The sequence below is a fragment of the Limanda limanda genome, chromosome 11, assembly GCF_963576545.1.
Source record: "Limanda limanda chromosome 11, fLimLim1.1, whole genome shotgun sequence".
Classification (NCBI taxonomy): Eukaryota; Metazoa; Chordata; class Actinopteri; order Pleuronectiformes; family Pleuronectidae; genus Limanda; species Limanda limanda.
The window spans coordinates 14,879,574-15,002,463 of NC_083646.1; the positions used below are offsets into that span (position 1 = coordinate 14,879,574).

Below are 122,890 nucleotides of genomic sequence, written 5' to 3' on the forward strand. Positions count from 1 at the left end.
TAGAGAAGAAAGCAACGTTTCTTGTCTCCAGTGGATTCTCATGAGTACATTCTGGACTCCTGGTTTGAGGTTCAGACTCGCCTGTCAAGGACGAGTTATCCACCTGGCAAACACCCACACACACATCAGGGAAATCAACGACAATTTTAAATCTCCCTTTAAATTGTCCTCACAAGCAGAATCCCCTTCTTTATGCACGTAGAGTCGGCCTATGTGTGGTATGTGTGTATCTTACCTTGCAGGCCTGACTAGTGATGATGCGAATATCAGCAGGGACCCTGTCTCCTCCTTTGACTTCCACCAAATCTCCCACCACCAGTTGGTTGGCATGGATCTCGTTTTTCTGGCCATCACGGATCACAACAGCTTGCTGTTGTAGAACATGAGGAAGATCAGCAGAGTTAAAGGAAGATTAACACAGGAAGAAAGGGCGTGGAAAGATTGAGAGGATATTAAGTATTGAATTCCAACTATTTACTTTTTGCACTTGCACTTTAAAATAAAAAATTTTTTTTTTACCTGTGGCACCAGATTCTTGAAGCTGGCAATGATGTTTGTACTCTTGAACTCTTGGTAGTAACCAAAGCATCCAGTTACCACGACGACAGTGATCAGAACGATGGCCAAGTAAAGCTGAAGTCAGACAGAAGATGTAACCATAACAACGGGAATCTAGAAATGGCAGATTCAAATTGTGCTCCCCCCTTTCCTTGTGCGGCTTTTTCTGTTTCTCTCGATCTTATCAGTGCACTTGAGGAGAAACGCTCGCTGATAAAAATGGCAATGTCACTCACATATGGAGTGCCGTTTGTCAAGCAGCTCACGCTGAAAATAACAGCAACATTTTGTCACATTTAGCTTCAAACCATGTTTAAAAAACTGGTGTGAATTTTTGAGAGTCACTTTTTTGCACATTTACAACAATATTTGTCAACTTAGAGATATTTTAAATATTTAAATCCATATGTTAAATGTTACACTTAAATGTTAAATGTTAAATCTAAATGCTAAATCTAAATCTAAATGTTAAATTTAAATCTAAATGTTAAATTTAAATCTAAATGTTAAATCTAAATTTAAATGTTAAATTTAAATATAAATGTTAAATCTAAATGTTAAATTTAAATCTAATTGTTAAATTTAAATCTAAATGTTAAATCTGAATCTAAATATAAATGTTAAATCTAAATATAAATGTTAAATCTAAATTTAAATATAAATGTTTAATCTAAATGTTAAATTTAAATCTAAATGTTATATTTAAATCTAAATGTTAAATCTAAATATAAATATAAATGTTAAATCTAAATGTTTCAGGTGAAACTAAATATTTAGCTAATATGCAAATTCAAATGCCGGTTACAGGAAGTAGTAACAAAATAAAAGCTCGAGGAAGTCAGAGTGTGTTTATTACGGAGCCCCCCAGGGGACACGGGGGGAATGAGGACAGCAAAATGACTTTTGTGAGATCCCGAGAAAGTTTAGGACAATGTACATCCGGGTATCTCATAATAATGACATATTAAGTCATTATTATGAGATACGGGTTGTGGGCAGGGCGCCACAGAGCAGGGAAGCGGAGGCTGAGCGGCTGCGGGGACAGTCGCCATACTCGCGGAAGTGGGCGACTATGCATCGATACAGAGACATAACAGGATCGATCCATGTTTTCTGCTCCGTTCATTGTCTTAGCGAAGTCCTGTGTGTGTCTGTGTCTGCTTCCGCCTCACGTCCCTCTGTCCCCCGCTCACTTTACACTTTAACAATAAACACCAGCGCTGATCACAAGTTATTAGGACACCTGCAGGACTGATGTTATGATCTCATACTATCTCATAATAATGAGATACTGACTGCAGGGTCTGTCATGGGAGACTGTGTGTGTGTGTGTGGGGGGGCTGTGTGCGTGTGTGTGTGTGTGTGTGTTGGGGGGTGTATGCTTGTCTCTGTTCCTCTTCACTAAAACTGATAATCACATGTATTTTTTAGTTATTATCCGATGATGACCGATCATGACTTCGGATCGCTCCGTCACTTTAACGCTGTCAGTCCTGACTGTGCGCGTCACGTTCTGCTCGTGTTGTGTGGAGCGGGGACTACGTGCACACGGTGTTTAAACATGTGTTTCATGAGCTCAAACAAACACAAAGTAAACATCAGTCCTATACGTGTCCTAATAACTTGTGATCAGCGCTGGTGTTTATTGTTAAAGTGTAAAGCGAGCGCGGGACAGAGGGACGTGAGGCGGAAGCAGACACAGACACACACAGGGCGACCGGACTTTTAATGAGCGTCTGTTCTGATGCTGGAGCAGCGCTGGTTATAATTATTCAGCGGCAGCACATCGCTAAGACAATGAACGGAGCAGAAAACATGGATCGATCCTGTTATGTCTCTGTATCGATGCACAGTCGCCCACTTCCGCGAGTAGGATGGCTGTCCCCGCAGCCACTCAGCCTCGACTTCCCTGCTCTGTGGCGCCCTGCCCACAACCCGTATCTCATAATAATGACTTAATATGTCATTATTATGAGATACCCGGATGAACATTGTCCTAAACTTTCTCGGGATCTCGCAAAAGTCATTTTGCTGTCCTCATTCCCCCCGTGTCCCCTGGGGGGCTCCGTAATAAACACACTCTGACTTCCTCGAGCTTTTATTTTGTTACTACTTCCTGTAACCGGCATTTAAATTTGCATATTAGCTAAATATTTAGTTTCACCCGAAACATTTAGATTTAACATTTATATTTATATTTAGATTTAACATTTAAATTTAACATTTAGATTAAACATTTAGATTTAAATTTAGATTTAACATTTATATTTAGATTTAACATTTAGATTTAACATTTATATTTAGATTCAGATTTAACATTTAGATTTAAATTTAACAATTAGATTTAAATTTAACATTTATATTTAACATTTATATTTAAATTTAAATTTAACATTTATATTTATATTTATATTTAAATTTAACATTTAGATTTAGATTTAGATTTAGATTTAGCATTTAGATTTAACATTTAAGTGTTACATTTAACATTTGGATTTAAATATTTAAAATATCTCCAAGTTGACAAATATTGTCGTAAATGTGCAAAAAAGTGACTCTCAAAAATTCACACCAGTTTTTTAAACATGGTTTGAAGCTAAATGTGACAAAATGTTGCTGTTATTTTCAGCGTGAGCTGCTTGACAAACGGCACCCCATACTCACATCGTCAAAGCAGGTGAGGTTCCCTCTTGAAAGTTCAATTCCGAAGGCGATGAAGCAGATGACGGCGGCGACCCACATCAGACACTGAAGCCCTCCGGCCAGCTGCCGGGCAAACTTCACATACTCCGGGGTTCCTTTGGGAGGCCTCAGCTCATTAGGACCATCTCTCTCGAGGACCTGCCGGGCAAATGTGGTCGTCAAGCCCTGAGGATGGAGAACAGAAAAACAGGATTAAAAGAGTACTTGTGACAAAATGAAAGTAAATAAAGAATAGATAAGAATGATGTGAGGCGATAGAGGAATTATTCAATCATTACCTTTTCAACATTTGTGGTATATCTCATCTCTAGCTCTTCAATTGTAATCTCGTGGTCGTCCTGCAGGGGGACACATGCCATTAATCATCACAGTGATTTAAGGTGATTTATTCAACTTGGTCATAACTTCACTGCAGCTGGAATTTAAGCCTGACTTTGTCTCATGAGCTTAAACTACATCTTCTCACAACTGTGCAGATCTGAGGCATCTTTAGTATCAGCTGTAAATCTTGTGTTAATCTATGAGGAGCTAGGTTCATTACTGATCAGTGGATTTAAATCCCCGGTCTTTAGTCTTTATACTCACAATGTCCATTTCTTTCTTCATGCCCTCCATCCTCTCCTTTTTCTTCGTCTTTTTTGACTTCTTCTTGTCCATCTCTCCATCCATCTCGAACATGTTGTAAGAGTCCTAGATGCAGAAATGCAGGGAAATATTTACATTTGTAAATTTTTAGAGAAAATATGCCTTTCTGACCTGAATGCTTGACATCCCCGATGTGACTGATACCAAAACTAAATAAAATGTATGTTTCTGTGTTGCTTACTAAATGTGAACATGTGATAATTCAAACAGATGATTGGTCAGTTTTGTTGTGAATAGATCTACACAAATCCTGACATTCCAAACTTCATACTGGAGTACACTTCCATTTCAAATAAAACAAATGCACCTAGCAAGAAGAAGAGTCATAAAACTGCAGTATTTAGTTTGACCTCAAATTGTTCAAATAGATGTATGCAGTAGATGAAATGTAGAAACAGAAAATAAATGATACACTATTAATAATCTTTGTATAAGAATTTATTGATGCACTGCCATTAACTGTAATAGCTTCAGTAACAAAAGCTTTATCTTCAAATCGAGTATTATAAATTGAAAAAGAAAACACATTCAGTATTGACAATAATAATTCTTAAAACTTTTTAGTTTAGTGTGAGTGCAGTAAATAACACCTTACTAACACAATGTCCTCTGTTAAAACTGATCGAATCTTTGAATTTACAAATTAAAAGACTTCACTAGCGTCTCCCGATAACAGGGCGAACACTCTTCCTCTCGGCTCTCCTACCGCTTTACTCATGGCTGCTGGTGTGATAGGGGACTGCTCTCCTAAATCGATGGAGGTCCAGACCACTCGACCTTTCTTTGCCACCGAAATTTTGGCTCTCCGTTACGGTCCAGTCCCAAACATAGGCTCCGTTTCTCCCTCTCTCTCTCTCCGTCTCTCTTGCTCTCTCTCACACACACATGCAAACACACAAACACAATGGTTAAAAACAGGAAACATTTTCTGGAAAGGCCTTTTATACCATGAACCCCCCCTTTCAATACACACATGCGCAGAAACACCACACGCACTTAAATGCCACGATCTGCGTAACAAGGTAGCAACAATGTCACCCCTGGACAGGTCACACACAACACACACACATGCACAGCCACACACTCACACTCATATCACAGGCTATGCGTAGGCCAATGTTTATCTGGTACTCCTATCTCACCGCCGCACGTTTCTTTTCCTGATAAACTGATTGGAGGAAGGAGCAGTGAAGGTTAAAACAAACCAATGTCATTCTTACCAGACTAGGAACCACCTGTCTTAATTTGCCTTTTGTTAATATTGAGTATGACCTTATTAGTTAATGATTCCCTGCTGCACCATGAAGCCAAACAGGGAGAAAACTGCCTGTAGCTCAACATTTCCACTGAGGTCGGCGTTCCTCCTCCTCCTCTTCCTCATCCTCTTCCTCCTCCTCCTCCTCCTCCTCCTCCTCCTCCTCCTCCTCCTCCTCCTCCTCCTCCTCCTCCTCCTCCTCCTCCTCCTCATGCTGCAGGCTAACTGTCTGTGTGACATTCTCATGACACACCTGCCATCTGAGTTCATGCCCACCTCCGTCTACAGCTTCTGCCCCTCACTTCACCGCCATGTTTGATTGATACACTCCTCAGTGCAGGTGTATGCACCTCATTTGTCATGATGTCTGGTTGTGATACCCAGCTGGTGTTTCCACGACGACAGATACCTAAAAACAGAAGTCATGCTAAAGAAAAAAACAAAACAAACAAGACACTTTGATCCATGTCACATGGAGTAATTCCATTTTTTTCCATGTGAATATAATTTACATTGCAGGACTGAAAGCTATTCAGGGTTTGTTGTATATGATTGAGAACCGCTGTTTACATTAAACAAACTGATCCCTCAGCTCCACATTAACTACAAGGAGCCGGTGGATAATATGATGAATTAAAACAAGTCCAAGATGAGAAAAGGTGTAAAACTATTTGAGATTTGCAAAGCAACATGAGTTTTAATCTTTTATTTGCTGATATTTTAACTTACTAATTAACATTACTATGACATTTTTATGACAAATGAGAAAAATGTGTTCTCCTCTGATCAGCTACAAACTACTGACTAAGTACCTTCATTTACTGATAAACTAACATAACCAATGATACAATTTTAAACAGAATCAGAAAACATAAATAACCTGGTTTTAGTTAGGTTGGTTGTCAGTCTGTTTATACAGATCTGTTGATTAATGCAACAAATGATTATGATCCTGAATTTGGAGTTTTGTTGGCTTTTGGATCACAGATTCATTGAAATAGAAACCCATGACCACTAAGGACAAGTTTGTTTGTGTGGCCGTTGAGGGTGACATTATATCTGACATACGTCAGCAGCCCTGTCCACATGCTATCAGGAACATCTGAAGAGGACCATTACAGTAGACAATGTAGAAAAATAAGGTTTGTAGAATATGAAGTGACCTAATTACAGTCATCCCATCATAAAAAATATACCAGATTATATTCAAAAAACTAAACTACCTATTGACAGAGATATATTAGATTCATTCAAACTTTACAGAGTAAGACAAATTACTCTCAACAAGAGAATATGATTCAATTTCTAGAAAAAACACATTATTCCAATAATTTGTATAACAAAGCGAGTACTGGGTAAAAGTTGAGGTAAGGTCACCCTGTCTCTTCCTCTGCCCAGAACATGTTGCATGCTGGGTAAATAGCAGCCAGGTAAGATATGTTTCGGAGAGTCAACATTGTGCTGTAGAGTTTACTGCAAAGTGACAGTGCAATCAAAGTTGTTATCAGTCTGATTTTATCAGCTCTAATCTCACATTGAGGACAGGTGAGAGGAGAGAGAACAGTGGTTGATGGGGTAACAGAAGAGAGACAGAGGTTCCAACACAGTGACACACTTAGAAACACACACACTGAAATGTTCCCTCGGCCTTCAACAGCCACGTTAAAGGGTTAACCCAATTAAAATGTTTAAAAAAGTGAATTGTTTGGGCTAAAAGATGTAGTATTTTTTTTATTTTGTATAAGGAAAAAAGAAATAACGAATTATCAAAACAAAATACATTATTGAATTGCATCATATGAAATGTGCACCCAGCATTTCTCTTTTAGTTTGACCCTTGAGTTTTAAATAAGGACATCTCTTCTGCTTCAATTAATTATGTTGATTATATTCTAACCTAAATTTTGTATTCAATCATATTAAAGAGACCTCCTAAAGGTTACAGCATAATTCTCCATTACTTGTTTCACTGCCAGCACCTACAGATCAAGTCAGAGCGGGAGTACAGAGCCCCCTAGTGGCCATGAGGTGGAAATATAAGACAAATACCTGAACATTAGTATCATCAGTGTTGTGGAAGTAGCTTAGATTACAATTTAAAAGGTTTTCTTTGATTGATCCCCCCCCCAAAAAAAAAAAATGTTTGAAGCATTTAAGTGCTACAATAAGATTAGATCAAACATGTTTCCACTCTTTGCTGTTATGGAGTAGTTTAAATAATCTGCATAATTGACTGTGGCTGCATCTCCTGTCATTTCAGCTTCAGTCATAATTAAATGTGTGGAATTGACAGGAGTAAAAAGGAAAACAATTTATTCATTCATCTACAGAAATAAAGTTGAATTTTTTTTTTTATTGTGTGTCAACAATTACGTCCCATTCTTTCTCTGATCAGATGGAACACCAATGAAACTGAATTAGTTTCCACAGTTTCTCTCATCTAGATGACCAGTAGGGGGCTCTGCAGTCGTGACAGTAAACATGTGAACATACCCACCTGTCCAACAAAGAAGACATTGTTTAAAACTCACCTGAATCTACACATCACACATATGAACATAAACAAATAAATAAATCACCAGTGACCCCGGAACAAGAATTCCTGAGAAAGGAATTAAACCAATCAGAGCTGCGTGCGCCGATCACGTAACGTCTCCCTACGTCATATCCCCGCGACTGTCTGTCAGTGCTGGATGTGTCCATGTGAACAGCCCTCTATGGAACAGCCTCGTCTACCAAAGGTCTCGCTGCACTTCCACAGGTGAGTGATCAGATCAGTCAGATGATCAGACCGGATCCTGCTGTCACGAGTGTCAGTCTCCTGAGGGCAGACGCGTGCACGCGCCTCCGGGGTTCGCAGCGTCTCCTCTGCGCGCGACAAGGTCAGGATTTGACGTAGCGTGTGTGTGAGGAAGATTGTTAACTTTACAACAGGAGAGAGACACACATGTAACTGTAACACACACACACACACACACACACACACACACACAGACACACACACACAGCGGGTTCACATGGAGCTACTGGTCACTGTGGGTCTCAGATCTGTAAACGTGTTTCCGGGTTAAACAACCAGTGCACTGCAGAGTCCCAACATCCACCACCAGTGGCTGAGCAAAGATGGATGAGGCATCTGGAGACATGAGGGTGTCTGTTAATTAAGACTGAATAATGCAACTAGGAACCACATATTTCTTAATTTGGCTTTTGTTAATATTGAGTATGACCTTATTAGTTAGTGATTCCCTGCTGCACCATGAAGCCAAACAGGAAGAAAACTGCCTGTAGCTCAACGTTTCCATTGAGGTCGGCTTTCCTCCTCCTCCTCCTCCTCCTCCTCCTCCTCCTCCTCCTCCTCCTCCTCCTCCTCCTCCTTCTGCTGCTGCAGGCCAACTGTCTGTGTGACACTATCATGACACACCTGCCATCTGAGTTCATGCCCACCTCTTTTTACAGCTTCTGCCCCTCACTTCACCGCCATGTTTGATTGATACACTCCTCGCTGCAGGTGTATGCATCTCATTTGTCATGATGTCTGGTTTCAGACAGATACCTAAAAACAGAAGTCCATTTAAAAGAAAAAAAACAAACAAACAAGACACTTTGATCCATGTCACATGGAGTAATTCCATTTTTTCCATGTGAATATAATTTACATTGCAGGAGAGAGACACACATGTTACTGTGACACACACACAGCGAGTTCACACGGAGCTACTGGTCACTGTGGGTCTCAGATCTGAGCCCGTGTTTCCGGGTTAAACAATTACACTGCAGAGTCCCAACATCCACCACCAGTGGCTGATCAAAGATGGATGAGGCATCTGGAGACATGAGGGTGTTTGTGAATAACCTGGGCTGAGTGATATGAATTCATTATAATATTATGGGAATCATTTATGTCATTTTTGACCAATGAAACGGATAACACTGACTGAACAACAGGTTGTGAAATGATCCTGCCTTTTTTTTCTTATTTTTATTTTTATTTATTTATTTATTTATTTTATTTTTTACTCCATTAGTTTGATGTCTGTTGTCATTGTCCATTTTATTTATTTATTTTTTGTATGTCTGTGTGAATGAGTGGCTGTTCGAGGGGATGTAAATGAAAATGTTTGTAAATTCTGCATAAAGTTTGATATGCACTTGAAACTTCAATAAAAGATATTGTTAAATAAAAAACAAAACTATAATATTATGAATTCATATCAGATGATAAAGGTATTCTCGTGACAAATGTCAAGTTGTTCTTTTAAAGCTTTAAGGCAGATCTTTGCTCCTGAGTGAAGGTTGTGGTTTTTAAACCTCCTTATGAGCAGAGGATGACAAACACTTGTTAACTGCCAAACATTTTATACATCCGAGGAAATTCAATTGTTACACCTTAAAAATTATACTATACTACTTATGCGAAAACCATTCAACCAGGAGGTAATGTTTTTGTTGCTTTGTATTTTTGTTTGGTTGTAAGCAACATTACACAAATACCACAGAGCAGATTTCCATGAAACTGGATGTGGTTTGGGTCACCGAGGAACCCATGAACTTTTTATTGAAAGTTTTCCAATATTTCCATTGACTCCTAAGAAAAAGAATCATGGATCCTGATGGAAAAAACGGCGTGTTTGAGACTGATATTTATGAGCGTGTGCAAGTTGGTGCAGATCCAAACAAACTACTCCTTGCTGATATGTTTCTCCAACCTTGCCAATATTTCCTGTAGGTTGAATGCGGGATGCTGACACCGACTGCTGAATTGTGAGAAAACCCTCCTTCTCCTCCTCCACCTGTGGCCGCTGTCTTGTCCCTCACACACGATGGCCAGTCGCCTGTTAGGCAGATATGCCCGTGTGCTCTGCAGAGCCTCCTCTCAGGCTCCAGCTGCCACTGCTGTCACCGCCCGCCTGCCTCCAACTGTGGCTTCACGTGCAGAGGTGCCGAGGCCTCAGGGATGGCCCAGTGTCACACAGAGGTTAATGAGCGAGGGAAAGACTATTACTAAGGATGACTCCTTTCAGACCACGCCTACATTCACCAAGCTGGACGAGTTGATGGACAAGGCGGCTGTGCCAGAGGACATCCTGCTGGCCTGGGTGGAGCATGGAGGAAATAGTAACCAAGCTGCTTACGCCCTGATGAAGTGGACTGTGTTGGTGCTAAGGACGAAGGGTAACATTAAGGATCTGTCGGGGGATCCAAGGCTAATGGATATGATGGATACCTTGTCTCAGCAGGTAAGGAAGCCAGATACAGAGGTGAACCGGCCCCTGTGTTTAGATCATAGACCGTGTATAAAGATGGAAGTATCCACCTCTTCCCACTGTCTGAAATTCAAACCAAAATGTCCTGGTTACAAACGCTGCAATTTTAGACCAATGACGGAAAATTTAACAGTCAGCACACACCAGGGGGCGATTGAGACTCTTTTGCTTCACTTTTTGGGAGTTGTCACGTCCATGGTTAAGATTGCTCATTGATGATTGTGTTTTTTCTTTACAGGTGTCTGCGGTGTGGAACGGCAACTTGGTGTCTGCCTTGAAAGCTCTGTGGATCATGGGCGTGCCTTCCACTAACCCCGTCCTCAGCTCTGTGCAGACGGAGGTCCTGTGGCGAGTGCGCAGGCTGACCTACAAGCAGCTGGCCTACCTGGCTGACTGGGGGGCCAATAAGAAGGGACAGCAGGACGTAGCGGTAGTCAACGGCGCATTAAAGCAACTGGAACTGCGCTGGACCGAAATCGCGGACAGTAAAACTGTCAGCGGGCTGATCTCCAAAGGAGAACGCATGTCTTCTGCCTTGAGGGACAGATTAGAAGACAAGGTATCAGAGTCAACAACGTCCACAGTTATAGTCTCAGTTGAAAAGTGTATGTGGAAGTTACTGCCTTTAGCCTTTTTTCTGTGCTGAAGTAATATATACCTATAATTTCATCAGATTGGTGAAAGAAGAATCACAAATAATGTGAAGTAGTAAGTTGAGCTTATAGTAGAAAAAGTTGTGGATGATGAATATACACGTTAGAATGTATGTAAATAATTATGTCGGCAGTGGCAACCTGGGGAAATGTTTAAGAAAGTAAAGAAATCTTGCTTAAAATCAGCAAACTACCTTTTGAAGAGGTTCTAATGGATCTAATCTCTGAGAGCTCTATTTAATGCATTATCCTAAACTCCATTAAAACTGTTCCTCTACTTGTTTCTCTCTCAGGCTTTGGAGCTGTCTGAGGGATTTTCCACAGAAGAGATCCGTAAGGTCTGTATATCTTTGGCAGCTCAGAGCCGCAGAAGTGTCCCTCTCCTCCGAGCGCTCTCCTACCACCTGCTCCAGAAGCCGTCGTCAGAGTTCACCACTCCACTCATATTGAGCATGGCTTATGCTTATGGTAATGATGCTTAATTTGGTGTATGCATATCGTAAATGGAACTTGGCCAATATATAACATTAACTTCTGAAATGTGTGAAGATTTCTCCGGTGAAGGGTTACAGACTTATTTTGTAATCTTTAATATTTGTTAAACCTGAATAATGGAATATTAATGATGCGCAAAATGTCATGTTTAGTGTAAATCAGAAGTGATTCAGGGACCGTCTCCTCACTAACACACTGTAGCAGGAAGTAGGTACAACAGAGATTTTCATTTTACAAAAAAGGAATCTGGTCTCACTTCCCTTAATCCAATCCATTTCGCAGACTCCTCACAGGAGCAGATTGTAGCCTTGATGTGAACATCCATTAAACCTTTTTTTTTTTCATAAATACTGTACCATGCTAACGGTATCATCTCTGTCTCTGCTCGTCTGCAGGGAGGTTGAATTTCCACCATTCTCAGGTATTTCAGCGGATGGCCTCAGAGCTGTTGCCCCGAGTCCCGGAGCTCAGCTCTATCGATGTGGTACGCTGCTCTAAATCACTGGGCTTCCTCAAGTGGCTCCACATCCCTTTGTTCGAGGCCGTTGCTGAGGTCAGTCACACGCACACACACACACACAACAGCAAGACTAACTCATTCAGTTCAGTGCACAATGTTTAACATCAGATAAACTAAACTTGACATTTCTCTCTGTACATTTCTTCACCAGCACTACATAGCAAACAGTCAGACGTACACTGTTCCTCAGCTGTGCAATCTGCTCATGACCTTTGCCAGACTCGGCTTCCAGCCCAGCAAAGGAGACGAGTTCTTCAGCAAGGTACTAATGACGTTGAAGACTGTGTTTGCTTTACGTGGTTGTTTCTACATCCTTCCCTGAATTTATTCTGGAGATCCTCTGATACCATTTTTCTCTTCTCGATACGGATACCTGGACTTATCGGCCAATACCGATTACAGATATCGGACACCAGTGCATTTTTTAAAAGTTACTTGTACTGTGCATTTTAACAGCTGTATGCTACTAACCCTGGATGGAAGTGATAATCATTGTCATTGCTAGACTTATACTGGTAACACTAATGCCACCCCTCACAACTGAAGTGGAGCATTCCGGATGTCGCTGTTATAGTTGTGGGACTTTCCAGAGTGAAATCTTTCCATATTGCTGATATTTTAAAATGGCTTTGGCAAACTCTAAGCTACTGGAAATCCTTTCTTCTTCGCTTGTCCAAAACAGCAGTTGCACTGTACTGTTCATGGGAGAAGAAGTGACTACCAGTAAAAGAAAACATTTGTTTTATGTGGGTGAAACTAATGTACTTTAAAGACGTGGTATCAGATCGGTACTTAGATTAAAGTGCTCGCCAATGCCTGAACTGCCATGTTCATCTGTATCAGAGGCTTTTTCACTGCTGCTATCTGAACATCTCCAATCTCTTCTCTCTGTTTGTTTTCGGTCTCTTTGTTTAAAAGGTCCACTCTGAGCTGGAGAAGTCTCTCTCTGGCCTGGAGCCGTTCCTGCAGACAGATGTGGTTTGGTCTCTGTGTGTGTTACAGCAGGCCAAGCCTCACCACCTCCTCCCTCTCACACAACAACAACATCGTACCAAACTGTCAGGTAAGACACATATCTGTGTACACACCTTCTACCTCTCACCCGGGAGGGGCAGGCGAAAGTGTGTTAGGCACCTGGTCTTTATACACAAACTACAGAACGTTACATTAGTGCACTAAATCAGGCTTTTGAATTAAGTATTTAACAGTAGAGCTCACAAAAATGTTCTTTCATAATGTTAATCGTACTTATAGCAGTCTTTCAATATTTATGTATTATGTCAATGAAAATTAGAAAGAGAAAGACAAATAAGAAGTGATGGTGCGTATATACATACAAATTTGCAAACATTAGCCAATCATTCTATTTAAATATTTACATGTTCATCTGCCTGTATCTACATCCACATCATCAGGTTAGTATCAGAGGATATTAGGCCCACTGGTATATTGTTCGGGACCATAGCAATGATATGACTCATTTACTTGCTTTTATGAAATACTGTGGTCTCTCAGGACCATGTGAACTGAAGGACAAAGTACCACTCTGTTGCAGTAGAGGGCAGTGCAGCACTGATACATGTTCAGAAAGGCTCATTGATCCCATTTTCTCTCGTATATGAAGCACAGCATTTATTACAAAAACCTTGTTCTTGCCAGTGGGAAGCCAGCACTTCTTTGATCATTCTTGTGTGTTTCCTTCCTTTTTGATCATAGAGGGCAGTGAATCTCGAGTAGAGAGCTATCGGCTGAAGCTCCTCCACATTGCAGCTACTCTCCACTTAGAGCATCCAGATTCCTCAGTCTCCGACTCTCTAGCGCCCCTGTCTGACCCGTCTGTCCCGGCCAACATCTCCCCCGTGCAGAGCGGTCTGAGAGAGGCCTTACAGCGTTTGGTTGGCGAGCGGACGGAGGCCCTTCGCACTGGGGTGGACACTGTGTATGGATGGACTATTGGTAAGTGGAATAATGGAGCACATAAATAAACTGACAGACCACATACACGGTCATGCAGTCTGTCCCTTTCACCACTTGAGTTTTTCAGGACTTTTACTCTGAAAACCAATATTTAACTCAGCTCTTGATACAACTGACATGAGCCTTCTCTAATCAGATGGTGAGCTGCTAGTGGATTGTGACAACAAACCAGTTGACAGCCCTACTCTGCCCAGTGAGGGGGGAGATCAGGATTTACCTGTAGGGGTACGACGGTGAGTCATGGAAGTGAAACACGGGGGCCGAGATTATATCTAAAAAAAAAAAATGTTTATCCCTCCAGCTGTCTTATTTTATGACATTCTCTCTGTTCCTCTCTTTTCTTTTTAGGATCGCTTTCAAGGCTTTGGAATTTCCCAACTTTGGTTCAAAGAGCAAAGACCTTCTGGGCCGGTTTGTCATGATGAAGCGACATCTTCAATTGGCCGGCTACATCACAGTGGAGGTGAGTAGAGACAACACTTTGGAATAACCAAGACTTGCTTTTTAAACTTCCATTATTTTTTTCATATAGGGTGACCAGATCTGTTTGGTTTCCTGGTTTGATTGATAAATTGTTTTTTGTATTCAGTCATAATCACACATTGTACACAAAGTAGACAAATAAGTGTAAACAAAGTCTAAACAGTCTTTACATTATATAGTGATGGAAAAGGCTAAGGCAGACATGTGTGATCAGAGCAGGCACCTTTATAACTAATATGTATGGCTCTTTTACATAGTACGACTACAGCTCTTTTCATTACTCACACACCAAAGCCAAGTGATAAATGCATTTTCTGATGTGTTCGGTATATGATGAGTGAGTATCATTCCAGGGAGCACAGGCAGAGAAGCAGTGCTGCTGCTCCAGGGGTATCTGACAGACTAAGGCCATGCTAAACAATGGAGTTAATACTTTGGTCGAGCTGAGAGTCAGAAGAGTCCCGCTGCAGTCTGTGGTATAAATAGAGATCCAGCCGCAGCTCGGCTTCATCTAGGCCAGTCCGCGCACTCTCGCCCTCATTTAGGACAAGCTCCCGAGCCGATAGCAGCATCATCCTCTCAGGGTTGCAGTGTTGCACCCAACTGAGCACAAAAAACAGTATAATGTATTGCTATGTAACAATAATCAAAAGATATTTGCTAATTAGCACTCAAATTGTTTTCTTCCTCTTCCAGGTCCCGTATTACGAATGGCTTGAGTTGAAGACTGACTGGCAGAAACTGGCGTACCTAAAGGATAAATTGGGGAAGGCTGTGGCCGAGGACATGGCCAAGTGAACTGTGAAAAATCCCGATTGTAATGTGCAAACTCAGTTAAATCATCGCTTTCCCAATCAAACAGGACGGACCACATGGAATACACACACACACACAAACACACACATGCAGTCCACAGCAGCACTGCAGAAATGTTCTCCCATACTTGTGTCAGAAGAAAAAGAAAATAATATTTTCACTCTGGTTCCCGTGGCAACGTGGGGGGCTTTCCCTGTTTCCATGGTGATGACGAGCAAGATTTTTGGAGCCAAAGAGACGGAAATAAACACATTGTGTGGTAGAAAAGATGTGATCCAGGAGAAGAGTCAGAAGCACCAGGGTCATTTGAAGAGTTTTGGACAAAATGTTATGGAATATAAATGTGCATAGATTGGAATAATTTAACTACCTTTGCAGACGTGTGTCAGTCTTCTGATGAAGTAATAAATAGTTTTAATGGTGTTTTATTCCTATGCATTTTTTATTTTTTATTCTTAGTAGTTCATTCACACTGTCTGACTTGTGAGCATGTGTGTGGTACATGTGCACGTTTTTCCAGGGAGTGTGCAGTATGCATTGGATGCTATCTGGTGTGGTATTCAGAGCAGGGATGCTTCATGTCACACCTAACAGCTAGCTTGAACACACCCCTGGCATATTGGTGTGACTGCTTTTGTGAATTTGTATTTTTATTAATCATTAATTGGATAAGTTAAGAACAGCAGGTTATTTTTATTGGGATTATTCTGAGATCAGGTAAATGATTCCATTTTAGGAGCCCAATTAAAGTTAGAAATGTTGAATCAGAGGAACTAAATACAGAATATTTGTGCAAAGTTGTGTTGAGATATTTGATTTCTTAGTAAGTACTTTTTATGCTTTATCTCAGAGGTGCATGTTTGTTAAAGAAGAACAGCCTGAAGAGAATGGGTGAGGCTTTTTTCAGATGAACCCTTTGCTGACCTGAAACTGCTTACACAACATCATGGGCAGCAGCAGCAGCTCTTTGACATCAGAGGCTGCTCACTGGCAAAAAGAAGAAGACTGACTAATGCAAGGCAGGGCAGAGACACTGAGTTCCACTGAAGGGAGACATATACAATCCTAACCGGAAACATCAGAGACCAACATTAGTTATACTGAAAGAACATCATGTGATGCAGATGGTTGGTGTCCCATTCGTCCACATGTTCAGGGTTTAATGGATCAATGCATGGACTCATGACAGAAATCGGCTTGCTGCTCCCTCACTGCGAGCTAGCCGTTCAACAAAATCATGACTGATGATGTCATGGCTCCTAAATGGTTGAACAAGCTCCCCATGGACATCAGGACAGCAGAAAGTCTGCACATCTTAGTGCAGACTAAAGACGCATCTTTTCTGACTACACCTTCGTAAAGAAGATGATGTAAAAAAAATACTGCATTTAGTAAGTAAATGAGAAGATAGAAATACTTGAAGGTAATGGAAACTGTTGTGTAAAATAACACCTCAAAGGAAGAAACTTGTATTTTATAATTCAAACTAGACCGAAACAGCAGCGATTACCTCCACCAGGGAGCAACAGTCCCATTATGAAACCACAGTTAAATCCACTATAGATCTGGATTTTTATTTGGATCTGCACCAAATACACACACACACACACAAAGGTTAGACCCCTCAATATGATGGATTTCTGAATGTTAAGGAAAGTGAAAAACATTTAATTGATCCATCTCTGGGTTCTTCCTTGGGTCATGGCCTGCCCTTTTAATATTGAGTGGAAATCAGTTCAGTTGTTTTTGCATAATCCTGATAACAAACCAACAAAAATACAAACCAACAAATGGCTGAAAACACAACTTCCGTGGCAGATGTCAAACAGTTTGCCATTCAGTATTGGTGAACTACATTCACCATGTTCCTACTCTGCCCCTGTCTAATACCTGGGGAGTGCTGCTGGGCACAGGACACCCCCAACCTGAGAGGATAATATGAACTGAGAACTCTTTCATAATCTGTGAGCCTATCAACAGCCACATTTGTTGACATCAACACCGAGACCATGAAACATCATCCGGCAAATCAGCATCGCTTCTGCTGAGCTGGCACTCTTAAAAGGGACGTTTTGGGTTGTCATGGAAACTATCCCGGCTGCTGATTTGCCTCGGTGCTGCCGCCCCCTCCATAACTTTCTATTTCCATCTTTTTCCCTACACTTGTTATCTATAAAACGAGAGAGAGAAGCAGAGGAGAACAAGTCAGAGTGCTGGAGAGGTTGCCAAGACGGAGAGCAGAAACAGATGCTCTAGCTGCCCTCAGGGACATGTCTTCTCGTCCACTCCTCTGGGATGCAATCAGAGCAGGAAGCACATGGAATAATTAGCAGAATATACTATTAGGTTTCACATCTGCCCTTTTGACCCTCTGTTTTTTAAGTTCCCCCCTGTTTCGTTTGGTCTTTCATTGAATCAGTGTCATCTTGATTTTTCTTGTTTTTGCAATACCCTCAATATCCTCCAAGGTTGACGGCAGCACTGACGAGAGTCGGTAGAAATCTGCTGACATCATCTCCCAAGATCCAGTCATTGCTTGGCTGGGAGAGAAGGAGGTGGGGCAGAGGAGAAGGAGAGAGATACAGGGAGGAGGGGAGGAGAGAAGGAACTGGGCATCAAGAGAGAGCACTGCAGCTCTCTCTCATTTGTTACACACACACACATACACACACACACACACACATACACACACACAGATACACACACACACAGATACACACACACACACACACACTCACACACACACACACATATTCAGATGAGCTGGATCATGAGGCTGTAAAAACACACGCCCACAGCAGCAGCATCATTGTGCTGCACCACAGCGACAGAGCAGCGAACACACACTCCCATCTCCTCACTCTCCCTCTTTCTGACTGTCTGATTCTGCCACTCTCTCTCTCAAACACACACACAGAGACAGACACGTGCTGCAGGACAGCTCTGAATGTTGGGTCGCTGAGCATTCAGGTCCTACCCCCCCTCAACCCCTCCCCTCCTTTCTTCTGTTCTCTCTCTCACTCTCTCTCACTCTCTCTCACTCTCTCTCACTCCCTCTCCCCGTTCACCTTGTCCTTTTCCGGCTCTTATGGTTTATTGTTGCATCAGAGCCAGCAAGAAACATGCCGGGGGAGAGCACTCGCAGATCTGTGCCTGCTGACAAGCATCCAGAGCAGGGAGCTGAGGAGACAGGGCTCCCTGGACCAGGTAGGACATCTGGGGTTAGGGATGGAGAAGGGGGGAAGCGAACAGATGTGTGTTTTTTGAGGACAGAATCTAGGGCATGGTTGGGAATAGAGAATAAACTTGTGTAGAGCAAGCTGATAGTGTTGAAGTGTTTGTGGCAGGGAGGGGGAGGGAGGAAGCATGGCTCACATTCTAGGCCACTGGAGGTGTACAGACTGTTATATTCTGCTTTATCCTGCAATGTGGATAACACTCAGTTTAATTCCCACATGTCTGTTGACATGTGCAGAGAGCAAGCTGTGATTCAGCTGCATGTTTGCTAAATCGCATGTTGTTTCCCCCCCACTCCAGATTAGCAGCCTCCACCCCAAAACTGTAAACTCCCACTGCACCTCTATGCTCTCCTCAATACTAAATCCCAATTAACAAACAATCTCCTGTCTGAAATGCACCAAAAATATCTGCGCAACCGCGAAGTGTCGTCAGAATCCCGGCCCTGTCTCCCCCCCTACCGTAACCCCGGCCTTCTTAACCCTGTCCCTTCTAAAAGCCCCCGTGCTGCCCCATCTTCATCCACATCCACATCCTTCCATCAGTTTTACAAGCTGTACGGACACTGTAGAGTGGCTCCTCCCTTCCCCCAGCCTCTGCAGGAACATGACACAGCAGCATGGCAGAGCACACAAACACAACCCCACAAGTTAGAGCCTCTGTCATTTATATTTCCAATCTCTTTAGGTTATTGTCAGATATTGCTGGTATGCGTCTGCAGTTGTGAAATCACGAGTATGTAATCAATAGTTGATGTTAGGTGTTTCCCTCATGTGAGTACACTGTATAGCATTGTGAACACCTGACAGCTATGATGGATAACCTGTTATTAAGAGAGCTCCCTGCCGCTCCTCTGCTTCTAGCAGGTTTTAAGATTGAAATGAATCATTGCCCTGATCTGTTCTTAGGCTTGAAATTATTTTAAGCTTCTCTGGCCTGAATCCTGGCAGGGGAGGGACATGAGAGAATAGTAGAATAGAACACATCCTCTGTGCAACTTGTGTTCTGGCACATCGTTGACGGAGAAAGGAGAGGTTATAGAGATTGTGACTAATGAAGAGGAGAGGCAGATGGAGGAAGACAAAGAAGAATATGAGACTGTCGGGTTGTCTCTTATTTATCACACAGTCTGAGCAGAAGCTGAAATGGATGCTCCCTGTTGGGGCTGACAGCGCTGCAGCCTCTGTGACGCAGCTCCAGTCGGCTCGGCTTGCTGCGGCCTACTCCTGCTACAGAAAGCCTGGTGCTCATTTTCACCGCGTTCCCCCCAGCGGAGACTCAAAGGCTGGGCCAGGGAGGAAAAGAGAGATGGGTGTGGACAGACTATCTGCAGCATCTGCAGCTAAGAGACAGAGGCTGACATTTACAGTATGCTCACAGACATAATACGTATCACTGGTTTATTTATAAGTCGGGCAGAACAGCAGTTCCCACACGATGCAGCAAATACCCATTCTGTCCACATTGTACTTTGCTATAAGGTGTTTGTAGGAGATGGAGTTTGTGCACGCAAGGTTTATCTGAGAATCTCTCTGACTAGTGGCAGTTTTCAGTCTCTGAGGCATGACTCAGCACACACACAAACACACCTAGTGCTTGTTATTGGGGCGGTGATCAGGCAGGGATGCTAAGTGCTGATGCTCTCATCCACCACCACCATCGCAGGCAGGGCTGAGGAGCAGAGAGGGAGGAGACGCACAAAGGAGATCTGCTACTTGCAGAGAACAAAAAACATGGAAACAAGAGAAGGAAGCAAATTCAAAGATTCAAAAGTGAAACAGAGAGATAGGGAGAGAGAGAAAGAGAGGGGGAGAGTGTGAGAGAGAGTGATAGGAGTGAGAGACATGAACAGAGAGTGGATTAGTAAGTGACGACTGAGTTCCTGGTAGAGAAAATGTGTGTGTGTTTGTGGCTGGCACCAAGCTGAGCCACTTGTGTGTTATAATGGCCAATCAGCATGTGGACTGAGGTCACCGTGGCGATGGCCCAGTTAAGAGAGAAAATGAAGGTTCTGTTCCCTCCCTGTGTCAAAGCCTGGAGAAAGAAGCATATATCACATAAATACATAGTGTTGTGCAATCTGACATAACACCATTATTAAAAATCATAAGTGGAACTGAAACAAATGGCGAATACAGTCTTTCATCCCCATTTTCTCCCTTCATGTGCTTTCCCTTTCTTGACAACGCTCCCTCGATATACCCCTGACCCAATTTCATTCATCACCCTGTCATTTTAGGATTTTCTATATTCCTTATGACAGTTGTGGTTTATATTAGAAGGACAAGAGGACTGAGAACGTAGAGAGGTTCCTTTTGCCTATGGCCATTTGTGCGATTGTGCTTGTTGATGTGGAAAGAGAAGGATGGAGAGTGAAACTCTGAGGGGAGAAGAAAGATAGTGTATGGTATGTAGAGAGGTATTGTTCTTCACTTCCAAGTTTTGAGTCTTGCCTGTTGTGGGCCAGTACACAAAGGATTATTGAATCTAAAAAAGGACCAACCTGCTAATAGTCATTATGACCTTATATTAAGGTTTTGATGCAAATGCTCCTTCCCCTCGATTCAAACTGGTGTTATACGTCAATTTTTGTTTTGGTTTTTCAGACATGACCAGACATCCGTCTACTGACTCCACCCCTTCTGACAGTGGCTCTTCTCCTAGTGATAGTGGTTCCAGTCCTTCTCCCAGCACTCCTCAGAAGCTACTCCCAGCATGCACCTCTCCATTTGGTCCACGACTATTTCATGCCACACCCAGCTCCTCTGGGTCTACGAGACCACAGCCTGAAGGCTCTGACCATCGCAACACGACCACGCCCAGATTGTCTGGAAAATTAGGTGGTCATGGACCATGTGGACGCCATATCCCTGTTAAGATGGAGAGAATCAAGGTTTGTTTTTTGTGTGTATGAGCATATTTCCAATGTTACAGCAGACCATAGTGCTACCATACCTTAATATGAATGTATAATGTGTTATTCCCAGGTCCTGACTGGTTCTGAGGTGGAGAGTGATTATCAAGAGCCACAAACCATGGACACAAGGGTGGTGATGGGTCAAGAGACACTGCTCAAAGCAACAGAGACTCCGAAAGGGAAACCCCTGGTTAAGCAGGTTGGTCAGACGATCCCTTTGTCAGCTGTCCCAAGCTGTTCAGCTCCTCAGGCACAAGCAAAAGAGACCCAGCTGGAAACCAGTAGAGATGAAAGCCAAGCCCCTCAGAAACGGCAAGATCAACAAAAAGACCCTGTGCATCCCCCAACCAAACAACCCTCCCCTTTGCACAAGCCTTTGGTACCTTCCTCATCCCCGTCAAAGCCTGTCACAACCAATGTCAGTTTGATGGACAACCAGGAAGAGGTTTTAACCTTCTCGGAAAATGAAGTGCCTTCCCTCTCTTTCTCTGAGCTGGCCTGTCCAGTTGCTTTGTCCTTTTCGGAACCAGCCTATGCTGTTGACCCTCTTAGAGTGGGCATGCCCTCAACTCTTGACCCTGACCTGTATTATACCGCTCCTTCCACACCAATCAAGATGGCTTCCCGCTCTTTGCACCTTAAACATCATTCATATCCTGGCTCTCCAGCCAGCCCTCTTTCCCCTGGTTCCCCATCAGACAGCGAGGATCTCTGTTCCCCCCTCACCTCTCCCTCCGGCTCATATATGACAGCAGAGGGAGGCAGCTGGACATCCTCTTACACATCTTCCACTTCCCCCTCCACTTCTCCAAATCTGCTCCTCACAGAAGAAGCTCAGGAGGCCCCTGCCTGCTTTGTAAGCTCCTTATCAGAAATAGGAGATGTAGTCGGGGAAGAGAAGGTACAATTGGGAGCAGAGCATGAGGAGGAAAGGGTGGGGGACATCAGCCTGTATCGCCCTGAGGATTTTGGCCTGAATTCTCGGATAGGCATAACGGGGACAGTTATCCTTGAGGAGGAAGAGGCTCTAAAAGGGGAAGAGATCCAGATTCCAAGAGAAAGTTGTCGTCCATGCTGGGTGACTGAGAATACGTCCCCTCTAAGGAGCAGTAGCAGCCGTAGCAGTGACTCGCAGGAGGATGGAGGAGAGTCTGAGAGCTCACTCTGTCCACTGGAGGAGGCTGGTTCAGGGAGAGTAGAGTATAGACCTATGCAGAAAGGTCTGAAACTGCAACTGGAAGCATGTCTATCAGAGGAACATTATGGACAGATGGATGACCAGTCACACCTACCCCCCACTGCCTTGACTCCTGACATGACCATGGCCTCATCTAGCCTTAGCCCTGACTCACCTCTCTCCCCACTGGATGCCTTCATTCACGGTGCATTTGACCGGCTCGGCCCCAGTTCTTTCATACTCACTCAGGCAGCCTGTTCTGATGATATGCCAGAGGAGGAAAGGATGATCCCTGCCTCCCTCATCTCCTTTCCCCTCCACACTAGCCTCATCTTTAAGGCTGATTCAATGGAAATCACCCTCTTCCCCACAGAGGAAGAGAATGACATAGGAGAGGTTCACAACAGAGATGAAGGAAAGGATTTTGATGCGTATGCAGCAGGAGAGGAGGATGCAGATGTTGAAGATGATGACGAGGACGATGATGAAGAGGATGATGATTATGATTATGATGATGATGGCAATGCTAATGGTGCTGTCGACGGTGATGAAAACATTGCAGATGAGGACATTGATAAGGAAGGCGAAGAGGCTAAAGTGGAAGTGAAAGTGGTGGAGGAGGTGGAAGAAAAGGAGCCGGAAGATAATGATGTGGTGGAGTTTGAAAGCAAAGCAGTGGAGGATCCTACAGGTGAGGACAGCTCAGCATCGTTCCTTCACTCACTCTCAGAGACATCTATCAATGAGGGATTGGACGAAGCATTCTGCTTTCAAGATGATACTGATGACTCCTTAGATTCTGCCTCTTATAATGGGGAGGAAGACGAACGTCTATACAGCACTGAGAGACATGCACAATCACTCGAACCCCCACCAATTGATGAACTCACTGACATAGAAACACAACCTGAGCAGGGGTCTGCCACTGGAACAGATCCAGCGGAACCTTTGCACACACAACTGAGCACAGACAAAACAGTGGATCATCCTGAACCCTCCTGTCTTTCTGAAGACATTGCGACCCGACCCCGGAACAACAATATAAATCCCAAACCTGTAGAGGAAACTAAACCTTGCGAACCTCCTTCCGACTCTGAACAAACAACCATCAGAATAGGTCAAACAAAAACTTTGGACGACAAAGTGAGCACAGTAAAACCAGAGGATCATCAAAAACTATCTTGTCAACCCGAGTCCTCTAACCCTAACCCTCGTGATGAGTCAGACAGCCCTCATGTTAACCCTTCCACTGCTCCTGTCGTCATTCATGCTCCTCCTGACCCTGCTGATGACTTCACCACCTCTCCTCCTCCTGCCCCTTCCACACAGGACACAACAGAGCTTAACAGTTCGGTTCCTATGGAAGAATTGGCAGAGGAAAATCCCAACATGAAAGATACTGATTTGAAACAGTGCAGTGATTATTCTGTGGTTGAGTCCACTGAAGAACCAGAAAGGGACTCTTTCAAATTGCTCATCAAGCCTCGTCAACATCAGCCAGAAAGTCAGAGGACAGTTGGAGTAACAAGACTTGTGTTATCGAAGTCTTTCTCCAATAATGTTGGTGTGGCCAGAGGGGCAGAGGCCATGTGTAGGCCCAGTATTCACAGGGAGTCTGACATTGAGCTTGATAAGAAGAATGGGAATACCTCAGTAGAGTCAAAGACTGTAGAAAGTAGAAATACCGATTCGGGTCCCTCTCTTAACATGGCCACAGCCACCAATGACTTAAATAAAGGTGTTCTTCTTCTGTCCTGCCCCAAGGACCCTAGTCCCAACCCCAGTAATATCCCTGTTTCTGTCATCTCTGAACTTGCTGATAATCTGGCCCTGACCCCTGAACACTGTCCTGGTGACTCTGCCCAGGAGAACCTGAGAGAAAACACCCTGAGTACTGACGAGGGGGTGCTCGGAGCTGTTGGATCTCCACACTCTCCCATTGCCATTTCACCCAAAAGGGAAAACTCAGAAACAGACACAAGCAAGGAGATGGGTCCTGTATCTGGGGTGTGGTGTGATAATAGGATTGGTTTAGGATTAGGTCTAGGATTAAGCTCAGGGGCTGAGTTTGGTGTCTGGGGAGCAGGACAGTCTCTGGAGAAGAGGTACGACTTAGAGGCAGAAAGTCTGCTCATGTGTGACACAGCCGGCCAAAGCACACAGATGGCTGTCGTTCCCGACATGAACAGTGAAGTATATACAAATTATGACAATAATCTGGGTTCTGTTGTGGATGAGGACGATAACAACAGTCTGTGTGGAAGGAGGGACCGGATGGCAGATGAGGAACTGGTAGATGAGGTAGCTTCTGTGTCCAACTTGGCCTGTTGGAAGTCAATTGAGGAGATCTCAGAAGCAGGAGGGGGAGAGGATGGAAGCTCCAGGTTCCCAGAGGACGATGTCAGTAATCTGAATACAGACCATGATGGAGATAACGCAGACACAAAAACTCAAGACACTTGGATGAATTCCAATAGAAACAACGACTCTGCCTTTGACTCCTTGGAAGGAGCCGTTTGTGGAAGTTTGAATGCTCTATCAGAGGAGGTGAGACCCCAGAGTGTGAGCGTCAGTGCCAGAGAGTCTGTGTCAAATATTCCACTTGAAGAGATGCCACCTCAGGTTCCTGACACGATTACTGATGAGGAGCAAGAATCAATAAACCAAACATCAGACACAAATCAGGCACCATCCTCAAAGAAAGTGTTCAGGTCTCACATGGACCCAGCTGCAGCTGTAGGACATCTTGATAAGTCAAGACGTCCTACTCGTCCAGAGTGTCAGACAATCACCCCAGAGAGTAATCCAGCATTTTCTCTGCTCCGTGGATCTTTCGGCTCCTTTACTCCCAAATGTAAATCTAATGAATCCAGATCAAGTAGAGCTGGTAAAGACAAGGTGGAAAATACTGGATCTCCGCCAGACCCTGAGATTATGAAGCCTCAGACTGATAGCAAAAATAAAGTTATTGTCACTGACAGACTTGTTGATGAACCAAAGACCAAAGATGACTTCCGAGGACAGCAAGGTGTTGTCCGTCACTCAGGGGTAGATGATGAGGAAGAAAATGGGAAAGAGGGAGGGGAAAAGAAAGAAAAGGAGAACAAAGCAGAAAGAAGAAATTCTCCTGTACAGAAAAGACCAGAGCACTTTTCATGTCTCACCCCTAAGGGGGGACTTTGCACAGATAAACCAGTTGCTGCTAAGAAAGGTAGGAGAGGGAGGCATAACAAACACAGAGCATCACAGAGAGCCGGTCATGCTGACTCTAGCCCCGAATCTGTAGATGACCCAAAGAATGATGATCCATTAAAACCCACAGCCGATGTACGGCCAAGAGGAACCACAGACAATTCTAAAACTAAGAAAGATCAGAAAGCGAACAACAAATCATTATCGTGGACGTCGGGTGCAGATAAACCCGAATCTAGTTCCCCGATGAAGAGGAATAACAGCCCCAGTCCTGATGTCCCAAGTCCTAGCTTTGGATACTGCAAATCTACCACAAATACTCCAGACAACCTCAATGTTGTGGTGGCACTGAACCAAGAAGTACTTGACAACAGACCATTATCTGATAGTCCGAGAGGGATTGCAGTAGACATTAATGACAACAACATAGATACTGGCCCCAGCCCACTCATCCTGGATACCCCATCAGGCTGTCTGACCCCATGTCCCTCCTCAGCATCTCCAGATTCCTCCTCCCCTCTACCTGGTGGCTCAACAGAGCCAGAGGATGATCTTTCCACACCTGTGCAGGAATCCCAGCCCGTCTCCTCAGCCCAGCTTCGGTCTTCACTGTCCATGTGTAACACCCCTGCTGCTCACTCCTCTACCTCCCCACCAACACAACAAGCCCCTAATTCCAAATTTGTTCCTAACAGCAACCTCCAAGAGGTTACCGTTGTAATTCCTTCATCTGCTACATCTGCCACAATTGTCTCCTCACCCTCGTACCCCACTCTTATGCCGTTAAGCCTGTCCCGGCCGACCCAGGAATCATCCTTTCCGGGGGCTCAAGATTCAGTCTCTGTTCCAGACCCTATTTCCTGTCTCCAGTCTCCATCCTTTTCACATTCTCTGGCTAATCTCAACACCCAGTCTCACAAACAAACCAAGAAGGGTCGCACATGGAACACACAAGACAGGTGCAGAGGTGAGTCCAGAAGTGAGCTATATCACAGTACAATACATAGTGGTTATTTATCCTTTGGTTTACAGTCTTACAGGCAACAGTGAAAAGGGAGTTTGCGAGTTGTTAAGAAAAAGTAAACTGGAATTTTCCTCTACTCTAGAGTTAAATTAAGATTAGGATTAAGATTCCTTTATTGGTCCCACTAATGTGTCATAATATAAATGTGATCAAATAATGTGTCCTCTGGAAGGTCCCAGTTTGGCTGAAGAGGAGACAGACAGTGAGGAGGACGGCGGGCTGCCCCGACGTGGTCACAGATCCCAGCCCAGAGGAGGTGTCGGAAACAGAAATGGATTGTTGCAGATCGAGTCTGGTCTGTCCAACCAACGGGAAATACAACCTTTCTCTGCCCACCAAATGGCCGACAGAGAGTCTGGCTGTCCCATTAACCACAGCCACAAGCTTTCTAAAGAGCTCGACATATCCTTCAAAAACAATTGTGAGTTGTGGGGATGATGTGGGACTCAGAAATCCCCTAAAATCCTCTTTGCTTTCTGTTGCACACTCCACCCTTCTCTCGTGGCCTGTTTCCAGCTTTGTGCTCTCTGTTACTCTTAGATATGTTTGAATATGAATTCATCACACGGGACAAAATGTCCTAACCATTTTTTTCGGACAGATAACGTCACAAGAAACATTCCCTACTTTATATAATTGCAATGATAGATATGCTTTATTAATAAGAATCATAATAATAATCATAATAATTTCTATCAAAATCAATGCATGAAATGTAAAATCACATAGCATGAAGTTTTAATTCAATTTATTTTCCATAAACTAATCCTATCCCCTGGTGTTGCTTAGATTAGCTTTTGGATTTTATAATGAACACTCCTCATCAGCATTGCACTAATGAGATAGACTCACTTATAACCTCATTACTTCTACCATGGTAATTAGTTTCTATGGCACCAAGAATGTGACACGCTTAACATACATGTGTTTGTACGTGTCCTGAATACGTGTGTGTGCAGGTTCCATCATGGCTTCATGTAATGAGTCTGAGAGTGAGGGGTCGGTGCCTGAGTTAGAGGAGCCAGAGCCACGGAGACCATTGGAGCACCACGTGAGTTTGTTCATGCTGTGGGAAACATGGAAAACTGATTATTTAAATCTATAACTTGCTTTACTTTATGGCATCACGATCTTAACACTTTAATCATGAGGAAATGAAAACACCCAAATAAATATTCATTTTCAGTCGATCAAGTTTAAAAATCTTTAGGTTTTGGTCTTAACATTGGCAGTAGTGCTTTTATTCTTGACTTATCATCAATGATGCTATAATCATAAAACACCTTGCTTCTTGTGTATGCAAGAGAAAACTCAATTTACCTGCAACAGAAATATAGTAATGTAAAACATGCATTGTGCATTCATTTCTCCTCATCTCACTTAATCAGCAAAATCGGCCTTTGGCAGAACTGAAATATGAACATAGATATTATTACTGTAAAGTAATAAGGTGACTAATGTTCAATGTTCTTCCTTCAGTCTCTCTCCTCTGCAGATGAAGGGCTGAACAGACCGAAGCAGAGCCGCAGTGAGAAGAAGGCTCGTAAGGTGAGACTACAGCCTGTACATGAATAAAGGGATCCGAGTTTACTGTGTGTCAAATTCCGTTCTCAGGTCAGGACACTCACATGTTGAACACTACGTGCACAGTCAAATCACAGCGGTAAACAGAAGCGGTTTTGCACTCCCTGGACATGTGACTGCATTTGTTTGCCTAACAAAATATCTGCTTCACTGATAAAGAAAAATTGTTTGACCGACTTCAAAATTTATTTAAATTTATAACACACAAATGAACAGTTTCTTCAACCTAAAGTTGTATGCTATAGTAACATAATTAAGAGATATTTTATTTGAAAAGCTTAATTTGTGTGTTACAAGTTGAAGTTATGTTTTAAGCTTGGTAAACAATTTTCATTTTCCAGTGTTTACATGCTTGACTTAAAATGAAGATTTACTCTCTTGTATGCGCCCCCCCTTTCTCTGAGGCAATTTTCACAAATTTGAAAATATGTCGGTGGTCACTCCCCATTCGCTGTGTAGCCAAGACGACCCTCGAGAGTGAGGAGTGTCCGGCAAATATTAAGTATTATTATAAAAGCAATAGTTTCATTATGTTATGATGCCAGTTTTCATTTTGTTTCTATGTTTCCTTTTTTCCTTCCTCTCCATGATGCTGTATGTGGATGCAGGCCATGTCTAAACTGGGTCTTAAGCCAGTCCACGGTGTAACCAGAATCACTATAAGGAAGTCCAAGAGTATCCTGTTTGTCATCAGCAAACCAGATGTATTCAAAAGCCCTGCATCAGACATTTACATTGTGTTTGGAGAAGCTAAAGTAAGTCTTTCTTTCTTTCTTTCATTCTTTCCTAATTTTTTTTCAATCATAAATTTACATGCCTCTCCTCTCCTCTCAGATCGAGGACCTGTCTCAGCAGGCTCACAAAGCAGCTGCGGAGAAATTCAAGGTGCCTGTGACCTCTTCTCCCTTGGCCCCACCTGTCCCACCCAGCCTCACCATCAAGGAAGAGAGTGAAGAGGAGGAAGAGGAGGTACTGTTGAAACTTACAAAAAGCAGTTGTTCTCTGTAAAATCTTTCATTCTGTTGTTAACTTTATCCATCCTTCTCTTCCTCTGTCTCTTTCTTTTTCTTTCCTACAACGCATCAGGTGGACGAGGGAGGTCTTGAGCAGAGGGACATCGAGCTGGTGATGGCTCAGGCCAATGTGTCCCGGGCCAAGGCCGTCCGTGCGCTGAAACACAACAAGAATGACATTGTGAATGCTATCATGGTGAGAAGGAAGGAGGGAGCGGAGGAGACAAAGAAAGTAGAAGGAGGGCATAAATGAATGAGTCATCGCCAGTGAGCGAGGGGGTACAATGACGAGGATGGGATAGGGTGGGGCTGGTGTGTTGAGGGGTGGTAGAGAAGAATGAGCCCAGGACAAATGCAAGTACAGTTTCTCCCCAGTAACTGAGCAACCTCTTCAGCTCCGGAGGTCATCAGTGCTGTTTTTTGAACACTAGGTGGCAGTCATAACTCACACTGAGATCACTGCTGGTAAAAGTCGTAATAAAACACAGCCTCTTGTTCTAAGCGTCCCTGGCACTTTACTTAGGCAGTGTGATATCTTCTATATGCTGTTTTATTCAATATCAGCGAAGACACTGTAACATAAAGAAAATGCAGAGACTATCTTCTTTACTAGTTTTTATTTTTCACAGTTTCATTTTACTGAAATTATCTTTTCTACCTTCTCTCCTTGCAGGAGCTGACCATGTGATTGGAGAGCACTCTGAATCCGGCCCCTCTTCTTCTTCCAGCCTATAAAGCCTAAATGCCACTGACTCTTCTGTATCGCTGCTACTGTATGTTGCATCCCCCAATATCTGCTAAATAAAATCTGTTCCAACGTGGACTGGGACTGCACCATGATATTGATTTCACTGAAGAGAGATGATCTGAACATCAGGAGTAGCACTTTTTTTAACTTTATGCAAATTCACAAGAAATACAGTAAATTGAGATTTATTTAATTTGCTTGTTTTTGCTAGTTCGCCAAATAAATGTTCACAGAATGATGATCCATATCCAAATCTATCTGTACCGCTTATTCTTTGAGGGCCGCAGAGAGCTGGAGCCGATCCCAGCTGACTTTGAGCGAGAGGCGGGGTTCAACCTGAACAGGTCACGGGGTCAAACAGAGACAAACAACCGTTCACACCTACAGCCAATTCAGAGTTTCCCAGTAACCTAAACCCGGTTAGCACAGAATTGGAATGTGGGAGGAACCCATGCAGACACAGGGAGAACTTACAAACTCTTCACAGAAAGATCCCGGCCGAACAGGAAAATCCTCCCTCATTCAAAATATACTAATTACTTAAAATGTTTTTTACTTAAAACAGAACCAAGTAACTGGAAATCTGCCATTACTGTCAAATAATTGATAAAAAACACAGTGTAAATTATTATTTTGGTTGCTGCTAAAGGTCAACAGGTCTTTTGAAGCAGCTGAGAAACTCACAAGTGCTTATTTCTCAAACTCTAAATAGAGGGTAGATCGGGTGAAACTTGGGAAGGCTTATATTTTGTGGTAATACATTTTTTTTTTCAAAAAAACATTGCTAACTGGCTACACTGTAAAGCTCACCATTACAGATACATTACAGTGCTTTATTGTTTGGCAGAGGCAGTCTGCAGGTATTAAGGAAACACATTCCAGTGTTTTAGACTCAGAAGATGTATGTCTCACGCACAATTATTCAGACGTTTAATACCAATTTTGGAAAAACATGCTCATAACTCAGTGTTTAACGTTGTCTAAAATGTTCCTTCGCAGTCATCTTCAATGAAGGGTTATACTTCCCCTGCAAACACGGAGAAATGTATGAAATGAAACTCTAACTCATAAAGTCTAACACTAGCATCCATAGACAGATGCCAAACCGATTTCTGGCAATCTATAAACTTTATTAAAAAAAATCTGATTAGAATAAAGAAGGAAACACACATCCTGGATGAGCAGGCTTTGTTTTGACAAGTAACTGCACCACAAATACATACCGAGCCTGTTGAGTAATCAGCTAAATGGAAATGTGAGTTCCCTGCAATTCCATTGAATTAGTCTGCATTCTTACACAGATTCAGATGTGAGGCTGTGATGTTTTTAACTGTGTAAAATATATTAAAGTACTAAGATTTATGAAGGAAATACTGTCTCATGCAGTGTAGATGATCATCAAGATCACACAGTCCAACCAGTCACTACATGTATTGTTAATAATGTCAAACACTGCATCTAACACATGTACATCTTTTAGAATCTTCAGGCGATTGTAGTATCGAGTATGTCGTGTATCTACTAGGCATCAACCATTGCTCTCCTGAGTTTTTTCCACAGCAGTGCAGGCAGATATCATCACTCCTGGAGGAAGGAATAAATCCCTTTGGGTTTGAGTCAAGTCTTTGGGATCTCTTTATGAAGTGGTGGCTTTAGCCGGGAGAACGTTGTTTTCAAAGTGTCCCTGGTTGGTGATGTTGCCAGCTGGGAAGTATCTCGCCACCACGAAGGAAGAACCGTCTGATGCAGTGGCCTTACCCACACCCAGCTTTTTAGTGTTATTCCACACCATTGCTGTGAAATGACCTACAGGTGGACGGTGAGAAGAGAAAGAAAACATGAAAAGTAAGAGATTACACAGGGAAAAGGCAGCAGAGGATGGAGTGAGAAAGAAGATAGGACAAACTTTAAGCTGAGTGCTCGCAGACTGAAGTTCCTCCAAATATTTACAGATGAAGGAATGTTAATTTGTCTTGAACTCATCATTCCCAAACCTCGTCCTTCTCCCTCTACACTTCACCGCTTTTCTTTGCTTAAATGTAATTCCACACCGAACAATGTGAATCACTGGGATGAGCTATGAGGAATGGTATGTTCCATGTGTGATTCAATTAAACAGCCTCATGTACTGTGGAGTCTGAGGCTGTTGGAAACCACCTGGAGGATTTAAAGAGGAACAGGAATGAGCAGGTATGAATGTATATGAGCAGTATAGAGGACTGTGATTTCCCTGGTATTTCTCCATGGCTGGTCACTAAGTCAGTCACGCACTGACCAAGGTGGAGCATCAGCAACAGAATACCAACATGTGTGGGTCAACGTGACACGGAGACAGAAACTGACAACGTGCCTATGAGCAAGAAACGGATACAACGAGAAACTTAAGAGCCGACAAGAAGACATGATAAGTAAAAAAGTGTATCATACAACCTGTAGGCGAAATTTGATAAACATAAAACTGATGTTTAAATAAGTGTTAGCACTTTCAGGTCAGACTGACAAAACTAAATCTATGGGAAGGGAAGTTTCATGATTATGATGAGCACAACTTTTCCTTGAACTCGAATGGCCCCCAATAGAGCCCACACCTTCTCCAAGGCCCACTTCCCCTTTAATACAACCGAGCTTCACCAAACTGCACACACTCATATATAGTAGTCCTCAAAATGTGCCTGTGATTAAAAACTTCCTGGATCTGGTTCATCTTTGGCCCAACACCCATCTTTACACCACGTTTTTGCATAATCCTGCCAACAGACTAACGGACAAACTTTGAAGGAGTTAGTTATTACCACCATCCACTTTGCTGATGAATGGGTTTGAAAAGTTGAAAAGTTTTGTTTTAGTCTAAAATCCAAAAATATTCACCATCATATTATTTATCACAGAGGACTTTTAATCCAAATACTTGAACTGATTAAACAAGTGACTGATACATCTTGTACAATCAGCAAATCAATTCATCTTTATTATTTAACACTTGATTTTACAGAAGCCATACAGTTCATGGAAATTTTTGATTATTATTTAGGAATATTGTTATACAGAGTGATACAAGTTATTTTGAGTTACTTTTACATTTGGTCAGAGGAAGCTTGCCACCCACTGAAATCTGAAAGATAGTGAGACAGATGGACACTCGTGTGTGTGTGTGTGTGTGTGTGTGTGTGTGTGTGTGTGTGTGTATGAATCTCACCTGTGCCAGAGGAGAATCCAGGACTGCTGAAATTGTACTGTTTCACTTCATCGTACCAGCGATCTGTCACATCCTTCCCTGCACGAGTACAGGACAAACATTACCTCCACTTTGACAAAAATCAAACTCATCATGTGTCGTACATATTAATCAGACTAACAACACTGCAGCCAGTAGATAGAAATCCCATTTGGATACGTGTTGTTTCCAGTGCTACTCGAAGAGAAGTTTTATGAATCACACCATCCTGTGCTGACATATTTCTGCAGTGAGTCATGGTGTGAGTTCTCTAGTATAGTGGGAAGTAGACAGGGAATGGATCCCAGCTGTTCACTTGCAGGGTGGGAAAGTCAGCATGAGAATCTTCTCTAAGCCCAATAGATTAAATTATCATTTATATTGAGGACTGGGTCTTATCACGTATGTTGCATCATGTATATGTCTTATAAACATATGAGTATCTCAGGGGTTTAACTGTGGCTATAGTGTGATGAAGGCATGATAAACACTCAGGTGATATATGTGCGTATATAAACACACCTGATTGGTCGTAGGATGCCCACGCCAGGTTCTCTCCACAACTCCCTCTGCTGGACTCCACGCTGTGCTTCAGGATCCGTGTGCTGGCCAGACTTTCAGCATAACTAAAGCAAGGGACAAATAAAATTGTAACAACTCAAAATGTCTTTTCACCTTTTCAACGCTGCAAGCTCATTTCTTCACTGGACAGATTATCAGTTTGAGTCTCATTTCTTCTTCAGACATGGCCCTTCCAGAAGTCATCTTTTCTTTTTTATCTCTTTGCACTGTGCTGTGCTCCACCTTCAAGATAAACAGTATATCTGAAGTTGAATCTAGTGACAAGTTATTGTAGCAGTGTATCTGTGTATCAGTAAGCTACAGGCTGTGGCAGAAACTACAGCCTGTGCCTTACTGATATTTGTACTGGTTAAAAGGTTCACACACTGTAGTACTTATATGGACACATTGAATGAAATTTCGTATCTATAATCTCGTTGGATTATGTTCTAAAGCTAGTTTTATTTTATTAAAATTAGAAATCTTCCCAATACATGCAGCTGTCGATAAGCGAAGGGGGAAACAGGTATGATCAAATAATTAAGATGCCTTGACCAATGTCATTCTTCACAGAGGTAGAAGAAAATGTGCCTTTCACTATTCCAATGAGCTGTAATGTTCTTAATCTGAATTTAATATCCTGTGACCACAATATAGAAAAGTCTCCCATATCAACAGAGGTGTCGATTTGTATCATTAATGTTAGTAGCGTCATGTCAATTGTTTGTCAATACATGACAAACCATCGAAGAATCCTTTTCTATTGTTGTGCCCTGAATGTTAACATCAGGTTTCATATAACCAGATGTTGTTTAACATCTCACTGTTGCTCTTGCACCATCAAACGTGCGCCAGGAAATGGAAAGAAAGTAGAGAATATTATGCAAGACAGTTACCGCTATGATACAGGAAGGAGAGAGCCTTCGTCCGTACTAAACACGTTTGGCATTTCAGTAACTCTCTGAGTTTGTCTGGAGTTAATGATACAGACAATCTGAAAATTAAGTCTCATTAGAGCCTTATTTGAATGAAACATCAATAGAGATGCAATTACTGGCAACAGATTGTCAACACAGCCTGAAATAACAATAAAAAAACAAAGCAAAGAGATTGTGTTTTATATTTTGTACTTATTGCATTTGACAGGCTGGACTGGAGCTGTCACTGTTACCCAGGGCAGTCTGACAATGACTGGTGTGCTCACTCCCTGGTTATAAGGTTTCTAATTGAATCTGTGTGTGCGTGAACCCACCGGGCAGCCTCTCTGCTCAACTTCGTGCTCATCTTCAGCGGAGGAGCCTGGTGCTTGTTCCTGTACTCGTTGTGGCACTGCAGAAGCTCCCCTGCAAACTGCTTGGAGGCTGAAGAGAGAGAGAGAAAGAGAGGAGACATGATGATGTAACACAAGGTCTCGTAAACGACTCCAGAGTCCAAACCCGAGCTGCAAATCGGAGTTGGAGTTGCACCACCTCAACACCGACTGACCTCAGAGTGACCAGAGAGTTCTCATTCGATGACACATGATGGATGGAGAGAAGAAAACGTCATCTCCATCATCCACCACCCCCCCACCCACCCACCCCTCTGCCTGGTGCCTATCACTCACTGGCCTTTTCACAAGTCCAACAATCTCTCGAGTGCTCGCACACAATAGGCACATTCATGCAGGCACACAGAAACAATACAAGTGTCCATGCTGCCAGGGGTTTACTCAGCATGCTGCAAGATGAGTCATCACAAAGAATCAGGAGAAGAAATACATCTTATAGGGAAAACACTATTTTATGAGGAAACGAGATTAAAATTAAATGAAGAAAAAAGTTTGATTTGTAGATCTGTAAATTCTCTTTTTTAAAGATTCCAAATCTCACAAACAAACACGCATGCACACACACGCAACTTAGGGTCAAAGTGACACAGTCAAAGTAAAAGTAAAAACCTGGTCTCCACTTACCTGACTTCCCCATGGTGCTGACACAGGAAGTCCTTCAGTGTGATCAAGTTTGAACAAAAGCAGCTTCTCCTCTGTCTTGTTTTCTCTCTCGTTTTCTCTCTCTCTCTCTCTCTCTCTCTCTCTCTCTCTCTCTCTCTCTCTCTCTCTCTCTCTCTCTCTCTCTCTCTCTCTCTCTCTCTCTCTCTCTCTCTCTCTCTCTCTCTCTCTCTCTCTCTCTCTCTCTCTCTCTCTCTCTCTCTCTCTCTCTCTCTCTCTCTCTCTCTCTCTCTCTCTCTCTCTCTCTCTCTCTCTCTCTCTCTCTCTCTCTCTCTCTCTCTCTTGCTTCTCCCTCTGCTGCTTGCTCCCTCTCTCTGTCTGTGCCAAACTGATGCTCTGTGACAGCTGCTGAATGCTCTTTCTGTTGGGCCTTTTCTCCAGATCCTTTAACACCACCTGGAAGCCACAGCAGTTTGTGCAAAGTAAAACAAAAAAGAATGTAGTGATCGCTAGGCAACAAATAGTTCCTCAAACTTTGTTTCACTTCATTTAATTATATACCCTGTCTACCTCTCTTTGGGCCACACCCCCTAAATGCATTCCAACTTGATGGCTTGGAGAAATACATACCCACTCTTTACCGCCCTACAAAATAAAGGCCAGCCCCCTACAGCGGCTGGTGACATCATCTCTGTGGGACACATGCTCACATATGCCATATATGGGCATGTATTTCACAGACATAGCCAGGACAGTTTTTTTACCAATCCATGAAACATGCAGCTCTTTGGTGTATAATGTGGCTCTTACTGTGAAAAGTCTGAGAGAGGTCACAGTGCTGCTTACTCACTGCTATTTCTGACTGGACACATCTCACCTTTCAAGACAAGTTTTCACTTTCACTATAGCAGATAGTTTAGTACTTTGATCAGTTGTAAATCAATAGAACTTCCCTGTGTCATCGCCAAAGTGCTGTGTTGCAACTGCTCAATGTGTAACAGTAGAACGCTGAGGCTTGATTGGCCAATCTCCCAGTTGAGAAAAACAGTTTATTCACACAACTTTGTCAGTAAAAAGCCAACACACACTGTGTGCGACCTCATCCCTATACGATTACAAAAATATAGCATAACCCTAACCCCCTTGTCGGAGCGAGTGGGTGGATGCTTGGGTGGTGGAGGTGCTGAATCAACAGGGAGCAATGTTGAGGCATTTGGCCAAAGTAGAGCAGTGCAGCTCCATTTAATGCAGGATATGAATGTACAGTAGTAAAGAACAGCTATTTAATGGATTATTGTAATATTTATACAGTCATTATCCTCAGAGGATGAATCTTTGTTGCAGGGGAGTCAGCAGTTTAACTCACACTGAGCAGTGGACCATAGCTGTAAAAGGAGGTGGTGTCCATGTCTTTGTCTGTATTTTTTGTGAGGTTTGACCTCTCCCGTCCTGTCCTCTCTTGTCCTGTCCTCTCCTGTCCTCTCCAGTCCTTTCTTTTTCTTGACCAGACAGCAATCATCACATAAAACAACATTTTAATATCTTCAGGACAGATATCTTGACTCTAACATTGAAACCAAACTGATCGTGCATTTAAAAAGCATCAGATTCTAACATGACTTACACTGAATCAGCCCTGATGCATTCATTATCTAAACAGCTGCCTAGGGTCAAATTTTTGTTGCTTTTGATCTATTGAAACAATATTTCAATAATTCACTACCAAAACTTTCAATTCTTTATTTATACAATGTTTTTATGACATTATCTTAACATGAGATTAGAAAATCTAAATTTTGTCTAGAAAAATTAAACTCAAACACTGTCCTATTTAAATTTGTCATTGTGGATTTAATGTGTTTGGGAGTTGGCACTTAGAGATACTCTTGATTCAATCTTATTCTAATGCAAAAACATGATCCTTATCCTGTGGTAAATCACCGGATCTCCTTTCAACATAGAATTTGTAGAATTGTTGATTTAAAGTTAAGTTTTCAGCATTTAGCCTTTCCGAAACCCAAAGATGACTTAATAACTTTTGTTTGTCTGAAAGAAATTTCATAAATTTCCTAAAAACCACGTACATGGAAAGAAAATCTTCCTACATGCACACAAAACGTGATACACAACTGCAGACTGTCAAATTATTTGTGAAATATTAATATTTCCCGTTATTTTCAGCCCATCCTGCATATCCTGAAAAAAAGTGTGTCTTGGCTGTTTTCTGTCTTTCTTCATTAATTACTGAAAAGTTAATTTATGAATCACACTAATTAATTAATCAACAAATAAGAATAGGAGAATATAACATTAGGTACAAAGGAAATGCATGCTCCGATCATGAAACATAATACACGTTTTCATTTTGGATTGAAAATCTGAAATTCTGTTTCATGAATAATAATATTAATAATACATTATTATTATTATTATACATGAACTAACTGTTCAGCGGAAAATATTTCCTGTGGGATCAACCATTATTTTTTTTATCCTGTCTATGTATTATAAGAGAAGTAAACATTCTGAGTTTCTGATTAATTATTCAGAGCTGTGGTATTTCATCAGGTGGTGTGACATAACCCCCTCGATGTGATCCCTTTACATGTAATTATTTGATTCTCCACGTGGTGGCGCTGCTAGCACAGACACAGACCATCTTTGTGGTTGCACTACTATCAGTCACACTAAGTGCAACTAATGACATCTTGGTTTCATAATATGAGTGGACATGATGGGATTCATGTGAAAAGTCAAGCCACTTGATTTCTCATTAGCCGGATAGTGCTATCTCAACAAATTGATTCCCTCCATGCCTCCTCCTACCATCTGCAGAGTGATGGGGCCGGGCAGCTGGAGGAAGGCATTTACATCGTGGTCTGGAGACACTGCGACTTTACGGCCATGCATCTTAATTCCTACTAATTGAGATAGCTGCATGTGCGTGTGTGTGTGCTGCGAATGTGTGCGCACATGTACTTGTAGTCATGGTAATGTGATTTATAGAGAGAGCCCCTTTTAGAGGGACACTACAGACATTGATCCATGCAAATATTACATCATTTATCTCTGCACATTGCCTATATCTGCTGTACTTATTGCTTGGCTCCACTCCCTGTCAGCTGCGACATCGTTCCTTCACTTCTCCTCTCCTCCCCATCACTTTACCTCTGTCTCTCATCCCCTCCTTCCACCCCTTCCATCTGTAATTTTCATTTTCTCCTCACCTGAAGCCCTTAATGAAAACCTTCCAGCGCATCCCTCATATAAGAAAAAAGGAAAGGAACACCAAATTCTTCCTGGACCCGAAATAATTTCCCATCTCAGTCATGATGACTGCCGTCGATGTGGATTTATGGCAAAAGAAATGTGAAATAACACAAACTAGGGCTGTAAGTGCACTTAGTTGAGTATAATTCCTCTTTAGTAGTCCCAGGAGGAAGGTGAGGACTTTTTAATAACTCCTTCCATTCACTTCCATCCTCATTAAGAGGTCTAGTTGAGTGAAAATGCGGAGATCTACCGAGAGGGCGTTGAGAGGATTGATCTCAGCTGAGAGAAAGAGGAGTGAGGGGGCTGCACGTTTTCAACGGAGTTGTTGGAAGCGCTCTCTCCAGAGCGCTGCTCCTGGATTTGACACATCGAGAAGCCTTTTATGGTGTCATTAGTGCAACTGTTCCACCGAGGACAGATGATTCTGTGGGTTAAGAGGAGTTAATCACCTGCCAATCAAACCTCATCAAGCCGCCTCTACGGATGAGGTGCTGTACAAATCTCATCATATTTAGGGAGCTTTCAATTAAGCAGATCCGGGTGGGGGAGAGGAATGCAGTGAGGAGGGAGTGACAGAGTGAGCAGAGAGCAAGCAGGGAAGGGAAGGAAAGGAAAGGAAAGAAAGACAGGAATACAGGCAGTCAGAGACAGTAAGCAGGACTGGACGACTCCTGTCTGACACTAAGCAGCAGAAATGTAATGTCTTAAAAGGCCATCACAGTCAATAAAGTTCCTAATGTGCTTAAAGCAATTACGGTGTCCGGAGAGGAGCAGAGTGCGTGCAGGATATTAACCTCAGTAACCCGCTCTATCTGGTCCTTAATTAAATTATCCTCACATCCTCATTCTCATACAGACGCACACATTCAAGCACACACAGACAGACACACACATCCATGCAGGCGTGCAGCTGTGCATGTTTACAGGACGTGTGTGTTGAACCGTATGTCTGCTGCTCAGCACTGGTAACCGTACAAGTGGTGTTTGACCTTGACAGTGATTGACGTGTTATGTTTTCATGGCTGAGTGTCTGTCAGCATCCTGTATTTCTGTATGCATCCACTTGGAGGGAAATGATCAGCTCTCCTACACTGTCAATCTCTCTGTCAACATTGTAGGGAACAATTTAGTTCAGTCGTTGTTTTGTTTTGTACAGTTTCCTATAATATAGGAGATATATAAGTGGGAAGTTTATAGGAAGGTTCCTGTAGTAGCATGTAATGCAGAACTAATTCTAGGAAGAATGGAGACACTGGTATCTAGAGTGAATCATCTCAATCAAATAATTCAGAGGTGGATAAAATTGCACATCCAGCCGTAAATAAAGATATGATTGTACATTGATTTTAATTTTAAATGAAAAAAACAAACTAGCGTTATCTCAACAATACTCTCTTTCGATTCACCTTGTAATTTTCTGTGCAGTTTTTAGGAGGAAACGGCTCTTCTGTAAATATTATTCTTGCACCCTTTTGCACTTAATTTTCCTCGTCGCTTTCACTGACATTCGTATCTGCTGCCTGCTTCCTCTAACTCTCCCTCCTTCCCCGCGCTGCAATTTATATACTCTAATTTAAATAGCCCTGTCCAAGTCGTATATCTAATAAGCTCTTCAAGCTGACTTAATGTCGTTTAATAGTTGTCATACAAGATGTTCTGAGCAGAGCCAGAGAGAAACCCTGACACGGTAGATGCTTGTTATTGCTTCTGAAAATAACTAACCACCCCTCAAGCATTATGCTCGAGTCCCCGATGGAGCTTTTCTTAGCATCTGGGACAGCGGTTGTGGTTGGACTGGGCAGTAAGCTAATTTAGTATTTCTGGATGGTGCCTCCGCTCTGGCTTACTTTACTGTTCTGTTGTGTTTGTATTGTGAAGTAATATTTCCCGACCTTGCCTTGGGAATGGTAAGCTACTGCTTTGGGCCAGCGTATAACAAAGCTATTTGTTAAATAAGAATTGTGAGTGTGAGTGTGCTTGTGTGTGTGTGTGTGTGTGTGTGTGTGTGTGTGTGTGTGTGGGTACCAGCGATAAACACTGACCTTGTCAAGACCAGTTGACATAATGGGGAACAAAGCCAGGTCTTACTGGGCCACAACATTACTTCTGAGCTCCTGGTTCAGGTAAGAGGCACGATATGAATTGTGGTTATAGGTTAAGGTTTGTTGGGAATTCATTGGTCATGGTTAAGGTTAGGGATAAGGGTTTGGTTTAAGTGTCCACAATGAATTGGAGTCAATATAAGACCTAATTTTGTACCTTTTGTGTGTGTGTGTGTGCGTGTGTGTGTGTGTGGCTGCCTTTGTGCAGGCGTGCATTGTTTACCATGCTGAGGAGGACTCCATTGCTCTGTCGAGACAATGCAGGCGGGTGGGCTGTCTGGAAATAAGGTGTAAGCCCATCAGCAGACTGTCAAACACACAGACATTTCACACTGGCATGAATAAAATACAGCCATCAACTACTGACTAATACGGAGATGGGGGTTGGAAAGGTTTTCTTTCCAGTGGCAACTGCCAATCTGATGCGTCCACGACGATCCCAACACGTCCAGACACATGAATACATACACACTCATGTAAAATCCCGTCATACGAGCAACAATTTATTACGGTGAAGCGAGTGGGAATAGGAGCAGCTGGGTTAGTACACTCACTTTAATCAAATCAACTGCTTCACGCCCAGCAGGACTTACAGCTTAAACCACATTACAACGAGTAAGCACTTTTTTGAAAATTCATACATGCAGTATGTCCTTGAGGTATTTGAATATCACGTGTTAATGAATATTAATGAATATTTAATGATGAAAATGGTAGCCCCTGAGCAGACTCGGTTTTCAAACACATGTCAGTGATATTTCAGTGTATTCACAGGAAGAAAGTGCCATAGACACTAATCAGTGCATGTGAAACTTTATCTACTGCCTCACTCTGCTCCTCTGAAGAGAATTAAGCAGAGAAAGTGATCTCATGCTATAACTTCTCAACTAATATAAGACTCGTCTCCTTGTATCATGGAGGGCTCTAATGGACGATTGGAGCTTATGAGAGTTGGCTGTTGCAGCTTGATTCCATTTATTTTTAGTGAGGCCACTTAAAAACATGTCGTATATGTAAGTCAAAAACATTCACTCAGCAATAGGATAATTTATAGATGCGTACAATAAAGTTACAGTGCAAACATGTATATCTAAAAGCAGGAATTAAGTGCTCAGGGATAAAGCCAGTGGACAGCTCAACACGGAACATCTCCCCTGATGAAAACCATTTTATTTGCTCTTACTTTGTGTTCTGTCTCTTTTTGTGGTCATGGATCATAGGAGGCCAAGGAGAACAAACCGAAAAAGTTAACATGAAGTGAAAATGCATGACAACGGCCTTGGGGAGTGGAAGGAGAGCAGGGGATGTTGTGTTTGTGGGGATGTGGACATGTGTGGGAGACATAAAGTGAAGGATCATTTCACTCAGAGCCGAAATGAGGTTTGGGGAATTGGACAGAACACTTTTTTTTTAGGACATATGGGGTGAAACGCAAAGCCACCGGATGATGACTTCAGGAGGAGAGGAATGCTTGCGAGTCTGAAGATGACAAAGAGAAGAAAAAAGCCTGAAAGCCGAGTTAAGGGGGAATCAGTCGGGAGAGATTGCCCGGGGAATGTCAGGACTGGCACCGGCTGTAAACTTTGAAGGGGAAACTTCCAGAGTGTCTCCCGTGAGAGCGAGTGCATGCGTCTCCGCCATCTAAACAGAAACACAGTGATTCTGTCAAACCCTGATGGGCGGCACAGCGTGTTCTGGCACCGTTGAGCACGATATACAGCGTCCACCTCACCTCACTCCATCACTGTGAATGTGCTGATACACTTAAGCTTGCACACACGCGGACGTATATACCCACACGGTGCACGCTCACCCATAGGCCTGCACACACACTCACACATTAACAGCCACACACGCGGCGAGACAAGGTGGCAGACAGTCGGTGTGGAGATAGATGGGGGAGGTAAATAGGGGTGTCATGGCAGTGTGATGGAAAGAGGCAGAGGAGAATTCATCCTGTGTTTCCTCTAGCCTCTGTCCCCCTGCTGACAGCATCCTGAAATAGGGCCCACTGTGTCTGTATATATACCTATATGTGTGTGTGGGTGGGTGTGTGTTTGTGTGAGACAGCGTGCATTTCTCTTTTGTATGTGCTTCCTCCTTTTCTCCCTCTCTCTCTTTCCCTTTTTTTTTCCTTCAAACTCCTGTAGATCTATGTGTGTTTCTCCCTCAGTGTCCTGTGTATCTCCGCCAGATGAAAATGGCCAACGTGAGAGCGATAGAGATAACAGTGGGAAATGAGTGATAAAAGAGGGGGAGAGAGAGAGAGAGAGAGAGAGAGAGAGAGAGAGAGAGAGAGAGAGAGAGAGAGAGAGAGAGAGAGAGAGAGAGAGAGAGAGAGAGAGAGAAGAGAGAGAGCGAGAAAGAGAGAGAGATAGCCCTCTGGGAACATGAAACATCTTCGCTTGTTTAATACATTTTAATATAGACTTTAAGTGCTGGTTCAGGTAGGTACAATGGACTGTATAAAAATATGGATGACACAACAGCTCCCTCAACAGTGAAGCCAACGGCTGCAGTATAGGCCATAAATCCCCTCCTCCTCCATGTTAGCGGACTGGGCATGGAACAAACTAGAAGGGTTGAGTCATGTTAGGAATCAAACTGATGTCTGTTCAAATAATAAATAAATATGCTGAACATGTTTGTGGGACCTCGCTATTGTGGCCACATTTTTCGATCGCTATACTGACTCTGCAGACTCTGACTGCAAGTGCCCAAGAAAGCTGTGTTCATATCCGGGACATTTTAGATTAACTTCTGGATGGTTGGAGAATATTATATACAGTCTATGTTCGGTAGACAGAATAAATATCAAGTCTTTTTTTGGGGGCAATTTTTGAACAGTCCCCCTTTTTGACGAGCTGGCCTCTCCAACCTATTTTCTATTATATAAGTGGCATGTTTGTAATTTTGCTTCTGTATAAATCGTGAAAGAAAAATATGCCTCTGCTCTGTTGGTGGAGTAGTACACTAGTCTGCCCTTTTTAGCATTTATAAAAACCAAGCAGTTTAAAGCTATAGATTAGAACAAGGCAGTGCAGTTATCCTTATTATTTCATTCTAACTTCCCCTTTTTTTTAAAACTCTGTTTCTTACTGATTTTCCGTCTTTCTTTTCCCCCTCCTCTCGTTCTGGTTCTGTCTGTCTTTGTCTCCTACAGACTCCCCCCTTTTCTCTCCTTAAAGGATAAAGACCCTCCTAGTCTTCAGCTCACTGAAGCCTGTGTGGAGTAATTAGAATTAAAGTATTAGAGTTAAAAAGGAGGATTTGAGTCTGATTGTGATGAAGGAAAACTATAATCCAAATACTCCCTCATGGGTTTTCATAAAATTTCAGTCAGCGATCCACTATTTGAAACTCACAAAGGCTCAACAGACCAAACATAATTTTCTGTTGACTGTAATGGACCGAACATAATTAGTTGTTGACTGTTTGAAACTGTCAATCATATGCAAGGGTGTGTGTTAGTCGTATGTGAACATATATAACCCTAACCCTGTCAAGAACATGTGTGTGAGTGCGGGTGGCTGTAAATGAATGGGCCTCATCTATCTGCCTTTCTCTTTTGCGGTGAGGAAGACTTTTCCTCTGGATTAAAAACTAATGTCGCCCCTTCTGCTCTCTGTCACTTTTCCTCGCTCCTGCTCGCTCTCTGTTTCCCCCCCCCATATCCTCTCTATTTTCTAGAACCCATCTCTATATATCATCCCCCCACAACACGCACGCACACACACACACACACACACACCCAGACACTTTCTTCTCTCCTGGCTCTCTCCTCCCATCTCATTCTGTACGACCCCCCCCTCTTTCTGAACATATTTCATCAAAGGCCTCCTCACAGGTAACACTCACCCAGATCTCATTAACTGCTGCTAAGCGCAGAAGACTTGAAAGAACACACTGTCTCCAACACACACACACACACACACACACACACTGACACACGCACACAGCTTGTATAAACCCAAACCATAACAGTTGCAAAGGACAAGAGAATCAAAGACAGGAACCTTCCACAAGGCTCATGTATAATTCTTAAACTGAGGAGGGTTCTAACAATCTAATGATTTCAGGCTTAGGCATGAGCACTGAGATAGACCTTTGTATTTGCTGTACTTGTACGTGTACACACACACACACACACACACACACACACACACACACACACACACACACACACACACACACACACACACACACACACAGTTATGTATAATAGATATATACACCCCCTCACTCTGTCTCTGTCCTGTTAATAGCAGAATTAACCTGGGGTCTCTCTGCTCTCCCGATCAGCGTAACCCCATTAACTTCCATTAAGTCTCATTACAACACCCGTGAGGATCATTACCACTTGCTTTATTCTCATTTCCTAAAAGACCACAGTATGCATTCTGCGGACGCCTGTGCCGTGCGACACAACTTTTTGTTAGTAATTGCGAGTCATCACCCGTTCCACTGGAGACGGGACCAGGTTTGAATGGTGGCTAGCTGGCAAACGATTGACATTAATTGAGCAATCCACTGACTCTGAAAAGACGAAAAGGCAGCCCCCACTGCCAGGGAGACGATAGTTTTAAGGGCTTTGTGCAAAAACTACCAGAAAGGGGCAGCAGAGTGACAGCTTGACACAGAGTCAACTATAATTATACATGACTGCCAGAGTGAAAAATTCAGCAGTGTGTGGTCATGGGAATGAATTATATATTCACTACTGTCCGGAGTTGGGATTTGATGTTGTAGGGTCTGAGAGGGAGTGAGATCTTGAGTAAAATGGAGTGGAAAAAATCCAAAGAGGGGTGAATGTAGTTATAACAGATGAGAGGGGAGGGCAGATTAGATAAGATGTGGAGGAAGTGAAGTTTAACTCTGTAGTTCACTCAGGTCTGTCATGTCTCCAAGTACAGGGGATATTTAGGTTATGACAGTCACAGGTGACTTGTAGCCAGCAGGTAGTTTTTAAAGTATTTTATTTATACATTTTCAGCCTTAATTTTTCAGCATATATTCAATACTTTTAGTTCGTATTCTTTTCTCTACACTATTCGGTGTCACAGACTATTCACTGAAATGTGATGACTAGTTTTCATCCTAACACAAAAGTGCTGAACGGAGCATGTTGCTTCCAGTATATTTAGTTTCAGTTCTGTTTTCAGTGTGTTTGGCAAGACATATTTTTTTATGTGATATATATATATATATAAAAAAGGAAACGCTCAAAGCTCTGGGGTTGAGTAAAACATAAATGGAAAACATGGGAGAGAGAAAAAAAAACTACAGAGCTAATCCAGACACATAATTTGAGTTGTGCTGCCACACTCATGCCACACTCTTACCCGCTGCAATATCCAGCAGCGCCTTTGTAATAAGGTGGTGTATTTAAGCTGTCAAAAAGCCCCAGTTACACTCCTGGTTTGCCGGTGAGGCAGCTTTATGGCTCAGTTTGCAACTCGTGCTGTCACTGTTACTGCTGCTGCTGCTGCTGCGGCTGCTGCTGCTGCACTCCTGTATTTCATCAACGGCTGGTGCCTGACCCGCACATAGGAGCTTTCACAAGATAGATATTCCTCCCAGGGCCTTTAGGGCGTCTAATAGCTGACACACTGAAGATCCCACATAATATAGCTGATGTCAGCCTCTGTATCTAAAGTGGCTTTTGCCCCATTATTTAAACTCTAAGCTTTAAAACCCCTGAAAACTCAAGTTAAAATCTGTATCTCATCACAGCAATAAATATCCATGATATTAAAAAAAATAATATTCTCAACAGTTAAAGATATAATATGTAACATTTATTTATTAGACCGATGTTACCTATTTTTTTATGCATGTACTTTCATCATCCAAAATGTCTCTAACAATGTTCCAACCCAGAGAAATCCCAAGTGTTATTCAAGGTAAGTGGACGTTTCATTTTGCATCATTTCCAATTTGCCCATCTCTGCTATAACTTCCAGGACAAACGATGTATGAAGAAGGATATACACACAGCTAGCCATTTAACCAGTTTGCTTTGCTGTGTAGGATGAATACAATTTTAGTACACAACCTCATTCAGAAACATGATTTGCGTCTGAGTTGCGTCAGATTTTTCATTTGCATTGGTGGTGAAGACAACAACTCCCATGATCTCACGCTGCATCCGACACCATCACACTAGGTCTCTTGTTATTGTTTCCATTGAGAGACCCCTAGCGGCTGAAGTTGCATACTGTACGTTGAACACTGCTCATCTGCTTCTGTGTGTGTGTTGTGATTGATATCGGATGAAAACAGATTCAGTGGTTAGTGAATGGTTATTTTTGCATCTGGTTTTCGACATGGACAGTACCATGTACCATCAAAACTGCCCTGCCAACTTCAAACCATTCATCTATCCATTATCTATACCACAGCTGAGGCTAGAGGGGTACACCCTAAACAGGTCGCCGGTTTATCACAGGGCCAACATACAGAGACAAACACTCTTAGTCAATTGGGAAGAAAATACAAACTGCACGCCAGTCAAACAGGGATTCGAACCAAAAGCCTTTTGCTGTTTGGCGACAGACAACTTCAATCCAGAGGGAGAGAAAAATAAATAATATTTATTCATCATGGACGTGTCATGGGAAATACCCAGATCACTTAGCCAGATCCCATCACTCGTGGTAAGAAGCCGATAAAAAAATACAATTTCGGGGTTTTAAAAGTTGCATTACAGGGTCTATTTATCTTTGGAGGGAAGGATGATATCTGAGCATCGCCTGAAAATATCAACTCTGCAATATGTGCACAGTACACAGTATTTGGCAGGACTGACGTTCATCAAAAATAGACGAACGTTTTGAATAGTATAATAGTCAGGCCCTGTGCACACTGTCTAATCTGCAATGTACCACCAGCGTGGATGGACTGTGTGGGTAAATGGCGGGTTAACGGTTCTGTTTAATAAAACCTTCACATCTTTTTAGATTTAGTTTTAACTCCTCGGGGTCTCTGTAATATGGCGTACATCAATGTTACCAGAGGACTACTGCTCACTCATTCAGTCTGGTTTTAAAACCCGTAAAAAGCTGAGAGCGTGTCCTGATTCTGCTCTGCATTGTGAGAGGCGGGACAATGTGTGTGTGTGTGTGTGTGCGCGCATGTGGAGTGAAGTGTGTTACAAGGAAAGATTGGATCTGACCCATTAACTTTACAGGCCACTCATTGAGCACCAATGCAGCAGGGGTCAGTAGGAAGATTTCACTGTAAATCTCTACAACGATCACAATGATAGACCAGAGACATAGGGAGGGAGCGAGGGAGCGAGCTGAGGGAGGGAGAGAGAGAGAGAGAGAGAGAGAGAGAGAGAGAGAGAGAGAGAGAGAGAGAGAGAGAGAGAGAGAGAGAGAGAGTGAGAGAGAGACGCGCAGCTTGCAACACAACTCCTGACTCTCTCCCAGGCCAAGATAAGTTTTACTTCAGGGTATCATCAGCTGTCAACCAATCAGCTGGACCTCATTTTCCTCCCTCACGCATTTAAAGGCCCCACAAAAAAAGGAGTTTTGACAGCTCAGCCATCATTAGAAAAAATGACGAGTGTATGGGGCTTTTTTTTCAGCACGCCCCTCTCATGTTACTGCCTTAAGAAAAGCAGTTCTTTTAGATGTGGCCTTTCTGTTCGGCCATGCCCGGAAACTCAAAACATCACCTCAAAAATAAAAAAGATGGCCAAGGAAGCTCATGTGAGAGCACTCTGTCCCACGAGGAAAACACAAACAGCACATGTGTTGGAAAGGAGGTGAAGCAAGAAGCAGAAAAAGGCACTGTACCAAACTTGGTCCATGCTGATTCTTGCTCTTCTTACTTTGCCTCGTGGCTCAGTGTCTCCTCGGCTCGGTCACACCTCAGATCCAACTAGCTCCGACCACCAATCCCCTGCAGTGCTCTGCAGCCATTATCTAATGCACCCACCCCCTCTCCATTCTATCTCCCTCTTTCTTTTTGACATGAAATCATACTCTGCAACAAATCTGTCTACTGTAGCTCATTAATAATTCATCCTCCCACCCTGACCATGCTCTCCAATGAATAATTGCTACCGTTATTCATGTATCTTATAATCCATTACCTGAGGAGCATCTGCTCTGATAACTCAATAACTGCAGAAAAACCCACTTCACTTTTTTCTCCCTTTCTTTATCTTCGACTCTCTAACGACCGAGTTCCACCTTGACCATAATGACACATTTATTAGACCTGCTTTCATAATAGCACAGAACAGGCACTGCATTCAAACATTTTGAATTGCAACTTAACATCAATCATCTTGATCATACACTGATCTACAAAGTAGGATTTTACTTTGTCAGTGAGCCTCATTTCTTGCAGCAGAATTCATTAGCACAGACTTGGGGCTCTAATGCACTTTGCATTTTGCTTAGACAATCAGATATTGCGCAGTGCAAACCCAATCATGTAATGGCCTTAGCCTGGGAATAGTGGATGGTCCAATCCCCACCCCTGCCTGGGAGTGCCTTTTCCTAGACTTGACGTTTGATGTGTTATTGCTGCTCTCAGTTTTGTGTTTTCCAGGCTGGATTGTTTGATGTGTAACTGACGAGCAGCTCTCGCTGTAGCTCACTGAGGTTGAACTCTGTTCTTTAGTGCCTGGACTTTTTTTCCCCGTTTATCTTTGAGCCCGGCTGCAGAGGACAAGGAACTCTGGGTCACTTTCACCCGAGCACTTCATTTTGGAAAAACAAACACCTCCAATGTGCATGAAAATCTCTGATCTGCTGTATTTACATTGAAATCTTTCTTTTGTTCTCATTCACGGACGCAAAAAAACTCATAATGTTTCTTTGTTTATGGAGCATGACCTCCCCATCAAATGAGCACAAGTCTTCTCCAGGCTTTAAGGTCTTTGGGGAAGAGTAAGCGAGTCCTTTTTTCACAAACAGCAGATTAATTGTTGTTGAGGTCTCAGGGTAATTACTGCCCAAGAAACCAGATTAGCAACAAATTTCATTACATTATCTTGTGTGTGTGTATGTTTGTGTGTGTGTGTGTGTGTGTCTGTTCACATACCATTATACCTGTGTCACATGTAGACTCACTCAAACACACACGGTCACTTAGTGAAGCAGCAGAGCAGAGGGACTAATTGTAGTGTAGGACAGGTCACTGGGCCAGCGGTTCACCTCAACCCTCAATACTGCAGCTATTCTGGACCTCTGTGAAAATAAGAGGGACTGCACTCACAGGCCAAATTCATCTACGAGGCTCAGAATATTAATTACTCACAGGGCAACACAACAGCCCAGATAAGCCTGTAATTGGTGGGTTTGTGTGCAAACTCCATGAATCAGCAAGTGCCTTTGCTCAACACCATTGTAGTCACAGTTTGTTTTTAACGATGAGGTTCATTCAATCACAACAAATAACCTGCTAGGATTGTGTGTGTTTTTGTCACACACACGTGAAAGTACGAATGAACTCGGATGGGAATGTGAATTTTCCGGCCATATAATGGAGAATGTGTTGGGAAGGAGAGGAGGGGGATGGGGACATTCCAGGACATTATGTTGCATCGCACGACCTTAACCTGTTCCAGATCTGCTGTTTGTACAGAGCCCTGTGTTGCTGCTGCTCACATGAGTAAACTGTCTGTGATCTCAGTCCTGTCTCGCTCTGCACTCAATCTCGGACACAAACAGTTATGTTTCCATTACTGTCTGTCTGTTATCAGGAATGGTCTTGAAACTCGGTGGAAGCGTGTACAGGCAAAAGGAGAACTCAGTAACTTGAAGAGTGGACATGATTAAGGGGACACATCCAGGAATTTATTTTTGAGCAGCCGACATTAGATAAACCAGAATTAAGAGATTTGCCTCACAATGTGCCACACATGGGTGAGCTCATTGGGTGGTTTTAATATGGGCATTTCCTTTATGTCCTCATATTAACTGGGCTTTCACTTACTGCCTCATTGTGTTACCTAATGTTTGCAGAGCAGTGATTTCGTAAATGAAGAAACTCCACTGTGTTGACACTGGATTACTGGCATGCAAGTTCTGGCTGCCAGCGTTGTACAAACGGTTCTCAATGTTCTGATGATTTTCGAGAAGAAGGTCGACGTGACACATTGACACAAAATTTCCTACCCCAACACACACAGACACCAAAAAGCACAGTTTGTACACACTTACCGAAAACATCTCTGATACTTGTGCCAGATACATTCCTATGTTTTGCCAGAGAGTTTCCCAGTGTTCAGCCTATCCTGAGAGGGAAGGAGGAGGGGAGGTACCAAAACAAGAACTACTACACAGAGTAATGAGTCAGAAGTGGATACAGGATGGCCTGAGGAGCAGACCGTTGATTCTTTTTTTTCCAGAACCACCCACATGAACTGTTACTTTAAGGACTATAATTTTGTTACCTCTGCCTCAAGTCTGGACATATCACTCAGTCATATTCCAGAGAGGCTGTCTAGTCATTGACAGAAACCCTGACAGAGTGTTTTGTTCTTTGGAAACCACCGGAGATATCCTCAGCGTTTGTGGCAGACGGTGGTCACACCTGCTGCAAGAGCAACATGTCAAAGGAAGTGAAGCCAGAGAGTGTGTCGCTGCATCCTCTCGGCACAGCAGCTGCCCCAGAGTCTGAGCTGTTGTGTATCTATGGGACGGGGGACCTGGGTCGCTCACTGGGACTGCGTCTGCTCCAGTCTGGCTACAGGGTGGTCTACGGCAGCCGCAGACCAAACAGCTGTGGCCCCTTGCCTCAGGGAGCTCAGGTACGCCCCTCTCACTAGAATTAAGCTCATGTGTTTACAGCTTTTGTTTTGATGATTGTTGTTGTAATCAATAGCTGATACTTGAGAGTGTGTGTTGCATAGTCATCTCTGGGGGAAAGCAAGTGAGCTAGAAGGTCACTGATGAAGAGTGTGTCAGCCAGCTATTCATTACTGAGTGTGTTTTCATACGTGATGGCCCTGAATGACAGCAGTACTATTTGTTTGCATGTGTTTTTCAGGTGATGAGCCATGCGGCAGCGTCTCAGTCAGCTGGTCTGGTGTTTATTTGTATTCACAGAGAAAACTATGAATTCCTCGAGGCTCTCGCACCTCAGCTCAAGGGGAAGGTACCTTGTTGCACGGTCAGATGCTTTTGTGTCACACAGCAGTTGGTTAATTTCTAACATTTTAATCCACTCCGCTAATTTCATTGATCGGAAGGTGCTGGTGGACGTCAGCAACAACCTCAAGAAGAATCTATATCCGGAGGCCAATGCTGAGTACCTGCAGAGGTAAAAGGAAATCCGGCAATAATGAGGACGACCTAAAACATTAAGAACTGTTGTGGATCATGTGTTTTGAATCCTCAACAGCTGCTGGAACAAGGAGGAAACGTTTCTTGTTTGTTTTCCAGGCTGGTCCCTGGAGCTCATGTGGTGAAAGGTTTTAACACTTTGTCTGCCTGGGCTCTGCAGAACGGACCGACAGATGCCAACAGACAGGTACTGAAGGAGCCTCTTTCCAAACAGTTTACACATTCAGCATCAGATCTGTATAAAGTCACTTCCACCGTGGAGGTTATGTTTTCAATGGTGTCTGTAAGATAGCAGGATTATGCAAATCTGCTTGATCCATTCCATGAAATCTTAAAAGTGAAAGTAACAAAATGTTTTGGAGCAGCAGATCCAGACAATCGAGCAGATGAGGGAATTTGTTTCCACTTGCTTTAACACGACGACACAAGGGGTTAGCCTTGACAGAGGTATGCAACAGGGAGGTTATGTTTTCACCCCGGTCTGTTTGTTTGTTTATATTACATTTTATATTTTTCACTTTCACTAACATTAAGAGTCAGACCATTTTTCAACGTTGACTGATTTCCACTTCAAGGAGTTGTCAGCTCTCCAAAGTGTTTGGGGAGTCGAGCAACAATTTAAAACGAATTGTCGCCTTCTAAGAGGAAAACATTTTTGTCCAAATTATATTATCAACTCAATTGAAGTTTTGATCAAACCCAAATCCGAGCACAAGAAGCCCAACCTGAGTAGACAGCCTTCTGTCTCTGCTGTGACTGCCATCTCTGATGTATCCTTGAATCAATTAACTCCATAATCTCTCCCAGATCTGTGCTTCCTTTCACGTGCTTTGCTCTCTCTCTCTCTCTCTCTCTGGGTGCTGCAAAGCTGCGGCATATGCAGGCTTTTCTCTTTCTTTTTGATCTGGTTGCGGAATCCCAGTGGACGTTAAAACCACACAGGAGGGCATTATGTTGTGGAGTGAATATGTGTACGTATTGGGTTGTCTTGTGGTGTTTGGACCACCATCAGCAAAATCACAGATGTTAACTGAGCATTGTTATTCGTTTTTAACTGCTTTCCTCTACTCAAATTGGTTTGATCGTTGCGTGTACAAAGAAATAAACATAAACGTTTAAATATGAGGTAATGAAGACGATCATCATCAGACATGTTTTAAAAACTACAGATGTTTTCATGCTGCAGGTTTACCTGTGTGGAAACAGTGCTGAGGCAAAGCAGGCAGTGGCAGAGGCAGCCACCAAATTGGGCTTCTCAGTTCTGGATAGAGGGTCCCTGTCTGCAGCAAGAGAACTGGAGGACTTCCCCCTGCAGCTGTTCCCTGAGTGGAGGCTGCCTCTCCGCGTGGCCGTCGGCCTCACTGCCTTCTTCTTCTTCTACCTGCTCCTAAGAGATGTCGTCTACAGGTACCTTGATGAGGGGAAAGACGTCTCTTTTCGAATCATGGTGTCCCTGGCCAACAAGGTAAACACTGCTAAGCGCCAGCATGTGTTCCTCTTGAAAATGTATCCTCGAAAAAAATTTCATATAAATCATGGTGTACATTCATCTCCTCACAATAATCCATTTTGTTCTTAATCTTGATCTTTCAGGTGTTTCCAATTGTGTCACTCATCATGTTGGCTTTGTGCTACCTGCCTGGAGTCATCGCTGCCGTCCTTCAGCTCTACAGAGGAACCAAATACAAGTCAGACATCAGAACAGACTGAATGACATGATGACAATGACATATTTAGTGCCTGAACACAGGTGCACAATTTCTGATGTATTTTAAATATTGCTTCATACAAGTTAAAGTATGTTTGTTGTTGTAGGCGTTTCCCTAACTGGCTGGATCGCTGGATGCTGTGCAGAAAACAGCTGGGACTACTGGCACTTGGCTTCGCCTTTCTACATGTGCTCTACACCCTCGTCATCCCCATTAGGTACAAGTGGTTAATCTTGAATAATTTGTTATTAATTTCAACAAATAATGTCAGCTTGGAAAAAGTCTAAGCTTTAACCAAACCTTCTGTTAAGTAATGAATTGATGAGATAAATAGGAAGATATCGGCCTTTCACAGACGCTGATATGAAAACTTGCAGTCAAGAAGTGAATATATGTTTACATGTTACACAAAGATCTGTATTTATTTTCTTAATTCAAATTCTATGTATCTGTTATTTCAATTGTCAGTTTTGTTTGTAGTTATTCATTGTCAAGTTGTTGGTGAAAGTGTTAAATATCAGATTGAGAAGATTGAGCATGATTATTCTTAAAATCACTCGTTCAGCAGTCTTCGATAACTCAGTTGTCACATGACCAGGTTGTTCAATGGTCAATGGTGGACGTGGTGGATACTGCGGTAGTTGCTATGGTGATCCAGAGGGGTAACTAGGTATTGGAGGGTTGGTAGGGTTTAATATGAGTTTTTCCAGATGCTATTTCTCTAAAAACTTTTCTTATTTTCATCCTCCAGATATTATGTGAGATTCAGGATTGGTGAAGGTATCATCTCAAAGGTAAGGCAGCCACACAGGTCGAAAATAGTTATGGTTCAATAATAGTTATTATTATTTCCTTCAGTACAGACACAAAAGGTTTTTGTTTTACTTTCACTTTAAGATCAAAGAGAACAAAACGAACGAGTTTGACACCACCTCAGCCTGGCGTTCGGACTCCTACTACTCTGTGGGGATCCTGGGATTCGCAGTTTATCTCCTGCTGGGAATAACGTCTTTGCCCTCTGTCACCAATGCTCTCAGCTGGAGGGAGTTCAACTTCGTACAGGTAGACACTGGCATTTTTCATTGAGTTAAATGATTCATTGATATTTGAATGTGTGAGCTTTAGTTGTTGTCTATACATTCAGTTTTTGGACCCAAATTCTACTTGAGCTGTGTAGGATACTGTGCAGCACATCAGCACTTGGCTCAGTCCCTGCATCCTGTTTACATGGTGAAACCCTGGTGGTCACAACTGGAGGAATGACAACGGAGGGGGCTAGCTGGCCAATCAGAGCGGTCTAGACCTAATCAGGAGGGCGGCCTTAAAGAGACAGGAGCTAAAACTAAGCATTTTAGACAGAGGCTGAAAGGTGGAGCTGCAGCAATGAAGAGGATGAGAAACTTGGTGCGTTTTCTGAACATTAGAGCATTTCAACTTTTTCAAGTAAGATTATGAGAAATTGAGATAATTAACTTGATTATCTCAATAATATTTCCTTTAAATGTTGTGTAGTCATAACCTTTCCGCTGGTTTCCCAAGTAATCTTAAATGCTAAAGTTTTGTGTATGTCTCTTTTGCGACATCTTTAGACCCTGGATCAGCACACAAGTTAAGAAGCCACACGTGTGTATTCTCTTAATTTATATTTGAACTTAAATGCTACAAACACTTCACAAAATTAAATGCAGCAAAGGCTTCAAACCTTTTGTACTCAACAGGGCACTTCTACTCACGACGAAAAGGAAACTGAATGGCAGACAAGCACATTGCCGCTCATTGTAGTGCCAATTCTATGATATTTCATGAGCCGTATTCTGATAAAAAGAATACAAACAAGCTCATTGGGAAGTTTTTAATATGGACCAGATGATTATCTCACCTCTTCACTGTGGCCTTGAAAAGCTGCAAATGACAACCAGATTGATGATTCAGTTAACAGAGACACATGCTCCTAATATTAAACAGGGTCACTTGGTATCCACTTAAAATGTGTCCTCTGGAGAAACTTCAAAGTGTGTTATGAAATGTTGTGTGTACTATTGCACCTGTTTATGCTCCAGGCTGCTGAGGTTTTACTTAGAAACTTACAGAAAGAGGCTACTGGACCTTTATAAGATGTGTAGATACTGGCAGAAAAACTGTTTGCTTGGATCTTCACATTACGTGATTTTGCCAACACCGAGCGATTCGGTCCGATGAAACACTCTGGCATGTTGGGGATATTTTCATCGTTTCCTTGCAAAATGTTCCACTTTGATTGTTTTCACTCAGGCAAACACAAATATTTACCTTTTTTTCTCCCACTTTGACCAATCAGAATGAAATTGGACTCACTACAGGGAACGAGATCATTCATAAATGTAACTGGGTCATGTCAAGCTCATTTTCTCATTCCACAGCCCTCCCCTTTACTCCAGCCCAAATTAGAGCAGCGCTTTAAATGTTAAGTTATTCATCAAATGTAATTTGGGAGGCATATATTATCCTTGGCTTAAGGTTTTGAGCATAGAATAGATCTATCTGCCTGTAGATGTGTGGGTGCATGGACATTCACGATGTACTGCAGTATATGTTCGCACCAGGTAGTTGAGCATGGTTTAACATGTGTGCAAATGTGTAGGTCTTTATAACATGAACATGAACTTTTCCTGCCAGCTCTACGGTAATATGTCTGGTTGAAGGAGCGTTTGAAGTGGCCGTAAACGTGGAACTTGAGGGATTGACATATCTCATTAAGAAAAAACAAAATGTCAACTTGGGAAGACGTGATTTGAGAACTGTAAAGGCCTAAATCACTGTGCTGTCCACAGACTCTTATAAGTTATATCCTGCCTCCTGCATGTCCTGTACTCAGGTGCCACCCCTAGCCTCAATGTTCTGGACACTTTTCTGTTGTTGTGTCTCCTTCTGGATTCTTCATACAGTATGTAAAAGGCAAACTCCGGAAAATATCCAGCTGCAATTTTCAAGAGATTTTGTGTAGTTCATGACCTGAAAACAGCTTATAAGGCCATTCTGTCCCATTTTAGCTCATTTGGACCTTTGCACAGTGATTAGATCTGTTTTTTCAGAGCTGTAATTATATGAATCTGTAAATGTTAATGCATTATTTTATCTTTCTCCCCTCCAGTCGAAGCTAGGCTACCTCACGGTGTTCCTCTGTACCCTTCACACCTACCTGTATGGGTGGAACAGGTTCCTTAAACCCTCCACCTACAAATGGTACACTCCTCCTGGCTACATGCTCAGCCTGGTGTTGCCGTCTGTGGTGTTGGTTCTCAAGCTGTTGCTCCTGCTGCCCTGCGTGGACCGCACCCTCACCCGCATTCGACAGGGCTGGGAGAGGACAGACCTGGAGGATGACAACAAGAAACCACTGCTCACATAGGACTATCGCAATTACGGACACAAAGACATTGCTCTGCACAGAAAACACAGACACAAAGACACACCACAGTGACTTGCCCTGCAAAAGCTCTCTCTTCAGGTTACTATAGCTTGTTGTTATGCATGTCGTAGATCTGACAGTATACTCTCTTTTTTTGCAATCTGTTGTTATCAAAGCCAATAGACAAAACAGTCTCTCTTTATGCAATCGTGTTGGAGTTGTTCCATTAATATCTTAGTTTATCAATAATCCACAATATACAGTTGACAATGCCTTATGTTTATTGGATTATCTTTTTCTGTAAATTGTGATTTGTTTTTCTAGATTTGGTTCGCACTACAGTACCTGGAAATGTTCTTCAAAATAAACTTCACTGTCACTGAGCAACGTTGTCTTGTCTCTCTTGTTTTCCTCCTGCCATGTATAAATATCTCATCCTGTCTGGAAGCTCAGTCAAACTCAGAGAGGTTTTCCCTGCTGAGTCGAGTGTGCTCCGTCTGATCCCTCTCCAGGGTTCATCCCTCTGGCTGATCTGATGCAGTTTTCCAGGAAACATTCGCTCTGAGCAACAGGCTTGTCACGAGTTACAACTGGGTCTTACCACATCAGTAGAGAAGGGAGCGTGCAGGCTCCTCCATCACAGGAGTCCCCCTGCAGAGAGGACATGTTATTTGGTTGTGACAGTACAGAACGGCCACTGATGTTGTGCTGCAGTAAGTCATTTTTGCTGATCGTGAAGAAAACATAGAATTCAGGTAACTGGTAGTCGTTATTGACACATCACCAAGGACCAACCAACCTATAAACATTCCTCAATTTAAAAGGAAAGGCACACAGACACTAATACACATGCTAAGGAAGGAGGAAAAGTCAACACAAGAAGCAACAGAATAAACAAACTAGGTTTAGCATTCGGTTAGTATGGAGAGACACTGGAAAGTTACAACGGATAGAAACAAACGTGACAAGTCTTTGAAGTTGTAGGTGTTTGTGTAGGAAGAGGTTCAGGGTGCAAAATGATGTCAAACGGAGGAGGAGGAGAACAGGTTGGACTTTGAACTGTGCATACACTTATAAAACAACTTACAATTTGTGTATTTAAGGAATAAATTGTCATTTTACTTACAATGCAAATTACTGTTCATGATATTTCAATGTGAAACCTAATTACTTCCATTACTTCCAAGTTCATGTTTTCACTCCTGTCTGGTTTTCTGCTGTTTGGTTGGTTTGTTTGTTCATTACAGGATTACACAAAAAGCACACTACTGATTTCCATGTAATTCTGTGGAGGCGTGGAGCATGACCTAAGAAAAAAATCTGTTATAACTGTCATTTACATTTTTAGATAGGGCGTTTTTTCATGGATCTTGATAGAAACAAAAATAAGCTACATTCAGGGAATATGTTGTTTTTACTGATCCAATAAAATAAATGTTTTTAAGGATGTATATTTTATTGATTTGACAGAGCTTAAAATGGCACTCATTTCTGTTTTCAAGAGTGAAATGGTGTACTGTATGTAAAACAACAAGAAAAAAATGACAAAACAATCATCAAACTAAGTGTGATTCAAAAAGTCAATCAAAAGACTTGTGATCGACAGGTTTTTAGTGAACTTCCGTACAGCTCCTGAGTCTTTTATTTATTTTAATAACTCGAGAATGATGGCTGATACGGAGCAGTGCTAACATGTACAGTAGCTGTTCATATTCCAACAATCAATAGTTCACATTTGACTTCTCTCAAAATTCTGCAGGGACTTTCTGTAAAAATTGTAAGTGCAATGATTTCCACAGAACAAAGGTGCAATTATGCTCAAAAACTAAGATGTAAAATGATCTTCCCAAAAATATATTTTTGTAATGCCTATATCTTTTATCTCGACTAATTATTTTATTTTTGCAGCCACTGTATGATTAATTCATTAATAACAGGATTTACATAAGCGTTTGATCTAAGATTTCTCTCTCTCTCCACACAGACCATGTGACTGGGACTGAGTCGAGAAAGGACTTTTATGTGAAAGGCTAGCATGCATTATAATTTCTCTTCAATGCCTGGAGGTCCTTTACAGATGTCCACAGAGACCATCATAATTCTCTGCCTGGGCCCAAACCTCTGCTGAAAACGACCTGATGACCCCGGGAGCCATGCTGTTTGGATTGTGAACATACTTTTTTTTTTGGTTATTTATGTACTTCATGTTCATCTACTCTGTCCTGTGTCCTGCGCTGGGTTCTGTGAATCCCAACAGATGCAGCTGTAATTTGATGGAGAAACTTTGATAAAAAAATATACCCCGTCTGGATCAAACATGTGTGGACACGCTATAATTATTTTAGGCCCGGTACAGTTGAATTGCTTGATGTAGGCCATGTTTATATGTGGTACAGATTAGAAAAAAGTTCAGATTTCAAAACTGATATTGTGTGGATTTGACATTAGCTAGTTTTTTGATGGAATGGTGAACGACGTCCGCGTGTGGGACAATATCCAGAACTTTTCTTCGAGTATGATCTAAACCTCTCTCCACATGTGAAGAATCCTTATAACACAAGGAGTCTTTAAAAAAAACAACGCCCATGTGTTGTTGAGTCAAATGTGGATTTCTGTAATTTTTTGTGCGGTATAAATTATATAGTTTAATTGTGCTAACATTTTGCCTCAGATCTTTGCCTCGGTCCTGGAGGTTTTGTTTTCATGAGGCTTAGTTTGTTATTTTGCAGGATTACACAAAACTATTGGGCAGATTATTACGAACCCTGGTGGAGGGATGCGATATTGTCTATGGTGTGGATCTCTCTCTCTCTCTCTCTCTCTCTCTCTCTCTCTCTCTCTCTCTCTCTCTCTCTCTCTCTCTCTCTCTCTCTCTCTCTCTCTCTCTCTCTCAGTGTGTAGGTGTGTTTCCAGGGAGTGCCACTGCCAGCCAGACCTCCAGCCTGATTCACCTTGTGAAGCGTTTTAAAGAGTGTTCTTCGTGTACCTCCGGTTTTGGTAGTTTCTTTAATTTGAGTAGGGAAGTTTAGGTTGTTCGCCTTAGGGTTGTTTTCGTTTATTGTTTTGCTGTTAGCCCAACCTGAAGCAAAAGAATTAATAAACCTGAACAGGCTGCAAATTGTTTGTTGCTGCTTCTTCTTAGGAGCTGGGAAAGGGAGGACTCATGTATCATGTTGTGACTGGGTTTTCTCCTGGGTGGGGTTGTAACACCCATTAAATGTTGGTGTGTATCCAGAAATTTGTATTTTGTTTTTCTCTCTCTTTCGTATTTTTTTATCAAAGTGTCTTTGTATCTCTATTCTAATGATATTTTTGGAAAGTCAAAGGCCTGGAAAAACAATTTTTTTTACCACCAGGAGATGAAGATCTGGTCTGTACTGCACTTTGTGTGTGCTCAGACATTGTTGGTACAGTAGATTATGTTACACAAAAAACACAGTATAAGGAATATCTTCAACCTCCAATTTTATGCCAATTATTGAATAATAAAGGTGCAGTTAAGCATGTAAATAATGAACTCAGACCAATGACTATTAAAACATGAAAAGGATTATGTTGATTCAGCAGAAAGCACAGTATGTTGTTACAATACAGGAAGAGAGACGAAAAAATAAAGAAGTAGATCAGGAAAGAAGCCCAAATGTGCACTGAGAAATGGGGAAGCTATTAAAGTAGAAGAGTCTTCCCTATTCACTGGATCACAATAAATCCTGAGACTGGCTTCAAGGTAGGATCTACACAAGTAAAACTGTAAAATGATATTTATAAGACTTGTAAAAGATGTGATATTTTTAGTTTCCCTTTGTCTGTTGGTTTTTCGTCTGCATGCCGCCTCACGTCACCCACCTCTATGCTGCACTTTCTTTCTTTGAGTTTTTCTAGTGTTTTCAGTTTAGCCTTTTGAGTCCACATTTTGGTCACTACACCTTTTTGTTCTGCATTCTTGAGTCCAACTTCTTCCACTAAACACAACACTTTTGTCTTCATATAAGATGATCCTTCTGCTTGGGTTGGTGATGCTGACAGGATGTGCTGAAAGTATTGAAGGTAAAGTAACAACAGAGGGAATTCAAAAAGTAAAAAGCATGAACATAGATTTCTTTCTGCCTTTTATTTTGCAAAATGTTCATTACAGGCAAGGAAAGAATCTTCATTTACATACATGAGGGTTTAAAATGTGTACTGTATTGACAGGAGAGTTTCAACAAGACAAAATATATTTAAATGACCATTTCACTTTTATTTTGATTGCAATAACCCATTCGTTCTGAGTAAATGTGTGATTCCTTGACCAAAGTGTGACAAACTATTGGTGCTTATTCCACTCTCCAACAAGAATTGATTCCACTCTTTACACAAACTGACTTACTTATTACAAAATAGTGCAGAAATTCTTATTTTGATAATGATGTGGTAAGATTTGTATTTTTCATCTTGAGAAGATATAGCTTCACATTTTGCTTTCAATTTTAGATTTATGTTACAATTGAGCAAAAATGATGAAACAAAGCCCAAAGTACATTCAACATTTTTCTCCGTCCCTCTCCTCAGATATGTCGGGTCGGATGTTCCTTTTCCCACAGCAAACCAACACTGCTCGTGTGAAGCTGAACATAGCACAACAGGTTTTAAGTGAAGTTACTGTCTGTCACAGGTAGTACTGAACATACAAAATGCATATAGTATAACAACTCACTGTTGAACAGATTGTGAAAAGTATTATGAATGATAATGTAGTTTTGAAATGCCAACAGGTCCTTTACTGACCTCAAAAGAGACCACGCCCTCTTCTCTCTGGCCACATCCTCCAACAGCAATGGCTTCCTGATTTTTTGGGATGAAGCAAGTAAGGAGATTGAGCCAATCATCATTGATAAAAAGGCAGAATATGGAGCGTTCGACTACAGGCCGAACATGTGGCACTCAATTTGTACCACATGGGACTCTGAGTCTGGACTGGTGCAGATGTGGTTTGATGGAATACCCTCGACCAGGAAGTCCAGCAGCTCAGGATCCAGCATCCAAGGGACCATGATGATTCTTTTAGGACAGGTACATCTTTATTGATGAGAATCATAATTCGTGGTCCTTCAGCAAATTATCCGTTTGATATCGTATAATTTATTGTGTTTGTTTTACTTTAAGTTTCTGTATTTCTGACCACAGGAGCAGGATTCCCACGGTGGGGGATTTGACATTAAACAGTCTTTCGTTGGCATGATATCGGACGTCCACATGTGGGACAACATCCTCCACTCCTGCGAGATCCAGGACTACGTGAATGAAAACATCTTCACTCCAGGGAATGTGATCAACTGGAATGCACTGGACTTCCAGATTGTAAACAATGTGTTGATTGAGCAAAAATCTAAGTCATGTCACTGAAGTTTTAAAACAAGACCATTAATACGTCAGAGAGACAAAAGCACATAATATAACACTTGCTGTGCTTTTATGTAAATATGTTGAGAGGAAATGTCCAAATGTAGAATTTACAGGCAGTAAGTCAGATTAAAATCTAAGTTTACTGTGTCGTTAAAAGCAAAAACAGTAAAGCCGCAGGCATTCAAAATGTCAGTCTACCCCCTGCATTAAAGAGGGACAATTTAGCTGAAAGGCTTTTATTTAGTGTATTTAGAAAATCCAGATCCTTTAGCTTTCGGCGAAGAGTGTTCTCTGGTTGTCTAACAAGACTTATCTCTTTGGCTCTACAGAAGTTTTCAACTGTGACAGATGTCAAATTCATTTCTAACATCATTTCCTGATATGTGTTAATTTCACAGTTTTTCAATCAATGTAATCATTATTGGATGGAGAAAAATAAAAGCAATGAATGACCACAAGTGATGTGAAAAGACTTGCTCCCTCTGATTTTCCTCCTGAGATTTACCGCTGGCACACCAATAAATTCATCGTGCCGAACACTTCCTAACACAGTCTTGGTTTTGCCCATCCACTGTAATTAAAGGTGTACGAGGCGCAACTTCCTCCCACAGAAATGAAGCCAGAATCACTCTGATACGAATGCTGCCATCTTAAGTCTCAGATGTCAATCATGTCATATTCTCATGTTTTTATAGCATCAAATAACTAAAAATAAACCCTTGGACATACATCAGTGTGATAATAACTACCTAAAATGAGCAATATGAACAGATTATTATCTGTGTTTTTCTGATAAAGTTAGACTTTATGTTGTTGATGCATATTGTTGGGATTATTTCACTTTAAACGTGGCACCATTAAATCGTGTGCCTTTGGGCACTCAATAAACTTGGCTATCAGATTTTTTTAAATTATAAATATAAAAATATTATTGCAGAATATGGAGTTCTTGACAGTGTAGAGTTTGGCAAAATTAACACTTATGCAACATTAATGACAATGGCCTGTGTCTTAAAGAAAAATTCATTACGAAATGATAAAAGTTAGAACACACAAACTAACTAAAGGTGTACTAACTATATGCAGTTGTGTGTGTGCGTGTGCGTGTGTCTGTGTGTGTTTTTTCAAAATGACGGCCGGGGCCACTAAGAAGACAAAGGACCACATTGAATGGATGGACCATGTGGCTGAGGGCACATGTGTGTCTTAAGTATGGGAAGATGTGTGTGGAAAGTCAAAGGTCTGGAAAAACAATTTTTTTTTACCACCAGGAGATGAAGATCTAGTGTGTACTGCACTTTGTGTGTGCTCAGACTTTGTTGGTACTGTAGATTCAGTTACACATATAACACAGGTTAAGTAATATTCTCAACCACCAATTTTATGCCAATTATTGAATAATAAAGTGGCAGTTAACCATATAAATGATGAACTGAGAACAATGACTATTTCAACATGAGGAGGATTATGTTGATTCAGCAGAAAGCACTGTATATTGTTACAATACAGGAATCTGAAGACAAAAAAATAAAGAAGTAGATCAGGAAACAAACACACACGTACACTGAGAAATGGGGAAGCTGTGAAAGTAGAAGAGTCTTCCCTATTCACTGCATCATACTAAATCCTGAGACTGGCTTCAAGGTAGGATCTACACAAGTAAAACTGTAAAATGATATTTAACAGACTTGTAATAGATGTGATATTTTTAGTTTCCCTTTGTCTTTGTCGGTTTGTTGTCTTCATGCCGCCTCACATCACCCACCTCCATCATGCACTTTCTTTCTTTGAGTTTACCTGGTATTTTCATTTTAGCCTTTTAAGTCCACATTTTGGTCACTACACCTTTTTGTTCTGCATTCCTGAGTCCTACTTCTTCCACTAAACACAACACTTTTGTCCTTATATAAGATGATCCTTCTGCTTGGGTTGGTGATGCTGACAGGATGTGCTGAAAGTATTGAAGGTAAAAGAAACACAACAGAGTGAATCCAAAAAGTAAAAAGCATGAACATAGATTTCTTTCTGCCTTTTATTTAGCATAAAATGTTCATTACAGGCAAGGAAAGGATCTTCATTTACATACATGAGGGTTTAAAATGTGTACTGTATTGACAGGAGAGTTTCAACACGACAAAATATATTCAAATTACCATTTCGATTTGTTTAGATTGAAATAACCCATTCATTCTGAGTAAATGTGTGATTCCTTGACCAAAGTGTGACAAACTATTGGTGCTTATTCCACCTTCCAACTATAATTGATTCCACTCTTTTCACAAACTGACTTACTTATTTCAAAATAGTGCAGAAATTCTTATTTTGATAATTATGTGGTAAGATTTGTATATTACATCTTATGAAGATATTTCTTCCTCATAGCTTCACATTTTTTATGTCAGTGCTTTACATTTATATTTATGTTACAATTGAGCAAAATGATAAAACAAAACCCCAAGTACATTAAACATTTTCTCCGTCCCTCTCTTCAGATATGTCGGGTCGGATGTTCCTTTTCCCACAGCAAACCAACACTGCTCATGTGAAGCTGAACATAGCACAACAGGATTTAAGTGAAGTTACTCTCTGTCACAGGTAGAACTGAACATACAAATGCATATGGTATAACAACTCACTGTTGAACTCACCTGATTGTGAAAAGTATAATGAATGATAATGTCGTTTTGAAATGCCCACAGGTCCTTTACTGACCTCAAAAGAGACCACGCCCTCTTCTCTCTGGCCACATCTTCCAACAGCAATGGCTTACTGATTTTTTGGGATGAAACAAATAAGGAGATGGAGCCTCACATCAGGGATAAAAAGGCAGAATATGGAGGGTTCGACTACAGGCCGAACATGTGGCACTCAATTTGTACCACATGGGACTCTAAGTCTGGACTGGTGCAGATGTGGTTTGATGGAATACCCTCGATTAGGAAGTCCAGCAGCTCTGGGTCCAGCATCCAAGGGACCATGATGATTATTTTAGGACAGGTACATCTTTATTGATGAGAATCATAATTTGTGGTCCTTCAGCAAATTATCCGTGTGATATCGTATTATTTATTGTGTTTGTTTTACTTTAAGTTTCTGTATTTCTGACCTCAGGAGCAGGATTCCCACGGTGGGGGATTTGACATTAAACAATCTTTCGTTGGCATGATATCGGACGTCCACATGTGGGACAACATCCTCCACTCCTGCGAGATCCAGAACTACGTGAATGAAAACAACTTCACTCCAGGGAATGTAATCAACTGGAATGCACTGGACTTCCAGATTGTAAACAATGTGTTGATTGAGCAAAAATCTAAGTCATGTCACTGAAGTTTTAAAACAAGACCATTAATATGTCAGAGAGACAAAAGCACATAATATTACACTTGCTGTGCTTTTATGTAAATATGTTGAGAGGAAATGTCCAAATGTAGAATTTACAGGAAGTAAATCCGATTAAAATCTAAGTTTACTGTGTCGTTAAGAGCAAAAACAGTAAAGCCACAGGCATTCAAAATGTCAGTCTACCCCCTGCATTAAAGAGGGACAATTTAGCTGAAAGGCTTTTATTTAGTGTATTTAGAAAATCCAGATCCTTTAGCTTTCGGCGAAGAGGTTTCTCTGGTTGTCTAACAAGACTTATCTCTTTGGCTCTACAAAAGTTTTCAACTGTAACTGTGACAGATGTAAAATTAATTTCTAGCATCATTTCCTGATATGTGTTAATTTCACAGTCTTTCAATCAATGTAATCATTATTGGATGGAGAAAAATAAAAGCAATGAATGACCACAAGTGATGTGAAAAGAGTCGCTCCCTCTGATTTTCCTCCTGAGAATAACCCTCTGCACACCAATAAATTCATCGTGCCAAACACTTTCTAACACAGTCTTGGTTTTTCCCATCCACTGTAATTAAAGGTGTACGAGGCGCAACTTCCTCCCACAGAAATGAAGCCAGAATCACTCTGATACGAATGCTGCCACCTTAAGTCTCAGATGTCAATCATGTCATTTCCTCATGTTTTTAGCATCAAATAATAAAAAATAAAAAATTGGACATACATCAGTGTGATAACTACCTAAAATGAACAATATGAACAGTTTATTATCTGTGTTTTTCTGATAAAGTTAGACTTTATGTTGTTGATGCATATTGTTGGGATTATTTTACTTTAAACGTGGCACAATTAAATCCTGTGCCATTCGGCACTCAATAAACTTGGCTATTTTATAATTAATATAAAAACATTAATATTAAATAATAAATGTAATGGACATTAAAGTTACGTCGGGTCACCACCCTTCAAAAGAAGGGTGAAGACAGACAATTTATTGATTTTAGTCTCATGAAATTACTTACCACAAATTTGGACTCTGATTGATAATTCAATTAATAACAACAACCATAATGACTATATCCGTAGTAATACTAGTTGCAGGATATGGAGTTCTTGACAGTGTAGAGGTTGGCAAAATGAACAGTTATGCAACATTAATGACAATGGCCTCTGTCTTAAGGAACACTCATTATGAAATGATCAAAGTAAAGACACACAAACTAACTAAAGGTGTACTTACTGTATGGAGTTGTGTGCGTGCGTGTGTGTGTGTGTAAGTGTGTCTGTGTGTGTGTTTTTTCAAAATGGCGGCCGGGGCCACTAAGAAGACAAAGGACAACATTGAATGGCTGAGGTCACATGTGTGTCTTAAGTTTGGGGAGATGTGTGTGGAAAGTCAAAGGTCTGGGAAAACACTTTTTTTTTAACCTGCGGGGATGAAGATCTTGTCTGTACTGCACTTAGTGTGTATTCAGACTTTGTTGGTAGTGTAGATTCAGTTACACATATATAACAGTAAAAGCAATGTCCTCAACCACCAATTTTATGGCAATTATTGAATAATAAAGGTGCAGCTAACCTTGTAAATGAGGAACTGAGAAAAATGACTATTTCAACATGAGGAGGATTTTGTTGATTCAGCAAAAAGCACTGCATGTTGTTACAATACAGGAATCTGAAGACATAAAAATAAAGAAGTAGATCAGGAAACAAACATTCAGATGCACTGAGAAAGGGGGAAGCTGTGAAAGTAGAAGAGTCTTCCCTTTTCACTGTATCACACGTAATCCTGAGACTGGCTTCAAGGTAGGATCTACACAAGTAAAACTGTATAATTATATTGGACCGACTTTTAATAGATGTGATTTGCCACCTATATTGTGAAAATCTAAGGCAACTAAAAGTGGATTATGAGTAATTGGATGTACACCAAATCTAAAAGTTTAATATTTTGTCTTTTGTTTTCATGTTAGATGATCGTTCTGCTTGTGTTGGCGATGCTGACAGCATGTGCTGCAGTTATTGAAGGTAAAAAAATAATATTATTAATTTAACAGAGCATAAATATAAAAAAAGTCTGCCTCTTGATATTTGGGATAACATTTTCATTACAGGCAAAGGAAAAATCTTAATATGCATACATGAGGTTTTAAAATGTGTACTGTATTGACAGGAAAGTTTTAACAAAGCAAATTATATATTCAAATTACCATTTCACTTTTATCAGTTTGATTGAAATTACCTATAAATGTGTAATTCCTTGACCAAAGTGTGAAAAACTACTGGTGCTTATTCAAAAATTATTAAAAAAAAAACAGGTACATTAAAAAAATAATGTCTCCTTCTGTCTCTTCAGATTTGTCGGGTCGAATGTTCACTTTCCCACAGCAAAGCAACACTGCTCATGTGAAGCTGAACGTAACACAACAGGAATTAAGTGTTGTAACTGTCTGTCACAGGTAGAACTGAACATACAAAATGCATTTATAAGAACTCACCTGATTGTGAAAGATTATGAATGATAATGTCGTTTTTAAAATGCCCACAGGTCCTTTACTGACCTCAAAAGAAGCCACGCCCTCTTCTCTCTGGCCACATCCTCCAACAGCAATGACTTCCTGATTTTTTGGGATGAAGCAACTAAGGAGATGATGCCCCACATCAGGGACTTAAGGGTAGAATATAGAGGGTTCGACTACAAGCCGAACAGATGGCACTCCATTTGTACCACATGGGACTCTAAGTCTGGACTGGTGCAGGTGTGGTTTGATGGAATACCCTCGATTAGGAAGTTCATCAGCTCTGGGTCCAACATCAGAGGAACCATGATGATTATTTTAGGACAGGTACATCTTTATTGATGAGAATCATAATTTATGGTCCTTCAGCAAATAGTCAGTGTGATATCCTATAATTGAATGTGTGTTTGTTTTGCTTTAAGTTTCTGTATTTCTGACCTCAGGAGCAGGATTCCCACGGTGGGGGATTTGACATTAAACAGTCTTTCGTTGGCATGATGTCGGACGTCCACATGTGGAACTACGTCCTTTCCTCCTGCAAGATCAAGAACTACGTGGATGAATACCAATTCACTCCAGGGAATCTGATCAACTGGCATGCACTGGACTTCCAGATTGTAGACAAGGTGTTGATTGAGGATAAATGGAATTCATGTAACTGAACTTTTACATACGTTCAGAGAAAAAGTCAAATTGTAGAATTTACAGGCATTAAATTTAGATTAAATCTTAATTTATTTACATTTAGATTGAATCTAAATTTACTGTGTCGTTAAGCACAAAAACATTAAAGCCACAGGCAGTTTTTTTAGTTTATTCCAACTTCTATCTGTTAACCTGGAGGAGGCAGGATTTATGACTAGTGGGAATTGAAAAACTTTACATGTTAGTCATAACTAGTTTACATTGCAATAATATCCAGCCTGTGGGTCTGTCGTTTATTTTGAAGGTCCACTGCTCCCTGTTGGCCAAAGATATATAAATTGGTATTTACATGAGCTGAATTGAACTTTGTGTCTTATTTTTCTGGACATTGAAATAAACAATATCCTTATTCAATTGGTGACTAAGACTGTTTGGTGTAAGTTATTTCCTTCTGTTCTTTATTAAAACATCACACATGCTCCCACATGGACTTTTGATTGTTTATGCGAGTTGTTGTGTTCTGACAGATACACACAATCACAACTAGTGTCAGGATGGGCAAAATGGCAAGCGTGAACCCAAAAGCACGACAATGAAGCAGTCTTGGAATTAAGCAAAGTTCTTGGTTTTATAACGAAGCAGGGGTCAGAAGCCAGGCAGTCAGTCAGGTAACAAACAAATCCGAAAGGGAGCAGGCAAAAGGGAATCCAGGGTCCAGAAGGCAGGTCAAGGTGAAGATCAGGCAAAACAGAGAAAACAGGGATACGCTGGAATGCTAGGGGGAAACACATTAGACGATCTGGCAGAGAACAAAGGAAACAGGCAGGTAGATATACTGGGGGACTAATGATTTGATGGAAGGCAGGTGTGTCTCTGGGTGGAGCAGGTACTGGGATATGTGGAACGAGGAAGTGCAGAGCAGGGGGGAGTGGCTGAATCCTGAAATGACAAATGGATTAGTATATACAAAACTACGATAAGACAAATAAAAATGTTAATAGGAGGGTGTATTCATGACAGAACCCCTCCCTCTAGGGACGGCTCCTAACGTCCCACCAGGCTAGTCAGGATGGATCCTATGGAACTCTTTGATGAGTCTTCGGTCAAAGATGTTGCGAGACGGCTCCCAGGAGCGCTCCTCAGGTCCATAGCCCTCCCAGTCCACCAGAGACTGGAAGCCTCTTCCCCGTGGTCGGGACTTAAGGAGACGATTAATGGTGTGAGCAGAGCCCCCGTCAATAAGCCGGGTGGGAGGTTTGAGCTCAGAGACATGAAATGTTGGATGGGACCCTCATTGACCTGGGAAGGGTAAGACAGACTGCAGCAGGGTTAATGACCTGGGCGATAGGAAAAGGTCCCACAAACCGCAGAGCCAATTTCCTGGACTCCACCCAGAGTGGGAGGTCACGAGTGTACAGCCAAACCTTCTGACCCGGAGTGTAGTGAGGCGCCGGGGTGCGGCGTCGGTTGGCAGTGGTGGGAAGTAGCGAAGTAGAAAAACTTTGTTACTGTACTTAAGTAGATTTTTCACATATCTGTACCTTGACCCGTCTGCAGTAAATAACTACAGACCTGTCTCTCTGTTTCCAAAACTCTCGAGCGCGCTATCTTTAATCAACTCTCCTCCTATCTTAACCACAATAACCTTCTTGACCCTCACCATTCTGGTTTCAAGGCTGGTCACTCAACTGAGACTGCCCTCCTTGCTGTCTCTGAGCAACTTCACACTGCTAGAGCAGCCTCTCTCTCCTCTGTCCTTCTAGACCTCTCTGCTGCATTTGACACAGTGAACCACCAGATCCTTATTTCCTGCCTTCACGACCTGGGTGTCTCAGGCTCTGCTGTCTCCCTGCTCTCATCCTACCTCAATGACCGCGCTTATCGGGTAACTTGGAGAGGATCTGTGTCTGAACCTTTTCCTTTCACTACTGGGGTCCCTCAAGGTTCTGTCCTGGGTCCTCTACTCTTCTCTCTGTACACCAACTCTCTTAGCTCTGTCATTCACTCACATGACTTTTCCTATCATAGGTATGCTGATGACACCCAACTAATCCTCTCTTTTCCCCGATCTGAAACACAGGTAGCAGTACGAATCTCTGCCTGTCTGACTGACATCTCTCAGTGGATGCCCAATTTGAAAACTGAAAAATTTGTGCAGCCCACCCACACCTTTAATCAAAACTATATGATCCACACACAGGACTACAATCATACATATTATTAATTTTATGGCAAAAATAATTGTATACGAACGCAGGCATACGCATTGCAATCCAATAACATCCACAGTTAAGCATAACAATTTGCAAAGCAACCAATGTAAACAAAAAAGAAGTGCAAATAGGGTATTGTAAAAAATATATTCTTACTGTTTGTATAACAGAACACGGACAAGGATATCCCGGAGAAGACAAACACATTTGAGGCGTAACCAAATATACTTAAGGCGTTAAAGCTGGACCTGCGACAGGTACTCACTTGAGTCCTGTTTTCTGAAATTTGGCCTGCAGTAAAACGAGACTGAGTCCAGTGATTTTTTCTTCTCTGTACTAGCACTGTGCAGGCTGTTAACAAAAGAGAAACTATCTTATTTTGTGTTCCTAGAACTTGTTTCCCTTAGCTGAGTTATCATAAGGGGAATTGTGTATCATTCCTGCTACTGATGAAAGGTCCATAGTTAGTAATATTTACAGAATTATTTATTGTTATACTGTGGTCTATTAGTGTTCTTAGGTGGACGCAAGAGGTTGTTGTTTATTTTGTTGTGTTGATTATTTGTTGTCCCTAGAAGTTCAGATGCACTAGTCCAATACAATTTGAACCTCAGCATCTGGGGTTCCAAATTTGTTAAATTATACATTATATGTATATTGTTGTTATAATTTTTCAGTCAGTTGAAATAAATCGTGAAGAGAAAATGTTTTGGTTGTTTTGTGTCTGTATAGGACTACTATAAAAAGCACTATGCAATTTGAATTTTGGTACTTTTGATACTTAAGTACATTTCACCACCAGATACTTTTGATACTTAAGTACATTTAATATGAGCTACTTTAAGACTTTTACTCAAGTCATTTTCTGACGGGTGACTGTTACTTTTACCGTAGTCACTTTCAGGTAAGATATCTGTACTTTTACTCAAGTATGGCTTTCAAGTTTTTTATACACCACTGCCTTAGAAACAGGTCAGTGGAATTTTCCATAACACTGGCTATTACCACCTGATTGGCTCATGAGCAGGGTGTGTGTTTAGTACAGGTGAGTTAGGTATAAGTACCAGTTCCAAAAAACAAAACTTTATCGTGCATCGGACTTCAAGGATTTCATACTACTGGACTACTTGGATTTCGGCAAAGTATATTCTTTAATAAGCTTCTCTGCTAGATTAGTATTGTATCTGCTGTTTTAGGTTAACTAGATTGATAGTTTGTACTGTTTGGTCTTACCTTGAATTATATGAGATAGGATTTTGTTTATTGATTTTGTTTACTGTTTATAGTTTCACTCAAGTGATTGAGAGTTAAAAGGGAACCAGCTAAGGTTAAAGTGCTTGATTGTGAAAGTAGACAAGACTGAACTACTTTTCCTCCCAGGGAAATACTCTCCCACCCATGACCTGAATAATAACTTTGACAACTCCGTGTTAACCCCCACTCAGACTGCTAGGAACCTTGGTGTGACACTCAACAGCCAACTCTCCCTTAAGACTGTAATATGCTACTCCGACTCCGTTACGGACGGACGGATATGACGGACTCTTTTTCATTTATTGTTCTCTGAAGGCTGTGGGTGATGAAAACAATTCACCGCCAGAACAGTAGGTGGCGCAATGCTTTTTTTAGCGAAGACAAGCTTAGAGAAGCCTACCTCATGACGTCTTTGTATGTAGAAGTGGGCGATTGTTTATTTACCTCCTCCCAGCTTTCCTCACACACAGTGAACGATAATTTGTGAGTCTTAGACGTACTCATACACAGGTTGTATAGGTGCTCGTACCTCCAGACCTCTTCCACTGGTTGATCTTCAATGTTCATATTAAAATCGTAGTTGTGTTTGAGTTTATTGTGATATAGGGAATAAAACATGAAGTAATGGGTCCGGAAATGTGAGATTCCGGAAATGATGTAGTTCGGAAATTATGTTGTTAGCGGACCAATCACAGCCAAGGGGTATCCATAGGATCTCCGACATTCCGACGTATATTTAGAAAAATCTGAGGTGTACGTAGAGCTTTCCAAGGGCTCTCCAATGTGCTCGGAGAGGGCGTTCCATGTCGGAGAAGGCGTTCCCATGTGCCTGAGCAGGAGAGGTACACCTCGCCTTCAGGAGAAGAAATAAGAGGGGGAACTTGGGATTTAGTCAACATTTAGTTACAATACAGGAATCTGAAGACAAAAGAATAAAGAAGTAGATCAGGAAACAAACATTCAGATGCACTGAGAAATGGGGAAGCTCTGAAAGTAGACAAGTCTTCTCTATTCACTGCATCACACTAAATCCTGAGACTGGCTTCAAGGTAGGATCTACACAAATTAAACTGTAAAATTATATTTAACCAACTTGTAATTGATTTGCCATCTATATTGTGAAAATCCAAGGCAAATAAAAGTGGATTATGAGTAATTTGATGTACACCAAATCTAAAAGTTGCAAATTTTGTCTTTTGTTTTCATATTAGATGATCGTTCTGCTTGTCGTGGCGATGCTGACAGCATGTGCTGCAGTTACTCAAGGTAAAAAAGAACATTATTAATTTAACAGAGCATAAATATAAAAAAAAGTCTGCCTCTTGATATTTAGGATAACATTTTCATTACAGGCAAAGGAAAAATCTTAATATACATACATGAGGTTTTAAAATGTGTACTGTATTGACAGGAGAGTTTTAACAAGCCAAAATATATTGAAATTACCATTTCACTTTTACCAGTTCGATTGAAATTACCTATTCATTCTGAGTAAATGTGTGATTCCTTGACCAAAGTGTCAAAAACTATTGGTGCTTATTCAAAAATGTATAAAGCAAAAAACCAGGTGCATTAAAAATAATGTCTCCTTCTTCAGATTTGTCGGGTCGAATGTTCACTTTCCCACAGGAAACCAACACTGCTCATGTGAAGCTGAACGTAGCACAACAGGACTTAAGTGCTGTAACTGTCTGTCACAGGTAGAACTGAACAGATAAAATGCATTTATAAGAACTCACCTGATTGTGAAAGTATTATGAATGATAATGTCGTTTTGAAATGCCCACAGGTCCTTTACTGACCTCAAAAGAGACCACGGCCTCTTCTCTCTGGCCACATCCTCCAACCACAATGACTTCATGATTTATTGGCAAGAAGCAACTAAGGAGATGCTTCCCTACATCAGGGACAAAGGTGTAAAATATGGAGCGTTCGACTACAAGCCGAACACGTGGCACTCCATTTGTACCACATGGGACTCTAAGTCTGGACTGGTGCAGCTGTGGTTTGATGGAATACCCTCGATTAGGAAGTTCATCAGCTCTGGGTCCAACATCAGAGGAACCATGAAGATTACTTTAGGACAGGTACATCTTTATTGATGAGAATCATAATTCGTGGTCCTTCAGCAAATAGTCAGTGTGATACCCTATAATTGAATGTGCGTGTTTTGCTTTAAGTTTCTGTATTTCTGACCTCAGGAGCAGGATTCCCACGGTGGGGGATTTGACATTAAACAGTCTTTCGTTGGCATGATGTCGGACGTCCACATGTGGAACTACGTCCTTTCCTCCTGCGAGATCCAGAAATACGTGGATGCAAACAATTTCACTCCAGGGAATCTGATCAACTGGCATGCACTGGACTTCCAGATTGTAAACAATGTGTTGATTGAGGATAAATGGAAGTCATGTTAGTGAACTTTTAAAACAAGACCTGTAATACGTTAGAAAGACAAACATTTACACAATATTACACTTGCTTTGTGGGATGTTAATTCGTTTAGAGAAAAAGTAGAATTGTAGAATTTACAGGCAGTAAATTTAGATTAAATCTTAGCACATTAACATGGTCTTTGTGGGTTATTTTTCTGGAAATTGAAATAAACAATATCCTTATTCAATCAGTGACTAAGAATGTTTGGTGTAAGTTTCTTTCCTTCTGTCCTTTATTAAAACATATGCTCCCACATGGACTTTTGATTGTTTATGCGAGTTGTTCTGTGCTGACTGACGCACAGATGGATCCATACTGATGTAAATGGACTAAGCAGACAATAAGGTTGGTGATTATTATAATGCAGGAGATTATTATAATGCAGGAAAAAAATGAATGTCATTCAATCCCTTTCAAAGTGAAACTATCATAAATTAATTAGAATTAAAATTGGTATAGTTTCTACTGCTATTGTGCTCAAAGGTTTCCTTAGTGTGAACAGTCAATCTTCCAGTGAATTCATGATTTGCCATTGCAGTGACATTTGTGAAACTCACACCAGCTTAAGGTGAAATAACAGTGTGGAGACTGTATTGTCTCCGTGCCGTGTGTACTTTCCCAAGGATATTCCTTCATAAAAATGACACATTCAGACATGTTCAAAAGCTCCTCAGTGTTTGGATCCTAAGAGGATTAGTTTGAGCTCTGTAAGACTAGTACACCCTCTGTATTCTCCATCTCAGTCATCTCCCAGTGGTCTCATTTGTGACTGCTTTTAATAGTTGTTTGAAGAAGGATAAAAGTTTGACTTTAGGTAAAGTTTTGTTGTGTTTGATACCTGGTGTAGCTCAACAATGAACTACGTTGCAACAATACTCAAGAGCAGGAACAGCCACATCGCTTCATAGACTGCAAAGACTGTTCCTGCAGATTTAACATGAATCTATAAGCAGTTGATAGACCTGCAATACATCATTCATAACATCAAACTCAGTATCAGACTGCAGTATTTGTGCAAGAATTTTTTTTAGCAAAACATACATTAATTTCTTAATTAGTTGTATTTTTGTTATTTGTGTGAATTCTAGCTTCCGGCCACCTCAAATACTTGCTTCCTAAACTTCCTCCATATATTAGGTTATAAAAATCACTAAAAGCTTCCTGTTTTAAGTTGATTGTCACTGGTTTGTTTATTATCTGTGTGTTATTCTGATAAAGTTAGACATTATGTTCTTGATGCATATAACAGCTCTTGCTTGGCCCCACACAGTCAAACAATAACACATAGCTGCAACATTTTTTGATACAGCCTTTCTAAAATGAGTAACAACCTAAACATTAATGCATCTAAACTTTATGTGAACATCTTATAATTTATAATATAACTTATAATATAACTCAATATTTCATATTTACCTGAGATGAAAGTGGATTCATTTTACAGCCATATTAGTACATATTTGTATATCACAGTTCTCTTGGTGCAATTCAATATTTAAAAATGTATTTCACAGATGAATCCTGGACAAACTCTTCATTCGCCGCGGTCCTGGATCTTTTTTCCTCAAACTGGTTATTTATGTTCGTTTCGAGTCGACCCCCCCTTCAGCACCTCCACGGACCCTATGGAACTCTTTGATGAGTCTTCGGTCAAAGATGTTGCAAGACGGCTCCCAGGAGCGCTCCTCAGGTCCATAGCCCTCCCAGTCCACCAGATACTGGAAGCCTCTTCCCCGTGGTCGGGACTTAAGGAGACGATTAATGGTGTGAGCAGGGCCCCCGTCAATAAGCCGGGTGGGAGGTGGGGGTCTGGAGGCGGGCTGAAGCTGGCTTTCTTTGACAGGTTTGAGCTCAGAGACATGAAATGTTGGATGGACCCTCATGGACCAGGGAAGGGTAAGACAGACTGCAGCAGGGTTAATGAACTGGGCGATAGGAAAAGGTCCCACAAACCGCGGAGCCAATTTCCTGGACTCCACACGGAGTGGGAGGTCACGAGTGGACAGCCAAACCTTCTGACCTGGAGTGTAGTGAGGCGCCGGGGTGCGGGGTCGGTTGGCCCCTCTCTGGTACCAGTCCGAAGAGCGTAGGAGAGCAGAACGGGCCTGCAACCAGGTGCGACGACAGCGCTGTATAAACATCTGGACAGATGGGACACTGGCTTCACGCTCCTGTTCAGGGAAAAGTGGTGGCTGGTAACCTCGAGAGCACTGGAAAGGCGAGAGTCCAGTAGCTGAACTGGGAAGTATGTTCTGAGCGTATTCCACCCACAGGAGCTGCTTGGACCAAGAGGTGAATTGTGGCCCTCTGTCGGAGACAATGTCACATGGGAGGCCATGCAGACGAAAAATGTGGTGAAGCATAAATCCCGCCGTCTCCTTGGATGATGGTAATTTCGGCAACGGAATGAAGTGGGCAAATTTGGAGAATCTATCCACAACAGTGAAAAAAACTGTGATCTGGATCTGGAAAAACAAGGATGGGAGCAGACTAGGGCTGCCACTAACGACTATTTTTCTATCGATTAATCGGTCCACTATTTTATCGATTAGTCGATTAATCTAAACAATTAATTTTCCTCCAAAAAAAATCAAATTGACCATTTAATTTCAGTTAATTTTATTTTGACAACAACAATCTGTATGTCATCGTATAATGCAGCACAAAACAAAATGTAAACAAAAGCTCAAATATTAAAGTGCAAAACTGTAGGTTTAAACTAGCAACTCCAACGTGATCAAAATAAATCAAAAAGAGGGCTTATAAGTTGAGTCAGCAGTGCAACTCAAAAAGATATCAAAGTTTCTATTTAACCCCTTATCAAAATAAAAAAGTTAGGTCTGCAAATTAAACAAAGTGCAACATCTTTAAAGTATAAGAAACTGTGGTGTCCAGCTCAAAATCCGACTCAAACGTCAGTGAGACATGTGTGTTGTAATGTAAGAATGTCAGCATGTCCACATGTTCTGGACAAGCTAGCGCCCCCCCCGCGCGAATGGAGGGTTCCCCCAGCGGGCGCCTTAGCTGAGGTGACGCGAGAAGGACCCGACACGCGTCCAGGGCCCGCCTTCCGCACCGGCGACGGACACCGCCCCGTGGTCCAAGAGAAAGGCGCCGTGGACGAGGACCCCCCCCCTCCAAAAACTTGATGCGGGCCGCACACCGAGCCTCCGGCCGCGTGGAGGGGAGGGCGCCGGGGCAACTGCTCCCCCAGCCGCGGCTTGTGCCCAGCGGTTTAAAAAAAAAAAAATGCGTTGACGCATTTTATAGGCGTCGACGCATGGTCAAAAACCTTGCGGAGACTTTGTCCATATTCAGTTTGTGGAAAATAAGGAGATTTTGGGAAACTCACTTGATCACTGATTAAAGTGACACATTTCTCTTGTGTTGAACTCTGCTGAGTTTCTATTACCGTTTGTGATGGAAATGCATCTTGAGATTTGAAATAATGAAATTCTCAGACTGGAGCTGCTTCTGAGTTTTTATATCCGACGATCCCCACGCAGGTTCACCTTCAGAAACTTTGTTAAGAGTTTTACTTACTCTAGATCAGCCATTCCCAAACGTAAGACTGCCACACCAATTTTAAAACTGAAAAATTTGTGTGGCCCACACACACCTTTAATCACAACTATATGATCCACACACAGGACTAGAATCTTACATGTTATTCATTTTATAGCAAAAATAATTGTATACGAACGCAGGCATATGCAGTGCAAATCCAATGACATCCACATTAAAGCATACAAATTTGCAAAGCAACCAATGTAAACATAAAAGAAGTGCAAATAGGGTATTGTAAAAAATATATTCTTACTGTTTGTATAACAGAACACGGACAAGGATATTCGGGAGAACACAAACATATTTGAGGCGTAACCAAATATACTTAAGGCGTTAAAGCTGGGCCTGCGACAGGTACTCACTTGAGTCCTTTCTGCGAGTCCTCTTTTTAGTTTTGAATGATTCAGTTGGACTTTCTGATTTCTGAAATTTGGCCTGCAGCAAAACAAGACTGTGTCCGGTAATTTTTCTTTTCTGCACTAGCTCTGGGCAGGCTGTTAAAAAAAGAGAAACTATCTCTTATTTTGTGTGCCTAGAACTTGTTTCTCTTAGCTGAATTATCATGAGGGGCATTGTGTATCATTCCTGCTACTGATGAAAGGTCCATGTTAAGTGATATTTATAGAATTATTTAGTGGTTATACTGTGGTCTATTAGTGTTCTTAGGCAGACACAAGAGGCACTTGTTTATTCTGTTGTGTTTATTATTTGTTGTCCCTAGAAGTTAAAATGCACTAGTCCAATACTATTTGAACCTCAGCATCTGGGGTTCCAAATTTGTAAAATTAGACATTATATGTATATTGTTGTTATCATTTTTCAGTCAGTTGAAATACATCCTGAAGACAAGAATTTGGGGTTGTTTTGTGTCTGTATAGAACTACTATAAAAAACACTTTGCATTTTGAATTTTGATACTTAAGTACATTTCAACACCAGATACTTTTGATACTTAAGTACATTTAATATGAGCTACTTTAATACTTTTACTCACGTAATTTTCTGACAAGGTGACTGTTACTTTTACCGGAGTCACTTTCAGGAAAGATATCTGTACTTTTAATCAAGTATGGCTTTCAAGTACTTTATACACCACTGCTATCTAACAATGTTAATGACAGTGAAAACAATGTATTGGACCTGTCCCCTTATCCACTTCAAAATTTAACAAATTTTTCTTGGGTCATGCTCCAGGCCTCCACAACAACATTACATGGAAATCGGTAGAGTGCTTTTTGTGTAATACTGTAATGAACAAACAAACAAACCAAACAGCAGAAAACCAGACAGGAGTGAAAACATGAACTTCTTAATGGAAGTAATTAGGTTTCACATTAAAATATAATGAACAGTAATTTAAATGGTAAGTAAAATGACAATTTATTCCTTAAAAACACAAATTGTAAGTTGTTTTAGAAATGTATGCACAGTTCATAGTCCAACTTGTTCTCCTCCTCCGTTTGACATCATTTTCAACCCTGAACCTCTTCCTACTAGTTGTGGGAAGTAGCAAAGTAGAAAAACTTTGTTACTGTACTTCAGTAGATTTTTCACATATCTGTACTTTACTTGAGTACTGATTTCCTGACGACTTTTTACTTTTACTTGCTACATTTGAACCCAAATTTCTGTACTTTCTACTTCGTATATTCTCAAAACTGGCTCGTTACTTGAGCAGCAGAGGTGCGTCTATACACACAGCACACCTCTCTCTCGCTTGCCCGCTGCCTCGGGAGATGTGCAGGTCCGGCAGTGTTGACAATACACCACTGTTCACACACATAGACACACTTTAACGTGTAGTCAGATACACACCAATTGGTGTGGAAAAAATTCCACACCAATTTTAAAACTGAAAAATTTGTGCGGCCCACCCACACCTTTAATCACAACTATATGATCCACACATGGGACTAGAATCTTACATGTTATTAATTTTATAGCAAAAATAATTGCATACGAACGCAGGCATATGCAGTGCAAATCAAATAACATCCACATTTAAGCATAACAATTAGTGCAAATAGAGTATTGTAAAAAATACATTCTTACTGTTTGTATAACAGAACACGGACAAGGATATCCTGGAGAAGACAAACACATTTGAGGTGTAACCAAATATACTTAAGGCGTTAAAGCTGGGCCTGCGACAGGTACTCACTCGAGTCCTCTTTTTAGTTTTGAATGATTCAGTTGTACTTTCTGATTTCTGATATTTGGCCTGCAGCAAAACGAGACTGTGTCCAGTGATTTTTTTCTTCTCTGTACTAGCACTGTGCAGGCTGTTAACAAAAGAGAAACTATCTTATTTTGTGTGCCTAGAACTTGTTTCCCTTTGCTGAGTTATCATAAGGGGAATTGTGTATCATTCCTGATACTGATGAAAGGTCCATAGTTAGTAATATTTACAGAATTATTTATTGTTATACTGTGGTATATTAGTGTTCTTAGGTGGACGCAAGAGGTTGTTGTTTATTTTGTTGTGTTGATTATTTGTTGTCCCTAGAAGTTCAGATGCACTAGTCCAATACAATTTGAACCTCAGCATCTGGGGTTAAAATTTGTTAAATTATACATTATATGTATATTGTTGTTATAATTTTTCAGTCAGTTGAAATAAATTGTGAAGAGAAAATGTTTTGGTTGTTTTGTGTCTGTATAGGACTACTATAAAAAGCACTATGCAATTTGAATTTTGGTACTTTTGATACTTAAGTACATTTCACCACCAGATACTTTTGATACTTAAGTACATTTAATATGAGCTACTTTAAGACTTTTACTCAAGTCATTTTCTGACGGGTGACTGTTACTTTTACCGTAGTCACTTTCAGGTAAGATATCTGTACTTTTACTCAAGTATAGCTTTCAAGTTTTTTATACACCACTGCCTTAGAAACAGGTCAGTGGAATTTTCCATAACACTGGCTATTACCACCTGATTGGCTCATGAGCAGGGTGTGTGTTTAGTACAGGTGAGTTAGGTATAAGTACCAGTTCCAAAAAACAAAACTTTATCGTGCATCGGACTTCAAGGATTTCATACTACTGGACTACTTGGATTTTGGCAAAGTATATTCTTTAATAAGCTTCTCTGCTAGATTAGTATTGTATCTGCTGTTTTAGGTTAACTAGATTGATAGTTTGTACTGTTTGGTCTTACCTTGAATTATATGAGATAGGATTTTGTTTATTGATTTTATTTACTGTTTATAGTTTCACTCAAGTGATTGAGAGTTAAAAGGGAACCAGCTAAGGTTAAAGTGCTTGATTGTGAAAGTAGACAAGACTGAACTACTTTTCCTCCCAGGGAAAAACTCTCCCACCCATGACCTGAATAATATATTTGACAACTCCGTGTTAAGCCCCACTCAGACTGCTAGGAACCTGGGTGTGACACTCAACAGCCAACTCTCCCTTAAGGCTGACATATGCTACTCCGACTCCGTTACGGACGGACGGATATGACGGACTCTTTTTCATTTTTGGTTCTCTGAAGGATGTGGGTGATGAAAACAATTCACTGCCAGAACAGTAGGTGGCGCAACGTTTTTTTTGTCGAAGACGAGCTTAGAGAAGCCTACCTCATGACGCCTTTGTATGTAGAAGTCATCGATTATTTATTTATCTCCTCCCGGCTTTCCTCACACACAGTGAACGATCATTTGTGCGTCTTTGTACGTACTCATAGACAGGTTGTATAGGTGCTCGTACCTCCGGACCTCTTCCACTGGGTGATCTTCAATGTTCATATTAAAATCGTAGTTGTGTTTGAGTTTATTGTGATATAGGGAATGAAACAGGAAGTATGGGGTCCGGAAATGTGAGATTCCGGAAATGATGTAGTTCGGAAATGATGTTGTTAGCGGACCAATCACAGCCAAGGGGTATCCATAGGATCTCCGACATTCCGACGTATATTTAGAAAAATCAGAGGTGTACGTAGAGCTCTCCAAGGGCTCTCCGATGTGCTCGGAGAGGGCGTTCCACGTCGGAGAAGGCGTTCCCATGTGCCTGAGCAGGAGAGGTACACCTCGCCTTCAGGAGAAGAAATAAAAGGGGGAACTTACACCAAATCTAAAAGTTGCAAATTTCGTCTTTTGTTTTCATATTAGATGATCGTTCTGCTTGTCATGGCGATGCTGACAGCATGTGCTGCAGTTACTCAAGGTAAAAAAGAACATTATTAATTTAACAGAGCATAAATATAAAAAAAAGTCTGCCTCTTGATATTTAGGATAACTTTACTGATTTTCATTACAGGCAAAGGAAAATCTTAATATACATACATGAGGTTTTAAAATGTGTACTGTATTGACAGGAGAGTTTTAACAAGCCAAAATATATTGAAATTACCATTTCACTTTTACCAGTTCGATTGAAATTACCTATTCATTCTGAGTGAATGTGTGATTCCTTGACCAAAGTGTCAAAAACTATTGGTGCTTATTCAAAATTTATAAAGCAAAAAACCAGGTGCATTAAAAAATAATGTCTTCGTCTCTCTCTTCAGATTTGTCGGGTCGAATGTTCACTTTCCCACAGGAAACCAACACTGCTCATGTGAAGCTGAACGTAGCACAAAAGGAATTAAGTGCTGTAACTGTCTGTCACAGGTAGAACTGAACAGATAAAATGCATTTATAAGAACTCACCTGATTGGGAAAAGAATTATGAATGATAATGTCGTTTTGAAATGCCCGCAGGTCCTTTACTGACCTCAAAAGAGACCACGGCCTCTTCTCTCTGGCCACATCCTCCAACCACAATGACTTCCTGATTTATTGGATTGAAGCATCTAAGGCGATGTCGCCCCATATCAGGGACAAACGGGTAGACTATGGATCGTTCGACTACAAGCCGAACACGTGGCACTCCATTTGTACCACATGGGACTCTAAGTCTGGACTGGTGCAGCTGTGGTTTGATGGAATACCCTCGATTAGAAGGTTCATCAGCTCTGGGTCCAACATCAAAGGAACCATGATGATTACTTTAGGACAGGTACATCTTTATTGATGAGAATCATAATTCGTGGTCCTTCAGCAAATCGTCAGTGTGATATCCTATAATTGAATGTGCGTGTTTTGCTTTAAGTTTCTGTATTTCTGACCTCAGGAGCAGGATTCCCACGGTGGGGGATTTGACATTAAACAGTCTTTCGTTGGCATGATGTCGGACGTCCACATGTGGAACTACATCCTTTCCTCCTGCGAGATCCAGAAATACGTGGATGCAAACCACTTCACTCCAGGGAATGTGATCAACTGGAATGCACTGGACTTCCAGATTGTAAACAATGTGTTGATTGAGGATAAATGGAAGTCATGTTAGTGAACTTTTAAAACAAGACCTGTAATAAGTTAGAAAGACAAACATTTACACAATATTACACTTGCTTTGCTTTTATGTGGGATGTTAATTCGCTTAGAGAAAAAGTAGAATTGTAGAATTTACAGGCAGTACATTTAGATTAAATCTTAGCACAAAAACATTTTGGGTATTTACATGGTCTTTGTGGGTTATTTTTCTGGAAATTGAAATAAACAATATCCTTATTCAATCATTTACTAAGACTGTTTGGTGTAAGTTTCTTTCCTTCTGTTCTTTATTAAAACACATGGACTTTTGATTGTTTAGGCAAGTTGTTCTGTGCTGACTGACGCACAGATGGATCCATACTGATGTAAATGGACTAAGCAGACAATAAGGTTGGTGATTATTATAATGCAGGAAAAAAATGAATGTCATTCAATCTCTTTCAAAGTGAAAATATCATAAATAATAATCCTTACAGATTCAATAGGACCTCTCACCATTCGGTGCTCGGGCCCTAATTAATTAGAATTAAAATTGGTATAGTTTCTATTGCTACTGTGCTCAAAGGTTTCCTTAGTGTGAACATTCATTCATCCAGTGAATTCATGATTTGCCATTGCAAATGACATTTGTGAAACTCACTAGCTGAAGGTAAAATAACAGTGTGGAGACTGTATTGTCTCTGTGCATTGTGTACTTTCCCAAGGATATTACTTCATAAACAGGACACATTCAGACATGTTCAAAAGCTCCTCAGTGTTTGGATCCTAAGAGGATTAGTTTAGTCTGTAAGACTACTGTACACCTTCTGTATTCTCCATCTCAGTCATCTCCCAGTGGTCTCATTTGTGACTGCTTTTAATAGTTGTTTGAGGAAGAATTTTGTCTTTATGCCCATGAGTAAAGTTTTGTTGTGTTGGATACCTGGTGTAGCTCAACAACTAACTACGTTGCAACAATACTCAAGAGCAGGAACAGCCACATCGCCACATACACTGCAAAGACTGTTCCTGCAGATTTAACATGAATCTATCTTCATAACATAAAACTCAGTATCGGACTGCAGTATTTGTGCAAGAAAAAATCACTAAAAGCTTCCTGTTTTAAGTTGATTGTCACTGGGTTTGTTTATTATCTGTGTGTTATTCTGATAAAGTTAGACATTATGTTCATGATGCATATAACAGCTCTTGCTTGGCCCAACACAGTCAAACAATAACACATAGCTGCAACATTTTTGGATACAGCCTTCTTAAATGAGTAACAACCTAAACATGAATGTATCTAAACTTTATGTGAACATCTTATAATTTATAATATGACTTATAATATAACTCAATATTTCATATTTACCTGAGATGAATTTATTTTACAGCCATATTAGTACAGATTTGTATATCACAGTTCTCCTGGTGCAATTCAATATTCAAAAATATATTTCACAGATGAATCCTGGACAAACTCTTCATTCGCCGCAGTCCCTGATCTTTTTTCCTCAAACTGGTTATTTATGTTCGTATCGAGTCGACCCTTCACGGCTGGACACACGTAATCTTATTATGGGTTTCAAGGTTGTCTAGGTGTGTAAATTAAACATGAGTGGGAATGATGAAGGTAAGTTAGCTTGTTTCACAGCTTTTCCGCATGTGGATACATGTTAATTTGTTCCCAAGGCAATATTGGTATCTCATTTATACATCGGCACACACACACACACACACTTGCACCCCAACAGCAGGAAACAGGCTAAAATTAACAGCGGCTCCATGGTAATGGGAGAATCAAACATTGCGAGAGGGTGTAAGGGTTTGCAGATTGCAGATTATGTGTGTATATAATGTTGTTAGATGCCAGATAACAGGATGCCTCTGACTAAATGTTCTGCTTTGGGCTAAAAACAAGGAGCTGCATATTCTCCTGTAACACCGGACTGTTTCGTAGCGATGGCTGCTACATCCTCTCCGGTTTCCCCCTCTGCATCGGCTCCATTATCTGATTGATTTCAGTTTTGCACATACCAACACTTGCCGTGTTTTCACACCTGCACACAAGTTTTCCCCTCTGAATCCAAGTCACAGCTGGTCCTCGTGTGCTACCTTGTGGCACTATATATACTCAGTGACACTACCTGCATCTACGCTTTGTGTTCTTAATAAAAGATTGTCTCAATACAGCTGAGCTTGTCCCATTCTACTATAATGAACCTGAGAAACAATAATTATCTATCATCTTATCTCTATTTCTGTGCAGTACTTATAAATTATTTCTGTGCGTATGCAATAGTTCTCATTTCTAGTCCACGGTCCTATAATTGCAGGTTGTTCACATCTCTGAGCTGCAACACCTGCTGGGGCTAGTGGTGTCCTCTGTTAACCCCTCCCACAAAGCTAGCACCACACAAACACTTACATACACTGAAACAAAGATTTTGCACATTTAGTCTGCATGTTAATTGATTTGTAAACAAAGTTGACAGAGATAAATTGTTTCAGATGCACTGTTTAGATTTGTGTAACGTGAATGGGATCCTAGGAGAGAACATGCCTCGGCCAATGTACGACAGGCCCCTTCAATTCAATCGAGCTACCACCAAATTTACTACATTCATTGAAATCAGTCTCCTATATATGTTAGATCTTTTTTTAAACCAACAAACGTGAGTTATTGGCTTGAAAGTTGAAGGGGAAAAAACTCCTGGATCCCCTCCTTTGTCCAGATGTGTTGGAACTTTCTTCACCCGAGTCCCATCCCTCCACGTTTCATGGAAATCTGTCATTTCGTTTCCTGTGTATTCCTGCTGACAATCAAACGAACAGATCAACCACCAAACAACACACTTTTTAGCATTAAACAGATCAGGACATTTAAAAATGTTTACTGACATGATCATATTAAGAGAAATGTGCGAAAAAACAAAACCTACGTAAAAACTCTGGCTAAGCACCAACCAATTTTTACACATACAGAGTTCAGCCTTATTATATATCTTGCATTTCCGTTATCCACATGCATATTTTCCTGATAAATCCCGGCTGAATAGACAGGGGTGAAACCGAACCTCATATACATATAAAAAACAAAACCTTACAACTTCACAATGACATTTGCTTTGGTTAAAAACTCCCCCCTCCCCTCCCTCAGACAGACCCCCCCCCCTCTGAGTTCAGTTTCTGGTCGTCTCAGTCTGATCCGTCTCCAGTGTTCATCCCTCAGGCCGATCAGATGTTGTTCACCGGGAAACAGCTCTGAACTGCAGTCGTCCGTCCTCTGCAGAGAGGACATGATATTTTTGTTTTGACAGAGCAGAAAGGCCAATGAGGATGTTAATGACACAAGATCAATGTGCAAGCATGAATACAAAACTAAGAAAGAAAGAAATACTCTCAATCAATCTGGCATAACCAATACAAATGTTAACAATCTATAGAGATGCATTTCTGAAGGGAAATTAGAGTAAACATTTTTTTAAATAAATGTGTATTCTATCACATAAAAATGTATAAAATGTACCTAGTGTGTACAACTATTTATCCATTCTCTTGGGTAGTCAGAAATGGATCAGGTTACATTTGCAGGTAGATTTTGGAGACTTTTACTTTAAGTGCTGGTGGAAAACTGGGACATCTGGGCTTTCATGTGTAATTTCAAAGTAGCAATGATGTTTTTTCTTCGTAGACAGAACAACTCGTTACCTCTTGTACAGAACACTTAGCACCTCTGTACGGTTGCCTATGAATAGAAATAGAATTTGTGTGTGGATTTGAACTGGGATTTGTGGGTACCCAAAAGTTTGCACAGATCATTGAATATATCATTTTTATTTTCACATAATACACATTTGTCACCCTTCTGAGTCGTGTTTTTAGGAGACTTTGTTATAAATGGCACATAATTGCTCAGTAGCTGGGCCTCATTTGGGGATGTGCACAGAGGCAGAGGTACAATCATTGCAATTTTGGGCATCTTGACAACAAAAAGCCACAGAACTCACACCGGTCCCTCATCAAAATATCACAGCTTCAGGCCATCAAAGTGTGGGCTGGACACACGATTCGGTATAAGTGATAACCCAGTGAGACAACCAATCTCTATTGCACCTTTACTAATATTCTATATCAGTGGAAAGCATCCTCGGCCCCTAACAGCAGATAAACTTGCTTTCGTGCAACCGCAACAAATGTTCTATAATCTCTGGCATGTTTCTGGAGCGTGATCCAGCTCTCAGTTGCCTTGTAGCGTCCCTGCTTGCAGATAAGAGCTCTTCTTTGTGCATTAAATCTGTTCAATTTCACTTCTCTTCTGCCTCATGATTTCAGTCCATGAAGGTTCCGGGGCGGCTTCAGTTCCTGCGTCAGCGTGCACGAAGCCCCGTCGCCTTTCTCTCAGAGAAGACTACAACTCCTGCTGGGATCAAAATGGGACCAAAATCGGAGCCAATCATACTTCAAAAAGTAATTATCACTTGCCAAACAGTATCAGAGTCAGACACACATTTAATTCATGATTACAGTAAACTGCTTCACCGAATAGAAAAGCAGCAGGGGCCAGAGCTCGAAGAACATCTGCATTAAAGAAAAGGAAATTGGAAAAACAATGTCAGATCAATGGGATTTTTATTAAAACACTTTCCGAAAAGTTTTGACAAGGTTCACTTGAAGAAAATACATTAATCCAGCTTGTGGTTTTAACAGCCCTATTGAGACTTCCTGGATTTTAATAGTATATGGTGGCTTGTAACTATATATATATACTATATTTATATATACGTTTTATGGCTTCTTCACTTAACTTTTTATGACTCCAGATTATTCTTTTTCCTAATGTGTCTCAGTGGTATTGCTCATGACTGCTCATGAAGCAAGTGCAAATCTGAAGAATTAAGTGCAGCAGTGCTCCTGCTTATTATTGAATGTGCACAGTATTCATCACATGACTTAACCCAGATCCCTTTGTGAATAATAGGGCGATCTTTATTGTTGCATGTGGGCAATAGTTGTTCCGTTTCCTCGGTGCTTACTGCTTTGAAAAAGCTTAGTAATCGGAATCTACAATTGTAAATAACTCTAATTTAAAAAGGAGGAAACACAGCTCAGTTTTTTACATTCAGCTGCATGCACACACCAGGTCTGCAAAGACAAACGGCACCTTATCGGTCATTGGTACGTGTGGCGGACGCTTAAATTCACCAGCTTTCATTATTCTTTCATCAGTTTCACCAAGTTTTCCTCTGTAAAGGAACTGTTACATTTGCTACATGGCTCTAGTGATGCAGCAGGCTACTCGCAAACCTCCAGGGACTTTCACGATAAATTAGGCTGCGTGATAAGAGCTGCAGAGGTTACTCCGCTCACCCTAAATACCTCTCTTTTGACATTCCTGCTGAATCAATTAAGTGGTATGTGCTCCGTGAGAACTCAGAGAAAGCCCCCTGTGGTACCCTGGCTGCTTCCTGATGTAATAGAGGGCAACTTTTACCTCAACAGCCTGGGAGACTGAGAGTTTGAGCACTGTCAAGGTCTAATCCACCAGACAATGTGCTTGGGATGCCATTTGCCCCCTTGGTATCCGAGGCCAAGGTGCATGTGCTCCGTGCTGTGCTGAGGTAAATGCAAACCTCAGGCACTATAGAGTTGGGCCTTCTGATCTGTATGAAAAAAACAGTGTGTCAAGATTTACCATGTGGGAAAAGACTTTCATTTATTTCAGGACTGAGTTTTTCTTTGAACCTGCAGTTCACATAATTCAGAGTTCACAGAAGACGGGAAAAAAGGAAATGAATTCAACAAAAGATCAAATTGATTTTATTCAAAAGAAAGGTCTCTTTTTTAGAGTAAAAAGCTTTAAAGATTTTTCTGTGTATTATTATTCTTTTTTTTATATAAGAACTCAATTATTTTTTATCGAATGAATTTTGAATGTCGGCACAACCTTGTATCTCTATCAGGGAAAGACTATTGAGACAAAACATAATTTACACATCATTTTCAAAAAAAATTTAATTACATAAAAGCAAAAACTGTTTCCTTACAACTTCATAGACAAGAAATGTGATGCGATTATTTTGTTAAAAAGCGAAATCTCAAAACGACAAACTACGTCCGAGCCATATAGCACTGTGCTGTTTTCAAGAGAAACGTTCAGACAGCTATCAGCCTCGTTATCTTCCCTCAGCAGACTAGTGCCTCACGGATGAATCATGGATGAATTCCTTTATTAAACGTGGCCCATGATCTGTGTCCTTACCCACAATTTCAGCTGTTTATTTATGCTCACATCGAGTCGACCCTTCATGGCTGGACACACATAATCTTATTACGGGTTTCAAGGTTGTCTAGGTGAAATTAAACGTGAGTGGAAATAATGACTGTATGTTCGCTTGTTTCACAGCTTTTCCCTGTGTTGCTACATCTTAATTCTTACCCAGGGCAATATTGGAATCCTCATGGTACACACACGTGCCCGCATACACACACACACACACACACACACACACAAACACACAAACAGCAGGAAACAGGCTAAAATTAACAGCGGCTCTTTGGTAATGGGAGAATAATACAATGGGAGGGGGTGTGAGGGATTGCAGATTGTGAGTGCAGATAATGGTCTTAGATACGAGATAACAGGGATATCTGCGACTGAACATTCTGCTTGGGGCAACAAAAAAAAGACGTTTTTCCTTTTTCATCCTCAGCCTGAGAAAAGCAGAGCACGCTCATTTGTTTGTGTCTCTGACGGAGGTGTTCCAGATCCAGGCTCCAAGGCTAATGACACATATGACTCTTCACAGGACAAGCCTGGGCCAAGTGAAACTTTCCCCGTGCCCTGCCTCGACAGGTCATACAAAGAGAGAGGCCGATCTGCCACACAGCAAGGGCAATATCAGATTTAGCATTCGTTCCTCGTCAGCCACACTTGGTCAGAAAGTGAAGAAATGAACCAGACGCGTAACTCTTTTAACACTTTCAATCTGGATTTACTTAACACCTGTTCTCTGGCAGGAAAACACATTTCAATCTTTATTATTATGAAGCACAACCTTGATTCCATGTTTTGAGTGAAACTCGGTCAGACCCAGATGAGAGTGCAGCTGTTCTTATCGAGTCGGCCCCCTCCCTCCAATCTTTAGTTTTGTGAAATTTAGGAATGCATAAGCAGGAGCAGCTGCCACCTTGTTCCCTTTTAATGCAAGTAAAACATTTTATTTGACTTCTTTTAAATATATCGTCCTTCACCTTAATTCCCTCTTTTCGAGCTATGTTCCTGAATATCAACAGGCCACATGTAGACAACCCTGCAGAAGAAATGTGTTGTGCTGTCTACGGACTGACTCAGTAGTTCACACTCTACAAAGAGAACCCTCTGAACTCTATCCTCTCCGACGGTCTGAACTTTCCTGAGGTTGTGTGTGCCTGAAGTTGCTCTCTCAGATCACTCCTGTGTTGTCTTTGAGAGCACTATACCAGAGGAACAGATCACTGGATGCTCCAGTTAAATATGAATCCAGGCTTTCTCTCCCGCACCCGCTCTCTCTTGTGTCTCAGTCAGTTTCCATGTACATCATTTAAATTATGAAATTACTGTTATCGATGCCATTTAGCCAACAAAGGGGAAGGTGGTTTCTGGTAAGAGAAGATCTCCATGGAGAAATACCACACTGATCAGAACAGATACAAACAAAGAGAGTTTTAAAAGCTGAATCCTGCTGGGAGAAAAAGCTGATTATAAATTTGGAGATAAGAAAAATGCAAGGATGGTGTGTGTTCTCTGACATCACCAGTCGGAGCCGTAACAATGTGCATGGGCCTTGTTTGCCATCATCAACAGACTAATCCTCTTGCAGTAGCCTCCGAACTTCTGTCCACGGTGAATTTGCGTCCACCAACAAAATCCAGGAAAATTATACAATCAGTCGGCGCTTGGGTCTCAGGTATACAGGACGTGTGTGACCCAAGTGTCCACTTAAAATCAATTCTCTGCCTTCAAATTCTGCAAACAGGCTTTTTCCAAAATATGTCCAATATGCATTGCCTCAGGTCTGTCTACCAGTGGTGAACACATCTTTTCTTTAAGCTGTTTCCCCCACGGACCCTGAAAACTGCTCTTCATCAAGATATTGACACAAAAAGAACAATCTGCACATTCGACTAATGAACAGTATGAAGCCTGCGCTTGCATTGCTCTTTACCTCTGTCCTGATTTTTATCTGTTTGTTTGTTCACAGGATTATGCAAAAAAAAATTACTGCTGGAAGAATGTGGTATGGGTCAGGAAAGAAACCCATTATATGGTGCAGATCCAGATAAGGGGGCGGATCCATTAAAAAATATACATACTTTCTTTAACGTTGTTGCTTGTCATTAGGGTTTTTTTCAAAATTTTCCTTGAGTTATCAGAGAATCATTCATGTTTCTTGATGGAAAAATTCTGACATTTAGGGGACTGGTATTATGTATATATATAGAAGAAAAAACCTGGATCAAGCTAATTTTATTGTGGTTTGATAAGGGAACTGTTGGGCCTTGGTGGAGGTACAACTTAGATCAAGTTTTAAATTTTCAGTTTAACTCTTTTACATTTTTATTTAAAAGTTGTGTTGTGTTCTCTCATCTTATGATTACGTTGGCCTGATTTAGAAGAAGTTTGCTAAAACCTTTTTGTGATGTACAAATAAAATTGCCTTTTCTGGCAGCAGACACTGTCATGGTTAAAGCTGCTCTATCCTCTCGTCTCACTTTCACTGCTCGATCAGGTAATTCGTGTTACACGCTCTAACGACTGTAAACCTGTTTTAAATCCTTTTTTTTTTCTATCTCACTTGTTCTGTCTTCCAGAGTCTACTTTTGGCAACCAAACGCGTTGTCCACTGTTACACACTCTGCTTTTTGGCACTTGCATGCATGGAGCTGTTTGTGCACGTGTGCTGGCTCTGTATGCGATGATACAATTAGCTTACCCTCACTCTCTTTCCGTTTCTATGTACCTCAGTGTGTGTGTCTGAGTCTGTGTGTGTTTGAACAAGTTCTCACACCCTTGAGAGGGAGGCAGGTTTGAGCAGCAAATTTGTGTTAGAAAAATAGGGAGATCAATAACATCCTGAGAAAAGAGCAACCTCAGGGATGAAGCCGCACCACTTGAAGCGAGAGGAGAGTATTGCGCATATCTTTATTAAAACAATGGATTTCAGCAGGGGATATCAATCTATTTTTCACCACATCCTGTGAAAAAGATAAACCGCACAAAACGTGCTTTGTTTTTCAAAACTCAAATACAACGATCAACGAAAATTATCCACAGAGATGTATTTATATTTGGATGAAATAAAAAAAAATTGTCCTCGAAAAACACAATCCCACACTAACAGAGCGCGGGTTATTATCTGGGGATATGTAATCTGAAGAATTCCTCATTCTAACCTAAAAAAAATGAAACGGTTTCTACAAAACACTCAATATTTCAAGTTATTTCTGCAAAATTAGAACATTATAAATAATTGAGGGTACTTTGTCGTTATTTACTTTTGGCTCACCTGTATTCTTAAAATATATAGTTATGTACATTCAGTTTGATCCCCATCAAAATGAATGAATAAAGGAAACTGTCAGTAATCAACCCACAGTCTTTGATGATCTCCATGATAACAGTTCACAGGTTGGTGGCCTTGATCTCCCCCCTCTCCTCACTCGGCTGGGTCTTCTCCCAGCCCTGTCGGATGCGGGTGAGGGTGCGGTCCACGCAGGGAAGGAGGAGCAGCAGCTTGAGCACCAACACCACAGACGGCACGATCAGGCAGAGCATGTAGCCCGGAGGAGTGTACCATTTGTATGTAGAGGGACTGAGAAATTTGTTCCAGCCGTAAATGTAGCCATGCGAAGTGCAGATGAACAGGGTCAGGTGGCCCAGTTTGGACTGAGGGGAAGAAAACAGGAAAATATCAAAACACTAGTGTCACATTTTGGATAAGATAAGATCAATTTCAGTCTTATGTCTATACAGTAAATATTCAGTCAGTCTGAAAGGTGGAAACAGACAGCTTTACTTCAGATTGAAGAACATTGACACACAAATCCCTCACACTCACACTCACCCACAGTGTTGAGTCTTCAATTGACCTCACTCTAATGTGCATGTCTTTGGACTGTGGGAGGAAGTGGGACCCAGTCATGGTAGAACATGGCGAACATTCAAACTCAACGCGGAAAGGCCCCAGGAAAGCGGAAATAGCAGGAACCCTCTTACCGAGCTGTGACAATAAATAACTTAATGTAGAGAGAGTTGTCTTCTAACCATAAGGTCGCTGGTCTGCATTCTTGGGCAAGATACTGAAATTGCTCCTGAATGCTGTGCCAACAGTGTATGAATGGCGTGTAATGGAAAAAGCGGTGCGTATAGAGGTGCTGTATGAATGTGTGTGAATGGGTCAGGGTGAGTTGTAATGCAAAAAGCTATGAGTGGTCGATAAGAGTGGAAAACTCTGTATAAATATACAGTCCTTTTAAAAAAAGAATAGGTACGGCGAGGTCCGTAGGTGTGAAAGTGAGTTTCAATGGCTGTCTGTGTATATCTGCCCAGCGATAGACAGGCAACCAGGTGTATACATCAGCCCACCCCCCAACCCACCCTAAAAGGACAAGCGGTACAGATAATGGATGGATGATTAAAACATATTCAGAATCCAGCTGTCTGAACCAAACCTTATTCAGAGTTTGTTGCTCTGACAAGGTTTAAGATGGACGTCTGGATATTTTCCAGTGCTCGTGAGGAATCCTCAAGCATCATAATAATCTCAAAATATAAATTGTTTCTTAGCCGTTCCAGAATAATTGGTTTTGTAGCGCCGGTGGCCTTTGAGGCTCGGTTATTGTTAATTACTTGGATAATGTGCTTTAATTTACATTTTTAGCGTTTGTCTGCTGATGTTCTCATCCTCCGCGCATTACAATGAGTGCAAACGGCACAATAAGGAAACATTCATATTAATGTTGTGCAGTAATGAACTGTGCCCTCGTAATGAATCTTATTTAACCTGTTTAGAAAAGAGCAAATCCTTCTGCTGCGAGTATTAACACGAGAAACATACAATTCCTTTTTTTAATTCCTCGACCATAACTGCACCAAAAACATGAAAAATACAGATTATATTGATACTACTGTTTTTTATACATATATATATATATATCTTTCATAACTCTTCCCACCAGATCATATGGATTATCTTGACCTTGACCTCTATCTCTGAGTTTCATTCCCTATCTGGGGTCTACCAACGGATCTGACCTTTACACAAATGGACCTGTGACCTGCATTAACAATCTCCTCCCTGGGGATTATACCAGGTATAATAATTCTATTTAATGAATAACTTAACATTTAAAATCCTGGGCTGAAGTCAGCCAGGCCTTCGCTCTGTGTGCCTGTGTTCGGCAGTTGGTTAACTAGGCTCTGGGGAAGTGAGTGCCGGTGACATATTGCCTCTACAACAGTTTAATGACTCTGAAGGAAACTTGGAAACTCCAAACACAGACTACAACAAAGAAAGATTATCAAAACACTGATAGTAGGCATGTGACTGATCATGTCTAAAGGCCTAAAGGTGAACACAAGCACACACACGCCCACACTCCACACTCCACATGCACATAAAGCACAGCATGTTTCCAGCTGCGCTCTGACCTGAATGAAGCTGAACTCTCTCCAGCTGAGGGAGCCTCCCACCGAGGGCAGGGATGTTAGTCCTAGCAGGACGTAAAGAAAGAAGCCCAGGATACCCAGCATAAAGAATGAGTCTGTGCCCCATGCCTCTGTGTCATCAAAGTAAAACGGGGTGGTTTTATTTTTCTTCATCTGCGAGACAGAGGGAGAGAGAGACAGACAGACAAAGAGACACACTGTGAATCTCCTACTTAATGAGACTTTCCTGCCGCGTTCCTCGATGCACAGGACTGCAGGAATGGTGCAAGAGGTTGGAGCCGGCGTGCTGTACCTCATCCACCACCAGCGAGATGAGTTTGTGTCTGACGGAATAGCGAAGGGGAGTGATGAATGTGTAGATGGCGTGGAGAAAAGCAAAGGCCAGCGCAAGCAGCCCCATCTGCTTCCTGCACACCATCCAGCGGTCCAGCCAATCAGGGAAACGTCTGGAACATACAAAAGTGAGCGAGGCTCTTTACACACACACACACAATTAATTCGCAATGTGAACATTTTAGTCGTGTTCTGATGTCTGACTTGTATTTGGTTCCTCTGTAGAGCTGAAGGACAGCAGCTATGACACCAGGCAGGTAACACAGGGACAACATGATGAGTGACACAATGGGAAACACCTGGAAGAGGAACAAAGTGCACATCTTCTGATGGGAACACTAAACGGCAGACAACTGGACACTTAAACCATGAGGAAGCAAATCTTTACCTTGTTGCCCAGGGTGACCATGATCCTGTAGGAGATGTCTTTGTCCTGTTCAACGTACGCGTAGATGACGTCTCTGATGAGCAGGTAGAAGAAGAAGAAGGCGGTGAGGCCGACAGCCACAGTGAGAGGCAGCCTCCACTCAGGGAACAGCCGCAGAGGGAAGTCCTCCAGTTCTCTGGCCGCAGACAGAGACCCTTTATCTAGAACTGTGAGACCCAGCTTGGTGGCCATATCTGCTACTGCCTTCTTTGCTTCTGCACTGTCTCCACAAAGGTAAACCTGGAGCATAGAGGAGTGGGATGATTTAAAAAGAGGCTGCAAGTCAGGGGATATTATACATTTATGGTAATGAAAATAGACACCAAGGAAAGAGGAAAACCAACGATTAGTTTGTCCATCTGTCACTTTACTTTTTCAATTCCACACAGGAATGTACCACTCAGCTTCAAACCAGGTTCCAGTGAAAAGAAAAAAATGGTTTTACATTTGATCATTCTGGCCAAATAATGTGTTTTAAAGGTGAAGCACATCAGGTTTTAGAGAAGATTACTTAAACATGAGTAAACTGCACCACCATGGACTGCATATAAGAACGGAGGACATGTCCGTTTATATATATTAGTGTATGGGATATAAAGTCAGTATAGGTAGTTCTTATCAGATTATATTTTTCATAAAACTGATTGACAGCTGAAACTGACTCGTGATTGGTTGAGCGTGTGCATCGATGGGGTTTCACTAAGGTGGCTCCATGCCCCGATCTCTACTGTGCGGACTCTGGATCCAGATGCACAAGATGGCAGCGTTTGTATCCAGGATATTTGAGATGAAATTCTGTATTGTGAGAGGAATTGGAGATATGTCATCTATCTTTATATACAGTCTATAAAGGGCCTCTTAGCAGCAGGATGATGTCAGTGGAATTTAAAATTGGCTCATTGCACTGAAGGAACAGGTCATCCAGTCCAACGCTGTAGTTGTGATAATTACTTTTTTATGGCTCATATACAAGATAACAGTTCTTATTGAGATGACTCCAATGTTTGCTTTCTCATTTCAGTTGTAATAAAGGTCCCAGATATGAATTCATGGTCACTTTTGGTAACCTTGGATGCAGTGCTTAATTTGTAAATCACAAGGTGTCGGAACGCAAAGTATATATGACAGCGCAGGGATGACGAGACGGGCACAGGTCCCGGAACGCATACAGAAAACGGTGCTGAAAAAAACATGCAAATGCCCACTGACAATGCTGTGGGACTTACAAGCCTTAATTTCAAATAATATCCATGGTATAAATTTTATGACAATAATTTAACCGCGTTCACATTCAGCACTCGCAATAGGAATGCTGTTGACAGCAACAAGTAACTCCATCAGTTCATCAGGGATGTCTTTTCCATCCGAGTCTCTGTGTTTTCTGTAGGCCCGTATGACTTCGGGCGGGTTGGTAATGTTAAAGCGCAGGCACAGCGACTCAACCTCAGTCTCTCCATACAGCGCACCTGCGTCCTCGGGCCAGTACTGTGCGTAAAGCACCTTCAGCTCCTCAATTAACTTGTTGCACAAGTTGCAAACACAAAAATCAAATGAGAGATGTATTACAAAACGTCACATCAGCGGCGGTGTGTCTTTAGCCGCCGCCGCCCTGGAAGATGTAAGGGGGGGTGGGCGTGGCGGCGCCGGCCCACATTGCCTTCGCGATCGACTTATTGGCCACTTGTAAGGGATCTCATTTTTTTTTGGCGTGAGAAATTGGATGTGTGTCACACACCGAAAGCATGAGAGTTGGCAGCTCTGTATTAATATTTTTTTCTATATGAGAGGTACCGGATCAGCCCAAATAAGTCCCGGAACACGGGCAGGCCAAAACCAAGAGGTGCCGGATCCTGTTCCGGCATGATCCGGCACAAATTAACCCCTGCTTGGATGTTTTCAAAACATCTTCAACACACTTAGTAATTCCCAAAAAAAAAAAAAAATGTGCCTTTCTTCAAAGATAAAGAAATATTAAAATTTGACTGCAATCTACCAAGCTTTTGTCTTTCAGAGGGGAATAATCACTCGACGATGAGCGTTAGATGACTCAACAGCCGTGTTTGGAATATCTAGTGCATTCCCGCACCGTGTACACTTACAGTGTCTGTCTACTAAATTCCCCGAATTGTGTTGATCTCCCCACTTTCTGGTTCTGTCTTTTTAAAGACGGAGCCCCCTGGACGTCCTCGACTCCAGTATGTAAAGACACATGCTTGCTATGTATACGCATGCCGCTCAATATGTAATCCCATTTCTAGATCTCCCCACGAGGAGGCTTATTATCACGCTCACAGCTCTGTGATGAGACGATTAAGTTGTTTGTAGAAGGGGCGAGAAAAAAAACAGAAATTCTGGAATCACAAAAAGTGATAGCGATGGAGACGGTTGGAGAGGGTGAGGGGGAGAGAGAGCAGTTTGACAGGCATATAGGGGGAGTCAGTAGGATTGAGCAGTTTTCCCCCCAGGTGTGTGTATAAGTGGACCGGGCAGCCAGCCATGTCTCCCTACATTACTGCACCAGTAACAGCAGGGGACGGCCGACAGACTAAATCTCCATCTGAATGTAAATGCGACGGAGCCTCAACCCTGCTGTGGATCTGATCAAATTGCTGGCTGGGGAGTATAACGCACGCTTACAAGCATGTGCATGTGGACATATACTGTACCTACACATGCACAGACAAAGACACACACACTCGAACACACCACTCCTGCTCTCTCACAGCTACCTGTTTTCAAAGAAAATAGAGCACTGCAGTGGTATGTGTGCGTGTGTTGGTGTGTGTGTGTGTGTGTGCGCATGCAGGGTTGTTTGTGTTGAAGAGGATTCGAGGCAGATTCAGGTTTAGTCTCCAGAGGTTCCGGCATGTTTGTGTTTCTCTTTGTAGCTGTGAAACGGTAGCCGCAATAAACATCGGTCTTTCGACTTTGTAACATCATAAAGTGTGTTTGTTTGTGTGTTTATACAAGCGCTGGCCTCATTTTCTCCTGCATTGTTATGGAAAGATGGCAAAATCAATAATCTGCAGCAACACAAATGAAATCAATCCCTTTCCCAAATTTCGCCGGGTGTGTGGTGAAGCGACGGTCTCCCGTTATTGAGTGTGAGAGACACTTCAATTGTATTCCAGGAAAAGGATGAAAGAAGTGATTGTTGCTCGCAGTAAAACATCATGTAAAAGATCAAGATGGTATCTTCCTCTGCTTAATGTCTTTTGTCTCCATAAGCTTCGTGCCTTTGATTCACTTTGAACCAACTCCCATCTTTTCACAGATCCCTCACTTCCGTTCCCCCCTCACCTGCTTTCCAGCCAGGAGTCCGTTCTGCAGGGCCCAGGCGGACAGCGTGTTAAGGCCCTTCACCACAGCAGCTCCAGGAACCAGTCTGCAGAACACACAGCATGGACTTTACTTGATATTGTTACAGATACACAAAAAGGAAGGAAAGGAATGGTCCCAAAATTGTGAAAATCAATGTTTCCCCTTCAAATGAATGGGTGCACAGCCGCCCGTTCTCACGAGGGAGCAGCAGTTCTGTAAATGTCTTCACTCCTTTTTGGATTCAGTGGTGAGTTTTGATGTCTCATTCTCTAAGTGGTGTTTTGAAGCACCTTCCCAGAAATATTTTATTCTCACAGATAAGACACCTCACAAAAACGGAAAAGCGAGGACACCATACTGTTGTAAACGGTAAAACAAAATGTAAAACCAACAATATATTTTATTTGCCCATATAACTTGTGACACCCTTCTTTGTTACCTTTGCAGGTAGGTGGCATTGGCTTCTGGGTAGATACCTTTCTTCAGGTTGTTACTCAGATCCACCAGCACCTATATTCAAGCATCAGCATCAGAGGAATAGATGAAACAAAAAGGAAGTTGAAGCAATAACTCTGAACTCATCTCTTACATATTCCATTCTTTGTTACAATATAAAAGACACATCTGGTTTTTCATTTTCCAAAACTTTAAATATTCTTAAGTATTATTATCACAATGTAATCTGAGTTTTATTATTCCTGTCTAAACACGTTTTATCTACATAATAATTAATTTGACATATTTTACGATAATACCGAGCTGTATTTTATTGTATTTTGGTTATTCTTTATTTCATTTATAATTTAATCTTTCAAAGTAGTGACATTTTTTTGCCTTGGTTTTGTAACATTATATACAGTAAATACAGAAGCGATGTTTCTTGTAACTCTTTTAACAACTTATCTGCTTCAAGTTAAATGCTTGATATCAGATATATAAGTGGACACATTTACAGATACATTTAAACACAAAGTAACTATTTTAAACTAAATTCAATAAATCATTCAACCCAAACAGTTACTGTGGAACATGTAGAACAGTAAGAAAGAACCAGGGCAGTGATTAAGACCAAACAAGCTTGAATCATTAATAAAATTACTTGAGAACAAAAAACTTGTTTTATATCACTGAGGCAAGTTATATTATATTCCTTCTTTAGAGTCAAGACGTAACTTAAGTACTAATACAGTTAGATGTCAGCTCCTGATCTGTGCCTCACAAACTACCCTGGATTTTTTTAAAACCACAACATCAGGCAACACCTTGGCTTCACCTTTCCTTTGAGATGAAGTGTCATCTTCTCGAGGAAGTCATAGTGTTCTCTGTGAACACAAATAAAGATGAGACTGGCGGAGTGGGCTGCTGCTGCGTGGCTCATCACCTGCACAACACACATATTCAGGACACATGAACACGTCTGAGCCGCACAAACACAATTCTTTTTGCACATTTTGTCCCCAACAACAAATCCCCAAGTCCAGTGTCATGCAGTGTTTTGTACCTGAGCTCCCTGAGGCAAGGGGCCACAGCTGTGAGGTCTGCGGCTGCCATACACCACCCTGTAGCCAGACTGGAGCAGACACAGGCCCAGTGAGCGACCCAGGTCCCCCGTCCCGAAGATGCACAGCAGATCGGGCTGTGGGGCAGCCGCCGGGCCCAGAGGATGCAGGATCATCTCCTCTGACTTGCTACCAGTCACTGTCATGCTCACACACTGATTTTAGATGTTCACCGTCCCTTCAGTTATATTGCTGTGGAATCTGACCTGTACACTGCCACTCCCTCTTCAACTCTGAGCGTGCACAACATGTGATTTTTGCCCGTTGTAAATGTGTGTGTGTGTGTGTGCGTGTGCGTGTGTGTATCCCAGTGGGGACCTCAACTCTAATACAAACAAACCAATGGGGACTTGTGTCACTGTGGTGGAAAAACCGTGAGAGTCCCGACGTGGAGAGACAGCTTTAAGTGTCAAGACCCAGTTTTAGGGTTAAATTAGGTTTGGGTTTGGGTTAAATGTAGACATTCATTTTTTATGTGCTATCTTGAATGCATATTTAAAATCAATTTCCCCACAGGGATAGTGAAACGTGTGCAGGAGTGTGCGAGCGTTTATTATCTGATCAAATTGGAGCATTTGTGATTGTGAGTCATTACTCCAACCGATAACTTTATAGTATGTGTATATATTTTATTGCTTGGGCTTTCCTGAGATTGATTAAAATCACAGGACTTTGATCTCTTAATCAGGTGTATGGTTTAAGATGTGACCTTAGTGGAGGTTACGTTAACTTCAGATTCTTATTATTTATCATTTTATCTCTTCTCAGAAACACAAGGCCAATATCTAGTTCACTTGGAAACTTCCTTTTACAACTGACGGAAAGATAATAAAAATCTTATGCTGCTGCTTTCCAGGGTTGCCTTATTCTATTTCGTCTGTTTCCACTCTAGACATGGTGCCATGTGGGAGAAACAGGCCCACAGATTCATTATCATTTCAAAACCCACTGTTCCAACCAGACGACTAGGAAGAGAATTTGTGCAGATTTAGAGCTCATGTCCTCATGGCTAAAACATCTGCAAAGTTGTGACGGAGACAGACTCAACAGAGCAAAAACGAAGCTTGACACACGTGTAAGTGTTTTTGAACTGGCTGCCTTTCCGCTTTATGAAAACACGTCTTCTTTGGTGTGTGTGTGTGTGTGTGTGTGTGTGTGTGTGTGTGTGTGTGTGTGTGTGTGTGTGTGTGTGTGTGTGTGTGTGTGTGTGTGTGTGTGTGCACTGAACTGGGTCAGGGGGATCGGAGCTGAACAGAGTCTCAGCTGTGACCTGCAGCACCCGGGGAGCTGGCTGTGTGGACAGGGTGACTACCTGGCTGTAGAAATGACATGTAGCATCACATCAACTTTACCGACCATTTGCACCGAAATACTCCTCTCCCCACAAACGCTGCTTCGCTGGAATCACAATGTGCATATACACGGACTGCGATATTTATGGCAGACAGGCAACACGTTACCTCAGGAGCTTTTACACTCAAGTCCATAACTAAAGCATTAATGTCTACCTGGGGGGATATGGCAGCAAAATGAGAAGTCATTTTATGCCTAACCTTTAAGGCATCCATTCACTTGTGGTGTTGTTAGAATAGGCCTGATAGCAGATCCACTCAGATGACTCATTTACTTGCTCTGCCTCCCGGACATCTCTCTTTTCTTCTGCTCCTCTCTTCCTCTCTCTCGCTCAACTGCCTTCCCTCTTCATTTCACTCTGTGCCGTCCTCCGGTGTTTGCCTTTCTTTCTCCTTTGTCCTCCTCACACTCCTTCTCTACGTCCCCAGTGCTGTCCCACCTCTCATTTCCAATCTATGTCTAAATTAACAGCTATTGAGTACACTGGGTAAATTCAGCTGAAGCCAGATCCAATGATGTCACCGGGGTCATGTCCTCTGTCTGTCTGTTTAACAAAGACCCCCCCTCCCCACCTTTACGCTTAAGTTCACTTGCACACATTCAAGGCTGAGCACTTTTTTAAGGGCACATTTTCCCTCCTGAAACCTTGTTCCAGGTAGCTCTTGAGATTTCAGTCATGGTTGATGTGGTGTCACCTGTGGTTACTGGGAAAGACAACAGGTGAGTTTTGATGATTGAAGTTCCAAACTGAAATGAAATGAGACGTGTATAAACCACCGGGGGCAGTAAACACCCGTCAAGCTGCAACTGGTGAATCTGTCTGAAGTGCACTAAAATAAACTGTTGGATAAAGATTCGCCAGGCCACAGTGTTACCTCCACCATGGAAACTGTGTTTTTAGCTGTTTGTCTGCATGTTTGTTTGCAGGATTACGCTAAAAACAATGGACAGAACCACTGAACTTGGTGGAAAGACGCGGACAGGAATCAGGGTGAGGACAGACACTATCAAATGTTGGTGCTGAAAACAAAATCTGGCATGTTTAGGGGACTGACATCCATGAGTGTGTGCAGTTTGGTTGCAGATCCGATTAAAAAGCCAGATTTTGTGAATTTGAATGTGGTTTCACAAGGGGACTATTGAACCTTGACAGAGAGACACATCAGCTTTAGTCATCTGCATCACATGTTCATTGTTTCCTTGAATCCCTTTTATAGAATCTTTAAAAACTGCATTACTTGATTTTCCTGCAACTTAGCTGAAGTGCAACCAGCTCAAGAGAATAATTTCATATTATTACTACTATAAAGCGTGTGGAAGATGCATTATGAAACAGTGCTACACAGTAGGCGGGTATGCCGCAAAGAAAGCACTCATATGAAGTTATGATTCTGTTCACTTGATATACGCAAGTCCAGTATTCGCTCTTGCTTTAGATGTATTTTTGTATTTTTTCCTGAGGAAAGTATCTGACTATGTACGCAAGTATATACCTAAACCATTTAGACAACAATCTGTTGTTAATAAAAAAAGAGTTTTAAGGATTAAATCCTCAACTGACACCATCACGTGTCAAACTATAAATGAAGCCATTACCTAAAATAAACAAATTCATTTGACTGCTGGAGCTTGTTGAGGGCGATGCACTGCCCGGGACGAGACATCGCCTGAGGGGCTGATTTCAGTTGGTGTGCAGTCGAAAATTTGTCTCCAAATGGAGCATGACACACTCACACACACACTCACACACACACTCACACACACACACACACACACACACACACACACACACACACACACACACACACACACACACACACACACACACACACACACACACAGACACACACACACACACACACACACCTGTAATAGGTTGTTCAAGACCTGAGTCGTTGACGTTGACCTGGGAAGTAAAGTGAGGAGTTCAAACCATGTGAATATTTTTTGATTATACGAAAGCATCTTGCGACATTTCAGTGTTACGTGCTTTGGGACATGTTAACAAAAAACGCACGCTGAAGCACAATTTTGGACACCAGGATGAAGTTGCAGTTTACAGCTCGTTTGAGAAATTGTATCAGCCTGCAGTACATTCCTGAAGATGGTACATGCCAAAGAGAACATTAAACATTTATTCTGCAAGCTTTGTGAACAAAAATGCAGAATTCTCATTTGCAACTATTGCTGACAACACTGTACTGCATGCATTGCAAGCAAGAGTGAAGTGCTGTGGTGCTGAGGCTCTATTCCCAAACGGAATTATTTGGGAGTTTCCAGCTGTTTCCAGCTGTCAGAAGGCTGAGAATGATACGAGGCATGTTTATTAAAGACGGATTGAGCATGCATATTGTACGCAGATCCATCCCGCTTCAATGGACAAAAAGAAGCCTGCAGGATAGATGAGTTCTGAGGGATTTCTATCATGGCTACTATCGTAATGCATTAGGTATGAGGTTAAGATTGAGGTTGAACTAGATAGATAGAAATAAAGGTGCGGCGGCACAGAGAAAGATATTGTATGTACAATGAGCCACAAAGATAAAACAGAGAGAATAACAGAGAGAGGACTCCAAAAGAGAATCACAGGATACGAGATCAGAGTAGAAATTCTGCCTCAATACAACAAGGGTACTTGTTATAACCAAGAATTCCCAAAATTATTCTATAAATATTCCATTAGCAGCTTTCCAGACAGACACGCTTGGGATGCTCATTATGAAACACTTAGAATAGGTTTAAGAAGAAACAGAGGCAGTTTGGATGAAAGTGAAACCTATTTCTGCAGATGTTTGATGGAAATTGCTGCTCTAGGGCTGATGAGATAAACAAATTCATATGCTCATGTGCACATGCATCTCTGAATGTTCTTCTATTAGTTATGTTTGTGTGACTTCCAATGTGTGTCATCGCCTATGTGTGGTGTTAGTGACATTGAATGTGTGTGTGTGACAGGGTCGCATTATCACCATACCATAAAGAAACATCTTCCGAACTCAGAGAGCCTCGTCCTCTATCTCTGCCTTTACGGGATGAGCAGTGACTGCACGTTTGATGTTCAGAATCTTATCTGGCAAGCCAAGCGGCAGAAATCAGAGGGAGGGAGGAGCTGCTTGAAACTGCAGATTTCGTCACACATCGCTTATTTCAGAATTCAGCCTTTTCAACGACCCAGGGGACTGTGACACTTTGAAAATGTCTCCACAAAGACAATGCTTGCTTTGGACTGTCTCATCCCATCCTTGGAAAACAAGCTTTGACAATCTCTTTGGCCTCATCTAACTTCTTCCTTTCACTCGTCCACCTTGTGCCACTGTTTGTGTGTGAGAAGATAGATGATGCTGCTCTGAGTCATTGTGGCTGCTCTGAGAGCTGAGATTCAAATCTCCTATGTATCTGTGTCTGTCTATATAATCATATCTCCCACAAACAGATGTGGTCTGCAAATAGCATGCGTCCGCACAGCTCCCTCGCTGGCTGCAGGGGAATCGGCAGCCCATTATGAGGCTGAAATAGGCCTAAAGAATTTTTCGCCTCATCTCCTCAGCCATACCTCCAGTCGAGTGAAAGAGCTGACAAGGTAGGAAAGAGCTGACACAGAAATCTAATTCTATAAGGATGAAAACCTCATATTCATCAGGGGTGCAATTTCCCTGAGCTGAATTTTTTACCACAGGAAAGATGAGGGAAGAAGAGAGCAGGCTAGCGCAGCATGTAATTTGCACAAATTTAATGAGCAGTGTGGTGATTAATGGTGATTAGGTAAATAGTTGTTTCTATGTACATTTCTTTGCACCAAATCTATAGTTAACAAGGGGAAAACATCCTGCTAACAAGCCGGGCCGCCATTTGCTCTCATTCCACTTCAGACTGCCTTCTGGGATACAATGATTGAGGAAAAATAATTATGAGCCAGCAGGCCCGTTAGATCAGCAGCACGGTAACTACGTTTAATGGAGGCCTTGTCTGTCCCGTCAGTCTCTATATCTCTCTCTGTATCTGATAACAACGACTGAGGTTTTGAATAAACCGTCGTGGCCTAATTTCGAACTCTGCAGTTTTAAATGTTAATTAAAGCTGCGAGCGGCGTCGACCGGGGCCTCGCACCACCGAGCCTCTCGGGGCGCTGAACGATTATCATACTTCAAGGTGAAATGCAACATGAGGGCAACTTTGGTGGATGATTTGTAGGGGGTGCTCTCAAGTCATTTTAACACACTCATGCGTCTGAATAGAAAGATGGACGACATGACAGCTCCCCATCAGTGATGCCAAATTGTCTCAATCCCCTCCCCCAAGTGGTTGGCTACAGTATAGATCATAAACCCCGCCTCCTCAATTTAGCAGATGAGACGTGGGCAATACACAACAAAAAAAGTATTTTTGTCAAAGGGTGTTTCTGTCATTTTAGGTAGTTCTTATCACATGGATGTATGTCCAGTCATCTTGATACCACCACTCCGTGCCCCGGTGGCTACCGTTCAGAATATGGCACCAGATGACGCCATTGATGCAGATGGCATCATTCGTTTGTGGGATATCTTGGCTTCATTTCTGGTTTGTGGGAGGAAGTGGACATGCGTCATCCACAGTCTATGCACAATATGACCAATAATGTCACCCCGACACAGGCTTTTGAGCACAGATTTGTGATAAAGTTTAATTAAGAATAACAAATAAAACAGAATGTAAATCATTGCAGTTTCAATGTGGCCCTCATACCGTTTACTTGAGTCCAAATTAAGTCTTTAGATAAACGCTTTAAACAAGGAATCCATTCAGCGATATAAGAGCAAGCATTGTGTCATGTTGCAGGATAAGCACCAATCAGAAGAGACTTTCAAAGCTGTGTCGTAGGTATTATGACTCTTCGTCCATTGGAAGTAAATAAAGATGTCATGTGACATTATTGTAGTGATGATGCACGGTGAGTCGGTTGGGATGAAAATATGTTTTATTTAATCTTCTGCCAACCTGGGGGACGTGGTTATTCTTGCAGCTGTGACAACAAACATCGCTTTGAACTGGTAATTTTCACCCAAACATGGCATCAGATCTGAAAATGTTTATCTCTGTAGATCTGGAGGACATTTAAAGACAATGCCTTTAGTTTGTTTTATCTTTTATTGTTATAAAGTGTTATAATAGCCCCAGAAATGTTTGTAAATCTTAGCTGAGCTCCGGTGACGGTGGCTTTGCCTGATCGGAAATTTACCTCAGGTTTTGAGAAAACATTAAGTAATATGAATACATGAATTATGCATGTGAACTGACTGACTGTGGGTTGTTTCATATGAGCGACAGTCAGTCAGTTTGATGTTGATACTATCCGAGCAAACTCTCCTCACACCCATAAAACTATGTTTTGTGGTGATTTCAAACAAACCACTGACGATTTATAGAAAGAGAGGTAACCCGTATTTTCTGCTCGTGCTGCTGTTATTTGGTGCCGCCCCCCAAAACAAACTTTACTGAGATGGAACCCCAGAGAATTTGATTAAACCACTTGAGACATGTTTGGTCTCCTAAAGTATTTTTTTTACTGTCTGCTGGTGGCTCATTCTATCTACCAGCACAACCTGTCTGTGTATTCTTAAGTATCTGTTTGTGTGTCCATGTGTCTGTGTGTCTGTGAGTCTGTGTGTAGGTGTGTATGTATGTTAGTAAGTGTTGTCTGTTTGTCTGACCACCCGACTATCTCTGTGTCGCGAGTGTCAATGTGCTTATTCAGAGGGAAACATGATTTCCAGGGATTTGCTTTAAGCTGAAGTGTATTGTGATGGTAATGTAGGAGCTTTGTTTCTTAAATTTTTCCACAATTGCAGAAAAAAACCATTCCCAGAAATACAGAACAATCCGGTGTTTCCGCTCTCTCGTATTCTTCTGTGGAAAATACAACCGTACACACTGTCGGCGCTGATAAGACACATCGGATTCTCACACATTCTTCTGTCCCATGTAGGTTTTTTAAAAGAGGAAGAGAATTATTCATTGTCTCCTGCACTAATCTGTACGTCTGTTAAAGCTTTACTTCTGTTCACCGTTCAATGTGATTCTATTATGCTCTATTGTGCCGAACATTTCTACGCTTTCATTCAACATGGTTTTTCCAAACAGCAGATGGCTTGCTACCAGCGATAAGAAACAGACATTTAGCAGATAAATGAATAAATAAAAAATGATGATTGGGTGCAATATCTAATATTCATATGCCGCCAGGCTGCTATTAACACAGACTATCGCTGGTTTCATTGTGTCTTTTTCCTTCTGAATGTCTTTAAGTGTGTGTAAGGACGGTGGACTAAGGTTTTTCCATTGTGAAGCATTGCCCTTCGCTGCAGCATGTACACCATGTACTTCATATGTACGCCTGATTGTAAGTCTTTAAAAAGCAGTGTAAGGTCTATTTGTTAAATTACTAAATATATATATCAACAAGAATTATGATATTTTTAAACGATAGAGACTTGCAGTTGGTCAAGGATCAATCAACCGTAAATAAACTGTTTTTGAAATACAGCTGGCTTTCAGTTTGTGTGTGTGTGTGTGTGTGCGTGTGTGGGTGTGTGTGCCTGTGCGTGCATGCTTGCATGAAGATGTGTTGATCTGCGAATGTGAGATAAAGAGAGAGTGTGACAGAAAGAGTGAGAGATATTATGCTGGCGTATGTCCTTGTCATACGGGAAAAATTATATTTTGAAGGGAGCCCAAATAATTAATGACTTGCGGCAATTACTTGTTAGAGAAGTCAAGCATTAACGATGTGTGTGGATGTGTCGGTGTGTGCGTCTGTGGTTGTGAGAATGTGTGTGTCAGGGCAGGCTGTGTCCTTGCTCGGGAGCCGGGTGAAAAAAACGCAGCACATGCAAACCTGAAACGGCAGGTGTCTGCAAGAACAGGTGAAAATCACACGCTGGGCGATGCACCTTGCTCCTCTGTGTGTGTGTGTGTGTGTTGGTGTGAAAGAGAAACAGAAAGAGAGCGATGGCAGGGAATGTATCCATGACACTGTAGGTTTACATTAAATTCTATAAAGTCCATCCCCCATCTTCTGTTCACTTCATTGTGCAAATGATTGACCTATTAAGAGGGGTGCAGACAGAAAAGGAGCCGAGAGGGAAACACGCGTTCAAAATTGCATTAGCTGCAGATTCATGTGTGTGCATTTGTGGGTGCGTGTGTGTAGGAGAGTAAGGAGCAGAGAGAATTTGTACAGTATGTGTAGGTTAATTGCTGTGTGACCACTTTGAGAGCAGAGAACTCTGACCTGTCGCGGGTCAGGCATGGTCTTTTCTGATTGGCTTGCACAAGAGAAACTGTATAATTACTCCGAATACCCTTGGTGATGACCTCTGTACTCAGCAGAACACACTCCAGCTGCACTTATAGACACACACACACACACACACACACACACACACATACACAGACACACACACACACACACACACACACACACACACACACACACACACAGTATTGTGCCCGGGCCAAAGTCCAGTGATGCAAATTTCTCACTTTTCAATCAGTCCTTCTTGAAACAAAAATCTTGTTTACTCCAAAATTCATTGGTAAGACTTCCACTGCTTTGCCGACTTAAGTTTGAGGAAAATTACAACACTCATAGAATTTGTGGAAGATTGATGATATACAAGATATACGGATGATTATACACAGTATCGTGGAGTATGCTGAGAAGTGTATGTTTGTGTGTGTGTGTGTGTGTGTGTGTGTGAGTGTGTATGTGTGTGTGTGTGTGTGTGTGTCTCTGCGTCACTGAGGACACTAATCCCTCCGCCTTTGTCCAGGTCACGTATCCTGTCAGGTAGCCATGGAGATTCAAGGGGAAAAGCCAACGGAACGCCTTTGTATCAGCAGACGAGTGTAATTAGTCTCTGACTTCCTGGGCTATAAATTGACATTTAAGTGTCATTCGCACTCCTCAGTCTTGGTTTGTGTGTGTTGCTACACAAATGAGCGTGTTTCTGTGCCAGGATTCGAAAAAAGAACTACCTGTTGCAAACACACACTGTACAGAAGCCTGAGGATGCTGTTGCCTCTCTCTCCGTGTCATGTCTGAAGCCGGTCATGATCTTCCTTGACAAGTTATGACAGAAACGATGACATGATAGCATATCATCATGGCTGGCAGACCCCCGAGAGAACGTCTGACTGCACTCAATACTAAACAGATAAGAACATGCATTGTGTTAGTGTCACATATTGTAACGTATCATGATGTTTCCTAGTGATGAGAGTTGTATCGTGCTGCTTCATATCTGGAAATACCTTGTATTGTTTGCAGTAACACACCTTGCCTCTTGGTAGATCTTCTGCATTGTGTCTGTGCTGAGGCCGGTTTACCCAACAGCAGTAGACATGTCCTGAGGACCGTGTGTGGACGTTAACATTAAAGACACTTGATATTCCTTTATATAGGTGTGTGTGTGCGTGTGTGTGTGTGTGCGTGTGTGTTTCTGTGTGTGTGTGTGTGTGTGTGTGTGTGTCTCCTTCGCTCTACATTAATGCCATGGAGGAATGTGTGAAAGCTGTCAGCGAACATCAGGTTCCTAAAATAGACACACCCCATGGGGACAAAATGAAGAGAGAGAGAGAGAGAGAGAGAGAGAGAGAGAGCGAGAGAGAGAGAGCGAGAGAGAGAGAGAGAGAGAGAGAGAGAGAGAGAGAGAGAGAGAGAGAGAGAGAGAGAGAGAGAGAGAGAGAGAGAGAGAGAGAGAGATGGCAGAGCAGGGATTTCACATTTGCAAGACAAAAAGCCCAGATTCTGGGACAGTGACAATGATTAATTATAGATTAGAGATTACGGTAAACAGGGAAGCACATATGTGCGCGCACAAACACACATTTTCTCAAATCCACACCGCTAAACTCACACAGCAGCGAGCTCAATGCCTTGTGGAGTTTCTGAAAAGCCTCTTGTCATGGCACACTGGAGGAAGGCCAAGTGCCAAACATGCAGCACATCACCTTCTGAATAAGACATAAATGAGTCTTTAGAAAACAGCCTCACACTGAATTAAAGGGTGAAAAGTTGAGTTTTATGTATTTATGAAAGTTAAGATCAAGCAGCAGACAGAAACCCTCAAGTAATGTGCACATGAGGGAGACCTAAGAGGCTCACAGTATGTATTATCTATAATATACACACTCTAAGACATATACAACCACAGCTTTCAGGGTCAGAGTTATATATATAAAGATTTTAACAAAAAATATGACACATGCATCAGTCATTGAAATCTGTTTTAACTTGATCGTCATTAGGAGATTGAATTTTAATCTAATTGCATAGTAACGGTTATAATTTCAGACCCCTCTAGATTAATTTTGAATTGATCTGCAAGAATGAGATACAGAATGATTGAATTGCATCTTACACACACACTTGTTAATGGTTGAATTTTTAGGTTTCTGAAGTGAAGGAGAAAATGGAGGCAAAGGTTTGAAAGGTTTGCAGGTTATTTTTGCATTTCTTTTAAAAATCCTTCATTAAAATCATGCATACTTTCCTATTTGCTGACATTTAAAAAAAAATACACAATATTTTTTCCATCTATTATCCCAAAATCAAACTGCGTTTACACACGAGAGCTAAAATATGCCTTTGTCTTATGTAAACCAACGTCGTCCTGTGATTTCTGCCTCAATAACTGAGCAGTTATCGGACCCCCATACTTGCTGTTTGTCAACTGTGGTTGATAATGGGATTTAAACACATCATTTACTCATCATTACTTAAATTAAAGTACCTCCTGAAACTTGCTTGACTTGTATAATATAATTTTTCTTTCGATATCTGTTTAATCTGTCAATTCTTCATTCTTCTTGTTTTGCCCATAGTCATCCTTGTTGATAGTACATTTCATCCATTCCTTTTCTAGAGCACACATCCTCTGGGGGTTGTGTGTGTAGAGCTGCAGCTGCCACACAATGTCATGGGAGCTTATTTTTAATGGGTTCACTCAAATGAAAAACCACAGTTTTCTGTGATCCGAAACTTGACCTTATCTGCCTCACATTCCTTTGCTTGTTAGTTTCTTCTTTGTGTCGGACAGACGGACAGAATGTATCCAAAGAGAGGCTGGGCCGAGAATCACCTCATATAGCTGAACTGTGAGAAAACAGTTTGCCCCAAATGTACCAGTTCGAGCTAGCTCTGTGTTAACGCTTTTTCACCCCTAGTGTGTGTTTGTGTGTCTATGCGTGTGTGTGCGCTTGTGAGTGTGTGTGGAGGTGCCCAGGCTGAAATAACACGGCATAATTATTTTGTAAAAACTTATGTAACTGCTTTTTCTTTTGTCTTTCAGCTCAGACTCGTGCTGAACTATTGACCCCTTTGCAAAGGGTTTAATAAATCTTACAAAAGACAACCTTGTCTCAACCAACTTTGTTGAAGTAATCCACGGACGGGCTGGAGTTTGAGCCATGATCACTCTTGCTGTGAGGTGACAGTGATAACCACTATCTTATCTGCACATAAACTGCAATGTCACAATGATAAAGTGATATTTAATGAGTCAATATAGTTGTATGCGTCTTATTACTAATTGTCGTTTTACATTTGAATGTAAAGCAAAACATGTATTCACTCGAAGGGGGAATTCTTTCAGAGGTTTACAATGCAAAATATTCCTCTGTAATGGAGATAAGTCTTAAATCCTATTTAGATATATATATATATTAAAAAAAAACACTGGTGTGGTTTTGCTTCACCAGACCTTAACAATGCAGGTCTTCTCCTTTCACAGAGGCACATGCTGCACTGGCCTATAGTTCAAGATGAATACCGAGCCACAGAGAGTGATTCATGACACATTTCTTAATGCTTTCCTTCAGTGTATCATTGTAACACAGATTCTCCTCTCTGCAGATTGCATTTCGAAGGTGCGCTTGACATTCTTCATGTGTCCATATGGTGTTTTTTTCCCTTTCTTTGTGAAGGCTGGTATTTTCTCACATTGTAACACATCTTTTGAAGACAAAAAAACATAATGTCAAAGTTTCAGGTCAGGTTATTCTCTCTTCTCTAAGAAATTTACCCACATTGTAGGAGGCGAAAAGGAGACAAGGGTTTAAGAGACTCTTATAAAATGACATGGATGAATCGTCTACTGCAGTATTAAAGACGAGAAAGAAGGAAAGAATACGAGTGTGTAGAGTCTGAGGGAAGGAAAGAAAGCGCGGGCACAATCATCAAATCATCATATACTGGGAGCAGACTGTCGATGAGGGAACATGAGCTATCTCTGCCTTTCCACGCAACCCGTTGCTTTCCTTACAGGAGTGGTGGATAATTAAAAGATGGACTGATAGCATGGGAGAGCAAGAGGACCAGGGAGACCTCATCTGTTCTCCCCACTGTGACATAATTAAAATAGAGACTTTATGAAATCATTCACAGGATTCATCCAAGTGCACGTTTTTTTTTTTATTCACATTTCAAAAGTACCTAATCAACAGAAATCACTTTCACACGTAATGACTGTGCTTGAGACGAGGGCCGGTTAGAGACCCGGGGTATTTTATGGGAGCAATCACGGGTGTAGTTTAATTGCTTCAGGCTGAGAATTGAGAGGTTCACTGTGTTATCGGGGTCTCAATATAACCAGAGCATGGTCCTCAGGGGAGTAGTTACTCTATTTATTCATTGCACTTTTGTTATTACGGCAATGCTGTTATTTATATTTCTGCAGAAATGGAGTATGTTTGTATGTTGCTGCAGAAAAGGTGTAATTTTGCATTTCATCTAATAGGCTGATATAAAATGGTGTAAATATAAGGTTTCACACTGATTTAAGTTTACAACGTCTGTGTGAATATCGGGTTGTTCAGGGTTAACTTCACATACTGTTGTTTTGTCTGCTGTATTATGTTGCACTGAGATTTCATTCTTTCATTAAAGTTTATTTATTTGTCTCATTGTGTGAGTAGAACATTCCACCTCTATGAAAAATAATACATCATTTTCACAGACACTTAAACTGGAGCAATAAGCTGAAATTAATTAAGGCAACTTGTTTTTTTTCCATCAGTTTAAATGACGGATACAGGTTTTAGATTTTAGATACTGACATGACTTGTGCATATAATGAGCTCTGTTTCTCAGGTAGTGTTACATTGTTGTAAATCATGAACTCCACATTTGCCTCAAAGGGATTTACAAGCTGAGCAGCTTCAGACAAACGTTATCCTTAATTCATGAACAAAAACCTTGCACAAAAATCCTTTTAACAAGGAAATGAAGGAAGAAATGTCAGGAAAAGCAGCTGAGGAGTGATCCCTCTTCAAGGATGGACACACAGCCAGTGGAAGTCTTATGTACAGAAATATTAATAGAAAATGACATTACGGAACAGGAACAGAATTAAAACACTATTGTCAGCATATGTGATGAATATAAATATATATATCTGAAGGGATGTCCAGAAACGTCTAATACCTCCTAAAAATGTACGCACAATAAGTTTTGTATAAATGCAATTGTTGGTACACAAGTTTGATTTTGACTTTACTGTACTTGTGTCGCCTTCCAGAACAGCTGCAAAATGGCCCTCAAAGTTAACATCAACTGCTACACACAAGGTCAGGAATAAAATGTTATGAACAACATCTTAGTTAAAATGGATTACGAAGTCCTTAAAAAGGCCACAAAAAAACTCTTCTTTCTTATAATGAAGATCATCTGATTTATTGAAAGTTCCTGTACTAAGTGGACATCAGGCATGTATCATTCCTTCCATGGAAACAGCGTGACTTCTCTATTGCTTGTATTTTTTCTTACTTCCCTTTTTAACTTAATTTCCCCTTTCTCTCTTCCTCTAAATCCACTGACCACTTCTGTTTACGTCCCCCGCCTCTCCTCAGCCTCAGAGATGGACAGATCAATTTAGTCTGGAACTCGGCTCTCCCCATGTCTCGTTGAGTACTTTCATAGCTCCTCTTCTCCTTCCTGTCATCCAGCCACCATTCCCAGCGTACAGCCTGTTGTGATCCCTCTCTGTCTTTCTGACTTTCATTCCCTCCCTCTACTTATTTTTCACTCTCCTCCTTTATCTTTTAGTATAAAGCCTCCTCAAGTCTTGGGGCTGCATTTATATGTGTGCGTGTGCGTGTGTGTGTGTGTGTGTGTGTGTGTGTGTGTGTGTGTGTGTGTGTGTGTGTGTGTGTGCGTGTGTGTGTGTGTCTGTGTGTACATGTGTGTGTGAGAGTTAGTAGAGAGAGAAAGAGAGCTTCTGTAAATCCCAGGTAAGAGCAGAGCTTTTCTGTGGGAGAATTTCATTTGAACACCTCTCATCTCGCAGAGAGCAGGAGGATAGGAGTCCCCCCAGTTATGAATCCAATAACCATTGTGTGTGTGTCTGTGTGTGTGTGTATTGGGTGGGTGGCGGGAGGGGGGCGTTTATAGGATTGGACGTCACTCCCATAAACTCGGACTGAAGGTCAAAGAGAAGAAGAAAAAGAGAGAAACATAGACAGGTATGGTGACAAAGCATGTGTGTGTGTGGATGGGGGGGTCAAACTGTGAATGTGCAGGGGTGTGAAGTCAAGGTGGCATCAAGACGCACACACACAAAAACACACACACACACACATATTCACTGTCTATATGTTAATATGCTTGTATTGACATACAGTATAAGCAAGCTCGCTCTCTCTCACACACACACACACACAAACACACATACACACACACACGCACACACACATGCACGCTGCAGCTGACTGAGAAAGAGTATATTGAGTTAGAGAGCTGAGGTCAGCTCTAAATCATTACAGGTCACCGTGGCAGGCCTGGCTACCAGATTAGATTAAAGTCTAGCTGATAGACCCAGCCAAGCACATTAAACACCCCCTACCCGCCCACCCCACCCACCCCACACACACACAGTTTTGTGCATGGGATAAACACAAAAGTGGATATCCCTGCACATTAATCACAGTGAGGCTGGATGTAATGTGCTGCGATGTAGCTTTGGTTCTTCACAGAAAGTGCGGCAGCTTCCTGACCCCTAATCAGTAAACAGCCATACAACAGATAAAAACAGCAACAGTCCCAGTGGACCCGAGTGTTGGGAAGCCAGCCTATTAGGACGTTGAAGGGACTGATTTGATTAAAAGCAGGCTCAGATGGGTCACTTGTACTGGTCCTCTGGCCCCGGAGGCTTTCACCACTGGGAGGACACACACGCACACCAGGGCAGAGATACTCGCCCCCCCGTGCTTAATTCTCTGGGAAATACAACTCTTTTGTCGAGAGTAAGAGGTGTGTGCGCCTGAGTGTGTGCCTGTGGATGGAAGAGAGGACGGAATGAATGGAGGAGCAGCTGCTGTTTATCTGCATGGCATCTCTGCTTTCAAGAGCAAGCACAAGAACAACACTATAAAGCTCTGCTGGTTGGCTATATGTTACGGCGAACAAAGACGGGCCCTATATCCTGCCCTCTTCGCCGCTCGCACTTCTCGCCCTCTTCAAAAGGAACAATAGAGTGAAAGATGGAAGATGTTTATCTAGGTCCTATACCCCCTGTCTCCCCTCTCTCCCCTTCTCTATCTCTTTCTGCCCCGTGCCGCACACTTATCTCTCTGCGTGAGGTGATATATGGATGACCTTCAGTCGTGAATTTGCTATTTGCTGCCAAGTGGATTTTTTAACTGCCCACATGAGTCACGTGACCTCACTTCCTCTGACCCTGCTAGGTGCTGCTTGGCGTGGCTGGCGGCCAGGAGCGGAGGGGCACAAAAGCCAGGCCAGATAAGGGCTTCTCAAAATCAGCTCGGACCAATGATGGCTCTCCTCTGCTCTATTCTCCTCTCTCCTTCCTCTCCTCTCCTCTTCCTCTCCTCCCCTCTCTTCTGCTCTCCGCCTCTCCGATTATTGATGTACGGAGGGGGAGCCTGTGGTCTCTCTAACACCATATTTAATCTCAACTGTCATTGCATTGAAGTACAATAACTGCAGATGAGAGGACTCTTGAGTGTGCTCCCGTGTTTGACAAAAATTGGCCGGGTGCGTTTCCCCTTGTCCTCCGGGATGAGCCAGAGACCCCTTCAGCAGACCTTATCTATTATTTACAAAGCACCAGTGATATTCCAATAAATAAGCTAACTGCCTTTCCAAACTACTTTCTGCTGTCACAAACAAGAAAATCACATTTGTATGCTTCCTGACACGCAGCCACAGCGCCGTCTTCTGATCCAGTGCAAAGCGTTTTGAATAAGGCATCACAATGCTGAAGAAGTATATGATGAAAGCTCACGGCAAGCACACATAGTCGCTCATGAACCCGAATAACAAGAGGGTCACAAGTGCACGGAAACACAACAGGAAACTTCTAAGCATGTGCCCAAGCACACACACACACACACACACACACACACACAGACACACACACACACACACACACGCTTAGGACTTGGTCACATCCATTCTGGACGGGATGTCGTGTATCCCAGCATTGGTGCTAACTCTAAGGCCCATTACTTTCATCTGCTGCAGAATATATGCTGATTAGCTTCCAGGGAGCACGCCAAGAGAGGGGAGAGGGCTGCCGAAGGAAGAAGGGGCAACTGAGGGAGCAGGAGAGGGAGGGATTTAAAATAAATTGCTGTCGAAGTGCATTGAAACTTCATGTTGAATGTCTATCTGATCGCAATGAGAGAAAGGGATGTTTGGGGGCAAATTCCGGGTACATCCAAATCCACAGAAAGACTGAAAGAGAAATTTTGTAAAAGCGCATCTTCTCTGCATATGTATGAGTGTGAGCTGCAGCGTCATTAATAGTGTTAGCGCAGCAGCCCACCTTAATGATCCCTATCTTTCTCAGTGTGCGCCCCTGGCACCGTTTCCCTTTAACTGCAGGGCCAGCTGGGTTCACGTCGGGACAGATCACAACTCAAACACTGCTCATATATCAGAGACATATCAGAACGCTTTACCAGAGAGTGACTAATTGACCACTGGCTAGGAGATGAAGTCCGCATCCAAAGCCCGGGCTGCCAGCTCTGACAGGATCAAATCTGGCCCTGGTCCCATACTTTACCTTCTGCTCGTCTCAGCTTTATGTGGAGCCGAGTCCCATTAAGAGCAGAGGCTATTCCACTCTTATTCTTCTGGGTTCTGTCTCAGTGGAGCCCTCTGACCAGATTTGACCAGCTTCCTATTTCATATTCGCTCTCCCCTCACAGTAAGTCTGTGCTCAACCATTAAACCATAACTAAATATAAATCATCCTTTCTCTTACTCTATCATTCCGATCGCCCCTTCACACTCCCCCATTTGTTCTCTTTATTTCTCCCTCCATCCTCTCTCTCTCACTCTTTCTCTTTGTCTTCCATATTCTCTCTTTCTTTCCCTCCACCTTACACAAACACAGCTCTAATAAATTGTGGCACTGGTAATTACATAGAACCCACCAGTAAATTTCACTTCCATTTACATTTAGATTACAGAATATTTCATTCCTATCAATCTGCAGCGCAGGACCAATGTGTGCATGGCTTCACACATATGCAGACACAACTGTTCTTGGCATTTTTATATTCTCGCTGGTGCACGTCAACACACACACACACACACACACACACAGGAACAAGCCCTGGGTACATATACACACACAAAAACTGTCCAAGTGCACTCATGCTCACAGAGACACAAACACAATGAGCAATAAATCTCAATGTTCACCAGCACGCATGGACTAATGCACATATTAGGGTGGTAAATCCTAATTCCACTGGCCCCATACTGTATTTATATTTGCAAACATATGTTCACACTCACACACACACAGCAGCACCCTACATAGTTGATGGTATCTTCGAGTCAAATGATGGATCAGTTGGGTTGTGTTCATAAATTTAATGCCGTTTTGAAAAAGAGCCACAATTTACCTCGAACCGTGCAATCTTCATCTGATGTAAGAAGTCGCCCTCTTTCTGTGGCCTTGTTTATTTGAGCAGTAAAGAAATCTTCTTGCAGGAATATTTATCTGCCTACACACACACACATTCTTTGCATAGTAGTTTCACAGTAATGCCACGGTGAGTCTGTGGAGGCAGTACACTTCTGTCCCACACGCAGACACACCACAGGCGCACGAGCACACATCTATTTTCACACACAAAAACGTACCCACTTCTGGATCATAATACATTCATAAGCAATCTCATGCACTGCGCATAGAAGACAGCAATATGCACCCAAACCTAACTGTAATATTTCACCAGCTTATAAGGAGAGAGGATTGGAGAAAAAAGAGCCAGAGGCAGCGGCTGGGGAAAACGGATACCACCGTGATTTTTGCCTTCTTTCTCTTTCTCTTTCTCTCTCTCTTTCTTCCTGTCTCTCTTCCCATCTGTCTCTCCTGCTCCGACTCTGCCTCCATCAGATCCACCCACCCTCCTCCTCCTCCTCCTCCTCCTCCTCCTCCTCCTCCTCCTCCTCCTCCTCCTCCTCCTCCTCCTCCTCTCAGTATTACTGCATCATTTTCAACAGTAATGAGTGCACCAGGAGCACGGAGAGAGCAAGGGAGAGGGGAGGTACTTCGGGGAATTAGAGTGTTTAAAATATACACAACGGTTTTCCTCTTGTGGATGATCAGTGCAAATAGACCCCCACCCACTCAACCCCCTGCATACGCCCGGTGCAAGCAGAGGGAGCCGAAATCCCACTGCATCGCTGCATCTCACACCTGCATGCTGGGTGCTTTCTGATCCCTGACATTATTAGAAACATTATTAACAAATACCAAGGACCTTTTTTCAATCACCAGGGAGGAGCTTTAAGTGTTTGTGCAATTGTCTTCTGCATTCATCATTACTGCCGCTGTTTCGCTCTCGGTGGCACTCCAGGACATAGAAAATACATTACCTAGCAGTGCTTAAGTGTATGAGACATTAACTAAAGCTTTTGCTGGAAGATAGTATAGAGGTAATTTCCTGCGTGAAATTGGTTTCCTTTTTCTTGAGTGAGGGAAGTGTATTCCCAGGAGGCAAAGTGGCTGAGAAAGACACGTGTTTCACGACAAGTTTCTGGGGCTCATCCATATAGATTAGGCATAGGTGTGAGTGGACATGAGCACGCTGATTGTGTCTCCACACTGAAACCTTTATTGTCATTAGGGAGTTTGTAGATATGATCAGTGGGTATTCAGGCCTGTGGCTGCAGGAGGATATTGCAGCGGCTGGGTGATACTAGAGTTTCATCTAGGAGCCAACAAAGTGATAATGCTGGCCATTGGGACAGATCCTCATCAGCACAGTGTAAATAGCCACAAAAACACAAGCTGTTAAACCTCAGGGTAACAATGAGCTGGCAGAACGTCCTGCAGAGATTAGCAGAAAGCACTGAGACTGGAATAATGTTGTACCTGTGTTAGTGTAGACCAACACACTCAAGGATAAATACACAATCACCAAAAATCATGATGAGCTTGACCAGGAGCAAAATTTTAATCTCAAACTAATTGTATAATTTAAGTTTTCAGTATTAAATTCCAAGAACTTTTAATGATTAATTTGTTGATACAAATTTACGTTATGAATAAATATCTCCGTTTCAAATATGTGACCATCAGCTCTTGGCTAGAGCCGATTGTTCTTTAATATATTATTTTATATCATATCTATATTACACAGTCACTGGAATCACACCTACTAAAAACCAGGAGCATGTTCATGAGGTCACTTCCTATGAACACAAATAGGTTGTTGGCATAAGGATTATATAAGGACAGACATGGACAAGCACACACAGAAGCCGATCTTTGCATGTTGAATGCACTTGCATTGATTTTGATGCACTCTGACTCTCAATTTTCCCTCTCCATGGCACATAAATCGACCATTTCCCCTATAGCCAAAAGGTTGTCTGTTTAAACAAAGTTTATAAGTTAAGGTTTCTGTGTAAACAGACACATGGTATAGACAGATGGACATATTCCTCATGGATCAAACGTCTAATGAAGATTACAAAAAATAGCAGAAAACATTCTCTTTCAGTCATAACTGATCAAAAACTAAAATCCAGATCTGCTTGGAATAACACAGCTCTACAGAGGGCTGACAAGCTGCAGGAACCTGCTGGACAGAAGAAACTTGGTGAACTGCTGAATGAGGGAGTGAGTAGGCTGCAGTGGAGCAACATGTTTCACAAAGAGTAGGAGGTTGCTGGGAAGAAGTATGTTTGCAAAGGCTGCAAAAGTACAAGGATCAGCCACGTTTTGTTTTTGATGTGGTATCAAGTTCAGTGGCCTCAGGAATTTGGGCGGAGAAATGAAAGCTTTGCTGCTCAAGTCGTCCTTTGGGTGTTTGTTGAATAAAAGATGCGATAAAAGAAAGTTGTGCTGAAGCCCCCTCCTTTCCTGTGAATCAGAAACAACAGCAGCACTTTGGATTTATGCTACTTTGATTTAGTCACTGGAGGGGGATATTTGAAGCTGAATTCACTGCTGCACTGACTCGAAAGCCTGTTGACGTGGGAGGATAAATAGCCTTTAAGAGTCAGGTGGTTGCGCCGAGATGTCTTTCGTCATGACAAGAAGTGACGGGTGTCCTGACTTAAATACAGATTCAGCTCGTAAAGAAATGATAAAAATGAATGATATATGTCTTTGGTGGATGGAGCTGACAGAGAGTGAAGCGGACCCTCGTCCCTGGGTGTCCTTCCACTTTATGTTTACCTCTCAAAACCACGAGCTGTCTGCGAACAAAAGGCACCTTAATCCCGGGTTGAATATGCATGACGCGCCGCGCGGTGCCAGT

General features: G+C 41.7%; 10 protein-coding genes across 15 annotated transcripts in view; 7 read left to right on the forward strand and 3 right to left on the reverse strand.

The window, feature by feature from the left end:
* The window catches only part of LOC133013578 (potassium-transporting ATPase alpha chain 1-like), a 9,590-nt gene extending 5,645 nt beyond the window's left edge, over positions 1-3,945 (reverse strand). Inside the window, exons 1-6 of the mRNA XM_061080562.1 lie at positions 3,847-3,945; positions 3,540-3,599; positions 3,223-3,426; positions 520-633; positions 236-370; positions 1-103 (exon numbers count right to left, since the gene is read on the reverse strand). The exon at positions 1-103 is cut by the window's left edge and continues 15 nt beyond it. Of these exons, the coding sequence (XP_060936545.1) occupies positions 1-103; positions 236-370; positions 520-633; positions 3,223-3,426; positions 3,540-3,599; positions 3,847-3,939 (709 nt within the window). The 5' untranslated portion in view covers positions 3,940-3,945. The remainder of the gene's footprint in view (positions 104-235; positions 371-519; positions 634-3,222; positions 3,427-3,539; positions 3,600-3,846) is intronic.
* Positions 3,946-7,845: 3,900 nt separating this feature from the next.
* On the forward strand, positions 7,846-16,169 carry tbrg4 (transforming growth factor beta regulator 4). Its single transcript, XM_061080563.1, has 11 exons — positions 7,846-7,922; positions 9,891-10,401; positions 10,667-10,987; positions 11,375-11,549; positions 11,972-12,129; positions 12,248-12,358; positions 13,015-13,159; positions 13,813-14,052; positions 14,210-14,306; positions 14,422-14,536; positions 15,253-16,169. Exons 2-11 carry the CDS (start codon positions 9,985-9,987, stop codon positions 15,352-15,354), a joined length of 1,881 nt encoding a protein of 626 aa, XP_060936546.1. The 5' UTR covers positions 7,846-7,922; positions 9,891-9,984; the 3' UTR covers positions 15,355-16,169.
* A 15,011-nt stretch (positions 16,170-31,180) lies between these two features.
* On the reverse strand, positions 31,181-51,971 carry glipr2l (GLI pathogenesis-related 2, like). Of its 6 annotated transcripts, none has more exons than XM_061081711.1 (7): positions 51,526-51,971; positions 50,405-50,550; positions 37,336-37,468; positions 35,292-35,400; positions 34,001-34,104; positions 33,461-33,538; positions 31,181-32,070 (listed from the first exon to the last, which is right to left on the reverse strand). In XM_061081711.1, exons 2-7 carry the CDS (start codon positions 50,405-50,407, stop codon positions 31,901-31,903), a joined length of 597 nt encoding a protein of 198 aa, XP_060937694.1. In that variant the 5' UTR covers positions 50,408-50,550; positions 51,526-51,971; the 3' UTR covers positions 31,181-31,900. The 6 variants fall into 6 exon arrangements, with proteins under 6 accessions (XP_060937694.1, XP_060937695.1, XP_060937697.1 ...); XM_061081712.1 differs by lacking the exons at positions 50,405-50,550; positions 51,526-51,971 and adding exons at positions 41,568-41,621; positions 49,147-49,267; XM_061081714.1 differs by lacking the exon at positions 37,336-37,468.
* LOC133014468 (metalloreductase STEAP4-like) lies at positions 51,612-58,134 on the forward strand. Its single transcript, XM_061081710.1, has 10 exons — positions 51,612-52,115; positions 52,355-52,462; positions 52,557-52,627; positions 52,750-52,837; positions 53,837-54,115; positions 54,244-54,338; positions 54,466-54,576; positions 55,111-55,153; positions 55,257-55,421; positions 57,490-58,134. The coding sequence occupies exons 1-10, from the start codon at positions 51,915-51,917 to the stop codon at positions 57,745-57,747; spliced, it is 1,419 nt and encodes a 472-aa protein (XP_060937693.1). The 5' UTR covers positions 51,612-51,914; the 3' UTR covers positions 57,748-58,134.
* Positions 58,135-61,405: 3,271 nt separating this feature from the next.
* On the forward strand, positions 61,406-63,594 carry LOC133014087 (C-reactive protein-like). The gene is made up of 5 exons (XM_061081221.1): positions 61,406-61,474; positions 61,740-61,794; positions 62,299-62,401; positions 62,502-62,799; positions 62,914-63,594. The coding sequence occupies exons 2-5, from the start codon at positions 61,740-61,742 to the stop codon at positions 63,130-63,132; spliced, it is 675 nt and encodes a 224-aa protein (XP_060937204.1). The 5' UTR covers positions 61,406-61,474; the 3' UTR covers positions 63,133-63,594.
* Positions 63,595-64,729: 1,135 nt separating this feature from the next.
* Positions 64,730-66,930, forward strand: LOC133014110 (female protein-like). Its single transcript, XM_061081254.1, has 5 exons — positions 64,730-64,776; positions 65,044-65,098; positions 65,625-65,727; positions 65,832-66,129; positions 66,244-66,930. Exons 2-5 carry the CDS (start codon positions 65,044-65,046, stop codon positions 66,460-66,462), a joined length of 675 nt encoding a protein of 224 aa, XP_060937237.1. The 5' UTR covers positions 64,730-64,776; the 3' UTR covers positions 66,463-66,930.
* Positions 66,931-68,207: 1,277 nt separating this feature from the next.
* Positions 68,208-70,054, forward strand: LOC133014135 (female protein-like). Its single transcript, XM_061081283.1, has 5 exons — positions 68,208-68,277; positions 68,445-68,499; positions 68,828-68,930; positions 69,020-69,317; positions 69,434-70,054. The coding sequence occupies exons 2-5, from the start codon at positions 68,445-68,447 to the stop codon at positions 69,650-69,652; spliced, it is 675 nt and encodes a 224-aa protein (XP_060937266.1). The 5' UTR covers positions 68,208-68,277; the 3' UTR covers positions 69,653-70,054.
* Positions 70,055-74,313: 4,259 nt separating this feature from the next.
* Positions 74,314-75,519, forward strand: LOC133014639 (female protein-like). Its single transcript, XM_061081907.1, has 4 exons — positions 74,314-74,368; positions 74,700-74,802; positions 74,892-75,189; positions 75,304-75,519. Exons 1-4 carry the CDS (start codon positions 74,314-74,316, stop codon positions 75,517-75,519), a joined length of 672 nt encoding a protein of 223 aa, XP_060937890.1.
* A 6,624-nt stretch (positions 75,520-82,143) lies between these two features.
* Positions 82,144-84,439, forward strand: LOC133014641 (C-reactive protein-like). Its single transcript, XM_061081909.1, has 5 exons — positions 82,144-82,177; positions 83,221-83,275; positions 83,619-83,721; positions 83,812-84,109; positions 84,224-84,439. The coding sequence occupies exons 2-5, from the start codon at positions 83,221-83,223 to the stop codon at positions 84,437-84,439; spliced, it is 672 nt and encodes a 223-aa protein (XP_060937892.1). The 5' UTR covers positions 82,144-82,177.
* Positions 84,440-94,069: 9,630 nt separating this feature from the next.
* LOC133014556 (metalloreductase STEAP4-like) lies at positions 94,070-101,901 on the reverse strand. The gene is made up of 9 exons (XM_061081823.1): positions 101,698-101,901; positions 101,470-101,577; positions 100,636-100,706; positions 100,176-100,260; positions 96,837-97,115; positions 96,653-96,747; positions 96,408-96,561; positions 96,098-96,268; positions 94,070-94,333 (listed from the first exon to the last, which is right to left on the reverse strand). Exons 1-9 carry the CDS (start codon positions 101,899-101,901, stop codon positions 94,070-94,072), a joined length of 1,431 nt encoding a protein of 476 aa, XP_060937806.1.
* Between the last annotated feature and the right edge of the window lie 20,989 nt (positions 101,902-122,890).

What these genes read in the sequence shown, in the direction of transcription:
- tbrg4 (XM_061080563.1), top strand. Translation starts at nt 9,985, where the DNA reads ATGGCCAGTCGCCTGTTAGGCAGATATGCCCGTGTGCTCTGCAGAGCC. An exon ending in GGGACAGATTAGAAGACAAG is followed by an intron (nt 10,988 to 11,374) that starts GTATCAGAGTCA and finishes TTTCTCTCTCAG; the next exon opens with GCTTTGGAGCTGTCTGAGGG. An exon ending in ACATCGTACCAAACTGTCAG is followed by an intron (nt 13,160 to 13,812) that starts GTAAGACACATA and finishes TTTTGATCATAG; the next exon opens with AGGGCAGTGAATCTCGAGTA.
- glipr2l (XM_061081711.1), bottom strand. An exon ending in GCTATGGTCCACTGCTCAGT is followed by an intron (nt 35,401 to 37,335) that starts GTGAGTTAAACT and finishes CTCTCTCTTCAG; the next exon opens with CCTCCAAGCAGTTTGCAGGG. An exon ending in TTGAGCAGAGAGGCTGCCCG is followed by an intron (nt 34,105 to 35,291) that starts GTGGGTTCACGC and finishes CCCTTGCTTTAG; the next exon opens with TTATGCTGAAAGTCTGGCCA.
- LOC133014468 (XM_061081710.1), top strand. Translation starts at nt 51,915, where the DNA reads ATGTCAAAGGAAGTGAAGCCAGAGAGTGTGTCGCTGCATCCTCTCGGC. An exon ending in TGGTGTCCCTGGCCAACAAG is followed by an intron (nt 54,116 to 54,243) that starts GTAAACACTGCT and finishes TTGATCTTTCAG; the next exon opens with GTGTTTCCAATTGTGTCACT. An exon ending in TACAGAGGAACCAAATACAA is followed by an intron (nt 54,339 to 54,465) that starts GTCAGACATCAG and finishes TTGTTGTTGTAG; the next exon opens with GCGTTTCCCTAACTGGCTGG.
- LOC133014087 (XM_061081221.1), top strand. Translation starts at nt 61,740, where the DNA reads ATGATCCTTCTGCTTGGGTTGGTGATGCTGACAGGATGTGCTGAAAGT. An exon ending in GAAGTTACTGTCTGTCACAG is followed by an intron (nt 62,402 to 62,501) that starts GTAGTACTGAAC and finishes AAATGCCAACAG; the next exon opens with GTCCTTTACTGACCTCAAAA. An exon ending in TGATGATTCTTTTAGGACAG is followed by an intron (nt 62,800 to 62,913) that starts GTACATCTTTAT and finishes TTCTGACCACAG; the next exon opens with GAGCAGGATTCCCACGGTGG.
- LOC133014110 (XM_061081254.1), top strand. Translation starts at nt 65,044, where the DNA reads ATGATCCTTCTGCTTGGGTTGGTGATGCTGACAGGATGTGCTGAAAGT. An exon ending in ATGTGCTGAAAGTATTGAAG is followed by an intron (nt 65,099 to 65,624) that starts GTAAAAGAAACA and finishes CCCTCTCTTCAG; the next exon opens with ATATGTCGGGTCGGATGTTC. An exon ending in GAAGTTACTCTCTGTCACAG is followed by an intron (nt 65,728 to 65,831) that starts GTAGAACTGAAC and finishes AAATGCCCACAG; the next exon opens with GTCCTTTACTGACCTCAAAA.
- LOC133014135 (XM_061081283.1), top strand. Translation starts at nt 68,445, where the DNA reads ATGATCGTTCTGCTTGTGTTGGCGATGCTGACAGCATGTGCTGCAGTT. An exon ending in ATGTGCTGCAGTTATTGAAG is followed by an intron (nt 68,500 to 68,827) that starts GTAAAAAAATAA and finishes CTGTCTCTTCAG; the next exon opens with ATTTGTCGGGTCGAATGTTC. An exon ending in GTTGTAACTGTCTGTCACAG is followed by an intron (nt 68,931 to 69,019) that starts GTAGAACTGAAC and finishes AAATGCCCACAG; the next exon opens with GTCCTTTACTGACCTCAAAA.
- LOC133014639 (XM_061081907.1), top strand. Translation starts at nt 74,314, where the DNA reads ATGATCGTTCTGCTTGTCGTGGCGATGCTGACAGCATGTGCTGCAGTT. An exon ending in ATGTGCTGCAGTTACTCAAG is followed by an intron (nt 74,369 to 74,699) that starts GTAAAAAAGAAC and finishes CTCCTTCTTCAG; the next exon opens with ATTTGTCGGGTCGAATGTTC. An exon ending in GCTGTAACTGTCTGTCACAG is followed by an intron (nt 74,803 to 74,891) that starts GTAGAACTGAAC and finishes AAATGCCCACAG; the next exon opens with GTCCTTTACTGACCTCAAAA.
- LOC133014641 (XM_061081909.1), top strand. Translation starts at nt 83,221, where the DNA reads ATGATCGTTCTGCTTGTCATGGCGATGCTGACAGCATGTGCTGCAGTT. An exon ending in ATGTGCTGCAGTTACTCAAG is followed by an intron (nt 83,276 to 83,618) that starts GTAAAAAAGAAC and finishes CTCTCTCTTCAG; the next exon opens with ATTTGTCGGGTCGAATGTTC. An exon ending in TGATGATTACTTTAGGACAG is followed by an intron (nt 84,110 to 84,223) that starts GTACATCTTTAT and finishes TTCTGACCTCAG; the next exon opens with GAGCAGGATTCCCACGGTGG.
- LOC133014556 (XM_061081823.1), bottom strand. Translation starts at nt 101,901, where the DNA reads ATGACAGTGACTGGTAGCAAGTCAGAGGAGATGATCCTGCATCCTCTG. An exon ending in CCTTGCCTCAGGGAGCTCAG is followed by an intron (nt 101,578 to 101,697) that starts GTACAAAACACT and finishes TGTGTTGTGCAG; the next exon opens with GTGATGAGCCACGCAGCAGC. An exon ending in AATGCCACCTACCTGCAAAG is followed by an intron (nt 100,261 to 100,635) that starts GTAACAAAGAAG and finishes TGTGTTCTGCAG; the next exon opens with ACTGGTTCCTGGAGCTGCTG.